This window comes from Dipodomys ordii, unplaced genomic scaffold (genome assembly GCF_000151885.1).
Source record: "Dipodomys ordii isolate 6190 unplaced genomic scaffold, Dord_2.0 Scaffold35, whole genome shotgun sequence".
NCBI lineage: Eukaryota > Metazoa > Chordata > Mammalia > Rodentia > Heteromyidae > Dipodomys > Dipodomys ordii.
Window position 1 is genome coordinate 11,189,297 of NW_012267251.1, and position 140,506 is coordinate 11,329,802.

General features: G+C 47.8%; 4 protein-coding genes across 7 annotated transcripts; all 4 read right to left on the reverse strand.

Moving 5' to 3' along the window:
* Positions 1-13,207: 13,207 nt before the first annotated feature.
* On the reverse strand, positions 13,208-19,818 carry Rab29 (RAB29, member RAS oncogene family). Of its 3 annotated transcripts, none has more exons than XM_013017488.1 (5): positions 19,597-19,818; positions 16,073-16,144; positions 14,906-15,087; positions 13,652-13,773; positions 13,208-13,409 (listed from the first exon to the last, which is right to left on the reverse strand). In XM_013017488.1, the coding sequence occupies exons 2-5, from the start codon at positions 16,101-16,103 to the stop codon at positions 13,295-13,297; spliced, it is 450 nt and encodes a 149-aa protein (XP_012872942.1). In that variant the 5' UTR covers positions 16,104-16,144; positions 19,597-19,818; the 3' UTR covers positions 13,208-13,294. The 3 variants fall into 3 exon arrangements, with proteins under 3 accessions (XP_012872942.1, XP_012872941.1, XP_012872943.1); XM_013017487.1 differs by lacking the exon at positions 19,597-19,818 and adding an exon at positions 19,229-19,501; XM_013017489.1 differs by lacking the exon at positions 19,597-19,818 and having other exon boundaries at positions 14,906-15,082.
* Positions 19,819-31,764: 11,946 nt separating this feature from the next.
* On the reverse strand, positions 31,765-52,082 carry Slc41a1 (solute carrier family 41 (magnesium transporter), member 1). 2 transcript variants are annotated; one of them, XM_013017441.1, is made up of 11 exons: positions 51,222-52,082; positions 47,784-48,783; positions 40,587-40,694; positions 39,507-39,578; positions 38,711-38,855; positions 38,428-38,574; positions 37,722-37,869; positions 36,050-36,129; positions 34,990-35,124; positions 34,533-34,681; positions 31,765-32,386 (listed from the first exon to the last, which is right to left on the reverse strand). In XM_013017441.1, exons 2-11 carry the CDS (start codon positions 48,156-48,158, stop codon positions 32,201-32,203), a joined length of 1,545 nt encoding a protein of 514 aa, XP_012872895.1. In that variant the 5' UTR covers positions 48,159-48,783; positions 51,222-52,082; the 3' UTR covers positions 31,765-32,200. The 2 variants fall into 2 exon arrangements, with proteins under 2 accessions (XP_012872895.1, XP_012872894.1); XM_013017440.1 differs by lacking the exon at positions 51,222-52,082 and adding an exon at positions 50,362-50,768.
* An 11,869-nt stretch (positions 52,083-63,951) lies between these two features.
* Positions 63,952-85,601, reverse strand: Pm20d1 (peptidase M20 domain containing 1). Its single transcript, XM_013017356.1, has 13 exons — positions 85,384-85,601; positions 84,552-84,638; positions 81,963-82,195; positions 81,481-81,567; positions 80,601-80,734; positions 80,255-80,374; positions 78,886-78,961; positions 78,383-78,444; positions 78,060-78,138; positions 75,929-76,000; positions 66,815-66,983; positions 65,345-65,444; positions 63,952-64,402 (listed from the first exon to the last, which is right to left on the reverse strand). Exons 1-13 carry the CDS (start codon positions 85,535-85,537, stop codon positions 64,279-64,281), a joined length of 1,497 nt encoding a protein of 498 aa, XP_012872810.1. The 5' UTR covers positions 85,538-85,601; the 3' UTR covers positions 63,952-64,278.
* Positions 85,602-92,341: 6,740 nt separating this feature from the next.
* Positions 92,342-112,045, reverse strand: Slc26a9 (solute carrier family 26 (anion exchanger), member 9). Its single transcript, XM_013017398.1, has 20 exons — positions 111,907-112,045; positions 108,930-109,069; positions 108,718-108,828; positions 108,130-108,305; positions 106,318-106,482; positions 105,660-105,812; positions 105,251-105,333; positions 104,148-104,295; positions 103,729-103,842; positions 103,351-103,428; positions 102,852-102,947; positions 100,728-100,834; positions 100,206-100,275; positions 99,969-100,061; positions 99,718-99,831; positions 98,949-99,230; positions 97,257-97,311; positions 95,775-95,920; positions 94,036-94,107; positions 92,342-92,395 (listed from the first exon to the last, which is right to left on the reverse strand). The coding sequence occupies exons 1-20, from the start codon at positions 112,029-112,031 to the stop codon at positions 92,348-92,350; spliced, it is 2,376 nt and encodes a 791-aa protein (XP_012872852.1). The 5' UTR covers positions 112,032-112,045; the 3' UTR covers positions 92,342-92,347.
* Between the last annotated feature and the right edge of the window lie 28,461 nt (positions 112,046-140,506).

Consider the following 140,506-nt stretch of genomic DNA (forward strand, 5'->3'; position numbering starts at 1 on the left):
CTAGCCTTGAGCTGAAGAGTTGAGGGACAGCGCCCAGGCCCAGAGTTCAGGCCCTACGCCCGGACCCAAAAAAATAAAAATAAATAAATAAATAAACACAATGGGGCTGGGCATTAGTGGCTCATAACTTTAATCTTAGCTACTCAGGAGGCTTTGATCTGAGGATCACAGTTAAAAGCCACCCAGAGCAGAAAAGTCCATGTGAGACTCTTATCTCCAAATAACCACCAGAAAACTGGAAGTGGTGCTGTGACAGAAAGTGGTAGAATGCTAGCTTTGAGCAGAAAAATCTTAGCAACAGTACCCAGGCCCTGAGTTCAAGCCCCATGACCAACAAAACAAACAAACAGAAACCACACAATGGGATAGAAGAAATGTGTGTCTTGGGCCTGGGAAGGTGGCTCAGTGGTAGTGCGCTTGCCTTGCATGCCTGAGGCCCTGGGTTCGATTCCTCAGCACCACATAAGCAAAAAGAAAAAAGCCAGAAGTGGCGTTGTGGCTCAAGTTGTAGAGCGCTAGCCTTGAGCTGAAGAGGTGGGGGACAGTGCTCAGGCCCAGAGTTCAGGCTCCACGACCGGACCCCCAAAAAAAGAAAAAGAAATGTGTGTCTTTGGGATAGTGTCTCACAGTCCAGGGGCCAAGTTACAAGCTTGAGAATAAGCTGATGGTTAAGGAGGCTGCTCCTAAGTCTTAATTATATTTGCTCCAAAATTCCAGACTTCCATCCTTCTGTCTACTTTAAAGAACACTAAAAGCTAAGTTTAGATTCTAGATGCCAGTGGTTCATGCCAGTAATCCCAGCTTCAGGAGTCTGAGATGTGGAAGACCAAGTTGAGGCCAGTCCAGATAGAAAACTGCAAGTTTTCATCTCCAAAACAATAGAAAGCAGGGATGGAGATATGGCTTGACTGTTAGAGCAAGAGGCACTGAGTTCATATTCCAGGACTACAAAAAAGATAAGGGTCTATGGATTTCTGCTGCTAAAACAGTAAAAATGTACAACTTGACGGAAAAAAAAAAAGATTGCTGGAAACCAATAAAATCTATAGAATAACAGGAAAAAAAGAAAATGGGGCCGGGCAGCGGCAGCTCACACCTGAAATGCTAGCTACTCAGAGGCTGAGATCTGAGGATCACGGTTCAAAGCCAGCCCAGGCAGAAAAGTCCGTGAGACTTTTATCTCCAATAAACCACTAGAAAACTGGACGTGGCAGTATGGCTCAAGCAGTAGAGCACTGGCCTTGAGCTGAAGAGCGGGGAACAGCGCCTAGGCCCAAGCCCATAACCAACAGCAAGCAAGCAAGCAAATGGGGGCAGATGCTGGTGACTCACACCTGTAATCCTAGCTACTCAGGAGACTGAGATCTGAGAATCACAGTTCAAAGCCAACCTGGGCAGGAAAGACTCTTATTTCTACTTAATCACTAAAAAGCCAGAAGTAGGTCAGGTGTCAGTGGCTCATGCCTATAATTCTAGCTACTCAGAAGGCTGAGATCTGAGGATCTTGGCTGGAAGCCAGCTGGGGCAGAAAAGTCCATGACACACTTATCTCCAACAAACCATTCAGAAAAAGCCAGAAGTGGCTGTGTGGCTCGCTAGCCTTGACCACAAGAGGCTCAGGGACAGAGCCTAGGCCCTGTGTTCAACCTCCAGGACCAGAAGAAAAAAAAAAAAAAGCCAGCAATGGAAAAATCTAAGAAGTAGAGTACTAGCCAAAAAGCTCAGGGACAATGCCCAGACCCTGAGTTCCAGGACTGGCACAAAAAAGGAAAAAGAAATTGGGATTGTTTGTGAAAGTAGTTTGTAGACTGGGAAGCTCTGTGGGTGATTGAATGGAATCTCATTGTTTTCATAACAGGATATCACCAAAATCCAACAGCAGATTTATTCTTTTTTTGGGGGGGGTGGGGAGGTCCGGTCTTGCAGACTGAACTCTGGGCTTGAGCACTATCCCTCAGCTCTTCAGCTCAAGGCTAGCACCCTACCACTTGAGCCACAGCGCCACTTCCGGCTTTTTCTGCTTATGTGGTACTCAGGAATCCAACCCAGGGCCTCATGCATGCAAGACAAGCACTCTACCACTGAGCCACCTTCCCAGCCCCAGCAGACTTATTCTTACAGCAAAATACAACCATTTCTCGACCCCGAACCTGAGTTAATAACAGTTGCCACAACTTACAGATGGGTGGGAAAAGGTGATAGAAATAAAGACAATCAAAATATATAGCACTAGAATGGCCAAGTCATTACCTCTCACCACGACCTCCTAACTGTCCAGCATGAGCATAATCCCATTCCACTCCCGAGTGCCAACGTCTGTCTATCTATGGGTTCCAGCTCAGTACTCCCTAACTGCCTGGCACACATTTCCACTTGAATGCCCACAAGCTCAATTTATCTGTGCTGAACCAATTATCTTTCTTTCCACATTCTTTTCCTGACTCCTCCAATTCTGCCAACAATATAGCACTTCCCTTGCCTCAGATTTAATGAGGTATAATCAACAGGAATTGTGCACATTTAAGTTGTACATTGTATTTTGTATATGTTATGAAATGATTACCACAATCAAACTAATTAATATGCATTAATATTAATATGTGATTAATATGATGCCCTTATATGGTTACATTTCCTTTGGTGTGCAGAGAATGCTTAAGACCTACTCTTTTAGCAAATTTCAATTAAATAAAACATGATTAATATCTGTAGTCAACATTCTGTGCATTAGGTCTCCAAATTGATGGTTTGTTCTTTTTGATTCTCATCTCTTCCAATTCCCTTTTTCCTCTATGAATTTAACTTTTTCAAGAGTCTATATATTAGTGAGATCATGTAGTATTTGCCTTTTTTTTTTAATGTCTATACTAGTACTTGAATTCAGTGCCTGGGACTTGTCCCCTAGGTTTTATTTTGTTTTGTTTTGTTGTTTTGTTTGTTTTTCCTCAAGGCTGGTGTTCTGCCACTTGAGACAACTCCACTTTCAGCTTTTTTCTTTTTCGTTCTTTTTTTTTTTTTTGGTCTTAGGGCTTGAAGTCAGGTTCTTGAGCTCTTTTGCTCAAGGCTAGCACCCTACCACTTTGAGCTACAGCACTACTTCACGGTTTTTTGTTTTGCTTTTTTGTTTTTTGGGGTTTTTTTGGTTAGTCATGGGGCCTGAACTCCGGGCCTGGGCACTGTCCCTGAGCTCTTCAGCTCAACTCTACCACTGAGCCATCTTCCCAGCCCCACCACTTCCCATTTTTGAGAGTTTAATTGGAGATGAGTCTCATGGGTACTTTTCTGCCAGAGCTGGCTTCAAACTAGGATCCCCAGATCTTAGCATCCTGAGTAGCTAAGATTACAGGTGTGAGCCACCGGCACTTGGCTCACTTTCAGCTTTTTGCACATTAATTGAAGATAAGAGTCTTACGGACTTTCCTTCCCAGGGCTAGCTTCAAACTATGATCCACAGATCTCAGCCTCCTTAGTAACTAGGTTCACATACATGATACAAGGCTGCCCAGTTTAGTATGTTTTCTGTGTCTAGCTTAATATAACTTAATATAATGTCCTCCAATTTCAGTTACATTGTTGCAATTAGAGGGATTTAAAAAATGTTGAGTAATACTCCATTATTATAGATGTCATATTTTAGATGTCATCCTTTTATCTATTGATGGACACCTAGGTTCATTCCATTTCTCACTTTTTTTGGTGCCAGTCATGGGGCTTGAACTCAGGACTTGGTCGCTGTCCCCAACCTCCTTTGCTAGCACTCTACCAATTGAGCTACATCTCTATTTCCAGCTGTTTTGGTGTTTAGATAAGAGGGTCACAGACTTCCTGCCCAGGTGAGCAGCTAGGATTACAGGTGTGAGCCATCAGTGGCCACCTGCAATTCTCAGCTTTTGTGGATAACACTGCAGGAACATGGGGGTCCAGATACCTCTTTGAGATACAGATTCCATGTTCTTTGCTGTCTAATTAGAGATAAGAGCCTCTCTGATTTGTCCTCATAGGCTGGCTCTGAACCTTGATCCTTGAAATCTTGAGATTTCAGCCTACTGAGTAGTTAGAATGACAGGTGTGAGCCACTGGTACCTAGTGCCATCACTCATGTTTAAGCCAATGTAACAGCCTTTTTTCCCCCCTCAGTATTCTGTGGTAGGTACATCAGACAATACTAAGTTCCTAAAGCACAGTCCTCCTGTCTTTTCCATACTCAATTTTCCAGTAAGTCCATAATAAAATATAAACTCCTGAAATTGGCATTTAAGCTGCTGTAAGAAAGACTCTTCATGCACAAATTATTACTCTGCTTAATATCCCTCCATGAATTGGAGAAAGTATTTGTGATATAACTAACAAAAGATTAATATCCTAATATACTAAGAGCTTTTTTTTTTTTTTTTTTGTCAGACATGGGGCTTGAACTCTGGGCCTGGGTGCTGCCCCTCAGCTCAAGGTGAGTGCTCTACCGCTTGAGCCACAGCGTCACTTCTGTTTTTCAAGTGGTTTATTGGAGATGAGAGTCTCATGAAGTTTCCTGCCCAGGCTGGCTTTGAACCATGATCCTCAGATCTCAGCCTCCTGAGTAGGTAGGATTACAGGCTTGAGCCACCCGTGCCCGGTACTAATAGCTTTTTAAACATCAATAAGAAGGGGGCTGGGAATGTGGCTTAGTGGTAAAGTAGAGTGCTTGTCTAGCATGCATGAAGTCCTGGGTTCAATTCCTCAGTACCACATACACAGAAAAAGTCAGAAGTGGTGCTATGGCTCAAGTGGTAGAGTGCTAGCCTTGAGCAAAATAAGCTCAAGGATAGTGCCCAGGCCCTGAGTTCAAGCCCCAGGACTGGAAAAAAAAATCACCAAGAAAATCAGTAGCAGAGAGCATGCTTGGCATGTACACGGCCCTCTCTTCAATCCCCAGCGTGTGTGTGTGTGTGTGTGTGTGTGTGTGTGTGTGTGTGTGTGTGCGCGCACATGCCTAAACACACACCAAAAAAATAATATAATCACAAAAGATAAGGAAGCAAGCAGAGATTAGAGATAAATGATTCTCAGAAGAAATAAAAATGACTTATACATTTTAGCCAGGTTGTTGGCTCACACTTGAATTCCTGGCTACTCAGGAGGCTGAGATTTAAGGAACACAGTTTATGAAGCCATCCCAAAGTCTGAGAGACTCTATCTTCAATTAAACAGCAAAAAAAAGCCAGAATTGGGGTGTGGCTCAAGTGGCAGTGCACCAGCTGTGAGCAAAAAAGCAAGCAAATATGGGCCTGTGTCCAAGCCCTACTCCCAGCACAGCAACAACAAAAGACTTACTATATTGTAAAATCTAATTAATCGATCTGGAATTAAGGAAAACTGACCTTGATTAAATACATGCAACTGTCTAACCTTCAGAAAAGCCTCAGTTTTTTCATCTATTATATCATAGGGTTATTGCAAAGATAAAAATAATCTTAATCTGGGCACCAGTGCCTCAGGCCTGTAATCCTAGCTACTCAGGAGGCTGAGATCTGAGGATTACGGTTCAAAGCCAGCCTGGGCAGGAAAGTCTGTGATATTATTTCCAACAAACCAATCAGAAAACCGAAGTGGTGCTGTGGCTTAAGAGGTAGAGTGCTAGTCTTGAGCTGAGGAACAGTGCCCTGACCCAGAGTTCAAAGCCCCACAACCAGAAAAAAAAAAAGTCTGTGGGACCCTTATCTCCAATTAACCACCAAAAAAGCCAAAAGTGGAGCTGTGGCTCAAGTGGTAGAGCGGGCTAGCCTTGAGAGAAAAAGCTAAGGGACAGTACTTTGGCCCTGAGCTCATGAGTCAGTACCAGCACACATATATACTCATAAAAATTAAGGACAATCTTGGCTGGGAAGGTGGCTTAGTGTTAGAGTGCTTGCCTTGCATGCATGAGGCCCTGGGTTCGATTCCTCAGCACCACATAAGCAAAAAGAAAAAAAGCCGGAAGTGGCCCTGTGGCTCAAGTGGTAGAGTGGTAGCCTTGAGCTGAAAAGCTGAGGGACAGTGCCCAGGCCCAGAGTTCAGGCCCCACAACTGGACCCAAAAAAAAAAAAAAGAAGAAAAAGCTGGAAGTGGCACTGTGGCTCAAATAGTAGAGTGCTCACCTTTAGCTGAAGAGCTGAGGGACAGCGTCCAGACCCAGAGTTCAGACCCCACAACTAACAGCAACAACAACAAAAAATCTTAAGAGAATATGTAGTTCATAGCAAACAGTCGGATTAACATTAGCTACTGTTGGCAACAGTTGAAAATAGAATGGCTGCTACTGATTCCCAAATCTGCAAACAAGAGAACTGATATTTAAAATTCAGTGATCGTCACTGCACTTGGTGACTTACCTTGGTAAGTACAGTTTGTCAACTAAACATCTTAAAGACCTCTGCACTGCATACTACTTAGGCAGCACCCAATTTGGACCCAAATTTAATCACATGTCTCGACATGTTTTTAAAAGTCATCTAACACAAATCAAGAGTTTAAAACCCCAAAGGGCTCAGTTCTATTTTTCTAAATGTCTGGGCTTATTTTCTAAAAATGGGTTCTCAAGGCCAAATGTTTCCCAGAAACCTGACAGAATGGAGTCGGGGAATGAAAAGACGTGTGGTTATGTCTTGGCTTTATTACAAATGCAAATGGTTTCCTTTCAGTCAGTCAAATTTTGAGACATTTGTTCCCTTCAACATAAAAGAGGAAGGACTGTTTGCTTTCTTATTTCAGATATGATATGAGGCATATACAACTTAAAAATCTGAGGGAAGAGCTCTACACAAAATTAGATACTGGTATCCAATGCTTTCGACTCACCATGATAAATCTTATCATCCCCACCTTCTTATCGCTTTTTCCACTTCATCCCCATTAACATATAATGAGTTCTTAATGAAACAAATTTTAACTTGAGTGTGAATCAAATTAGATAGTTAAGGAAAGATATTAGGCCTGGTCCTAGAGGTTTATGCCTATAATCTTAGCTACTCAGGAGGCTAAGATCGGAGGATAAAGGTTCAAAGCCAACCTATGCAGGAAAGCCCATGAGACCCTTACCTCCTATTAACCACCAAAAAGCTGGAAGTAGAATTGTGGCTCAAATGGCAGAGTACCAGCCTAGAATAGAAAAAAAATCCTAAGGGAAAGCATCCAGATCCTGAGTTTAAATCAACCACTGGCACCAAAAAAAAAGGTATTAAATCAGTACTCATCACTCAGTACTGCTAAGAGGATGCAATAGTTAACTTTGTCAACTTGACTAGGTTGCAGGGTACCCAGATATTTTCTGTTTCTGTAAGGATGTTTTGGGATAAGATTAATATTTGACTTGGTAGACTGTAAAGCAGATTTCCCTTTAATGTGGTTGGGCCGTATCCAGTCAGTTCTTTCTCCCCTGAGTAGAAAGAACAAGACTTGTTTCTCTTCAGTAAGAGAATCCTGCCTAATAAGCTTCAAGCTAGAATATTGGCACTTCCATTCTCTTGGATTTCAAACTCAAACTGGGACATTAGTTCTGCAGAATTTGGACTTGCTGGTGTCTATATTCATGTGAGACAATTCCTTACAATACATATACATACAGTTATATATCTATATATTTATGGCGCTCTATATTTTCCTTTCTCTTATTGGCTTATGTTCCCTGAAGAACCTTAACATAGAATGATTCCATTATATTACACTGAAATTCTCCAGGTAACACTTGAAAAAGTTCAGATTACACCTGAAAACTAAAAGGAAGTAGGGTTTTTCTAACAAAGTCAGAGATATAGTCTTAAATCGCTGGTAATTATGATGGAATCAAAAATACATGCAGAGCTGGTGCTGGTGCCGGTAGCTCACACCTGTAATCCTAGCTACTCAGGAGTAGATCTGAAGACTGCAGTTCGAAGCCAGCAAAGGAAGAAAAGTGTTTTGTGTTGTTTTTTTTTTTGGTCTGTCGTGGGGCTTAAACTCTGGGGGCCTTCAGCTCTTCAGCTCAAGGGTAGCACTCTACCTCTTGAGCTACAGCGCCACTTCAGTTTTCTGGTGGTTTATTGGAGATAGTTTCATGCACTTTCCTGCCCTGGCTGGCTTTGAACTGAGATGCTTAGATCTCAGTTTCCTCAGTAGTTAGGATTACAGGCGTGAGCCACCAGTGCCCGGCCTCATCAGACTACTATCGCCAGTTAACCACTCAGAAACCAGAAGTGGCACTGTGGTTCAAATGGTAGAGCACTAGCCTTGAGCACAAAGAGGCTCAAGGACAGTGACCAGGCCCTGAGTTCAAGCCCCACAACTGGGAAAAAAAAAAAAAAAGTTGGTGGCTCATCTATAATCCTAGCTACTCAGGAGTCTGAGGTCTGAGGATTACAGTTTAAATTATCCTGGGCAGACAAATCACCAAATCACAAAGCACCAAAAAGCTAGAAGTGAGTTAAGTGCTGGTGGTTCACACCTTTAGTAATCCTATCTACTCCGGAGGCTGAGATTCAAGATCATAGTTTGAAAGCCAGCTGACACAGCAAAGTCTGTAAATCTCTTATCTCCAATTAATCACCAAAACTCCAGAAGTAGTGACTTGGGTGAAGTGATAAGAACATCAGCTTTGATTGGGAAAGCTAAGGGACAGCTCCCAGACTCCAAATTCAAGCCCTGCTAGCAGCACAAGCACATGTGCACACGTGCACACACACATACACACACACACAAGCCAAAAGTAGAGGCATAGTTCAAGTGGTAGAGTACCAGCCTTGAATGGAAAAAGCTAAATAAGAGCATAAGGTTGAGTTCAGTATCAGCACACATATGTGCACACATACACACACAATACATGCAGAGGTTTTTTCCAGCGTAAAACATTTTCGGTGACTTGTGACCCATCCCATCCTTCAGCTTTGGGGATGACTTGATTATGAGTAGATGAATTACTTAACACACAGTAGAAATCTTCCCACACATACTAATTCAAAATAGATGGAGGGGAAAAGGGCGCTGAGGTTTGTTTTCTGGATAATTTAGTCATTGGGTTTTACAGAATTCCATCAATATTTTTTATATCCTCTTTCCACAGCCTTAGATCATGTCAAACACAGGCCACTAAATACCAAAGGATAATACCAGGCAAGAGAAAAGCCTCATGGGATACTGGGCAATGTCTTGAAGACATAAGGCAGACCACCTAAAGAATAAATTAATCTGAAGACAACAGGGAAAAAAAAGAGGAAAACCAATTATACCTTAGCAGTAGCTAGGCAGAGTGCATTAGGGAAATCATCTTAAGAGTAATTTTAGCTAATTGGTTAGAGCTAATCATCACTGCAGACATTTCCTGTCCTGTGATCCCTGTTTCCCTGCCTATTTGGTTGGTCACTTGCTATTCAGTTTAAAGGACAACGTCTAGGCAAGTCACTGTCTCACAGCTCTGACTCCAACTCTTCATTAGGTTTCTCAGAACATTCTATAAAGAATTTGTGTGTGCCTGTGTGCACGTGCGCACGCACATGTGCATGCACACCAACCAGTCCTGGGGCTTTAATCTGGGGCTTGTGCACTGTCCCTGAGCTTTTGTGCTCTGGCTTTTTGGTATTTAATTGGAGAGAAGAGTATCACAGACTTTCCTGATCAAGATGGCTTTGAACTACAAGCCTCAGGTCTCAGCCTTCTTAGTAGCTATGATTACAGGTGTGAAATAGTGATGCCTGGCTTTCTGTAAGGGATTTTCTTTTTAGCCAAAACCAGCTGAGTGGCTAGAGGGGCATCTTGTCTCAAATATAGAGATATCTATAGGGATGGACTATAACAATATACATATTGTCAGGTACCAGTGGCTCATACCTGTAATCCTACTCAGGAGGCTCAGATCTGAGGATCATGGTTTGAAGCTGGCCCTGGCAGCAAAGTCTGAAAACTCTTATCTCCAATAAAGCACTCAAAAATTGGAAGTGGTGCTATAGCTCAAGTGGTAGAGCACTAGCCTTGAGCCCAAAGAGGCTCATGATGGTGCCCAAGCCATGAGTTCAAGCTCTACAGCTGACAAAAAAAAAAAAAAAGGATATACATATTCTGAGCTAGGAATGTGGAGGAAGGTGGCTTTAGTGGTAGAGTGCTTGCCAACACACATGAAGACATGAAGTCCTGGGTTTGATTCCTCAGTACCACATAAACAGAAAAAGCTGGAAGTGACACTCTGGCCCAAGTGGTAGAGTGCTAGTCTTAAGTAAAAGAAGCTCAGAGACAGTACCCAGGCCCTCAGTTCAAGTCCCAGGACTGGCAAAAAAAAAAAAAAAAAGCATATTCTGAACCAAAAAGTTAGTGTCTGAAGGATGGGACCTAGTGATTATGTTTTTTTGTGTGTGTGCTTGTAGTGGGCATTGAACTCAGGGTCTGGGCACTGTCCCTTAGCTTTTTCACTCAAGGCTGGTAGTCTACCACTTGAGCCATAGCTCCACTTCTGGCTTTTGCTGGTTAATTGGAGATAAGAATCACACAGACTTTTCTGCTCAGGCTGGCTTCATACCTTGGTCCTCAGATCTCAGGCTCCTGATTAGCTAGGATTACAGGTGTGAACCACAAGCACTTGGCTGTTTTTAGTCTGAAAACATATTCTTTTTTTTTTTTTTTTACAGTGAAAGCAGGGGTTATACTGTGGGGGAGGGACATACAAAGCAACAAAGAAATAATCTTATAAATGCGTTAGAAACAAATGCATGAAAGAAAAAAACATTTAAATACATTCTGATCACATATTCTTTCATATAATCATCTTCATCGTGTGTGTGTGTGTGTGTGTGTGTGTGTGTGATTGTGCGCAAGTGCGCGTGTGTGTGCATGCTACTATGGGGCCTTACGATCTAGCTTAGCTCTTCCTCCTCTCCCCCCCAAAGCTGGTGATCTACCACTTGAAAAACATCTCCATTTTCAGCTTATTCCTAGTTACTAGTTATTTGAAAAGAAGAGTCTCTCTTATCTGCCCAGGGCTGGCTGTGAATCACAATTCTCAGATCTCAGCCTCCTTGTTTAAGTAAAATTATAGGCATGAGCTACCAGCACCCAGTTTTTTTTTTCTCATCTTAGTTGTTTTCCTCTTCTTTATGGACAGAAGTATATAGAAGAATTAGTTCTATTTCAGTTCCTTTAACAAACTCAGAGTGTTTCTGACAAGCCAGTTTTGGAACCATTGATTTAGGATACGTCTTTAAGGTCTATCCAAGAACTTCAGGACTCTGAGTTTAGTATGAGTACTGATAACTTTAGGTAGGTTATAAATTGCCATCTGAGAAAGAATTTAACAAATTGAACTGTTGGGCTGTGAAGTTGGCTCAGTGGTAGAGCCCTTGCCTTGCATGCCTGAGGCCCTGCGTTCGATTCCTCAGCACCACATAAGCAAAAAGAAAAAAGCCAGAAGTGGCGCTGTGGCTCAAGTGGTAGAGCGCTAGCCTTGATCTGAAGAGCCGAGGGACAGCGCCCAGGCCCAGAGTTCAGGCCCCATGACCGGACCCAAAAAAAAAAACAACAACAAAAAACAAATTGAACTGTCTAGAAATGATGTCATATTAAGAACCCTTCCCAATTTAGCACTTAAACTGACTAATGATTTTCTATCTATTCTCCATCCCCAGGCCAAGGCCCACATATCTTTGCTTCCTGTAGCTGTTAAGTGTTAGCCACCCATAGCTAAGCAATTATGAACATAAGTGTTCATAATTGCTTAGCTGCATTAAGTTCTATTAACCTCTTCCTTTTCTTCTTTACAAAGCTACAAGAAACAGACTTATTTCAGGGCATCAAGCCAATTGCTATTATTTACAGCCATGTGTATCAAGACATCAATCCAAACTGGGTACAGTGATACATGCCTGTAATCTTAGCACTCAGGTGGACAAAGCAGGAAAATCATGAGTTTCATGCCAGTCTGAGCTATGTTAGTGAAACCCTATCTGGAAAAAAAATTGTAATTCTCTTGTTTTTTCAGCATTTTTTTCCATTTGGTATATAACATTAATACAACTTCAGAGTGAGAGGTATATAAAATCAGATGTATTTCTCCAAATTCCTCATAGACCATTGCTTTCAGATTCTCTGTGGTTGGATTTGGAATTTATTTATTTTTTGTGCAGGTCCTGGGGCTTGATTGAGCTCAGGGCCTAAATGCTGTCCCTGAGCTTTCTTGCTCAAGCAAGTGCTCTACAACTTTGAGCCACAGCTCCATATCCAGCTTTTTGGTTGTTAACTGGATATAAGCATCTCACATACTTTTCTTTCCTGGGTTAGCTTTGAACTGTGATTCTCAGATCTCAGCTGGGATTAGAATTGGAATTTCAGTATTTTATTGTGGAATGCAGATAGGGGAGATTGGACATCTGTGGGTTTGGGCTTTTGGTGGTAAACCAGAAGCCATTGTGTTTTCAAAATTTCTAGTCATAATTAATTTTCTTTTGTCTTGGCTTTAAGAATAACCAAACTTTGCACAGGTATGGTGGTACATATCTGTAATTCTAGCACTCAGTAGTCTAATGCAAGAGGTTTGCCAGTTCCAGGCCAGCATGAGCTATATTACATTGCAAGATCTCATCTCAAAAAAACAAAACAAGCCAAGCCAAGCCTGTAATCCTAGCTACCCAGGCAGCTGAGAACTTAAAGGTTTTGATTCAAAGCCAGTCTAGGCTGGCCTTGAACTCTCAATGCTCCTTCCTGAGCTTCTTGAGTGCTGGGATTAAAGGTGCATGCCACCATACATGGCTTTGAGTTTTGTAATTGTAAAATACAGATGCTGATTTCTAATCCTTTTTCATAAAATTTCAGATACAGATTGAGGGCTGAGATAATTGTTCTTCCTTAGAAGGTGCTAAGTAGGCCACACAGGCCAACTGCAAGTCAGAGCCAACATCCAGAAGAGCATATGGATTCCAGAGATCTTTCTAAAGTTAAAACAAACCTCCTTTCTGTCCAGTTGGCAAGAGACAGTTCAAACGCTCTCAATAAAATTTTTATGCAGCTGGTGCCAACAGCTCCTGCCTGTAATCCTAGCTATGAAAGAAGCTGAGATCTGAGGATCACGATTCAAAGTCAGCCTGGGCAGAAAAGTCCATGAGACTCTTATCTCCAATGAACTACTCAGAAAAAGCTAGAAGTGGCACTGTGGCTCAAGTTTTAGAGCACTAGCCCTGAGTACAAAGAGACTGAGGGACAGCACCCAGACCCTGAGTTCAAGCCCCAGGATCAGCATACACACACACACAATTATGCTGGGTGGTTGACCAACAGGAATGATGAAAAGACCCTTGTACACCAGGGATGGGAAATGAGTCAAATGCTACTAGCAGCAGGTCCAACTGGGGGAGGATTTTGCTTTTAGATTGATGTAGCTCCCTTGGGTGGACAAAGACACAGTATCTTCTCTGGAGTTGTTCATCATCTTTTCAATGAGGACTCTAAAAAGAAAATGAATAAGAAATCTGAGAAGCTGGATAGAGGAGAAATGGCAGACATTGTCTTATTGCCAGGCAGCATTCAGTAAAGCCACAGGTTGTTTGACAATTATGATGGGAGAAAAGACACCTGGCCTTTAGATGCTGACATTCCAATGGCTGGAAAAGACAAGAGGGTGTATGGGGCTACAGTGGGAGGTGGGTAAAGCTGTGTGCCTGTCTCAAGGATGTCATGAGCTACTCACCTCATGGCCTCATTAATATTTTTGTTCTCCTTCACTGATGTTTCTGTCCAACCTGTGAAACCATTCTCTTTACTAAACCGGTCAATCTGGTCTCTGCTCACTGCCCAAGGGTACAGATCACACTAACCAGGAGAAAACATAAAAGGCAACACCATCAACTTCCTAGGAACAGGAACATGACTCAGATATCCACGGGGGAAACCCACTATTGTATTAATGGCTAAAACTACCAGCATCTACAATCTGCAGTTAATATTCTATCCAAAGAAACTCATTATTTCTTGCTGGGCACTAGTGGCTCACACTTGTAATCCTAGTTACTCAGGAGGCTGAGATCTGAGGGTCACAGTTTGAAGCCAGCTTGGGCAGGAAAAATCCCTGGGATCTTATCTCCAATTAGCCACACACACACAAAAAAGCCAGAAGTGGCACAGTGGCTCAAGTGGTAGAGAACTAGACTTGAGAAAAAGAAGCTCAGGGACAGTGCCCAGGCCCTGAGTTCAAGCTCTAGGACCAGCCAAAAACAAAAAGTCATGATCTCAACAGCTCTTAGAAGGAAATAGAAGCCAGGCACCAGTGGCTGACACTTATAATCCTAGCTGCTCAGGAGGCTGAGATCTGAGGATTGCAGTTCAAAACTAGCCCGGGCAGAGAAGTCTCTGTGAGATTCTATTTTTTTTTTTTTTTTGCTGGGACTGGGGCTTGAACTCAGGGCCTGGGCGCTGTTCCCGAGCCCCTCTGTGCTCAAGGCTAGTAGCACTCTACCACTTGAGCCACAGTGCCATTTCCAGCTTTTCTGTTTATATGGTACTGAGGAATCAAACCCAGGGCTTTATGCAGCTAGGCAAGCACTCTACCACTAAGCCACATTCCTAGCCCTCTGTGAGATTCTTGTTTCCAATTAACTACCAAAATGCTGGAAGTGGCACTATGGCTCAAAGTAGTAGAGGTAGAGAGCTAGCCTTAAGCAAAAGAGCTCAGGGACAACAATCCAAGCCCTGACTTCAAGCCCCATGACCGACCAAAAAAAAAAAAGAGTTAGACTGGGGTTAGGGATTTAGCTCAATGGAAGAGTGCTGGTTTAGCCAGTATAAGGCTCTGAATTCATTCCCTGGTGCTGAAAGGAGTTAAAATAGGTCCTGCCAACTTGAAAAAGGGGAAACAGAGGCTCAGAATCAGATGGCATATGAGATTTCCTTACTCTCTAGCCACTAGATAGAGGCCGGGCATCATTTTCTTAGATTGGCCACATACCTTATTGGCCAAAAGCAGGCAGGGTACTGGTTCTCCATTGGGCAGTGTAAGCTTGCTGTCCAGATCCTGTTTCCATCTCTGGCTGTTACTGAAAGTAGTAGCATTGGTGACATCAAACATAATAACACAGGCAGAGGCATCTCGATAGTATAGTCGTGTCATGGAAGTGAAGCGCTCCTGTCCTAGGGAGAAGAGAGAGTTCTTGAGGTGATCCTGAAAACCACTCTTAGCAGCTCTCTGCCACCTTGTCTGTTGTCACTGCTGTAGGATTATGTAGAGGTGGTAGAAAGAGCCCCTCATCCTTCCCTCTTGCTTTTCTATCTACATATCCCATAAAGGATTATTAAGCACCATTATCTCCAAGGCAGATTCTATGATGGCTCAAGTCCAAGTCTCTGCTCTGTCATTTATTATCCATGTGACTTTAACAAGTCAGACTATTAGTAGTTCAGGTTTCTCATCTGTAAAGTAAGATAAAAGCTTTCATGACAGATTTGTGTGTGAGGGTTATTGAGTCATAAATTTGAAATACTGGGACGAAGAGTTAGCACACAATGAAGATTCACTATTATTATTGTCTTTATTTTCTAGGAATCTTGTTTCTCACCAAGGTCAGCTGAGAATCTCAAAAAAGCACCTGCCCCTGCTGTGTGAGCATCCACCTATGGATGGGCAGGCCATCCATCTACTGTCTGGGTCTGACCATCTCCCACCTCACAAGCATTTCCATCCCCAGAGAAACTACTCCATAGCTAGCTATTCAGAGCAAAACAGTTATAAAAAAAGATAATCTCAAAACTCGTATCTACTGAGCAGCTGAATCATTCTAGCTTCAAGGTGGGGAGGGGGTGGTAGTTAGTGTCTGACTTTGCTGCACAAATTTATTTCTGAAAACTTGCTCACGCCTGTAATCCTAGCTACTCAGGAGGCTGAGATCTGAAGATCGCAGTTCAAAGCCAGCCCAGGCAGGAAACTCCATGAGACTCTTATCTTCAAAAAACCACAAGAAAACCTGAAGTGGCACTGTGGTTCAAGTGGTAGAGCGCCAGCCTTGAGCTTGAAAGGCTCAGAGACAGTGCCTAAGCCCAGAGTTCACGTCCCATGACGGACAAACTAACAAACAAAAAAATCAGTATTCCTTGTTTCTATTTGGCCTTCCCACTTTACCTGCAATATCCCATAGCTGGAGCCGCACCATCTCTGAGTCAGACCATTGGAGAACCTTCAGAGCAAAATCCACTGAAAATATATGTATATTACACGTCAATGAAATTTACTTATAAAAGAATACAATTATAAATTCAGATCACATATGTAATGACAATCCTAAAGACATGTAACTTCAATTCCACTTAATTGTTTTTGTTTGTCTACTTGGCCCCAGGGCTTGAACTCAGTCAGGTCAGGGCCTGAGCACTGTCCTTGAGCTTTTTCTGTTTTAGCTGGAGTTCTACTACTTGAGCCACAGCTCTACTTCTAGCTTTCTCATGGTTAATTGGAGATTAAGAGTCTCACAGACTTTCTTGCTCTGGCTTAGCTTTGAACCTTGATCCTCAGATCACAGCCTCCTGAACCACTGGCTTATTTTGCCATTCCTGGAACCTGGGCCCTGTCCCTGAGCTTCTTTTGCTCAAGTCTAGTAATCTACGACTTGAGCCACCGCTCCACTTCTGGCTTTTTTGGTAGCTTATTGGAGATAGAGTCTACAGATTTTCCTGCCCTGCCTGGCTTGAAACTCAATCCTCAGATCTCAGCCTCCTAAGTAACTAGGGTTACAGGTGTGAGCCACTGATGCCTGGCTCAGTTATTTATTTTTAAACCCTCAATAAACTGAGATGAGCTCATACTTGTGAATCAAGTGTGGGACAGATAATTCATAGTCCTCTAAAGTCCTCTAAGATTTTCTTCTCTTGTCAAATGAATTCATTGATTTTTCTCCGTGGCTGGGGCCTGGAGGGTTGCAGTAATTATGTATACAACTTCTGTTCTCAGATTAAAAAGTTTCTGGAACCTTGTAGGGGTTTTTCTTAGGGACGGGATGATGGGGAAGATGGAGGAAATGAGGTAAGTGTGGTGGATTTTGTATCTTCCACATTCAATTTCACTGTTAGTTTCTAATCAAATTGTAGTATGAGAAAAACACTCTGGGGAATTCTACATCCCCCATAAAGCTGTAGGAATTACCTCAGGCAACAATGGGATAAATGAAAGGTACCTCAAAGGATTCCTAGGAAGAGGCTATTATATGGATGAGGCCTAAGAGCTATGCTGGAAGCTACCAGCAAGTAGATATGTGGAGTACATAAATTATGGTTGAATAAGTGCTCTTCGAAAAAAAGCTAGCTTGCTTGCTTTTCTTTCTTTCTTTTCCTTTCTTTCTTTCTTCCTTTCTCTGAGACCTCATACTTGGTTCGCTGGTACTCTACCACTTGAGCTGTCTCCAGCCCTACTTTTTCATGAAAAAAATGTGTGTGTGTGTATATATATATATGTGGAGAATGGAGTCTTGTGGACTTTTTTTTTAATCCAGCACTGGTTTTGAAATGTGATCCTCTAGGTCTCAGCCTCCCCAGTAACCCAGGATTACAAGTGTGAGCCACTGATACCTAGTGGGAAAAGCTTTTTCATAAGAGAAATAAAAATTTGAAGTTTAGAAATAGTATTCTTAGCCAGGTACTGGTGGCTCACGCCTGTAATCCTAGCTACTCAGGAGGCTGAGATCTGAGGATCGCAGTTCAAAGCCAGCCTGGGCAGGAAAGTCCGGGAAACTCTTATCTCCAATAAACCACCAGAAAACCACTGTAACTCAAGTGGTAGAGTGCTAGCCTTGAGCTGAAGAGCTGAGGGACAGCGCTCAGGCCCAGAGTTCAAGCCCCACGACCAACAACAACAAAAAAAAGAAATAGTATTCTTTTGTATCTGTGTCAGAAATAAAAGCTGCACAGTGGAGGTGTGGCTCAAGTGGTAGATCGGTAGCTTTGAGTAAAAAAAACAAACAAAAAAAACCAATAGTGCAAGTCCCCAGTGTGAGCACCAAAAAAAAAAAAAAAAAAGCTGCAGGAAAAATAAAGTTAATTATATTCTTTACTAAAGGAAAATTAGGACAATGGGTAAATCTTAGGACACATTTTTGCCCATATTCTTGAAATAAGGGTTCTCATATTATTTCAGAGTAGGGGGCAGTGGTCAGGAAACAGTGTTTGAAATTAAATCCTTAATTTTGCCAAATACTGCTGAGAACGTTTTAGTGCAAAGTAAATATTCATTGGAAAAAACCTGTCAAATGAACATCAGCACACGTTTCTAAAACTGACATTAGTTATAAAAAGTGTATTTGAAGACATAAAAAAAAGCTTTTTTTCTTGTTTTTACATTTTATTTTAATGGAGATAAATTACTCCTTTCCATTGCCCACTCTTTTTAGCTACTTTCTAATTAGCAAAAAGCTCTATTTCTGGGGCTAGGATTGTGGCTCAGTGGTAGAGTGCTTGCCTAGCATGCCTGAAGCCCAAGGTTTGATTCTTCAGTACCACATAAACAGAAAAAGCCAGAAATGGCCCTGTGGCTCAAGTGGTAGAGTACTAGTCTTGAGTAAAAGAAGCTCCAGGACAGTGCCCAGGCCTTGAGTTCAAGCCCTAGGACTGGGGGCGGGGGTGGGGGAGAAGCTCTATTTCTTAAGATTAAAAGAAACCCAAAACCACCAAAAAAAAAAAAAAACACGTTCAATTGGGTCCAAAGGTCAGACAGGGAAAGAAATGAATTCATTTTTGGTGTTATCTTCCTTCCTCCCCTCCCCAGTTTGAGGGGGAAAGGGTGGGAGATGCCTAGGATATTAGATATCAGTGAACAACACTCACACAGCTACAGAGCTCCGATGGCACCTAGGGGGTTTGTGTGCCCCCCCCCCCCATCCTCCAGCCTGCCGCCTGGGTTTTCTAGAACACCCCGGGGCTGGCCATCTCCAGCTGGAGGCAGGGCCAGGGGTCCCAGCAGGTCCCTACCCTGTCCCACACAGTCTGGGCGGAGTGGAGAAATCTGAACCCACAGCTGCGGGGGGGTGGGGGGTTCCGCAGGGCGCCCCAGCACGCTCTCAACCCCCCCCCTTTTCTCCTCTCCACTTCTGCGCCTAATCTCTTCCCGGGGCTGGGAAAAACCTCACCGGGGAGACCCAGAGAGGTTGCAAACCCGACATCCTGCCATCAATTCGTCGCTCCAGGACTCCGGCCACCTGGCCTACTTCCCGACCCCAGGAGGGACCCCAGGGCCCACCGCCCGCCGCACTGGGGTCCCCTCACCCCCCCACCCCTCCCGGCGGCGCCTCACCTCCCACCGTGGACTTGTAGTGTTTGCTGAAGCTGTCCTGGGAGTACCGCCGGACCAGCGACGTCTTGCCCACCGCCGCGTCCCCCACCACCAGCACTTTGAACAGGTGGTCGCGGCTGCCCATGGCCGCGGGGGCCGCGTCCTCGGGAAGCGGGAAGCCGCCTGTTTTAACCCTTTCAGCACCCGGCCCTCTGCAAACCGACGTTAGACATGCCCACCCCGGTGGTCCCCCGCCCGCTCACAGCTCCGACCACAAAGCAGAAAAGGAAACTTTGCGCTCACTCGATGCGCGGTGCGCGCTTCCTCCCCGCGCGGCCGCAGCCTGGGTGGGGCGCAGGGCCAGAGTTCGAGCCCCCGGCGATTCGCACCTTCTCCTCGGCCCCACCCGGCTGCTGGGAACCGGGACCCGGCGTCGCGGCTTCACCCACCGGGACTTTCCCCCCCGCTCCAAAGCGGTTCCGGCCAGCCCCTGAATCCAGGCAAGCTCACTCCACGGCAGGGGACAGACCACGGGGGCTGTCCCCACAAGGGAGGACGGCGCGGGGTTAATCCTCCGGCCGAGTGCTCTACTCGGGAGCCTCCGACCCTCCTCGCTTTTTTTTTTTCTTCCCAAAGCGTCACGTTCTGGTTGCTCGAAGAACTACATTTCCCAGCACGTATAGCGGCAAAAAGACCTAGCAATACTGGAGATCCACCACCAAGGCTTTCTGGGAAATGTAGTGTCTTCGCAATTCGGCGAAAACGCGTTAAGTTTGAATGTTTCTAACTCCTTCAGCTGGTTCAGAATCTTACGTTGAAACAATTCTAGGTTAGTAAATCACTCAGAGATGTGTTCGGTGTTATCTCATCTGCCTGCATTTGTCCCCAGATAGTTTTCTATATCTTTAAAGGTTTTATGGCAGTAAGTTTAAGAATTGTTTCCGTACTAAAAGCCTAAGACTTATGCTCCAAGTGAAGTCCATTTCTTATTCTTTTAAATAAAGAAGTCTAAAGACTTATGATCATGATTTTATAGCAAATTCAGACACTTGATCCAGAAGACTTATTTTTTTTTAAAATCAATCCCCAAAATTGTAACATTCAGTCATAGCAATAAAGACAGACAAAAACAAGAGCCAGTTCCTCATTCACACTTCCACAATTCCTTTGCTGACCACAGCAAATGATCATATATCATTTGAGACAGCTCGTGACAGTATGCTGGCACTCCTCCATTTTTAGCTTAACTACTGCTCCCAAATCATAAAACTATAGTTTGGAAAACGATTTTAGTTCTCTAGCCCGAAATTTTTTTGACCTGTGTGTCCTTTAGGTAGGAGTTAGTGGAACATGAGCTCCGTGATAAGCAAAATGAGCTTTCTTTGCTTTTGCCAAGAATAGAAAACAATCTCGCACCTGACACTTGCGGTCTTGCCCAGTCTCTGGATAGAGACACTACTGTTTACATTCTGTGAGGAAAGAACATGCATGGTTCAGTGCACAACATATTTAGCTCAAAATATTTTTGACTTAGATACAAGAGGCAAAAATAGTGGATTTTTTTTTCCACGCTGGTGCTGGGCCTTGAACTCAGGATCTGGGCACTAGGGTTCTATCATTTGAGCCACATTTCCACTTCCAGCCTTTTGGTGGTTAATGGAGAATCTCACAGACCAGCCAGGCACTGGTGGCTCACACCTGTAATCCTAACTACTCAGGAGGCTGGGATCTGAGGATGGAGGTTTAAAGCCAGCTTGGGCAGGAAAGTCTGTGAGACTCTTCTCTCCAATAAACCATTAGAAAACGGGAAGTGGCACTGTGGCTCAAGTGGTAGAATGCTAGCCTTGAGTGGAAGAGCTAAGGGACATTGCCCAGGCCAGAGTTCAAGCCCCATGACTGGAAGAAAAAAAGAATCTCACAGACCTATGTGCCCCTGATCATATAAACTATTTATTGACGTGAACTCCAGGAAACGAAAACAAGGGTTGTTGTTGTTGTTTTTGCCTTGTTTGTTCATTTATCTGTCTTTGGGGCGGCTGCGCAGAAATGGAGGGACAAAGGGTGAACAAATGCAGCAGTTGAAACACTATGTTGAAAATAAATTATACGGGGCTGGGAAGGTGGCTCAGTGGTAGAGCGCTTGCCTTGTATGCATGAGGCCCTGGGTTTGATTCCTCAGCACCACATAAGCAAAAAAGAAAAAAAACGTTTTGTCTTTTTGACAGAAGTTTTTATATTAAATAATTTGAAATAACTAGTCGACACTTCAACTTTACATACTGCAGCAGATAGATACAAGCAATAAAATTCTACAAAATCAAAAACCATGATTACATCTAAGAAAATTAGCCTTAGTTCAACATCATCCAATTATCAGTTTATATTTATGTTTCTCTATAGCCCCATAAATATTTTTTTCCTCATTTCTTCCCACTTCTGGTATAGAATCTAATCAAAGTTCATGGATGGCATTTGGTTATTCTGTCCTTTATAGTCTCTTTCTTTGTCTCTTAATTTGGCAGTGCTAGGGATGGAACCCAGAGCCTCATGCATGCTAGACAAGTGCTCTACCACAGAACTACCTTCTCTCCCTCCTTAGTGACTCTGTGTGTGTGTGTGTGTGTGTGTGTGTGTGTGTGTCCTGGGGCTTAATTAAACTCAGAGTCCAAGTGCTGTCCCTGAAATTTTTTTGCTCTATCATTTGAGCCACACATCCACTTTCAGGTTTTTTGGTGGTCAACTGAAAGAGTCTCACAGACTCTCCTGCCTAGGCAGGCTTCAAACTTCGATCCTCAGATCTCTGCCTCCTCAGTAGCTGAAATTACAGGCATGAGCCACTGGCACCTGGACTATTGTATTTTTAAAATAACATTCTGATTGTCTTATACAAAACCTTATCTTTGGACTGTGTCCTTAAGATTAGGAAAACAGGAGCACCATTTTGGACAAGTACTCTCCACAGAAGATGTACATCTTTGTATATCACTAGTATTAGGTAGCTATAGTATGTTAGATGTCTACAGTAGTATGGATTCAGCAAACTCTGGTTGAAGAGTAATCTAAGAGCTTGAGAGCCTGACTTCAAGTTGTTTATAGGATCTCCGGAATCTGGAGACGCACCCTTGTTCTGAAGAACAGCATTCACCCAGCAAGAGGCAGCAACACAGAGAAGGAAGGATCCAGAGAAGTGGGACACTGTGGGGACTGCAGCTGTGCCCTCAGCCCCCAGCTCCGGACTCCAGTCAGTGAGCACCGTGGGGCAGTCCTGCTGGTAGGAGGATCACAGCTCTCCGATTTTGTGACCCAGCTAAGCAGTCAGCCGGAAGGTTATGCAGCCCAAGACCCCCCTCCCCCTCCACAGACAGAGAGGCCTGCAAGTTCAAAGGGCAATCTGCCGTCCATGCCTCTGCCAGTTGGTGCCCAAATCTAGGGCTAGTTTTGAGCCTGAGAGGATCTGGTGGAAACATTAAAAGTAAGTTTTATTACTTCTATTGCTGGATTTGCCTCCTCCTTTAGATTCCCTCCCTCTCATTTCAAATAAGGACCTGGAAAAGAAGTGAGAAAAGGAGCAAAATCTAGACAAATTTTCGTTTTAAAACCTGAATGCAGGGCTGGGAATGTGGCTTAATGGTAGAGTACTTGCCTAGGATGCATGAAGCCCTGGGTTTGATTCCTCAGTACCACATACACAGAAAAAGTTGGAAGTGGCGCTGTGGCTCAATTGGTAGAGTGTTAGCCTTGAGCGAAAAGAGCTCAGGGACAGTGCCTAGGCCCCGAATTCAAGCCTCAGGACTGGTTAAAAAACAAAAAACCCCACAGAATGTAGACAGGCACTGGTGGTTCACACCTATAATCCTAGCTACTGACTGAGGAGGTTGAACTCCAGAGGACTGTGGTTTGAAGCCATCCAGGGCAGAAAAGTCCATGAGATTCCCCATCTCCAAAATAACTAGCAAAAAGGTGAGCTGGAAGTATGGCTAAATTGGTATAACAGCTAGCCAAGCAAGTATGAAGCCTTGAGTTCAAAGCAAAGAAAAAGCAAAACTAAACAAGGACAAAACCCTGAGCATATGATTCTAGCTGCACCAGGACTCGTGGCCCTGGGAAAGTAACATCTGCCACAGAAAGGTGTTGGAAAGGGACCTGTTCTAGTGTTCTAGTTTCCTATGTTATATTTTTGTCCTGGGGCTGGAACTTTGGGCCTGGGTGCTGTCCCTGAGATCTTCAAGGTGAGTGCTCTAGCACTTGAGCCACAGTACCACTTCTGGTTTTCTGGTGGATAATTGGAGGTAAGAGTTTCATGGACTTTCCTGCCCAAGCTGGCTTTGAACTGTGATCCTCAGATCTCAGCTTCCTGAGTAGTTAGGATTACAGGCATGAGCCACCAGCACTTGGCTTGTTAATTATTTTCTATTTAAAGAGTCTTGGTATATAGCTCAGGCTAGTCTAGAATTAAATGTAGCCCAGGCTAGTCTGGAACTTGGGATCTTCCTGTCTCTGCCTCCCAAGTGCTGACTTATGCCTTTTGAATGTGTTCATGAATAAAGCATCATAAGTGAGTGGTTCTATGAGCCATCCATAGTTACACACTGACAACCCTTTCCCAGGAAATTGGAAATGCCAAGGGGCTACAATGACCAAAGGTATGAACATCTTTCAAGAAGGGATGTTAGTCTCAAGAGAAGTTGTTCAACCTGAAGGCAAAGAATCCTGGCCATACTTAGGCAGAGCAACCCATCTTGCAGGAATATTTTGTTCTTTGTCAGCTGTTTCTATTGTACAGACCTGTGCAGCTACCCAACAAGGCTGATGTACTTTTTTTCCACTTTTTTTTGTCAGTTGTGGGGCTTGAACTTGGGTCTTGGACTATCCCTGAGCTCTTTTGCTCAAGGCTAGTGCTCTACTACTTTGAGCCAAAGTGCCACTTCTGGTATTCTAATGGTTAATTGGAGGTAAAAGTCTCATGGACTTTCCTGCCCTGGCTGCCTTTGAACCATGATCCTCAGATCTCAGCCTCCTGAGTAGCTAGGATTACAAGTGTGAGCTATTGATGCCTGGCTCCAAGTATTTCTTTTTTTTTTGTCTGGTCATGGGGCCTGAACTCTGGGCCTGGGCGCTATGCCTCAGCTCTTCCAGCTTTTTTCTTTTTTTGCTTATGTGGTGCTGAGGAATCAAACCCAGGGCCTCAAGCATGCAAGGCAAGCGCTCTACCACTGAGCCACCTTCCCAGCCCCTCCAAGTATTTCTTAAGGCTTGTCTTGGCTTCTGCAGGGAGCACCATTCAGTTTATCTTTCCCTAAATGTAGTAAGTTGTAAAGAACCTTTAACAACAAAGAAAAATCCTCATTTCCATTTTCTGGAGTTCATTTTGAGAAAATATTACTTTATATGTTCAGATGCATATAGGTTTTGTGCCTTTGTGTTCTCTTCTCCTAAAAATATCCTCCTTTGATCTCATTGTGTGTGAATGTCTAGAGTCCTGTAGAATTTACCATGTTCCAGTATATATTAGATTTAGCTTCTGCCTATGAGAAAATATGTACCTTTGTCTCTCAGAGCTTGGCTTACCTCACTTAACATGATTTGTTCTAGGTCCATCCATCTTCCTGCAAATGACATAATATTCTTTCTAATGGCTGTGTAAAATTCTGTTGTGTACAAGTACCACATTTTTTGGATCCATTCATCTATTGCAGGGCATCTAGGCTGTTTCCACAACTTGGCTATTGCGAACAGTACAGCAATGAACATGGATGTGCAAGTGTCTTTATGGTATTCTGCCTTGTGATATTCTGGGTAAATGCCCAGGTTGCTGGGTTATAGGGAAGATCTATGTTTAGTTTTTGGAGGAACTTCCAGACTGCTGTCCAGAGTGGTTTTACTAGTTTACATTCCCACCAGCAGTGCAATGGTGTTCCTTTTCCTCAAATCCTCGCCAACGTTTGTTGTTTAATTTCATGATGTTGGCCAATCTGATTGGGGTGAAATGGAATCTCAAGAGTTGTTTTGAGGGCTGGGAAGGTGGCTCAGTGGTAGAGTGCTTGCCTTGCATGCATGAGGCCCTGGGTTCAATTCCTCAGCACCACATAAGCAGAAAAAGCCAGAAGTGGCACTGTGGCTCAAGTGGTAGGATGCTTGTCTTGACAGAGCTGAAGAGCTCAGGGGCAGTGCCCAGAGCTCAGGGGCAGTGCCCAGGCCCAGAGTTCAAGCCCAGGACTGGCAAAAAAAAAAAAAAGTTTTTTGATTTGCATTTCCTTTTTCATTTCTTTGCCAATCTTACCTCTTCTTCTGAGAAGTCTCTCCTTAGTTGCTTTGCTAATGTAGTGATTGGTTTATTCTGTTGGGGGGAGGAGTTAGTTTCTTGAGCTTCCTTGCATATATTGGATATTATGCCTTTGATGCTGTCTTCCTAATTTAGTAACTATGTCCTTTGATGTGCAGAAACCTTTTATTCTGATATAATCCCATTTGTCAAGTCTCTCCTATCTGTTGTGCCCCTGGAACTCTTTTAAAAAAAGTTTGTAGCCGAGCTGGTGGCTCACACCTGTAATCCTAGCTACTTAGGAGGCTGAGATTTGATAATCCAGGTTCAAAGCCAGTCTGAGCAGGAAAGCCTGTGAGACTCTTATCTCCAATTAACCACCAGAAAACCAGAAGTGGCACTGTGGTTCAAGTGGTAGAGCACTTACCTTGAGCTGAAGAGCTCAGGGACAGCACCCAGGCCCAGAGTTCAAGTCTCACAACTGACAAAAAAAAATTTTCTGCCTATGCTTATGAGTTCGAGTGTTTCTCCTACTCCCTCTTGCAGTAATTTCAAAGTTTCAGGTTTGACACTGAGGTCTTTGATCCACTTTGATTTTTTTTTTTTTTTTGCCAATCCTGAGGCTTGAATTCAGGACCTGGGGACTGTGTCTGAGCCTCTCTGTGCGCAAGGCCAGGACTCTACCACTTGAGCCACAGCACCACTTCTGGCTTTGTTTATGTGATATTGAGGAATTGAACCTAGGGCTTCATGCATGCTAGGCAAGCACTCTACTACTAAGCCACATTCCCAGCCCTTGACCCACTTTGAGTTGATATTAGTGCATGGTGAAAAACTGGGATCTACTTTTAGTTTTATGTATATGGATGCTAAGTTTTCCCAACACAACACCAATTATTGAGGAGGCTTTTTCCCACTGTGTATCTTTGGTTCCTTTATCAAATATCAGATAACTGTATGTGTATGGTTTTATTTCTGGGGTTATTGTACTTTGGAGTTCTAAAACTAACTTCTAGCTAGGCACCTGTGGCTCACACCTGTAATCCTAGCTACTCAGGAGGCTGAGATCTGAGGATTGTGGTTTGAAGCCAGCTAGGACAAGAAAGACTCTTATCTCTAATTAACCACTGAAATGGTGGAAGTGGAGCTATGGCTCAAATGGTAGAGTGCTAGCCTTGAAAAGCTCAGGAACAGGCCCTGAATTCAAGTCCCAGTACCAGCATGCATGCGTGTGTGTGTGTGTGTGTGTATGTGTGTGTGCACCCCCCACAACTTCTCTCTTCCAGAATTCCATATTTCCCGGAGACCTTTTTATCACCTGCCTTCCCACATAGCCTGTTTCCATCAAATGGATGTGCTTGAAGATTGCTGAGCCTGTAGGTCTAACCAACCTCCCTGGGTGAGATGAGTTCTGGATCGATCTGAGTTTCTGTGTCAGAGGATAAAGCCACATTCAACCTAATGGTACATTCACCCAGTGGAGACCTCTTTTGAGGCTGGCTGGCCCTCTTCATTGCAGAGCTGGATTCTAGCAACTTTTTTTTCTTTTTTGTCAGTTGTGGGGCTTGAACTCAGGGTTAGTGCTCTACCACTTTGACCCACAGCTCCACTTCCAGTAAATTTTTTTTTTTTTTTTTGGAGTGGTTGATTGAAGAGTCTCACAAGGATTTTTCTCCCCAGGCTGGCTTTGAACTGTGATCCTCAGACCTCAGCCTCCTGAGTAGCTAGGATTACAGGTGTGAGCCACCCGAGCCCAACTTCTAGCAACTTTTTTTTGGGGGGAGGAGGGTCTGGTTGTGAGGCCTGAACTCTGGGCCTGGGCGCTGTCCCTCAGCTCTTCAGCTCAAAGCTAGCACTCTACTACTTGAGCCACAGCGCCACTTCCGGCTTTTTTTTGTGTGTGTGTGTCGGTTGTGGGGCTTGAACTCTGGGCCTGGGTGCTGCCCCTCAGCTCTTCAGCTCAAGGCAAGTGCTCTACCACTTGAGCTACAGCGCTACTTCTGGTTTTCTGGTGGTTTATTGGAGATAGGAGTCTCACGGTCTCTCCTGCCCGGGCTGCCTTTGAACCGAGATCCTCAGATCTCAGCCTCCTGAGTAGCTAGGATTACAGCGTGAGCTACCAGCGCCCAGCTCGGCTTTTTTCTTTTTGCTTATGTGGTGCTGAGGAATTGAACCCAGGGCCTCAGGCATGCAAGGCAAGTGTTCTACCACTCAGCTACCTTCCCAGCCCCTCTAGCAACTTCTTTACTCATATTCTCCCATATTGTGTATTCCGAGTTGAGTATTTCTTTGTTTGCTAAAATTTGACCAGCTCTACTCCATATTGTAATAACAAAGTTTCTACTTAGCAAATCTCCTGTATGTCCACAATGCCAGAGAGGTGACCACTGTCCCGTTTGGACAGTAAAGCAGGCTCACACCTGTAATCCTAGCTACTCAGGAGGGTGAGATCTGAGGATTGTGGTTCGAAGCCAGCCCAGGCAGAAAAGTTCCCATGAGACTCTGATCTCCAATTAGCCAATCAAAAACCGGAAGCAGAGCTGTGGCTCAAAAGATCTCAGGGACAGCACTCAGGCCCTGACTTCAAGCCCCACAACCAGAAGAAAAAAAAATACACCAAACATGGCTACAAACAGAGAGCTGGAATCCACTAGTTGAAGGAAAGAGTCTCATAGACTTTTCTTCCCAGGCTGGCTCTGAAACTAAGATCCTCAAATTTCTGCCTCCTGAGGATTATAGGCTGGAGCCACCAGTGCCTTTTTTTTTTTTTTTTTTAATATTTTTAAAACTCATTCTAAGTCAGGCATTTCCTTGGGAACCAAATTAAAAGATTTTATATTTAGCTAGTGCAATAAGATTCAGAGCAGTGAAAGCACTGTACTATGCATTGTTTTCTGAGTTTTAACTGAAGGAGATTGCTAACTTTCGACTGTCAACGAACTGATGTCTGGGTTGGAAGTTCTGTAATTAGGTTACAAAAATATCATCATAGAGCAGTTGGCTCCCAGGAGGTTAGTTTTAAAATATCCATTAGAAAATACCTCAGTAGACAATTAACATTTGGCAGTAATGTGTCTCATGAGCAAAATGAAGCTAGCTGATGCCATATTTTTTATAATCTCAACAATGCTTACATTCTTTACAATCTCTGGCTAGCCATTTCCTCTCACTCCAGGTTTGGTAGAAGGCACTGGGCTGAGACCTGGGTGTGACCCTGGGTAAGGCATTAAACCTGACACTCAGTCTGTATGGTAAAATGGTGTTGGCACCTACCTCACCACTATCAGAGATAATACTGAGGTTGTAAATGGGCTATTATTTAAGTCTACTGCATGGTATACTATACTGTATAGTAAAAACATCATATAAATAATTAACAGGCCATTTTCCATCGACCCAGAATAGCCTTATTAATATATGTCAGTTAGTTTTAGACCCAGGGCTGTCACAAAGGCTGGTTTCTGAGCAATCGTTTAACATCCAGTGTATGCCATCTAACATTGTGGGGCTGTCTGCAGTGAGTAGGCTCCGAGTCTGCTCTTTTGCAGCTGTCTTATCACAAATATTTCTCAGAGGTGGTGCCATCACCCTCAGCATGCCAGGCTTTTTTTTTTTTTGGTCACTCCTGGAGTTTTAACTCAGGACCTGAGAGCTTTTTTGCTCAAGGCTAGAACGTTATCACTTTGGGCCTTAGCTTTTTCTAGTAGTTAATTGGAGCTAAGAGTCTCAGGTTCTTTCCTGCTTGGGCTGGCTTAGAACCGAGATCCTCAGATCTCAGTCTCCTGAATAGCTAGGATTATAGGCCTGAGCCAGGCATACCAGGCTTGTGGAAACAAGCTAAGTCTCCCCCAAAGCATTAGGCTCACTTCCTCGCTTAGCTCATGGTTCTCTCTGCAAGATGTCTTTCTCCTCAGTCTGCTAGGCCAATTCTTCAGCACCCTCCAAAGCTTGATTCAATACCCCTTCTATCTGCTGCTTCCTTGCCATCGCCCAGCGTCAGCTGACATTGCCTAGTCATTGAGCTATATTGCAGCTCCACGGCTATAATTTGCACCTGAATGCCTCCTCATGGCCCACGTGGTAAAGGCTTGTTCCTCAGCATGGTGCAAATTATTATGGGATGGGGACTAATGGGAGGCTTTAGTCACTCAAATCTCTCTTTGTTTTCTGGCTACCAGAGGGGGCCCAAGAAAACCACTGAAGATTTTTCATGAGATACACAGGCACACAAACCATCTAAATAAACGTCCTCTTTATTTTACCAAATATAATTTATCAGTTAAGTTGACATCTGTCAATTCAGTTATAGTAACTATAAATAATTCTCTTATGACACAGTTCTGTAACTTTTGAAGGATACAAGAGTAAACCAATATTCCTTGCAGCCAGGCCAAAAGTATATGTGGTTGGTGCAATTAGGGGGAAAGAAATTACTCTTCCATTGAAGTCAACTTCCTTTTCCTTCCCCCTCAACCCACAGTCCTCCTCTGCTTCCACTGAGCCTGGGGCACATCGACCTTCCTGCTTGCTAGGCAAAGGAGGAGGGAGGGACATTCCAGAGTCTCCAGGACAGCCTGGCCAAACTCCAGACACAGGATGGAGTGAGTGGTGGGACAGGGCACAGCCTCAGAATTTAGTGCCTGTATAAAAGTCTGTGTGAGAGTGTTTGGAGGAGGGGAGGAAAGATGAAAGGAGGTCAGAGGGAGGAGCAGAAACAAGCCCAGGCTGGTGTTAATGAATTCTGCTGGACAGAACTCTGACTAGAAAACCTCTACAATTCTTTCCAAGTCTAGGGTTCTATGATTCCAGAGGTGCCCTGGGAGGAAATGAGGGAGAAAAGAGTTTCTAAAGGCCCAGGGTAAGCTCCTGGGGTAAGGCATGGTGCTGGTAAAAATAGGGCCATTGCTTAGGTGATTTCTTGATCAAAAGAAGGGAGGGTTTATGGGGAGGCTGTTGACACACAGGTTAGTAAAATCTGCATATCAGTGCCCACATTTGCATGTTGAGTACTGATAGCTTTCTGAATTAATGCATGGGGAAGTGGCAGAGGCTTGGCTCTTCCCCCATTCTGCTAGGCAGAGATGGAGAAGCATCAGGTTGAGATCCAGCTTATTGTTCTAAATCCTCTTTTTATATAGTGAGGAGAAGTGGAGGGAAGAGAAGGTGAGGAAGGGTAGTTTAGAGACTCAAGCACTGATAGAACAATGGGGCTGCTGGAGCTAGCAAAATTGGAATCTGGGGGGAGAGCAAAGCAAAAGCTGTCTTGGTGAAAGTTGACACAAATACCTACAATGCGGGGGAATGTTCTCTGCCAGACTGGAAAGGGCAAGTGGCCTCTGTAACATGGGGAATGAGGAGAGGTTAAAGCTGTAATTCCTTAACCACTGGCTAGTCAGTGCCAGCACACAGCAGGTACTCAATAAATACTGGTTAGTGAATTGATTTCAGACCATGCCTGCAGAAGAGCTCATCTTGGGGAGGCTGTGTATTTGCTGAATGAATGAATGAATGATGAGTGTCTGAAGGGGAGCAGGAGTCAAGAGAGAGGACAACTGACCTCCAGGACACAACACAATGAGGGCTTTTAGGAAGAGACAGAGGCCAAGGTAATCACAAGATAAAGTCTTCAGGAGAAACAGCAGCAATAAAACAGCCCTGATTGCCTGACTTCCAAGTTAATTCTCCTCTTGCCTTTGCTCTGTCCCTAATCTTGAAACCTTTCCTGAAGGCAAGCTCTGGGGAAGGGAGTACTTAGACAATTAAGAGAGGAGGGTTGAACAGAGACAGACTCATTCCTGTGGGCCCAGGGAGGATGTGGAGCTTGGGAAACCTGTGGGAGTTCAGGCCACTGCTTACTTCCTTCTGGATGTGATGACAGTCAACAAGTGATAGTGATCAGGCAGTCAGGCAAGAGGCATGCCAGTCCACCCAACTCCTTTCTGAGGGCCAGAGGGTTGAGGTTCAGAAGGCAGAACACAAGGTAGGATTATAGGGGCCCTGAAACGGCTGCTTCCTGCCCAGTGCTCTGAAGTTGGTCCATTTCTACAAAAGTAGGTGCTCATGTACAGGATTGTTTCTTTTTTTTGGGGGTCCGGTTGTGGGCCTGAACTCTGGGCCTGGGCGCTGTCCCTCAGCTCTTTAGCTCAAGGCTAACATTCTACCACTTGAGCCACAGCGCCACTTCCAGCTTTTTTTTTTTTTGTTTATGTGGTGCTGAGGAATTGAACCCAGGGCCTCAGGCATGCAAGGCAAGCACTCTACTACTGAGCCAACTTCCCAGCCCCTACAGGAGTGTTTCTATCCCTCTGTTCAACCAAAAAGGAAAAAAAAAAATAATAACAGAACCCCCAAGCCAAGGCTCACTCCCAAAGGATTTCTCATTAGGGCCAAGACTGAAGTTACTAAAGCTAAACCTAATATTCCCCATCCCAGCCAGAACCTCCTGTCCCAGTCTACCCCGCCTGGAGGCACCCACTATGGAATTGCACTTGGTGATTGTCTCAAGTCTGCTTGTACTGCTCATCTCAGCCCATCTGTTCTTCCTGAATTCTTGCTATCCAAACTTGGCTCAATGCATAAAAATTCCCATTGAAAATAATGAGAATTTGGTATCAAAGTGGAGATGTCCAGAAAGTGTGGAGAGGGGGGTGGGTGGGGGAGGGGTAAAGGAACAAAAGACAAAATTCCAAAGAGAAAGGGCAGAGGGATGGGGAAAGGGTTGACTGGCCATGCTAGTCCCCAACATCCGTGTCTCGATCCCCAATGAGCCAGAGGACATGGAAGCTGAGTGCCAGGAGCCCAGTGCCCAGCAGGTCCCCTAGGGCAGTCAAGTACGGGATGGAGAAGTTGTCTGGGTCCAGGCCCCGGCCCCACATCCAATGCACCATCCAGTCTGCGATGTACAGGAGGATCAGAACCTGGAGAGACAGAAGGGCCGCCTATAGCCATCCCCTCTCTCCAGGGGGAGCCAGAGGCCACAGGATTGTACCCTTTCAGTGTCTTGCAAGGCTTGTGCTGGGACAGCTCACCTTCCCACCAGGCTAACCTTTTGTACGTTCATCTATCCCACGTAACAACAGGACAAAGTGAAAGCTCAGGAGAAAGGAAGTTGCTGCTGGCTCACTCCAGCACCACGTTCTCCTCTCTCAAATTTACTAAACCGGAGGTTTCCTAATCTAAATCCTACCCATGCAGGAATTCAGCCTTCTTGCCTCTCATTCTGGGTCAGCCTATTCTAGTTCACGAATTCCTGCCATGGTGGCCTCTCCAGGAGCCTAGCAGGAGGCTGGCAGTTGGGGTCAGCTTCTCCTACAGAGATTTCTTCTCTGGGCAGAAAGATAAAAGGTTAGTGTTTGAGGCCGCTGCCAACATGGTTGTCTGAGTAACACTTGCTTATCCCAAGCTGCTTTCTCCTGACCCTTCCCATTCTGATGTTGTGGGCTCAAAGAATGCAAGTTTATTTTAACACTAATCCTAGCCAAACAGAATCTCGAATAAGTGGGCTAAATATAAAGCAGATTCCAATGAATATCAATTCCAAATAGATTCTGGATTCTCTTTTGCTTTGATTCTCTGTGCTCCTTTGCTTACTCTCTTACTACAGATAATGGGGAATGGTCAAGATCCGAATCTTGCTAGTGGGGCCCAGAATGAGCATCAACCACAGCTAGGAGATGTCTGTCAGAACGCAGCATCTTGGGCCTCACGACAGATCTCCTGAATCAGGATCTGTGTTTTAACAAGATTCACGTGCACTTTGAAACTGGCGATACACTTGATCTAGAGCACAATGTCTGGGCAGGCTTGCAACAATGCCTGACATCGGGCTTTCTAAATAACTGCATCTGTGTGAGAATGAAGTGGATTCTCATGGTGAAACTCCAACAGTCAGCTGAGAGGTTTCTCTCCTGAATGTATTTTGCAAATACTGTGGTATGAAAATTCTGCCCTAAAAGACCCACATGCAAGGAGCCCGAAGGCAGACTTGGTAACTATTTTTAGACAAACCCAGTTGCTCCCCTGTCCTCTCTCTAAGGGAGCCAGGTGGTTGCAGTTCTACACCCTTCACATTTCCTCTGTCCTGCACACAGCTGCCCTGTATGTCTGTGGCCCCAGCCCTGAGGGAGGTGCAGTATATCATAACTTCACACCCTTTCTAGCAGCTGTAGGAGCCCCAAATAAAGAGCATGGCCGGGGGCATTTGGGCATGCCCCTGGATGGCAGCAGCTGTTCTCCTATCTAGCCTCCTGAGCAGCCCTGGGACTCACACTGGAAGTGGTAAAGGGATTTGAAAGAACTTTATAGGGATCAGGTGTCACACTTTGCTCCTCCACAGATCTAGAGAAGAAAGTACGATGGAGAGTATTCCCCTAGGGGATGCATAAAGGGCAATGGAGCCAAGACTCATCATCTAATAGGCCTACAGATGAACTGAAAGCTTCCACAAGCTCCCCTTCCCAAGAGTACGCACCTGTTCCCCTATGCAAGGAAGCGTGGCAATTTGGGGAGCTGTTGCTGGGAAACAACATATGGTTGATTCTCAGGCCGGCCCTTGCAAAGATTCCTAACACATGACTTTTCTGACATTGGAGGGATAAGTGTTTATCAACAGGTGAGTGGCTGAATGAAATGCAATAATACATGGGAGGAAGTATCCTGAAATTACAGAATTGGGAGGCTGGATGAACTCCTACGAATAGGATTATCTAGGACAGTGATTTTGCTGCTTTAAGCTGTGGGACCCTTTATTTAAATGAAGCCCAGCATGCAAGTGGAGCTCTGTGGCCCATCAGTGGGGTGGGGGATGGAGGTTGAGCACCTACCTCAAAACCATAACCTCTGGTCTGTATTCTGCTTAATTTGCAAATGGATAGCTGAGGCTCAGAGAAGTGAAACAACTAAAGTCAAATAACACGTTAGAGCCTTTCCTGGAGCCACAGTCTATTCTGAGCCCTGTTAGTGTTTATTTGTTGCCCGGGTGTGGGCAGGGTGTCTGGGCCTCCTCTCCAGGGCGTGCAGGTGGTCTCAGACTCTCCCTGTGGCCATGCTGTGGCCGGGTCGTACCTGGAGCAGTGCAGCTGTCATGTAGAAGATGATAAAGATGAGTGTGAGGGTGGTGTGCCCACCCTGCATACAGCTGATGGTGTAGAGGAACACCAGGTGTCCTGGGACCACAAGGAGGAAGAGGACCCGAGCCGAACGGGAATTCACATCTGGGACCAGAGGAGAGAGGGTGTGAGGAAGACAGGGAGAGGAACCTTGGTCCTAGAAAGTCAGTCAGGAGGGCCCACATTACAGTCTAGGACAGCAGACAGACAGCTGCCCATCTCTGCCCACCATGGGGTCCTCAGCTTTGCGGCTGTCCTTTCCTGCCCAGGCTGTGCTCTTCAGAATTGCCGGCACAGCCCAACAGAGAAAAACTTGGGATCTGCGACCCAGCTGTTATTTACATAAAGCTCACAACTGTAGATCCTCTTCTTCAGGGCAGAAATGGACCCCAAGGCTGAGCCTCTGCCATTACCTGGACTGAAGAAGGTGGTGCATGGGCTGGGGCAGCGGCGAGGAACTTGCTCAGAGTTCTCCCCTGGCATCCCATTCATGTGGAGGAAGGTGGAGATGCGGCTGGCCTGCACAGCCACCAGATTGCCCCCAACACCTGAGGAGACAGAGGCTCGGACTGGTGGGCTTGCTGGTTAGTCTGTTTGCCTTCACACTTCAATCTAGACCCTGCACTCCAGTTGTGCCCTGAACTCTAGGAGGCTTTTTTTTTTTTTTTTTTTTGTCATGGGGCTTGAACTCAGGGCCTGGGCACTGTCCCTGAGCTCTTTGCTCAAGGCTAGTACTCTACCACTTTAAGCCACAGATCCACGTCTGATTTTCTGGTGCTTAGTTGGAGATAAGAGTCTCATGGATTTTCCTGCCCAGGCTGACTTGGAATCATGATCTTCAGACCTCAGCCTCCTGAGTAGCTAGAATTACAGGAATGAGCCATGAGTGCCTGGTTTAGGAAGCTGACTTTTAAAGCCTTGTACTCTCCTAGCCATCTTGCTGGCTGCTTTTGCTCAGATTTGGGCAGGTAAGCAGTAGGTAAGAGAAGGTCTTTCTGGACTCTCCCCTCTCCCCTCTCTCTGTATACCAGGGCTTGAACTCAGGGCCCTTCTCTCTCATTTGCTTTTCTGGCCAATAGTGGTGCTCTACCACTTGAGCCACACCTCTACTTCTATTTGCTGATTTCAAGTCAGATCTCAGCCTCCTGTTTAGCTAGGATTATAGGCATGAGCCACAAGTGCTCAGCTTTCCTCCCTGTTCTTTTGGGAGGGGTTAGAGATCTCTCACTGAGTTCTGATTTCTAGGTCCCCTTGGCACTTCAGGACTAGAAGCTTTGTGGCTGCTAATCTCTGAGTGCCTCAACATCTGTTAGCTCTTTTACTCAGTTCCCACCTCCAGGGCAGTTCTTTTATTAGTCTTGAACTCTCTTGTCTGATGGAATGCTGACCGATACAGACAATCCTGTAAGTCCTCTTCCTCTGCCCATCTCCCCTCTCTCCACCCCCCCCCAGCAGCTGATGCCAAGATCTCACCATTAATCACAGGTGTGAAGACAGCCATCCCTGCAAAGTTGGGGTCTGAGACAGTCTTGTCCAAGATGAGGCCTCCCACGCTACAAAGATCAAAATAACACAAAGACCACTGAAGGGCTCTACTCTGAAGTTAAGAAGCACAGGCCTGGCTAGCCTTGGGGACACAGGGCAGCATGACAGAATTGGCTGCTGCTTATAACCTCCTGACTTGGCACAGTGCCCCAAGAAAGAGCTGGTGGTGCTGGGCTGGACAGCCACCACCGTACCTTCCCTCTAAGTTGGCCAGAAGAGCTGCTGCAGGATTTCTTGTCGTTCTGCCTACTGGGAACATATCTTCCTTTCTGGTAAAAGCACTAAGCTTTAACCAGAAGCACCTCTCTCAAGCTTAGTCACTGTGGACCAGGTGACACTGCTTCAATGCCTAGGATCCAGGCCATTCAAGCAGAGTATTGCAGTCCCAAGCCCATAGTGACTGGTTCAAGAATAAACATGTTGCCAGGCACTGATTTCAAATTCATTACAGCCAGGTGCCTATAATCCTAGCTACTCAGGAGGTTGAGATGTGAGGATCACAGTTCAAAGGCAGCCCAAGCAAGGAAAGTCTGTGAGATTCTTATCTCCAATAAACCACCAGAAAACTGGAAGTGGTGCTACAGCTCAAGTGGTAGAGCACTGGCCTTGAGCTGAAGAGCACAGGGACAGCACCCAGGCCCAGAGTTCAAGCCCCATGACTGACAAAAAAAAAAGAAAGAAAGAAAAGAAAAAAAGAATAAACATGTGACCATATAAGAACCAAAGAAATTCTTTTTTTTTTTTTTATGTCAGTCGTGGGGCTTGAACTCTGGGCCTGGGCGCTGTCCCTCAGCTCTTCAGCTCAAGGCTAGCACTCTACCACTTGAGCCACAGCACTACTTCCAAGAAATTCTATTCTAGGATTCTGTGGAACTACTGGGGGAAAGAATCTGTCTTCTCATTGGAACTGATAGGGGACAAAAAAATGTGAGGCAGGCCAGATGTGAGAGTGCACATCTGTAACCCTTACATTAGGAGGTGGAGGCAAGAGGATCACAAGTTGAGGCCATTTGGGGCCCATTAGGGAGACCTGGGCTGGAAAAGAAAGTGTAAATCTTGGCTGTAGGTCATAACAGAGAAAAGTAGAGGTGACGTGAGAGAAGGTGAGTCCTGAGTCACTAATAATATCGTATGTGCCCTTGGATCCACCTGTGCTTTTTCCTTTTGGTAGGTCAGGGGGCTTGAATCTGGGGCCTGGGCGCTGTTCCTGAGCTCTTTTGCTCAAGGCTACCATTCTACCACTTTGAGCCACAGTGCCACTTCCGGTTTTCTGGTAGTTAATTGGAGATAAGAGTCTCATGGACTTTCCTGCCCGGGCTGGCTTTGAACCATGATGCTCAGATCTCAGTCTCCTGAGTAGCTAGGATTACAGGTGTGAGAAACCAGTGCCAGGCTCTACTTGTATTTTTTTAGTTCCCAAAGCAAATATACCTTGTTTTGGAAAGAATCTCAATTCAGATGGTTCCTATCACTAGTAATAGGAAGACATATGACTGGTATATTCTTAAATGCATTTCTAAGGGTCTGCCTCCTACCTCTTCTCTCCAAGGTTGAAAATGAAATTGTTGGCAGATGGAACGGTATAGGGGTCCTCTCTTACCTGCTGATGGCCATGGCAATGATGACAGGCTCCCAGCCTGAGTATAACACCTCCCTTGTGGCTGGGCTCCGGCGGGCCAACACCACCCAGACAGGCAGCAGGGCCACGAAGAAGGCACACACTAGAGGATAGATGTATCGCCAGTGCTCTGGGAAGGCAGAGATGAGAGCGAGATGAGCTCTGTGGTTCTTGCTTCCAGCTCCCCTTGACTCTGCCTGAAAATGTCCCTAGAGATCAACAGTGATACTACACTAAATAGCTGTAACATTTTATCTTTACTGTAAGTCCAGGTAGTAGGTAGGGCTTGCCTTCCATTTTACAGAGAAGGAAACCAAGGTAGAGAGCTATCCCAGAGCCAAACTCATTAGAGGCAAAGAGTAGCTTCTAGGTCTTCTGATCTGATCCCAGAAACTACTACCTCCTACCCACTTCTTTGGTTTACAAGTAGATTCCAGCTTTTGATTTTTGTCTCACCCCTCCAAGAGAAGCAAGATCCATAGGACCAGGCAGGCACAGATTTCTGATTTTCTCCCTGCAGCACTTGCTGTTGGGATCAGTACTTTTCTAAGATTAGCAGTTATTATAAACTGTTCATACCAAATGGCTAAGAACATAGAAGAAATCCTTGCATGTTTGCAAATGACCCCCATCTCTCCCAGCCCACCCCAAAGTCCAGCTGAGCCATTCTCAGTGGCCCGAGCCTCACTCAGTTCCAGGTAGAGTCCCCAGCTGATGCCTGAGAGCAGTGCCAAGGTGATGAGGTCGCCCAGGCTGGCAGCAATGGGTGTGGCCACATTGTCTGGGTTGATCCCAATCTTTCGAGAGCCGATGATGACTCCAATCATGATCATACCTGGTGAGGAAGGAGAAGCCGGGCAGGCAGAGGCAGACGAGATAAAGGGATATCAACAAAGAGAGTTGAGGTACCAGGGTGCAGTTAACACCTTGTGGGCCTCCTCTTTACTCCCGTGCCCCCTCTCCTTCCTTACCCAGCACCAGGGAGGCAATGAAGGCTGTGGCCACACTGCTGGCACACAGCAGGAAGGCATGCGGGATACTAAAGTGGCCATCAGGGATCCAGCCAAAGACGACAGCTGCGATGGATGCCAGGAAGCCCACCACCGTGGCCTGCACCTGAGAAGAGGTGTGGTGACAGGGCAAGCCTGGAACACAGGGCTCCCTAGCTGGGTTCTCAGGGGACTTCCTGCTGGCCTCAGCAGCCCGCCCCAGGCATAGGCTGGACTGGATTGTCCAGTCTCCCCACTGGAAGGATGTCTTTATTTATTTAGCTTCACACCAGACATTAGTACTGGTCAGTGCACACAGCAGGAGACCAGGATGTGTTACTGGGTGTTCCTTGGGAGATGGACTAAAGATCAACAAACCAGAGGCTTCAGTCCAGTCAACATTTGGGACTCAAAGGGGAAAGAGTCCCAGGCTGTGTGGCCTCCTGAGGAGATGGGACGAGAATGGCAGAGGGCGTGTCAGCACTCCTGAGCCTGCTCTTATTGCCAAGATCTGCAAGGACTCAAGAGGTTTCTACACTACCTGGAGCCTAGACATGGGACATGGGAGATGGTAGGGCTCTTCCCACACAGGCCATTTTCCTGGGTAACTGGTTACCTCCTAGAGCTACTTTGCAGATGCTAGAGATCCCACTCAGGAATCAGCTGATCTTAGCTCTACAGACTTTCCTGACTAAAGGAAAAGCTTAAGAGGTGGGAATGATCATTCCTCCCTGTATTTCCTTTAAAGTACAAGCTGCTCCTGACCCTATTCTCCTACCTGGATGAGGGCCATATTGCCAGTGATCATCCGCCAGAGCTCCTTGGGTGTGTCCATTTGTCCAATGTTGGCCTGGGAGAGGAAATGGGGAAACATGGAGCTCTAGGCTGGAGAAGGCCTGGGCTCCATCTATCATCCCTGCCTGGCTGAAAGCACAGTGTACATGGCTAAGACTCTAGGACCAGGATATGAAAGTGTTTGGGGGTGAAAGGAGAGATTTAACAAGCCAGAGCTTCTGCAGCTTAGAGGGGCGGGAAGTGGGCTCTCAAAGCAAGTGTGTTGCTCTGTTTTGCAGGCAAAGCTAAGCCAGATTGCATCCTCTGCCTCCTTTGCTTATTTGGGCAGCCTACTCCTGCTTGGGTCAGCAAGACTCAGCTCCGGCTCTGCAGCAGCTTGCTCTCCTAGGGATGGACAGATTGGCAGCTAGCATAGGGCTGAGGCTGCGAGTGCATGGGGAGGAGTGGGTGGCATGGGGGAGTAGGAAAGAATATGTTGGGAGTGGGTGAGGATGGCTGCCTTTCTCTTGACTCCTGGCCATGCAGGGATATCCATGGCCTCCTGAGTCTCTTGCTCTCACTCCATGTGTCTTATCTTCTACAGTGTTAAGGAAGGTGGGACTAATAAGCAGCTCCTCCCTATATTTCCTTAAAGAACAAGCTGGGGTGGGGAAAGGGAATGGCTGGGAGGAGACTGGGAGCAGGCTAGAAGGGTCTGGCTCAACTCCTGCCCAGCTGCAGAGTAGGGCAGGAGATCAGAGGAGGCCCCCACCTGTGCGGATGGAGGGACCAGCATGATGCCCGCCTGTCAAAGCTGTACAAACAGTCACGAGGTAGGTTGCGAGGTAGGGGGTGGGGCAGGCATCCAGGGATGGCTGAGCTATCCAGAAACAGAATCTGGGAATCACTCTGGGTAGGAAGCCCCGTCCCAGGAGCAGGACACCCAGCCTGGGATCTCCCTATACCTGCCCAGCCAGGTCCTTCCTTCCTTCCCAGCCTACTCCCCAGGCAGTGGAGTAGCCACCTCCCAGTGTCAGTGCTGCCCAGTCCTCTCTGAGCTCCTACTCCCAGCCAGGACACTCACTGCAGTGGACAGCCTTGAAGCCAGGGTCATTTCCAGGTTCCCCTTAAGTCCCAGCAGTGCAGGCACCAGGATGAAGACCTCCGTCACCTTCTGGAAGACCTCCCAGTGCTACAAGGTGAAAACAGAGCCCAAGAGTTTCAGTGCCCAAAAGGGCTGGTGTTGGAGCTGAACAGTGTGGGGCGGGGAGGAAACAGGAGCAGCAGGAGTGAGCACCTCAACCACCTTTCCTTCAAGAGCCATACTAGCAGTGTAAGCTCGTGGATTCCAAATAGCACAGTTCTGTTTCCCGTTCCAGAACAAGGGAGACCCCTGGGTCAGGCTCTGAGTGCTTTAATGCAGGTAGGAGAGAGTGCTAGAAATACATAGTGAAGCCACTCCAAGCTTCCTTAGGACCCAGACCCCTTTGTGATCCCACCTCAATTCACACTCCCTGGCTCTTTTGCCTTTAGCCCAGTTTCTCTGTGGTCTCGGCCTTGGGTGATGTTGTCTCAGCTGTGGAGAGCTGGGCTCCACGGGACTGGGGAAGATTAGAGCATTTGTTTGGTTTCTATCTCCAAGGGTTTTGGGCCTCAGCCACAGCAACTCTCCTGAGTAGGTTCTGAACCCCAGATCTGAATGCTGGTCTGCAAGGGGCTTTTGATTCCTCCTGTGCACTCCCTCTCCCTGCAGACCCTCCTCAATCTCTAAGCCAGAAGCAGGTGTATCTCTGTAGGAAGAGCCCTGGCCTAGTAGTTAAGACATGGCTTTTTGTCCTGGGACAATCAGTCCTGGCTCTCTTGCCAACTTCTTTGGCTAGCTATGTGGTTTGCTTTATTTGTTTTAAGAATGGAAAGTTTCTAGGTTTGGAGATAGAGGATGGGCAGGTGTATACAGGTTGGTCTGGGTATGGTGGTTGGGAGACAGAAAGTTGTACTGAGTGAGAGCCCTAGACTGAGAGCCTTGATCTCCTACAAGAGATGCAGAGAGGACCTCACGCTATTTCCCCAATGGGCCCCCTCACACTGCCAGCTGGGGACCTCAATAAGATGTAAGGACCTCAAGCTTCTTTCTACAATGTTCCATTCAGGGGCCAGATCAGATAGGCTCTAAAGACAATTCCAACACTGCTACTTTGCTCTAAAAGATGAGCAAGGTTGCCAAGGAAAACCAATCTCATAATACCTCATACTCATTAGGATGACCAGTATAAAACAAGCTGGGTATCAGTGGCTCATGCCTGTAATCCTAGCTACTCACTCAGGAAGCTGAGATTTGAGAATCGTGGCTTGAAGCCAGCCCTAGCAGGATAAAGTCCTAGAGACTCTTATTTCCAATTAACTACAAAAAATGGGAAGTGGAGTTGTGGTTCAAGTGATAGAGCACTAGCCTTGAGTAAAAGAGCTGAGGGACAGCGCCCAGGCCTTGAGTTCAAGCCTTAGAACTGGCACAAAAATAAACAATAGCAACAAAAAATAAGCAAGCAAGCAAAAAGAAAATAACAAGTTTTGGCACAGCTCTGGAGATTGGAACTCTTGTACAATGTTTGTGGGGTTGTAAAACGTAACCACTGTGAGAAACAGTAAGGCAGTGTCTCAATAAATTAAACTTCCCTATCATCTAGCAATCCTACCTCTGTATACTTTCATTCTTAACAATGGGGGTTAAACCTATAATCCTAGGTACTCAGGAGTCTAAGGCTTAGAGGATCACAGTTTGTAGCCAGCCTGGGCAGAAAAGTCCAAGAGACTCTAGTTAATCAGCAAAAAAACTAAACTGGAGACATGGCTTAAGTGTTAGAGCACCAGACAAGAGCATACAAACTGAGTAAGAGGCAATAGATTTCAAGCTCCAGTATACACACACACACACACACACACACACACACACACACACACACAAAATGCTTAAAATCACAAATCTTACGTTATGCATCTTTTAACATAACAAGAAACACCAACAATAGAGTTGTGCAAGACTATCAGAGTGGACACTGGCTGGTTCCCATAAGAAAGGACCTCTCATTTTCTCATCAGAGTTCTTTGTAGGATCTGGGGATGCTGGGGGAGGGCTCATGCCATCAGGGCTGGAGCATGCCCTTGTCTGCGCTCCTTGACCTACGATTCATCTTGTGGTCTCCTGAAGCCCCTATGATTCTCCTTAAGGAAGCCTCTCTCTGAAAAGTCTGATGGGAGGAGGCACTCCCACCTCAAGAGCAGTGCCTGAGCTTTCAAGCAGCCAGAAAAAGAGCTCTAATCCTTAGTGTGTGTGTGTTTGTGTGCACACATATGTGTGCCTATCCTGTCTCACCTTCGAAGCAGCCCCAGTGAGCCCCCCTCAGCACTGGGGAGCTCAAGGAGTATTATTCCTGGACGTGGCTGGTGTATAGCCCTGGGATCCAACTTCCTAGAGCCTCTTCCTTACTCCTAAACTAGATAAGCAGCGCCAAAGAGAAGTCCCTCCTTTCTTCCCGCTGCTGACAAGGGTGCTGACTGTGAGCTTTGGAAGCTCCTTGCAGAGTCCTGCATCTCATCGGAGCCCCAAATACTACACCTGCTTCCATGTTCCTTGAACACTCCTTCCCCAGGTGGGTGAATGCAGCAGATACATGCATGTATGGGGGCAAAGTGAAGGACCCAAAAGGAGACACTCTCAGGGCACGCAAGAAATAGTTTCTAAATTGTTTAAGGAATACTGCTTGTCTTAATTAAAACACAAAATGTATAAAAGGTTAAAGCCCTCTAGCTGCTACTATAACAACTCCCAAATTTCCCTCCTCCTCTCCCCCTTCCCCACCCCCAGCCAGCCCTCTCCTTTTGACTGCAAGAGTATCTGGAAGGCATGGGGTTTAGTAACTTCATGAAACAGGCAAGGACAATGAGCCATGACACTAACAGCCCCATGCAGAAGTCTTCCCAGCACTCACAAAATACAGCCTACAGCTCACATTATCTGACCTCAGACCCAGCAAGGCCCAAGCCAGCACTTGGGCCAGAATAGCTAATTCCTCCATACACATTCTTTTCTACCCACCAAACTCTCTCAAAGATGCAGCTCAGGCAGGCACACACAGGATTCTGGGAAGAAGAGCTGGAAGGCTGGTGACGTGGAACCAGCCCAGGACGCAGGGAGGTCCTGAGGTTAGGAGAAAGTAGGATGTGGCAAGGACAGTGTGTAGCTATTCTTTCTACTCTGGCCTACACAAGGCCCACCCTGTTCATCCTGGCTGGGAGTTTTTGCCTCTTAAGTCAAACCAGTCAGCTAAGCTACCAGCCAAGCTACCACCCACACCTTCCTGCCTTGCTGTGCCGGGAAAGGGTCCAGGAAGGCCTGCCCTGAAGGGCAGAGGATCTATAGATTTAGTTTCTCAGGCATGTAGCCCCCTTGTCCTATCTTTCTCTTTCCTTGGGGATGAGAGCTCATTAGTCCCTGACAATTTTGAAGTAAGGGATGAGATTGATCTCCCTAGACTCAAAACCAATCCGGATTCAGAGCAATTGCCTTAGGTCTCACATGTTGGAGGCCCTGTTGGTGCCTCTTCCTTGTCCACACAACCTGCCTCTTCCAGCCTTCACCTCCTCTGCCTCATATATCCATGTCCACCTGCCTTCCAAGCATTCTGCTCCAGTAGGACAGTGGAAGGGCAGAAAGCCAGGGCCCAGGAGGAAAGATGGAATCAAGATATTCAGATGACTGAATCACCAAATACAGCTCTAGGTAGCAGATTGCACAGGATCTGGGAAGCTGGGCCATAGGGGACCTTTTAGAGTAGGTCTGGGTCTGGTCAGATCACAGGAACTCCAGTCTCCATCTAACTGTGGCTTCAGTTCTTTGTACAGGGCTGTACAAAGAATAAGAAAGCTGAAGGCAGAGACAGGAAGAGCAGAAGGGTGATCAAGGGAGACGGGATCCGAGCGTCCTGCCAGGAATGCTGGCAGCTACTGGAGCAGGCCAGCTGCAGGAGGACTGCTTCCCGCCCACTCTGCCACCGGAGGCCATGCTGCCACCCACTTCCTTCTTTGTAGACTCTTCTCAATACACAGAGGTGGAAGTATCTATCCTAGAGAAAGTCTACTACCATTGTATCCTTGGCCAGTACACAGTGGGTTAAAATAAGGACTTGCAGTCTTCCTGTCCTAATCTAGCTGGGAGTTCTGAAAGGTAGTGCGCCATCTCCTGCCACCCCTATCCCTCACAAAAACTAGGGAGAAAAAGGGAACAGCACCTGTAACAGCCTGGGCTGGTGAAGACTGGGCTGCAAGGCATGGGGCTCACATCCAGTCCCTTCTGAAGCCAGCACTGGGCCCAAGCCTGCTTCCTTTCTAACTGCCACAACAACTGCCAGACATGATGGTGGAGCAGAATGCAGTTGGGTCATTTTCTTCCACCCTGTCAAGTGCCTAGCTCCTTATTTCAATGCAGAAGCTGCCATGTATACATAGTGGAGCCAAGAGGCAGACAAGAAATGGACCTTCCAGGAAGAGATCAGGTCTTTAGCAGCAGTGGGGCCCTGAAAGGAGGCATATGAATGGAGACCCACACAGATTTCTGTTCAGCTGCTCTGAGACACTGGGACTCTCTGTATAGGCACCTCCTCCAGATGGCCCCTGGCTGTTAGGTACTTTCCGACTCTCTGTTGAAAACCAACTTAGCTTGGGAAGGGAGAATATAGATAGGAATCTTTAGAAACCATCCTGCTTGTCTTGTGTCACCCCTCAATTCCCTTGGATGTGGACTAAGAATCTCTGTGGTCCTTTGCCCAAGTCCTTCTCTGCTCCTCCCCTCCCATGATCCTGCTGCAGCCATTTGCAGGCCCTGCTCCAGCCCAGCTGTGGTGGGAAGGCTGAGGGAGGAGGACAGGGACAAATAAGCCATTGTCAACGGCACCAACTGGACCCTAGCTCTGGAGTGAGCTGAGGTGTTGTACTGAGGGCAAATGCTGGCTCTCTGTGGGCACATTGGGCAGCCCCTATCACCTAGGCCTCGAATGTCCCAGTCTCTGGAGGCGGTGGGGGGGGGGGACTTCAGAGGGCATTCCAGCTCTGGAACCCTCTTCTGTGTGGGAAGTTGGTGGGTAGATCCCTCTCTTCCCCCTCTAAGAATTTTTGTCCTCCTTCACTTCAAAAGCTAATACCAATTGTTGCCAATTCAAGTTGGCTGTGTTCTTTAGAGGAAGACAAAAACAGTGGGCTTCTATCAGAGTCTCCAAATAATGGCCTTACAAAAAGCAACAAGGTAATATCTCAGGCTCTGGATATAGATGAACAGGGACAAGTTTTCATAGTTGCCCTAGCTACAAAATGGAGATGAGTAGGGCTTCTTTTCTTATGTAGGCCTACAGAACATTCCCCCAGACACTTCCCCACTATCATTATGACTTCCCAGAAAGTAAGACAACCCTCCCCAGTTCATCACAAGACCCTGGTTCGGCATCACTGCTAACTCTCTGCTACTTTTTTCCCTTAGTGCTGGGGATCAAAACCAGGGCCTATAGATACTAGACAAGCACTCTACCATTGGGCTACAGTTCCAGCTCTGCACCTCTCTGTAGGTACCAATTTAGAATCAGGGCCACAGGGAAAGCATGAAGAAGTGAGGGAACAGTAACCCCAGTTTCTTTTCCTCTCCCTCTCCTTGCTCACTGCCTGAGGAGGAGGGGTAGCTACTAGGAAAAGCCAAAGCCCCGGGTTGGCTTCTTCTTTATTTTTTTTGTGCCAGTTCAGGGGCCTGGGTGCTGTACTGGAGCATTTCTTCCCACTCAACTCTAGCCCTCCATCACTTTAGCCACTGTTTCACTTCTGGCTCTTTTGATGCTTAGTTGGAGAAAAGAGTCTCACAGACTTTCCTGACTGGGCTGGCTTCAAACCATGATCTTCAGATCTCAGCCTCCTGAGTGGCTAGGATTATAGGCATGAGCCACCAGTGCCTAATCCGGCTGGCTTCTTAACCTCCCTATAGAAAGCATTTCACAATAACCGGCTTGAGGGCAAGAGAGGTAGTATCTGCACTTTGACATAACCATTTTCATTAGCAAAAACCATTCTCATTAGCAACCAAAGATAGGGTTCTCCTGACGAGCTCAGGGTCTATAAGGACAGTACTATCTAGAACAAACCATCCTCAGTCTTCTAGGACATAGGCACAGGAAGCCATGCCAGCAGTCACTAAATTGTGGTTTGTAAGTGTTGGCTTGACCCAGGGGCGGTAAAGCTCAGCTCTGGGTTCCTCTAGGGACTATCATAGTCAGGGAATCCTAAGAGATCCCCAACAACACAGCCACATTTTCTCCTGCTTCTGTATTTCTCATAGTACCTAGAATACAGCCAGCATTTGGCAATACATTGATAACACAATGATTGTGCTTCAAAACTCTTACCTAGAAACAAGACTTTATCTTTCTAGACTGGAGGTTCTGGTAAATCCTAACTCACATTTCACTAAATATAGCATGTTCCTGGCCCTCGGCTTCCAGGACCTGCCAACTTTCATCACTCACACTACCTGGTAGTCTCATAAAGAGCTCTTTTTGCCCAGAGCAGGTTCATGACAGACAAGTCAGGAGCGAGGAGGAGAGATAGTTCTGTCCAGTTCTCATTACAATTTGTTCCCATCCAAGGGTCATAAACATTCTTTCAGGTCTTGTTAAATCAAGTCTTCTAGGCATGCATCAGACAGCCTGTGACCATCCCTGTTCCCTAAAAAGACCATGCCAAAGTTGCTAGAAGATGAGCAATGCAAAATGCCTTTAAGAGCTTTCTCACTTCATCTGAGACCCTCCTTGGCAGCTGAATAAATTCCTGCCCAGCAGGGGAATGGAGGAGAGGCTTGAAACTGAGCTTCTTACCCTGGGCACCCTTGAAACCTCAAGGGGAAAGAAAGAGAGCCATATCTAGGTATGGCCTACTGAGCTGGACTCAGCAGGAGTGTTCAGAGGATATGGAAAGCAACAGTCTCTCTCCTCCATCAGATCTATTCTCTGGAACCATTTATGCTACTGCTCTGCCCACCTCCCCAGGGCTACTCAGCTTCCCTGATGCTTCTATAGAAAGTAGCAAGACCGTGAAGAAACCAAAGACACCATCCAAAGGGAAATGGTATTCTAGGAAGCAGCAGCTGCTTCTGACAGAGAGGTAGAGAGGGAGGTCCAAGAGTCATAGTTGCCAGGAGACAAAGGGCAGCCCTGTGGGCTTCCAGGCAGAAGACACTGGACTAGGGGCTTACCTGCACGATATCCAACACCATGCCAGCAGCCACCGTTCCGAAGCCTGCCAGGAGGAAGGGGAAGAGCACTTGCAGGCCGATGGAGAAGGAGGTCTCCTTGAGTGGGGAGGGTGGTGCAGGGCCACGGTCGGTGCTGACGTCGTCACTTTCGTTGCTCTGGCTTCCATTCTCCAGCAGGGCGTCCTCCTCCCGAACCCCCTTGGCGTTGGCCCGAGACTCAATCACCACCACCTCCACCCCAGCCCCATCAGGCCCCAGGAATTCTGAGGTCCCAGCCAAGGGCTCTCGCCCGGGGCCATCAGAAGAGCTGGGAGAGGGAGTTGGGCCAGTCCCGTTCAGCTGGTGGACGTCCTTCGGCTCCGGCTTAGAGGACATGACGGGCAGGGAGGAGGGGAGGGGGAGAACTTTCCTTTTCTTTGCTTTCTCTCTCCCTTTCTAACTTGAGAAAGAACTTAGTCTTGGGGCAAACCCAGGCTCAGATGCCGCAGGACCTCTTCCCACGGCTCGGCTCCTACCGGGCACTGCAAAAACTGATCCGCCAACAGGCAGCCCCATCAAGCACTGCAGCCGTGGGCTGGAGGGAAACAAGCAAATCCTCACCAGACCAGTGGCCGGCCACTAGGGGTGCAGATGCCCTCCCCCGGCTGGCCAGTGCTGTGCCTGGGGGATATCTTTGGTTCTCAGTGTAGGGTCCTCGGAGTGGAGTAGAGGGCATCCAGAGGGAAAGGGCCCAACCAACACAAGTCTTGAGTGTCCCCTGAGGTGGCCCCTCTTGTCAGAAGTGGACTGAGCTCAGATGGTCAAGAACACAACCTCCACCAAAGGCTGGGCTTTCTTCCTGCTGCTCCTGCTGGTCTCCTCCTTCAGCTTCCCACAGCACCCCAGGCTTGGCTTGTCCCGGTCTTTCCCCTCTCTTCCAGAGATTTCCTCCCTTCCTGGAAAGACCTTGTACCTCCCCAGTTGCCTGGTCATTAAAGTCACAAGAATCTGTATGGAGAACCTTATGTAGGAAGGGGGAGAGAGAAGAGAGAGGTAAGGGACAGAGAGAAAGAGAGAGGGAGAGGAAGGGCATGTTACTATAAAGAACAGCTCCCACAGGGGGAATCCTTCCCCAAGGCAGATAGCAGTTTGTTATGGAGGTCACTATTTGCCCTTATCTTTCCATTAACAATTCTGCCTTGCACTTCTACACCTGGAGGCCCCAGCAGGCTCTACCATCACCTTCCTCCCAACTCATCAACAACCTACTGCTCCACAGGAAGATCCTGACCAAGAGGTGTTGGCACTATCTTCTCAACGACCCAGGGTGGGCAGGAATAGCCTCAGGGAGATCCTTTCTGGAATCCCATTAAGAATGAAGGATTTGCTAAGTGTGGTCCCTCCACAGGTTAAGTTAGAAGTTCAGTCTCAAATGCGTCACACAGCCACCCCACTACAGAAGATGACTGAGCAAGACAGCTGCAGGGCCAATAAATGACAAGGCTCACCACCGAGAGTAAAGGCTCCTAGACCCCTAAACGCCCTGAGAAAAAAAGAAAATAAGGATAGCTCCAGACCATGGCGAAGAGCCAGAGGCCTGCCCACTCCTGCCCTTGAGAGTGAACAGTGTTACAAAAAGGCCGGAGGCTGACTCCAGTCCAGGCTTCTGTCTGCTTCTCTCCCTCTACCCTTGGCCCTGTGAGCCTGTGATCAGATAGGCCCAAGGCAGTTACCTCCCTTTGAAGGGACAGATGCAAAAATGAGTGGTTATTGTTATCCACACATTTCAGTAGCCTAGGCTCCTCAGCACCCGCACCGCCGCCCCAGTTACTAACAGATAAAGGAGAATTCTTCAAAACAAACAGAAAAACTCAAACAAAAAACAACAGACCTAAATCCTGTTTCTCAGCTGTCCTGAAGGAGCCAGAAGGAAGGGAATCGCGCCCCCGCCCCTCCTGAATGTCACCCTATTTCATTTCACCGGGAGGGTGCTAACAAGTTAAAAAAAAATCACTAAACTTTAGAGAGGGTTTCCACAGGTGGGGTGAACCTGCCCCTAAGTATTGAGTCAACTCCAGTTCGGGGAAAGTCTGAGTCAAACTCCAGGCACTCACCCCAGGGAATTGTGTCCTCTTCCTAGCAACTTCGTCACCAGCCAGGACCCCCTTTTCCAGCCCCCTTAACCCCCTGCACGGTGGTTTTTTCAGAGATCCTTACTAGAGAGCCAGGAGGAACACTGAATCCACTGCCAGCAAAAGTTCCTGTGTCCTCTAAAACCTGACGGTCCTGCCCCTCCTGTCTTCCTGGCCGGCCCATTAACCTGAGAGGGGAGCTCGCAGGAAGAAAGCCGGTCCCGCATCTGACACCCCAAGTAAGGGCAGAGACTTCGGATGGGCCCCAGGCTCTGGGACACCCTATCCCCTCTTCAAAGACCGGTTTGAGTCTCCCCAGCCCCGGGCGGGGTGGGGTGGGGTGGGGTGGGGTGGGGTGAGAGTTAACTGGGTGGCCGCGGCGGTCTCTCCACGACCGGACTCAGCAAATGCGCTGCGCGCCAGAGCTCCCGCCCCCCGCGCCCCCCCCCCGGCCCGACAGCACTGACCTGCCCCTCGCTCGGGAGGAAGGGGGGCGCCTGGCGAGTGGCAGCAGGGGCCCGTGGTCTCGGGGGGTGCAGGGTACCCCCTCTTCTCATCACTCCTCTCCTCCGCGGCAGTCCTCCTCGGCCCCCCGCGTGCTCCCCCCCCAACACCCCCAGCCAAGGCGAGCGTCCAGCCGCGACCCCCGGCGCGCTACATTTCGCTTCTGCGTTTCAGCGAGGCCGCCGCTCCGCTTCCACCGGGGTCGGGGCGGGGGTAGCGGGGAGAGCAGGATATACCTCCCCGGGCCGGCGCGGGAGGGGGCACCCGGACGGAGACTGGGGCGCCCAGCTCACTCGCCCCCAATCGCTTCTTGCCCGCGGACTTGGGCACGACTGGTTGGCTGCCGGTGGCAAACGTGATCTGGGGCAGACTGGGTGGTAACCCTCCCCCTCCCCTCTCCGCCCATTCCATCAAAAAAAAAGATTCTAGATAGACAACCGCAACAGCCAATCAGACGCCGGAGAGGGGGCGTGCCCAGGGCCGCCCCGCCCCTTTCCTTCGCTCATTGCGCTGGAGGAAGGGCGTGCGGGGAAACGCAAGCGGCGCGGAGTGACGGGAACTGAGAGCGAGCTCGGTGCCGCGGGCTCGCGGGTCCCAGCGCCCATCGGCCGGTGGCCCCGGGTTCCCCGCGGCCCGGCGCACCACCCCTCGCGCCCGCTCCCCGAGCCCGGCATCCGGACGCGCGCCTGCGCGGCTGCCCGGCATCTCGAGCGTTTCCTTCGAGCCCCGGGCCTTCCCGAAGACCGTCCCTGCTGGGGCGGCCCGCCGGCCGCGCTCCCGTGGCCTTCTCGGATCCCAGGAACCGGACCCAACCGTCCCTTACCTTCTTGGACCCGACTCCTCTCCGCAGGCTGGTCGCCTCGCGCTCCCGCCAGGTCTCGCGTTCCTCGGAGCTAATGGCTCCCCCCTGACGTCTCCTGCCTTAATAAAGTCCCGGCCTTGGGAGGGGTGGGGACGGGCCCGGCCGGACTCCTGGCCGAGGTCCCACACGCATCACCTGGCTTCCGTTGACCCTCCCTTGAGCCTCGTGGCCGCCGTGGGGGTGAGGGAGGAGTTGTCTCCATCCTGGGCGAAATGAAGTCCAACTTTCCCTGACGCGCCTTGTGGGATCAGAGACGGGCGTCCCCCGCTCGCGGTGCCGCCTCCTCCCTGGGGTGTCTTCACCCCCCGGCGCCAACTCAGTCAGTACCAGTTCTCTTCGGGATGTTTTTGTGCGGGGCATGTGACCTCCATAAAGGAACCCCCCACTCCCAGGTTTTTCCCTCTTGTGAGTGGAACCTGTGACCATTGGTTCCTTCCTGTCCCCTTCCTCCCGGAAAAGTGGCACAGGGGGCCCATTCCAGCATGCCTCCAGCCCCCCCGGTACGGGGTTTGGAGCAGGGTTGTGCCTGGGCAGAGGAGACAGGGCTGGCGGTGGAGCTTTGGGCACACGTGGACAACGTAGGAGCACGCGGCAGCCCCTGCTGGTCATTCCTGTAGACTACGACACACATACCCCGCCCCCCACTCCAGTACTCCTAATTCAGCAGTTGCCCATTTGCATCAAGGGCCTGAAGTCTCACAGGGCCTAGCAAAGCAAATGTCAGTATCTTTGAAGCCGGTTTTTTGGCTTCAAAGGCTTGAGTCTGCCTGGAGACAGAAGTTGCTCTTAGACTGGCAAACACTAGTGATTCTCCAGAAGGATCAAGTTTGCGAATAGGGGTGGGATTGGGTGGAGAATTAAAGCTGATGTTTCTGGAGACATTTCAGTCTGTGTGTCGAATGTATCTGGGGACAAGGTCTGCCCTGCAACATTCACCAGTCTCCTTTAATCTTGCCACAGTTCTGCAGTCAGTATCTGTGTATAAGATCTCGGTCTCTCTACTATTCCTTCCCATTTTTCATTTCTTTTTTTACAATCTGAAAACACCACGAGTTCCCCTCTTCTGTTTCTTCAAGTTGAAGTGCACCAGACATATGGGAAATTGCATAAAACCCAATACTATGACACAGTGACCCGACCCAGATCGCTACCAATCAGATCATGAGTTAAATCATTCTCAGCACCTGAGAAGTCCTCCTATTTAAATCTTGGTCACTACTCCACAATGGGACTTCTGCCTATTATTATAAACTAGTTATGCTGGCCTGCCTTTGAACTTTATACCAACAGAACCATTTAGTAATTATTTTGTATCTGACTTCTCTCAGTACTATGTTTAGAAGACTAATTGGCAGTGTGATAGCAGTAGTTGATTGATGTTCATTGCTGTATAGTAGACCACTGAAATGGATATACTACAATATATCTGTATTCTGTGGATGGGCATTTGGGTTCTCTGTAGTTATAGCAATTGTGGTTATTTTGTTCATGTCCTTTGGTGCACTTGTGTTCCCACTTCTATTGGGAATATATACAGGAACAAAATTAGTGGGTCATTGTTTCCACAGGCATGTGTTTAGCTCTAGTAAATCTCCTAAACAATTTTCCAGTGTGTATTAATCCATAATCCTGCCAGCAATGCCTGGTGCTCTGTGTGCTCTTTATCCTTACTAACACTTGGTGTTGTCAATCTAAAAAGATTAAAAATTTTAGCCATTCTGGTGGGTGAATTAACAGTGGTATTACATTGGTGTTTAAATTTGTATTCCCCTGGTAACCAATGAAATTGGCCACCATTTCATATATGTATCTGCCTTTTGGATAATTATTCAAGCATTAGGTCTTTAAACTTTTTTTTTTTTTTGGGTCCAGTCGTGGGGCCTGAACTCTGGGCCTGGGCGCTGTCCCTCAGCTCTTTCAGCTCAAGGCTAGCGCTCTACCACTTGAGCCACAGCGCCACTTCCAGCTTTTTTCTTTTTGCTTATGTGGTACTGAGGAATAGAACCCAGGGCCTCAGGCATGCAAGGCAAGCGCTCTACCTTCCCAGCCCCTAAACTTTTTTTTTTTTCAGTACAGGGGTTTGAACTTGGGACATCATGCTTGATAGGTAGGCACTTTATCACTGGAGCCATGTCTCCCAGTCTTTAAGCTTTGTATCTTATTGCCTTGTAGTGGTTCTTCAGATACCTCAAATATGGCTCTTTTTTGGTTATAGGAATTGCAGAATATTTCTATGAATATATGCCTACAGCTAAGCCTTTCCAGATATACTCAGTAATTTCAGAATTGCAGCTCCCAAACACCTAAGTCTGTCCTGGCTTGGGAATCTGCTCAACATGGAGTCTGCTGCACTGGCCACTGGGGTAAGACTGTCATCTCTATCACTACCATATATCCTTGGCTCCTGGCACATAGTGGGTGCTAAATAAACATGTTAAATGAAGGATGAATGAGGTAGAGGAGGCAGGTAGTGTGCCCTTTGTTGTGCTGGTGCCTAGAGTTAAACACCAAGAGAGCCTAGGAGAAGCACATTTCCTTTCACCTCAGCAAGCTGTGACTTTGGGAAGAGGAAGATACTCCAACCCTTCTATACTAAAAGAGCAGAAATAGCTATGGTCTGAAGTGAGAAGCACAGATGTAGGGAGCAGGGGTCACAGATGAAAAGACAGGAACTAGCAGCAGGTAGCAAGCCAGTCAGAAACTCCAGAAGGAGAGACTTGGTTGGGGGTGTCAAGATGAGAGTGAGGGTCTCTGAGCATTGTTGTGGTGACCTTCACATGACAAGAAACTCTCAAAGGTCATGTTGGCCTTCCTTCTACCTCATGACATGTTTTTGTCCCATCCTCTTTTATACCTAAAAGAAGTTTGAGCTCCAAAAGAGATTGCTGGTACTTTGGTTGCAGTCTTATACCCACATCTCATTGTACACCTCTACTGTTATCTTTTTTTCCCCCCTGCTTTCGTTTTAACTTCCACATGGCCATTGTAAATATCCATTCTGGAATATGAGAAGGGCATTGTTCTTCATGAAGTCTTTGTGCATTCTGCAGCACCATTGCTGTCTTTCTCTTCAGTGTCCTATCCTCCTCTTTCTTTTCCTCCTCCCTCCATCTCCCCCTCCCCTGTCCTTCTCCCTCCTTTTTTCTTGTTCTTCCTCTTCCTCCAGCTACAGTGCTGAGTCCAGGTCCCACTGGGGGTGGGGGACAGAGATTGTCCCCTTGTATCACCCTAACAAATGTACAGTATGTCTTCTCCCCAGGTCCTCCAGAAGGTAACATGGCATTGATCCACAGGCTAATAGTAGCTTCAGAAATTTCTAAATAAAATCAGGTTGAGGCAGCCATCTTGTTGGAGTGAAATGGCATTTGTTTAGCAAGTGAGGGTTTTTACTTAGATATGAGTCTCTTGGGGAGCTGGGGAAGGGTTTGTGGGGAAAGGAGAATTGTTGGGTACTACCAGGAGCCTGTGAGGAGCTTGTGAGGGGCAGGGCTCTGCTGGGCAACCTTCTCCAGTCTTTTGGCACTTATCCTAATACATGGCTCATTTAGGCTCTATCTTGGAGGCATGTCCCTTGGCCTTCCTTCAAGGTTCACTGCTAGCTGCTGAGGATTTCTTGGGGTACTTGGATATGAAGCATCATGAAATGAGAGCCCTGTAGGTCCTAGACCCCTGAACTAATGTGGTATGTAAGTCACAAGACTAGCTTGATTGATGTGCCTGGAAACTTTTGTCTTTTGTTTTGCTGGGAGAGGGTGCCCCTCCCATTTTCCCCTTTGCTATAAACCCCTCCCCCTTTGTGTCCCTCCCAGAGGTCAACTTCTTTCCTGCTGCCCAAAGCTGAGGTGATATCCCCTTCCGGCTTGGTTCAGCTCTTGGAGGATGTGGTGATGGGGATGGGATGGGGACACGTGGCCATCTGTGCTCAGAGGCGGTGGCTTTCATCATCTCCATAACTACTCTCTGAGTTCCCTTTTCCTAAAGCCCATGTTGAAGTTTCCCAAGTTTGGATGGTCTCAGGTGTTTTGGAGATGTAGTTTTGAAATTACTGAATATAAGCCAGGCACTGGTGGCTCATGCCTGTAATCCTAGCTACTTAGGAGGCTGGGCAGGAAAGTCCATGAGACTCTTATCTCCAATTAACCACCAGACAACCGGAAGTGGCACTGTGGCTCAAGTGGTAGAGCACTTGCCTTGAACTGAAGGGCTGAGGGACATGGCCCAGGCCCAGAGTTCAAGCCCCACAACCAACAAAAAAAAAGAAATTACTGAATGTAGTTGGAAAGGCTTGGCAACAGGCAAAATATCCAGTGGACTATAACCAGAGATAGAGGAGTAACCTCTGAGAGGCAGTGCTGTGGAGTGGAATGTGCCACAGCTATGTAATTACATGGGCTGAATTCATGCATAGCCACACATTAGGTATGTGACCTTAGATGAGATCTTTGGTGGTGGTGGTGGTGGTGGTGGTGGTGGTGTGTGTGTATGTGTGTTGGTACATAGGGCTTTGAGCTCTTGCTTGCTTTCTCACTCAAAGATGACATTCTGCCACTTGAGCCAAACTGCTACTTCCAGTTTTTTGCCAGTTAATTGGAGGTAAGAGTCTCATGGATATTTCTTCCTGGGCTGGCTTTGAACTGTGGTCCTCAGATCTCAGCTTCCTGAGTAACTGGGCTTAAATGAGGTCCTTTATGTCCCTGGGCCACATCTATAAAAGGGAGACACAATTCCCTTTCTCAGGGAGAATTACCCATGATATCTGAAAAATTAACTGCACATAATAGGACTATTATGGTTTACCAAAAAGGAAAAGCCATAAGCAGTGATTGGCTCTGGAAGGAGCAACTAAGATGCTCTCTCTCTCTCTCTCTTTCTCCTCTCTCTCTCTCTCTCTCCCCCTTACATGGAATTCTAGACTAAACAGAAGGCATGCCTAACTGGAAAGGGCTAAAGCATGCAACTGCCCTGAGGTAGGAGCTAATCGGGAGCATCTCAGAAGAGGGTCACAAGCCAGAGATAAGGAAGCTTTATCTTTTGAGAGCCTGGGTGCAAGAGACTATATCTTGGAAACTAGATGATCTAACCTCAAACAAGCCTTTGTTTATAGCCTTTTAAGCATTCACTAGCCCAGGGTTTCCTAAGCTGGCTTGGTCCTAGGAATCACCTCTAGGCAATCTGCCTGTAATCTAGCTTCCTTGGAGTCTGAGACTGTTGAAATCTTGATTCTAGGCTAGCCTGCGTAGAATTTTGTTTCTCAATGAAGAGCTGGATGTGGTAGTGCACTTATCATCCTAGCTACCAGGTAGCCCAACATAGGTAGATCTCACCCAGGCATGTTTCTGGGCAAGATTTCACACACAGTAAGCCAAAATCAGGGCTGGAGCTATGTCTCAGTGGTTTGGTGGTTAAGCACAGTGGTTTGAACCCAAACTCAAACCCCGGTACCTCCACCTTTTTTTAAAAAAAGTTAAGCCAATAGTTTGTGTATTGGTGCACATCTGTAAAGGCTGGGCATCAAGTTCTCAGGTTTGAAACCAGCCTGGGTTCTAGAGAGTTAAACATAGAATTATCAAATCAGCAAGCAATTCCATTCCTACAGAGGTTCCCAGAAGAATTAAAAAAATAGGAAAAAAGCATTGTGGTTAGAGTGAGATGGCAAGTAGACAATGGAGAACTTGGCACTTCAGAAGAAGACCAGCTGCTCAATGCTTAGCTGGATGCAAAGTGTAGCCCAAGTGGTAGAGCTCTGTCTAGCAAGCACGAGGCTCTGAGTTCAGTCCCCAGTACTGAAAAAAAAAATGTGAGAAGAAATATGAAATGATAGGCTTTAATAATGTGATCACTGGCCTGGCGCTGGTGGCTCACGCCTGTAATCCTAGCTACTCAGGATGCTGAGATCTGAGGATCACTGTTCAAAGCCAGCCTGGGCAGGAGAGACCGTGAGACTCCTATCTCCACTAAACCACCAGAAAACCGGAAGTAGCTCAAGTGGTAGAGCGCTCGTCTTGAGCTGAAGAGCTGAGGGACAGCGCCCAGGCCCAGAGTTCAAGCCCCACAGCTGACAAAAAAAAAAAAAAAAAAAAATGTGATCACTTATACAGCTTCAAATATCCTTTACACGAACTTCTTTTCCTTCATGTGTGTGTACACACACACACACACACGTGCATGCTAGTACTGGGGCTTGAACTCAGGGTTAGGATGTTCCATGCTCAAGGCTGGTGCTCTACTACTTGAGCCACAGTTCTACTTTTGGCTTTCTGCCAAATAGTTGACGATGAGTTTAACAGCTTTTTCTGGTTAAGATGGCTTCAAATTGCAATCCTCTGATCTCAGCCTCTTGAGAGGCTGTAACCTCGCTACTCAGCTAGGGTTACAGGCGTGAGCCCCAGTACCTGGCTTCCATCTCCTTTTGTGGTGCTGGGGATAAAACCCAGGGCCTCATGCATATTAGAGAAGTGCTCTACCACTGAGCTCCAACTCCAGCATAAGATTGTTTTATATTGGTTTCATTTTTCTTAGCTAGATTACAAACAAGGTCCTTGAAGATAGACATTTATGTTTTTTTCTGTTTTGGTTTTGTTTTTTGGTCATGGGGCTTGAACTCTGGGCCTGGGAGCTGTCCCTCAGCTCTTCACTCTACCACTTGAGCCACAGCGCCACTTCTGGCTTTTTTGTTTATGTGGTGCTGAGGAATCCAACCCAGGGCCTCATGCATACCAGCCAAGCACTCTACCACTGAACCATCTTCCCAACCAGACATTTATGTTTTAAAATTTGTTTTTATTTGTAGGTCCAAGACATACTCAAACTCAATACCTGATACTTTTGATCACTGGCTGGCAATGCCACACCTCCAACCCCTTAAAGTTCTTATTAATTAAAAATTATATTTCAAATTTCCATGATGATATTGTTAACATTCACACGTAGATTTTTTGTTGAATATCTTTTTAAAAAATTTCTTTCAACCATATAGTTAGACATGGGATTACTGAGTAATAGGGCAATTTTATGTTAAAGTTTTTGAGGAAAGATCAAATGATTTTCCATAGCTGCTGTACTGGTTTACATTCCCACCAGCCAACATCTTCTCTGCATCCTTGCCAACATTTGTGATTTTCCACTTTTTAAATTATGGCCAACCTAGTAAAATTTTGGGAGTAATGAGTTATCCCATTGTGGTTTCAATTAGCATTTCCCCAGTGACTAACCTAAATAAACTTTTAATCTTCCTACCATTCTCTAATTCAATGCCTCTATTTTCTACCTGTTTTATTGTAATAGCCTACTTGCTAGGGTAATTATTGGGATCAAATGAGCCTATGTAGACCTGGATCTAGATCTAGCTATTACTTAGAAAAGTTAGAAGGAAGGAATTAAAAGGAAGGAGGGCTGAAGGACAACAGGAAGGAAGATTGGAAGGAAGAAAAGGGAAAGGAAGGAAGAAGAGAGGGAAGACGAACCCCTTAATTATTCTTCTATTTTCCACCTCTGATTTACAAGACCCAAATTGGACTCCTTTTAATTTTATGAAGGCCTCATCTGCTGTCTCCATGCACACTCTATGCTCTCTATGTAGCACAATTCCCTCAGCTCTTTGACTACTCAACTCTTTCAACTTGTTTTTTTTTTTTGTTGGTCATGGGGCTTGAACTCTGGGCTTGGGTGTCTCACTCAACTTGGAAGTGTCATCTTGAATGATGACCTCCTCATCGCAGAGGCCTTCCTGGTTTTGCAGACCTAGCACCATGAATATATTCATGAGAGCTCCCTGCCTGAACTTCTTGTTTTGGAAGACAGCATATATGATAACCACAAAATAAGTCTAGGACTGGGAGTGTGGCTTAGTGGTAGAGTGCTTGCCTAGCATGCATGAAGCCCTGGGTTCGAATCCTTAGTGCCACATAAACAGAAAAAGCTGGAAGTGGCACTGTGGCTAGAGTAGTAGAGTACTAGTCTTGAGTAAAAGAAGCTCAGGGACAGTATCCAGGCCCTGATTTTAAGCCCCAGGACTGGCAAAAAAACAAAACAAAACAAAATCTAAGTCTATTAAAAACACCAGAGCTGGGGTGGCTCACATCTATAATCCTAGCTACTCAAGAGGCTGAGATCTGAGGACTGCAATTGGAAGCCAGCCTGGGCAGGAAAGTTCTTGAGGTTCTTTATCTAGTTAACCAGCAAAAAGCTGAAAGTGGAGGAATACGGTAGATCACCACTTCTAGGTGAAAAAACAAACAAAACAAAACAACTAAACAAGAGAGAGAGAGGCCCTGAATTCAAGCCCCATACTGGCATGTGCGCACACACACTAAGAAGCTTCCTAAATTTTCATGCCACTCTATGCAGAGGTCATGCTAGTCTTTCTCTGTATCATTCCAATTTTTGGATATGTGTTTTTAAAGCAAACATGCTCTGGAGTTTCAGAAAAATAAGTTAACAGAGTCTGAATGTCCCAAAAGTTTGTGAATTGTGCTAGTATGAACTTTGGAAAGGACTAGGCTTTGGAGTTAGAAAGGAATGGAGGTAGTCTCTGGTACTGTATGTACTCATGAGTTATTGTGGCTATTTACAACACTGCCCAATGGCTGAAGAGCATTTTGTGGTATTAAACACTTATCCTGAAATTTTTATATTTGTAAATCTAATGTAACATACATGCCAGGCACTGTTGTTGGCTCATGCCTGTAATCCGGCGAAAGAGGCTGAGATTTGAAGATCTGGTTCAAAGCCAGCCCAGGCAGCAAAGTCTGTGAGACTCATCTCCAATTAAACACCAAAAAAAAAAAAAAAAAAAAGCTAGAAGTGGAGCTGTGGCTCAAGTGGAAGAGCACTAGCCTCAAGCACAACAGTTCAGGGACAACGCCAAAGCCTCCAGTTCAAGCCCTAGGACTGGTGTGGCCACACACACACACACACACACACACACACACACACACGCACACACACACACACACACGCACACACACACACATACGTAACATACACAAAGCATGACTTTTTTTAATCACTGACAGTTATATTGGGCATTGACCATTAGAACTGTAAATAGTTTCATTTTAATAATAGTTGATTTAAATAATTAAAAAATTAATGGAATGTTCAGCTTCTGCAAAAAGAACTTTGTCTCGTGTTTTCTGGAAGAAAAAGAAGTGCTGGATGGGCATGTTTTTAGCAATTCAGGTTCAAAGTCAAGGATTTCACCTGAGTTTTATTCCCTTCCTTCCTATTCTTTTTGCTTATGAATAATTTGTTTTCCCCCTTTAGGTGGTAATAAGGGGAGGTACTAGTAGGTACTAGTATGTTTGAGCTGAACCTTTGATGGGGGCATCTATTATCTGATGGAGCTTCTTCAAGGTAGATTTGGGGGTGGGGTGGTAGATGAGTGAGGGTAGGGGTAAAGTGAATGCCTCAGATTCATTGTCCCCATATCCTGCCAAGGGTCTTGGGGCTCATGTTGTCCTGGCCAGGTCTATATTTTCAGCTAATCCCTCCCAAAGCCCCCAAGACCACTGGGCTGAACTGTGGTTCTAAGAGTAGGATTTAGGGCAGCTCCTCAAGAGAACTGACTGCCCTGTGGGTTCCTTTTCAAAACTGGAAGAGGTTGCTGAAGGGCTCCTACAGACCTGGTTGTCCCCAAACTCAGAGAAGACAAAAGAGCTGAACTAGAAGCTGGGGGTGGGGGCTGGGAAGGTGGCTTAGTGGTAGCGTGCTTGCCTCGCATGCATGAGGCCCTGGGTTCGATCCCTCAGCACCACATAAGCAAAAAAGAGGCCCTGGTTTGATTCCTTAGCACCATATAAGCAGAAAAAAAAATGGAAGTGGCACTGTGGCTCAAGTGGTAGGGCTGAAGAGCTGAGGGACAGTGCCCAGGCCCAGAAAGACAGACAGATAGACAGAGGACGATGACGAAGCAGCAGCAGCAGCAGCAGTAGCAGCTGGGGGTAGGGTGGTAAGAAATATAAGTAGACAAAAGGAGAGGTGTCAATGGGGAGAGGTCAGCCTGGGGAACACAGAGAGCTCCAGCTAAGGACTGAATCCAGCAGCAGAGCTAACAGTCTTTGTCCTCATCATCTCCCTGGATCAGAAAGAATGAGTTAAATGGCACAGGTTTTTGGGGCAGGCAGCAGGGTGCTCCTGAAACAATACTAGATGTGGAGATTTTGGAGATTTTGGACCTGCATCTTAATTCTGCCCTTAAGAACCATGTCATTCTGGGTGAATGACTTTGCTGAGACTGCTTTCTCTTCTCAACTATTTAAGCAGGCTTTGATTCCGACAGACTCTCCCCCTAAGTCCTGCATGTTAACTTTGGAGTCTCAGTTGCCCTTGTTTGTAAAATGGAGAATGAGAGCTATGGCATTAGTCACTTTTCTGTTTCCAAGAACAATACAGAGACTGAGTGGGTTCTAACAAAAGTGTTTTATTGTGGCTTACAGCTCTGGAGGTTCAAAGTTCAAGATGTGAGGAGGCAGGTGGAAGGCATTTGTTTGCCCTCTGGTAACGGCTTTGTCCCCAAATGGCACAAGTAATCACATGGCAAGAGAAAGGAACACACATGTATATCTTTGTGTCCTCTACTTCCTTTTTATAATGGGGTGTCATGTGATATTTTAATATTCACATATATTGTGTAGTCTTTAAATCAGGCTTAAACACACCTGTTTCCTCAATCGGTCTTAAAAAGGCACCAGTAAAGTCAATCATGGGGCTTTACCTTACATTCTAATTCTAACCACCTTGCAAAAGCACCACTTCTATAGACCAGCGTTGGATTAAATTTCTAGCTTCTTAATGCCATTCACATATGTCTTTGGGGATTAAGTTTCCAACTTGTGAGTTCTGGGGACAGATTGAGACCATAGCTACTGCTATTAGGATTAAATAAAATCTCTAAAGCCAGGGACTGGTGGCTCACACCTGTAATGCTAGCTACCGAGGAAGGCTGAGATCTGAGGTTCACCATTCAGAACCAGCCCAGGCAGGAAAGCATGTGAGTCTCTTAGCCTCCAAAAAAGTCAGAAGTGAAGCTATGATTCAAGTGGTAGAACACAAATCTTGAGCAAACAAAAACAACCCCCCCCCCCACTAAAGAACAGCATTCAGGCCTTGAGTTCAAGCCCTAGGGCCAGCACACACACACACACACACACCCTCTGATGGGAAGTAGATTCTCTCGGTCATTTAGGATCATGAAATAAAATGTGAGTTTGAGTGACAGATGGCAGCTAGACAGAATCACTCAGGATGAGTTCCTGCCCTGCAGGACCCTGTATTTTCTCACAGGGTTCTTGTGGGGGCAGTACTGAGACAAGGTACATGAAGCTACTTTTTAGGGCTCTGCACAAATGTGAACATTATTACTGGGTTTTCAGCTTGCCCTCTAACAAAGGCTGAGTAAGTCCTGAATTGGCCACAAAGGGAGGGCTAGGGATGGAATGTGAATCTTAGGGGGAATAGCAAGAAAAGCTTGAATAATCCCCACACTGTGTTCCTAACGCACTGACAATTAAGCCAGAGCTCTAATGAACAGCTCACATCCAGAGGAGGGAGGTTCAGAAATGAGGAGTGAGAGGGGAGGACACAGGGGTTATGAGAAGAGGGAAGGGAACCCACTGCTATCAAACCCCAGGAAGGCATCCTTGCCTGATGAGTTAAAAAGAGAGGGAGCAGCCTCTCCCTCTCACAGTTCCCTCTGTGTCTCCCTCTGTGACCCCAACTCCCTGGAGAGCCACAAAGTACAGCTGCTGGCCTTGAGCCAAGAAATGCTGCTTTCCAATACCCCCCACCTGGCAGCTAATGGAATAGATTCAAAAGTGCTCAGGATTGGAGTGGAGGTGGGGAGGAGTCAGGAACTCGGCTGTACCCCAATGGAGGCTAGTCTGCACCTCCTCAGACCCTGCCAGCCCAGGACAGAGCTTGCAGTCTGCTTCTCTCCACATACCCTTGGTCAGCCTGAACTAGGATGTGATGCCAGAGCCAGGGCTCTGCTGGGTCCTAAGTTCCACTGGGAGGCCAGGTGTTAAGTGTTCTTCCTTCTTTCCTTGGGAGCTCAGCCCACAGGATGTGCTAGGGAAATGTGCCTCCACAGTGGCAGGTAGCAGGACCAGGGCAGGGGAAGGAGTGAAGCCCAGGGCACTCTTGAGCTTTCTTCTCTAGGCCTAGCCTCTAGAGGCCAGGAGGTCTGAGCTTCCCCCAAGAACCCTCCCTCAGGCTCACATCTCAGGGTGCTGTAAAGATGTGTTGATCTGGCCAACCATGCTGTTATAGAAGCAATCCTGTTTGATTAAGTCCTGCTCCAGCTGAAGGACTGGAGAGTGGGGAAGGGAGGTGGGGGCAGGAGAGGAGAGACAGAGCCGGGGGTGATGTGAAATTCTAGCAAGCCGCAACATATAAACCTGGGGGAGGATGATCTATCCACTCAGAATGCTCAAAATTAACACTCCTATCAGGTACAACCTGGTAAGAATTTTACAGATTTGCATTTTAAGTCAGGCCTGGAGGGAGGAGGATCAGTTAACTAACCAGCCAAGGATGACAAGTGGACACTTTTTTTTTTTTTGGTCCGGTCGTGGGGCCTGAACTCTGGGCCTGGGCACTGTCCCTCAGCTCTTCAGCTCAAGGCGAGTGCTCTACCACTTAAGCTACAGCGCCACATCTGGCCTTTTCTGCTTATGTGGTGCTGAGGAATCGAACGCAGGGCCTCATGCATGCAAGGCAAGCGCTCTACCACTGAGCCACCTTCCCAGCCCCAAGTGGACACTTTCTAAGACAGGAGGGACAAGAAGGCAAGCTAATGGCAGTGAGGGGGGGATGCAGAATATGGGAGGAAAAGAGAAGCCAAACTTTTGCTCATCTTCCTTCACTCCTGGTCTTGTTCTTGGGTGAGTTTAGGAGTGAGCCAGGCAGGTGAGCTGTATATTACAATGTGGTTTTGACCAAAACTTTCATTAATACTTGCTTTTCCCCCGTTGGTTAGTCCTGGCCCCTGGTTAGTCCTAACTCAGCTGGCTCCTTCCTCTCACAGTTCATGCTGGTGAGGAACTGATGTCTTGTACGTGTCAGCGTTCTGGATCAGTTCAAAGATGAATTTCACCTGGGTCTCATACGCCTGGATTGAGATTTTCTCGTTGAGTCCGTGGATGCTGAGGGAAAGAGATGTATTTGGGGACAGATGAAGAGCCAAGTGACATAGCATAGTGTCATTACAGAGCCTCCTCCCTACTTCTCCCCACATATTAGGACTTAAAATTTGCCAAGGAGCCCACATCATGGTAGCACACATGACAGTTAACACTAAGGGGCCTTAAATTCCATAGTACTTGTGAGACTGGAAGGACAGGCTCACCTCACCTTTGACCTCATGGTGTGTGTGTATGTGCGTGTGCGTGCGTGTGCGTGTGTGTGTGCTTGAACTTGGGGCCTGGATGTTGACCCTGAGCTCTTTTGCTCTAAGCCGTGAACTTGTCTCTGAGCTCTTTTGCTCAAAGCCATGAACCATGGCTCCATTTCTGGCTTTTTGTGCTTAACTGGGGATAACAGTCTCACGCACTTTTCTTGCCCTGGCTGGCTTTGAACCTCAACCCTCAGATCTCAGCCTCCTTAGTAGCTAGGATTACAGGTGTGAGGCATAAGTGCCTGACATGTCTCCCAAATTTATAGGTAGAAGATGGGGTTCTGAGGGTAAGCCTCTCTTAAAGGGAAGAAAAGCACCCAATGATTTAAAAACAACAACAACCCCCCACCCCAACCCTAAGGTTTCATTAAGTATCCTACTACTTCAGCCTCCTGATCTCTGGGATTACAAGAATGCATCATCACCACACCCAAATAAAGGACTTGTTTCCATCAAGTTTTCACTAATCACCCAAATCTCTCCATCCTTTTTCAAAAGCGGAAATTCCCACCAATTCTGGGAAGTGGGGGGACTGGTACTGGGCATAGTAGGTTTCTACAGTGTCTCCTTTTTTATAAATGTTTGCCAAACCCCAGCTTTTCCCTATTGGTGGGAATATTTCCATGGCAGGAAGGGACTGGATAGGTGGATGGACTCTTTTCTACCTGCTCCTCAAACCTGTTCCACTCACCTACGGAAGTCCTGAGGTTGCAGGCAGATGGGGTTGAACAGATATACGCCAGTAGTGAGGTTGGTGTAGTGCCGGCTGTCTGTGTTGGCAATAGAAATACCTAGAAAGGGAAGATTAAGAGAAGGGCTTTATGTGGTAGAAATGGAGTAGCTGGAAAATTAGAAACTTTGCTTACTATAGAGCAATGCGTGGGCCTTCCTAGAGGCTAAGGCTATGATTGTGTTTTGTGGTACAAACTGTCCTTTCTCAAAACCTTATAAAAATCATAGTTTAGACAGGTACCAGTGGCTCATTCCTGTAATCCTATCTACTTAGGAAGCTGAGATCTGAGGACTAGGGTTTGAAGGCAGTCCAGGCAGAAAAGCCTATGGAACTACTATCTCCGGTTAACCATCAAAAAGCCTAGAGTGGAAGGGATGGAGGAAGGGTGAACAAATACAATGATGCTATTCAGTATACACTATGTGGAAAATGAGCTATGTGTGAGCAGGAATGGGAGGGGGAAAGTGGAGGAGAGTAAAGGAAAGAGTGACATTGTCCAAAATAAAAAATGTATTCACTGCCTGACTTATGAAATGGTAACCTTTCTGTACACCATCTTAATAGTAACAAAGTATATTAAAATAAGAAGCAAGAAGTGGAGCTGTGGCTCAAGTGGTAGAGCACCAGACCCCATAATTTTAACGGGGAACATAGAATCTCTTCCCAAGAGCATTGGATATCCCTTGAATGATCTAAGCTGAATTCTGTCTCTCCATAATGGCCAGAACAGCCAATATCTTAATTCAATTTCCATTATTTGGACCATTCACTATTTTAGGAACCATCAGTCTAGATACTCCTTTATTATCTGACCTTTATTTTGTATGGCCGTATGTCAGGCTCCTGGGTGGCTAGGTCAATTCTTTGAGAGTGAGTCTAGGTGATCCTCTTTCATTCTGATAGTGTACCAACATTGTTAAGGTAGATTTGGATAGTATGCTAGAAGACTGAGAAATGGGAGCAGAGAGGAGCTGCTGGGTTTGGACTGTCTCCAGAGGCAACTGGGGTTAAAGCAAATATTATGGGCCTGGAGGCTTTTCTGTGCTGACATTCTGGACTTTGCTGATAACCTATTACCCCAGTGGTTCTCAGAACCAGAACCTAGATCTTGGTTCCTTCATGGCTCCTCCAGAGGAGGTGTGGACTTCAAGCCCATGCTCCTCTGTGACAAATGGGGATAGTCTCAGCTGGGCTAGGTTAAGCAAGGACCCTGGACTGACTGACCTAATTTATTGTTTCTGCTCTTTTCCTGTTTGCTTTCTCACTTCCACCCTGAGGGGAAAATACAGTTCCAGTCCCATTGGGAGGGGGAGCAGCCAGCTGTTTCCAGGATGAACAGCTGGGGTGGGGGTGGGGCAGCAGATATTGGATAAGAAACTATCCCAGCCCTTGCCACACTCCTCCGGCTACAGCTGATGAAGTCATTACCGGGGGCAACAATGTTGATTTCCGGGAAGATGGACTGTATGGTCTGGCGGAGCAGCTGGTAGCCAAAGGCCTGGTCATCGGAGGGGCTGATGGGTGGGGGGTCAAAGGCCCTCAACACGTGCAATTGGACTCTGTCATCAGCCACAATATTCTTGACCAGTTCTAGAACCTCCAGGGTGAAAGGAAAAGGGTTAGATTTCTTTCTTAAAATAGAAATTTAATGATTAATTTTCTATTTAATTAGGGTATATTAGGTATACAGAGATTTCATTGTAACATTTCCATACATATTATATCAAGAATATATCAATCTCACCCCCTCTAGCACTCTCTCCCCCTGCTTTTAGACTTAGTTATCTCATTTATTAAAGTATCATATAAATTGAAATATTCCTGATTTGTCTCCAGCAAGGCACAATTACAGATTCTGTATGTCCTGAGATTTGCAGAAAGGATGTATTGTATTTTACGTATTTTTATTTTTATTCATTTTTAGCATTGGGATGTCTATTTCAACTCCTTGGGTATAGGTGATGTGAGTACTAGGCTGTCCCTGAAAGCAAGCTACAGCACAGCAGATATTTTTTTATGCCTATGAATCAGATAGAGAATTGGATAATCAGGAATGTTGTGCCTTTCCCTTAGGTAGTCAGCCATGGGCCAGATGCAAGTATAACAAGACCTAGTAGAAAGGGGATCTCAGTCATCTATGCCAAGAGGATCCTGCTCTACCCTTCAGGTCTCAGGTAACAATAGGTCCATACACTTCTCTTTGCCTTCTCTGGCCATCCTTGCTTCCTGTTTGTACCCAATTGCTCTGGAGCTGGGAAGATGAGTTCAGCATACACAAAACCTCAGGAGCAAGGGGGTACTTCTTTCTTTGCCTCCTTTCCTGAGGAAGGAACCTGAGGAAACTCCTAGGAAATTCAGCCTTACAGGGAATCCAGCAAAATCCCAGGAAGGATGCAGACCAGACCCTGAGGATTTAGGTCACACATGTAACTAGACTAGGAGACTTTCAGTGGTCCTTCAAGGCCGCTCAGACACTCAAGAGAAATCCAGCATAGCCTCAATGCATTTGGTCAGTATTTGTTATAAAATGGCTTCTGATCTGGGCACTGGTAGCTCATGCCTGTAATCCTAGCTTCTCAGGAGGCTGAGATCTGAGGACTGCCTTATAATGCCAGACTGGGCAGGAAAGTCCATGAGACTCTTATTTCCAATCCACTAAAAAAAAAAAAAAAAAAAAGGAAGCAGAAGTAGCTTAAGTGGTAGGGAAAGTGCCTAGGCCATGAGTTTAAGCCCCAGGATCAGCACTAAAACAAAATCAGGACCCCGCCTCTGTCCTAGAAAAAGGGATGAACCAAACCTGGGGAATCACTTGAATGGGGTATCACCACTGAAGCATCCTATAGAAGCCTGGCAGGAGTGGAATCCAGAGGGGAGCAAGGCTTCCCACGTCTAGTGCCAAAACTTCTATTTAAGTCAAAGCAAATTCTTTGTCATTGGGTAGGCGAAAGGCTCATTCCACTTAGAGCTAAATTTTATTTTATGGTCCAAATATTGTAAGAATTAGGAACTGGGGATATGGCTCATTGGTAGAGCATTTGCTTAGCAATATGTGAGACCCTGGATTCAACCCAGCATTGCAAAAGAAAAAAGAATTAGGGATGGGGATAGTAGCTTAGTGGTAGAGTGCTTCCATAGTCTTGAATCTTCTCATGCAAGCTGGGCAAACAAACATACTACTGTTTATTTATACCATGCTCCCAGTCCCTTTTTCATTTTCCTCCTGAGGTACAGTCTCATTTGTGTGGACTGGAGATCCTTCTGCCCCTGCCTCCTGAGTAGCCAGGGTAGTAGACAAACCATATCCAGCCTGTCTTGATACATTTTTCTAAGCTTAAAGCTGGTGGCTCACAAATTACATACGTTATCATCTATAATCATAGCTACTTAAGAGGCTGTAATCTGTGTGGATCCAGGCTTGAAGCCAGCTTTGACAAGAATTCCCTGAGACTCTTATCTCTATTTAACCAGCAAAAATCTGAAAGTGGAGATGTGGCTCAAGTGGTAGAGTTGCCAGCCTTGAGTGAAAAAGCTAAGGGATAGTGCTCAGGCTTTGTGCTCAGGCTCTGAGTTCAAGCTCCAGAGTGAGCCTTTTTTTTTTTTTTTCCTCCCCTGTCGGGGCTTGAATTCAGGGCCTGGGCACTGTCCCTGGTCTCTTTTGCTCAAGGCTAGTACTCTACTATTTTGAGCCACAATGTCACTTCCAGTTTTTGAGTGGTTAATTGAAGATAAGAGTCTCATTGGGGATTTTTCTGCCTGGGCTAGCTTCAAACTGCATTCTTCAGATCTCAGCCTCCTGAGGAGCTAGGATTACAGGCATGAGCCACTACCTGGCCAGAACTGGCAATTTTTTTTTTCCAGTCCTGGGGCATGAACTCAGGGGCTGGGCACTATCCTTGAGCTTCTCTTGCTCAAGGTTAGCACTCTACCACTTGAGCCACAGTGCCACTTATGGCTTTTTCTGTTTATGTGGTACTGAGGAATTGAACCCAGGGCTTCATCATGCAAGGCAAGCACTCTACCACTAAGACACATTCTCAGCCCTGGCATTTTTTTTTTTTGGTTGGTTATGGGACTTGAACTCTGGGCCTGGGCACTGTCCCTCAGCTCTTTAGCGCAAGGCTAGTGCTTGACCACTTGAGCCACAGCACCACTTCTGGCCTTTTCTATTTATGTGGTGCTGAGGAATCGAACCCAGGGCCTCATACATGTGAGGCAAGCAATCTACCACTGAGCTACCTTCCCAGCCCCCGCATTTTGTTTTTAAAGAAAGGTTTCTAAAGTTGTTCTATATGAAGTAGAGTGTGATTTGTTATCTCAAATTACTTCAAGATTCTTGTCTGTAGAAACTGAAGAAGGTATAGAGATTGGATCTTTGCAGATCCTTACAGTAAGCGGCCATGTTTCCCACCACTTCCAGGCCAGGTCCTGACTCAAGTGCATTTCTCTATCTCATTTCTGAATTTCTAGTGTTGACCACATGAAAGGCATGTAAAAAATGTTGGTACATGAGCTATAAAAGACATGAACCCATAAAAATGACAATAGGAATTGTTTCATTAAGCAGTGTGCCCGCATTATCCAGCCAGTACTGCTGGACTAGGATCCACCCAGCTGCAGCAGGGTGATCTGTTACTGCTTTCTGAGTATATGATCCATATGGATGGAGGGGAGAAGGACAGCCAGGAAGAAGATGCTCATCTGAGATGGATGCATAGGGGTATGAATTTTGAGCCAAAATTTGAAGGAAAGATATAAAACTGATGAAAAAGTGGGAAGAGAGATTCTGATCAGGGGGAGGGTATGCACAAAAACTGAGTTGTAATCCCAAACTTCGTGCCTTGGAAATCACGTCTAGCTGTGTGATGTGAGTGGTAAGCTCCTTGCCTTCTCTGTGTCTCCTTTGCTGATTTAGTAACATGTCCTGGGATTCTTCTCCATGTTTTAGATGCGTCTGGCATTGTATTATAACCCGTGAGCTACATACTATATGAACAAAAAGGAGAGAGGTAAACAGTTATAGGTTATAGATTACCTATAACCAGGCACTGGGCTCCAGTGGCTCATGCCTGTAATCCTAGCTTCTCAAGAGGCTGTAATTCTCAGCCTGGACAGGAAAGCTCATGAAACTCTTATCTCCAATTAGCCAGAACTGGAACTGTGGCTCAAGTGGTAGAGTGCTAGTCTTGACTACAAAAGTGAAGGGACAGTGTCCAGGCACTGAGTTCAATCTCCAGTACTGGTAAGCATGCATGCACACATGTATACGCAAGCGCATGCGCGCGCGCACACACACACACACACACACACACACACACAAAACACCCCTCCCCCCCAGGATGATATATATTATGTGACAGCCTGCCCCTGGTCTCCAGTGAGTAGCCATATAGCAGGATGGAAGCTGGACTTGCTAACCAAAGAGCTGTCTGTTTTTTAAGAATCCATTGTCCTTGTCTTCATCAAATGTACATTCATGTGAGGGGAAAATATCTCTACATACAAAAGAGAACAACATAAGGCTTTGGGAATGTTTTTTTGTTTTGTTTTTTTTTTTTGGGTCCGGTCGTGGGGCCTGAACTCTGGGCCTGAGCACTGTCCCTCAGCTCTTCAGCTCAAGGCGAGCACTCTACCACTTGAGCCACAGCGCCACTTCCGGCTTTTTCTTATGTGGTGCTGAGGAATGGAACCCACGGCGTCAGGCATGCAAGGCAAGCGCTCTATCACTGAGCCAACTTCCCAGCCCCTGTGTCTCTGATTATTACATGGGAGGAAGTCACTCTATTATAAGCCAACAAATATCAGCTAACATTGTTTTTCCTTAAGATTTTTTTTGAGAAAAGGTCTCACTGGGGGCTGGGGAGGTGGCTCAGTGGTAGAGCGCTTGCCATGCATGCCTGAGGCCCTGGGTTTGATTCCTCAGCACCACATAAGAAAAAAAAAAAAAAAAAAGATGATTAGCCGGGCGCTGGTGGCTCATGCCTGTAATCTTAGCTACTCAGGAGGCTGAGATCTGAGGATCGTGGTTCAAAGCCAGCCCAGGCAGGAAAGACCGTGAGACTCCTATCTCCAATAAACCACCAGAAAACTGGAAGTGGTGCTGTAGCTCAAGTGGTAGAGCGCTGGCCTTGAGCTGAAGAGCTGAGGGACAGCGCCCAGGCCCAGAGTTCAAGCCCCAAGACCGACAAAAAAAATAAATAAAAAGAAAAGGTCTCACTATATAGCCCAGGCTGGTGTTGGAACTTAAGATCTTTTCCTGTCTCATTCTTCTGAGTGCTGAAATTATAGGTGTGCACCACCATGCCCAGCAAACAGCAGTTACTGAGTGCTATGTGCAAGGCCCCTGACCCAAGAACTTTCATATATTGACTCTAGTAATGGATGCTACTATTTTTCACATTCTAATATGTTCCCCCAATGGAACTCTTGTGACCTGGATCAGTATGGATTCTCCCTGGGTCTCAGTGACCAGAAGAATCTCTGACCTTCACTGACCTCTTTCATCTAACTCAGCCCACTTCCCCACCACCATCCCATAATCATCCCATAATCTTGCCACTAGACTATTATACCAGCAGAATGGGAGTCAGGTCTCTGGTTCACCACTCTCCCAATGTCTAGTTCACAGTAAGTGGACCTTGGTGGCTGAATAAGTGAAGGAAGAAGTCTCTATAATACAATGACTGAGTCCTTGTAGCTCTGAGGCCCTCCCTCCCAAGATGGCATATTCCAGTTCTTTTAGTGGAGGGTCCCTGAATCCTCTCCCAATGGCCTTTTTCCTACTCTTTTAGGCCCATTAGGGACAAACCTTCCTTCCTACACAGTAGCCTGTTCAATTTCTGAAGACTCCTCTCTCTCCTCTGTCCTCTCTCTTTCCTTCCTTCCTTCCTTCCTTCCTTCCTTCCTTCCTTCTGTTCTTCCTCCCTCCCTCCCTTCCCTCCCTCCCTCCCTTCTTCTTTCTTCCTTCCTTTCTTTTTTTTTTTTTGGTCAGTCATGGGGCTTGAACTGAGGGTCTGGGTGCTGTCTCTGAGCTCTTTTGCTCAAGGCTAGTAGTGCTCTACCACTTTGAGCCACAGTGCCACTTCTGGTTTTTGAGTGGTTTACTGGAGGTAAGAGTCTTATGGACTTTTCTGCCTGGGCTGGCTTTGAACTAGGATCCTCAGATCTCAGCCTCCTGAGTAGCTAGGATTACAGGTGTGAGCCACTGACATCTGGTAAGACTTATATCCTATGGATAGGGGCTGGAGTCTATCTAAATCTAGAAAATGGAAGACCAATTGGACATGGGGGAAGAGGACTCAGGCAGCTGCTTGTGTTCCTGCTGAATCCAGCATAAGGATATAAGCAGCCCTCAGGCTGTGTGTCTGATACATGGCACTAGAGAAAGCCCTGAGCAGCACCAATGGGAACCACACAAGCTTTTTGCGTGTGGAAGTTTTCCATTGCTCAATGGGACAGGTGGGCAGGGTGGGGCTAGGGACTGCAGGGGTGTCACCAGATAGTCCAGGAGGGAAGGCCTCTGTGGAGGGGAGAGAGTAGGGAAGTACTAGTGCCAAAGGACCTGGGGAGATGAAAGCCATGGCTCGGTGGAAATAGCCCTTCAAAAGGGCATGGAGTTGGAATGAGACTGGGAAAAACTGGTGGAAAGAGGCTCAGGGAGGGGAATTCAGTGATTTCCTGGCCCCATGGGCCCACAGGGAGAGGACAAAGGTTGGCACCTGATGAAAAGCAGCAGAATCATCAGCCACTCCCTGATCTGAAGAGGAGGGTATTTCCCTCCTGTGTAGGGACAGATGAAATCTCCATGGGGAGGGCTTTGGAGAAAGGACCACAAAAATCTAAGTGTGTCTTGTGATAAGATAATCTAGGTCTAACAGCTGAATACAACAGAGTTGTATTCAAGAATATGCTGCCCACTTCATAGCTAAAGAGCTGCCTTTTTGGTTAAGTTTTAAAAGACAAGGTTTACCTTCTTACCCCTTTTCAGTTCTGGGTATTGAACCCAAGGCCTTTTACATGTCAGGCAATTATTATACCTCTGACTTACAACTCTAGTTTATATATATATATATATATATTTTTTTTTTTTTGGGTCCGGTCATGGGGCCTGAACTCTGGGCCTGGGCGCTGTCCCTCAGCTCTTCAGCTCAAGGCTAGCGCTCTACCACTTGAGCCCCAGCGCCACTTCCGGCTTTTTTCTTTTTGCTTATGTGGTGCTGGGGAAATCGAACCCAGGGCCTCTGGCATGCAAAGCATGCACTCACCACTGAGCCACCTTCCCAGCCCCTCTAGTTTATATTTAAACTATAGTTTATACTTAAACTATAGTTTATATTTTGGAACTACTGGGGTTTGAACTCAGGATCTCCTGCTTGTTAGGAGGTGCTACTTCTGCCATACTTCCACCTTTTTTTTATGATTATTTTAGAAATGGAATCTAGTGAACATTTTTCTACAGGTTGACTTCCAATCACAAACTTTCAGATCTCAGCCTCCTGAGTGGCTAGGATTAAAGGCATGAAGCATTGTTGCCTAACTTTGAATTCTTTTTAAATGTTTGAATAAACTGGTATTTCCTAGAGATGCCAAACATTGTGTGTAACTTCTGCTCACCCTTTAACATCTCTATCTCAGCCTTGCCTGACCAGAGGAAGTCTGATTCATTTTTATGTTCCCTAATAAAATAAGATACACTCTCATTGTGGCACTAGTGATGACTCTCCAAGTTCCAATTATGTTAATAACACTCCAGCTGTACCTGTACAATTTTCTAATATAAACTTAAACATTTTTTCCAGTGCCTTGCACATAACAGGCAAGCAGTCTATCAGTGATCAATATCCCAGACCAAGAGATATCTTTTGTGTATGTATGTGTGCGTGTGTGTATGCTTGTGTGTATGTGTGCACATGTGTGCGTGTGTTCGTGAATACATACACACACACACACACACACACACACATCCTGGGGCTTGAACTCAGGGCTTGAGCACATATCCCTGAGCTTTTGTGCTCAAGGCTAGTGTTCTACCACTTGAGTCATAGCTCCACTTCCTGATTTTTGGTGATTAATTGGAGATAAGCGTCTAATGGTCTTTCCTGCCCAGGCTAGCAGAGCCCAGATCTTAGCTTCTTGAGTAGCTAGGATTATAGGTGCCAGCCACTGGCACCCAGCCTATTAAAACAAACAAACAAACAAACAACTAGGATCTCACTATATCACCCAGGCTGGTCTTTAACTGTTGGGCTCAAATGATCCTCTTACCCCAGTCTCCCAAATAGCTGTGGCTATAGGCACCATGCCCCATGCCTTTTCAAACTTCTAAGTCATTTCTCCTCAAACTGGCCATTACCCAGGATAAATATCTTGGATCCATACTCTCTTTTTCTCAATGCATAATCTTTTTTTCCTCAATGCATAATCTTATTACTGTCTCTGCTCCCCCACATCCCACTGAACCCTTTTCTCTGGCAAGTGAGTGGTCCTTTTTGCCCCATGACCATGTTCTCATTTCAGATCTTCATATGCAGTGCCTGAGATGATGCCATAGTTTCCCAATGGTCTCTGTTTACTCCATCATGCCACCAACATTACCTCTCTAACAGCAAGCCTCAATCTATCATGGCACTGTTTGAAGACCTCTGAAAGTTCTCTCCTTTCAGATCAGACCCTAAAGTTTTCAGCATGGCACACAAGGCCGCGATAACCAAGCTACAACAGCGCCTATCATTTTTCATTTCCCATTACTTCCCAATTCATCCTATTGTTCAACCACAATGCATATCTTACTTGGAGTACTATCCTGATGCTCCTTGAAGCCCAGATCAAATTTCTAGTCATCAGGAGAGACTTTATCCTCTAAGGGAGCATCAGTGCCCTTACTACTATGGTAGTTTGTTCACCCCTAATTGTTATAGCAGAGTTGTGGCTGGAAGCCCAGATTCTGAAACATGGCCATCAATGTGTGAGTTTCTCATTATATACTTTGTTGCTCTGTATCCAGGTCAATGACAGTAATGAAGTTTCTGCCTCATAGGGTGGTAGTGAGGACTAAATGGACATGTGTAGACTTTAAAATGATATTCAGCAGGCAGCAAGCTACTATTTGCTATCACTGTTATTCATATTTGTCTCTCACCCCCAAGACTTCAACTTCTGTAGACATCTCTGGTCCCAGCCAAGTAGCTGATGCCTATAGGATGCCTTTGAAGAATGGAGGTTGAAGCTGGGGACCGGTGGCTCATATCTGTAACCCTAACTACTCAGGAGGCTGAGATCTGAGGATCACTGTTCAAAGCTAGCCTGGGGAAGGAAAGTCTGTGAGACTCTTATCTCCAATTAAAAAACAAGTCAGCTCAAGTGGTAGCGTGCTAGCCTGCTAAGGGACAGTACCCAGGAGCCCCACTCGTGGCACAAAAAATAAATAAATAAATAAAATAAAATAATGGAGAGACCAGCCCAGCTTTAAGGTTGGAGCTACATGCAGGTCCTGATGGCTCTGCCTCTTTGATGTTGAACATGTTGTATGGAGCACAAGGCACATACCTCGTGGACTGTCTGTGCAGGGTGGATCCGGAAGTTGATTGTTGCCTGGGCCATGGAGGGGATGACATTCACCTAGAGAGAGAACCACAAACGGTACCTGAGCCCACTTCAAGTCTTCTGCACCTGACCCCTGCCCAGACACACAAATTGCCTCCAGGAGTGACAGAGGAAGCTGTTTTACTTTGAGGCCCCAGGGCTTAATTTTCAGTCTGCCTTTGTCTTCTCTGAGCTCTTGCTATGTGGTTACATTTAGAACTAGAGATTAGGTCTTCTTGGTCCTAATGGGGGTCACAGGAACTGCATAGCAGGGTTCTTCTCTATTTTGGCTCTGTGCAGTGCTATCAGGAGCCTTCTGTATGTCCTTTATAAGGGCACCCTGATATTTTTTTCTTTTTCTTTTTTGGTGGTGGTGGTGGTGGTGGTGGTGGTGTGTGTGTGTGTGTGTGTGTATGTGTGTGTATGCGTGTATATGTATATGTGTGTGTATGTGTGTGTGTGTGTGTATGTACTGGTGATGGGGCTTGAACTCAAGGCCTGGGTTCTGTGCCTTGACTTTTCACTCAAGGCTGGTACTCTGCTACTTGAGCCATACTTCCATATCTAGCTTTTTGGTGGTTAACTGGAGATCAGAGTATCATAGATTTTCCAGCCTGGGCTGGCTTTGAACAGTGATCCTCAGATCTCAGCCTCCTACATAGCTAGGATTACAGGCATGAGCCAGTTTAGCTGTGTGATTTTGATAACTGTTTCTTCTTTGAGCCTCTATTTCCTCAACTGGCAGTTGGGACAATGCTATTCATAGGATTCTTAGAAGGGTCAAATAGAGTGACAAATGTGGAAGCATGCTCGGGGAGAAAACCTCCTACTTTGAAGCAAGAACATATATCACTCGATTGGCAAGCAGTACAGGCAGCTGGTCAGGTCGCACACTGAACACACCAGTTAGTTATGCTAGGAATTCATTCGGAGACACCATTCACTCATACCCAACTTGGGCTTCAGATTACCAGTGCTCTTCAAGGTCATATTGTCCCCCAGGCAGATGGCGCCCCCAAGGGTGCTTCCTAAAGATGTACTGGTGTTACTGATGGTTATAGGAATGGTCTAAGTTCCAAGATTCCAGGAAGGCCCCTGCCTCTGCTTGGCCAGGCTTGATTCTTTGGTGTCCCTTAGTGGCCAATCCAACTAGAAGTGGACCAATTTACCAAAAAGTCACTTTTGGAGCAAATGTTGTGTTTTTTTTCCCCCAAGGTATTGACTCACCTGAACTTATCTCTAGAAAAGTAAACCTCATGTAAAAATTATGTTTGCTAAGGCCATCTAATATTTAGAAGGTTTGGGGAAAAGATAGCCTGTAAGTTTTAAGTGCTGTATATATTACACCTATTAGGTTTTATAAATGCAAGTGAGCTTCTCTTAATTTAGTATTACATCAGGAGAAAATATATTAATTACTCACTAAATCAGTTAGATGGATAAGTCTTTTAAAACATGGGAATGCTTTTTTTTTTCATACTTGGATTTTGAACTCAGGGCCTCAGGTTCATGTAGCTTGCTTTCTTGCTCATGTCCTTAGCCTGGTCTTTTGCTGGTTATTTTGGAGATGGAGTCTTTTGGCCTTTTCAGCTCAGGGTTGACCTCAAACTTGTGCTCCTCTGGATCTCTGCCTCCTGAGAAGCTAGGATGACAGGAGTGAGCCTGACATTGAGAATGATTTAAAAAAAGATCTCTGATGGTAGAAAGGTTAGAAACCTTTAGTCTATCTGATCATAGTGGTAAGTAAATATTGTCCATGTTGAATTCTAGCCAGAGTACAGATCGCAAGATACAACTTGCAAACAGCTCCTCTTCATATGAGTATAATGGTTGTTTGAGGCAAGAAAGTTCCTCTCAAGTTCACCAGATACTCACCACTGAAATGCACATAGAGAAAATTTGGCCAGTGATTTCAAGGGCTCATAAACCTAGCTAGACCTCTTGACTCTTGAGGACAGAGGACAATGACAGAGGACAGCATTTATTCTTATTATTCAAACTATAGTTAGAAACAAGAGAGATAGTCCAGGAATGGAGGAGGAAGTGGGCAGGGAGCAGAAGGCACATGTGATAACCTTGACTCTGATAATCATACCTTGATCCCTGCATTGAACATGGTGAGCGCCGTGGTGGTCCTGACCAGAGCATTGGTTATATGATTTCTTTCCATTAGCCTAAAGCAAAGGGACTGAGGTCAAATGGTAGGAAGAATTAGCCAAGGGGAGAAAGAAAGGATGGAAGTTCACCCACTTTTCTAAATCATAGAGATCTTTAAGACTGAGAGAGGTAACCCATATATGTATTTTATTAGGTGTAGCATCTATGGATTGGGATTAGTCAGGCCTGGGTAGGCCAAGGAGAGGGACTGAGTGGTTTGTAGGATTGGGGTGGGGGATTCGGAGGAAGATAATACTTTACCTGCCTACAAGGGGTTGAAATAGCCACAGATTGTTCAAGACCACATTGGTAGGAAAGGGAAACTGAAAGGGAAAGAATAAGGTTAACAGGATCAGAGGGACTGGCCCAACCTTGTGGCTGTCGCTGAGGCCTGAGTCTCCCTATCCAGGCTTGCTTTGGGGCCTTGAGTGGTCAGTTCAGTTGGCTCAGACCCTGCTTAAGGGTGAGAAAGTTTCTGTCTGTCTGGACTTTTAGCTGATTGGTTAGAACAATTGTTTAGCAGCCCCAAGGATGAGTTGGAACCAACTTCTAGAGACTGGGTGTGTTAGGTCATAGATACTCCCAGAAACTCCAGGGAACAAGCCAGGTCTCTTGATCAGGTTCAGCTGTTGGCTGGGAGTGGGGAAGCATGGCGGAACACTGGTCAGCACTAAGGTCATTTCCTTACTCCAAAGGTCCCTTCTCTGCCACCCGGTGGCTCATCTTCCACAGCTAGCAGGAAGTAAGTGATTTTTCTCCCATACCTCATTTGCCAGTTGCTTTATTGTCATCTTCAATGGCCCACTTCCGAACATGTTTGGCATTGGTGTCTTCTCTAATCTGAGAGAGAAAGAGAGTTCTGAAGAGCTAGCCACTCCAGCCCAAGATCAGAGGCCCAAAGAGGAGGAGGGAGATAGGAGGATATTTTAGCAAGCCTGATCAGAAGGTCTGCCATTCACCTCTCCATCACTTCTACTAGTGCAGCTTTCCTGAAGATCTGAAGGTCCTGTCTGGACCACCTTTCCTCTATACTACCAGCAGGAGCTTTTCCTTTCCACCAGGTCCAAATTGGGCTCCCTTCCTGCTCCCTCCCCACTGCTGCTCTGACATCCTGTGTGTCCACACTGCAGCAGAACTGTTAGTCTCTGCCAACTATGACTCTTTAGGCCACCTAATCTTTCATTCCTTTCTGTACGTCTGTCTCCTGGAGCAGAGCCTTCACTATGGTCGCTACCCATTTAATATTTGATGAGTATCATTCTTCCTCTTACTTCCTCCCTCCCCGTCTTTTATCGTTTATTTATTTATTTTTTTCTTGTGCCAGCCCTAGGGGCTTGTGCTGAAATCTCTAAGGTTTTTCACTCAAGACTGGCTCTCTTCCACTTGGGCCACACTTTCACTTCTGGCTTATGGGTGGTTAGGGATAGAGGTCTTACAGACTTTCCTGCCTGGGTTGGCCTCACACCACGATCCTCATATTTCAGGCCTCTGAGTAGCTAGGATTACAGGCCTGAGCCACTAGTGCCCAGCTTCTTCCTACTTTTCTTTTCTTTTTTTTGGTCTGGTCATGGGGCCTGAACTCTGGGCCTGGGCGCTGTCCCCCAGCTCTTCAGCTCAAGGCTGGTGCTCTGCCACTTGAGCCACAGCGCCACTTCCGGCTTTTTTTCTTTTTGCTTATGTGGTGCTGAGGAATCGAACGCAGGGCCTCGAGCATGCAAGCGCTCTACCACTGAGCCACCTTCCCAGTCCCTTCTTCCTACTTTTCTAAGCAGGTGAGTACTACTCTTGCTGTCCTGGCCCACAGCTGCAGTCTTTATTAACCTTCTCCTCCTGCCAAACAGGCAGAGAATGTAGATAGCTCTACTAGTCATTGCCAGCTTGTGATTTCTAACTGTTTACCTGGACTCTGAACTACCCAGCTCCCTGACCTAGCTTTTGTAGGCTGCTACCTGTGAGTCTTGTGGAAATACTCATCAATCTGACCCTAGCCCCTGTTTGGGTGCTAATGGCTTCTATAAGCCTTATACTGTGACTTCCCATCTCAGCTTCAGGGCAGGAGGATTAGTCTAAATGTCACTGGGAAAGTGCTAGGTCTTCCATCTGAATCAGAGCATGGGGCCAGGAGATGCTTACCGGCTGACAGCAGCAGACAGGATACCAATGCTTGTCTCCTTCGGAGGAGCTGAAGAGTGGCCCGGAGTCATATTTACTTTCAGCAGGAGGTCAAGTGCACCCTTCTCTGAGACTGACACCCTGTAGAAAAGGATCACAGAGGGCCCTCCTGTGCTATCCCAGAAGCCCATGGGCCCATGGGCATGGTGGTCTGATGAGCAAGAAGGAGAAGCCCGGGTAGTGTGAGGATCAAAACAACTAAGGGTTAACACTAAAAGGATGTTGTCTCAGCAGGGTTTCCAGATACTAGTCATCTCAAATGGGGTGAGATCCCCTTCCAAGATGGAGGGTGGGGAGCTTTACTCACATGGCAAAAGGCTTCTTGAGGCTAGGAATAAAACCATCCAAGATGAAGCTACCCTCATCCACAAGGAAGGCTAGCTTGACGCCCCTTGCCTGCAGCAGTGCTGAGATCTTCAGAGCTCCTTTCATCCCTGAGACCTGTAGGCATCCCATTCAGAACCATCGTCTTTCTCAGTCAGAAATAGCTCTTAAGATAGCTAACAAACACTGATTCAGCTTAGCTAAGAGTTCTAGAACCTTCCTTCTTTATCTTCTTCCTTTGGAGGTGGGCAAGGCCTAAGGCAATTCTACTTCCCAGAGTCCTTCAATGTCAGAACTGGAAGCTCTCCCTACCCCGACTTCACAAATGAAGAAACTGCGACTCAGAGTGTGATGTGATTTGCCCAGGTTCAAAACCAGGAGCATTACTAGAAATGAAACAGATGTTTCCCAGGTGCAGGTGACAGCCTGTCTCAGACATTATCAGAGATCTGAATATTAACTATTCACATTTACGACACAGAATGGGAATCTGAATGTGTGTGTATCCGGGAGAGGGGCTGGTACTGGAGCTTGAACTCAAGGCCTTGAGCTCTCACTTGGCTATTTTGCTGGTTAACTGGAAATAACAGTTTCTCAGATTTGTCTGCCTGGGCTGGCATTGAACCACTATTGTCAGATCTTAGCCTCCGGAGTCGCTAGTATTATAGGCATGAGCCACTAGGGCATAGCTCAGGAATCTGAATTTTGTTCACAGTGCGTAGACAATTCTGGCACCCAGACCACTGGAGAAGTTGGCAAACAATCACACGATATCATCATGGAGGCCTAGCAGTTGAGGAGCACACTGGATTAGGGGGAAGCCCCCACCCACCAGAGATAGCTATTAGGTGTGGCAACTCTACCTCCTCATCATGGCCCAGTGAAATGAAGAACGATCTCTGTGGGATATAGTTTCTTATCAGTAGGAGCTCCAAGGCCTGCAGGATTGCCTAGAGGTTCGAAAGAACAATGGAAGCAGAGGAGGGCTTAGAATCTAAGCTGAGAAGGAGAAACATTCAGTTGTGTTCAATGTGTCATCAGGGCTGGTGAAAACCGGATTTGATAGACTCTCTTCAAGAGAATAAGTGGTTCAGGGGACCAGTCGTTCAGGACGTCGTTTAGCTCTGCACAAAACTTTTGCCACCGGGAGAAGAATATAAATATTGGAGCTGAATTGTCTACTCCAAGGTCCAGAAAAGGGAAGTGACAAATGGATGGATGGAACCCAGGTTTCCTGGAGCCAAGATTCTTTCAACGGGAGCCTCCTTCCTCCTAGAAGCTAGCCAAGTGCTCCCATCCTGGAAGATTCCTTGGGCCCCAAGGCAGAGGAATCAGCATTACAGACCATCACGGAGTTCTTGTTGTCCAGTGTGCCCCGTCCGTGGATGAATCCATCGCGTTCCAGCCCAGAGAACGGGGGCACTTCCCAGCCATCTTCAGGGGCAGGCACCACGTCAAAGTGAGCCAACAGCATGTAGGGCTGCAAGCTGGGGTCTGAGCCTTGTACAGTGAGCAGGTGGCTGTACTGTCCCACGACTTCATGTTGGACAAAGCTGGTGCTGAACACTTTAGGAAAAGCTAGATACAAAGGGATAAAAAGCAGGAGAGGAAGCTGGCTTCCCATCATTTCCTACTGCTTAATTTTTTTTTTAAGTTAACATGCATTATCCTTTAGGAAGCTTGTGGAAAAAAACCAGGCTGGATTCTGCAGATCCAGGTCAATCTCTCAGATTCTTCTTCCTCATATTTGAAAATGCTGTGTAATGACATGCAAACAGCCCCATCGATAAGGTGTTCAGTCTCCCAAGTCTGGCACAGTCTGACCTACATACTACCAAATGTAGAAACCTTTGCCGATGAGGGCTGTATTTATTTTGAATACAGTACTTTGCATTATCTAGGTTACTCAGGATCCAATCTAAAACTTATATTTAAAAATTACTGCCAGACCTAGTGGAACATGCCTGTAATCTCAGCACTCAGAAGACGGAGACAGGAGGATAAAGAGTTTTAAGGCTAGCTTGGGCTACATAGCAAGATTCTGCTCCCTCAGCTCCCCCCCTCAAAAAAAGAAAACAAAAAAAGAAAATTCAAAGCTGAGTGTAGTAATTCTTGCTACTGAGAAGGGTGAATTCATGAATATCATGGCTTGGAGGAAGCTGGGGTCAAAGTGTATGAAACTCTATCTCATTCAATAAAAGTCATGTACTTAACGGTCACCCTACCTACAAACGTAATACCCCATCTTAAAAATCATAACAGCAAAAAGAGCTGTGGTTATGGATCAATTGGTAGGAAGTCTGCCTAGAGTGTGTGAGTTCAAAAATCTCGGTACTGTAAAAAATTCAAAGAAGTTTTTATTTTAATAAATCAGCATGCCTACTTATTATATTTTATGGAGATAAAGTTTACTTTGTCTGGCACAAGGCCACAGTACTGCATACAGGGGTGAATGTTCACAGGGTTATTTAAATCACAGAAAGGCTTAAGCAAAAGAAATTCAGGAACATTGCCCAGATCCTGGGGCTTGAACTCAGAATATGGGCACTGTTCCTGAACTTGGTTTTTTCTGTCAGTTGTGGGGCTTGAACTCTTGTCCTGGGCGCTGTCCCTCAAGTCTTCACTTTAAGGCTAGCACTCTACCACTTAAGCCACAATGCCACTTCTGGCTTTTTTCTGCTTATGTGGTGCTGAGGAATTAAATCCAGAGCATCATGCATGGGAGGCAAGCATTCTACCACTGAGCCACCTTCCCAGCCCCTCTGAACTTCTTTTGCTTAAGGCTGGCACTCTACCACTTAAGCCACAGCTCTACATCTGGTTTTAGGTAGTTTAGTGGAGATAAGAGTCTCACAGACTTTTCTTCCCTGGACTGGCTTTGAACCCAATGTTGGAGTTTGAACATTCACAACATTTTCCCTAGCTACATGCTGTACATTAGATACTAGAACACTAGCCTTGAGCACAAAAGCCCAGGGACAGTGCCCAGGCCTGAGTACTAGCCCTGGGACCTGTACAGAAAAGAGGGGGATGGGGGGGGAGGAAAGAAGGAGAAAGGAAAGAAGGAAGGAGGGAGGGAGGGAGGGAAGGAAGGAAGGAAAAGAGAAGGAAAATAATAACTAAAAAGACAGCTTCTAGATTTATTGAATTTTTAGTGTTCTGCCACTTGAGCTCCACTTCTGGCTTTTTGGTAATTAATTGGGGATGGGGCACAAGCTGGCTGCAAACCCTAATCATCCAATCTCAGGCTTCTGAGTAGCTGGGATTACAGGCATGAGCCACTGGTGCCCAGCCTCAGGAGCCTTTTTCTTTCTTTCCTTCCTTCCTTCCTTCCATCCTTCCTTCTTTCTTTCTTTTTTTGGGGGGGTCATGGGGCCTGAACTCTGGGCCTGGGTGCTGTCCCTCAGCTCGTCAGCTCAAGGCTAGCACTCTACCATTTGAGCCACAGCGTCACTTCTGGCTTTTTTCTTTTTGCTTATGGGGTGCTGAGGAATTGAAACCAGGTCCTCATGTATGCAAGGCAAGCGCTCTACCACTGAGCCACCTTCCCAGCCCCATGGAGCCTTTTACATAGCAACATAAACATGAGTATAAGCTAAGATCATATGCTATATAGCCCTTGACAGGAAAAAAACACCCTGTTATTTAGATAGTATTTAATGTATAACATGTAGCTAGGGAAAATGTTGTGAATGTTCAAATTCCAACCCACAGCAATGTGGCTTAGTATTTCAAAGGGCAAATCTAGTCCATTCTCTCTCTGCCTCCACTCTTGGATTCTTCCTATTATACCTCTTCACTGTTTACAAACTCAGATCATTAGGAATTAAACTGCCCTCTGATCAATGACAAAATATACATTTTTATCATCTTGTAGAAGAACCATGTCTCCACCACCATCTCTACCACCCCCCAAGCACAGTTTGTAGCTGACCTTTGCGAATGTATTCTCCAAACTCAGTCAGGGCTGTAGTGTTGGATTCCTCATGGCTAAAAGACACTGTTGGAATCTGGATGGCACCTGTCAGAGTTTAACAGACAGAGATGGAAGATTAAAGATGGCACAGAATCGAGCATTTCTAATTAAAAGAGAAATTCTAAAATCCTTCTCAGGCATGGGTAGTCCTGGCATGTAATACCACCATCACTGGGAAGAGTGAGGTAAGAAGATCATGAGTTTCCAGCTAGACAGGGCCACAGAGCAAGTTTGAGGCCAGACTGGGCTATATAGTGAGACCCTGCCTCAAAAACTGTAGCAAAACAAATAGACAACAACCACCACAAAAAACTGCTCCCCAACAAATTCTTCAGTCTTTGCCTGGGTGGGGAAGCATATTTTACCAACCGGCTGTGAAGTTGTTCGGTCTGATCCTATCAAGAACTATAGCTAAGACTTGAAAGTCAACAAATCTAGGAGTTTTTTTTTTTTTTTAAAGAAATTCATAAATCTAGGCCTGAGATCCATGTCATAAATATCCTAATGAACCTTGGCAGAAAAGTAATCTCAACCTCCCACCCCAGGCTCAGTCCACCTTCATTCAACCCCAGCGGCTGGGTTTTGGTCCCCGCCTCTGCCTGCATGCGCATATCTACGAGGGCAGTTTCTCTGGATCCACTATTCATGGAAAAAATCTGGAGCTGAGCCCACTGGTGAGGACGCATCTCATTATCCAGCATGATCTAGAACTCTGCAGAAACTCTCCTCTCTCCGTGGAAACAGATGTAGAAGATGAACGCTCGCAGGTGAGCCCAGGACCCGGGTTCACCTTTGAGCGCCTCTTTCATCCCGACGAGCTCCTCTTCGCTGAACAGAGCAGGGATTCGCGGGGCGCCCCTGTCCTTCTGGCCATCGGATCTGGAGACACAGGCAAAAATCATAAGCAGCACAGCCGCCAGGGCCAGCATGCAAACCCGAGTCATACTTCTCCGGAGCCGGGGCTGTCCGTCGGCAGCAGGAGTTTGGACCTAACCGCTGGCCTGGCTGCTCTAGTTCCCACCATCTGCCTTAGTCCCACCCCACTCCCACACCTGACCAGTCACGCCTGGCTCGGGATGCTGGCCAGCCAATCGACGGGACGACTACGCCCCGTGCCGCAAGGCCCTTTGGGGGTTGTAGTTTCTCACTTCGTAGCAGCCCTGTGACTAGCTGATGTGAGGTAGGGCCTTGGGCCAGGGTTTGGACTAGTGCCTTTGATCTGCTCTGAGACACTGGTAAACTCCTGGCTTTGGAGAACAAGTTCAAATAAAGGGAAACGCAGAGAAGGGCAAAATAAAACCAACAGAGCTAATCAAACAATCGGTTTCTGGCTTCTGAAGTTCTGATATTGACTACTATCTATCTAGGGCTAAAGAACTGTAAACTGAAGTTGAGTATTGAAGACTCACACTTATAATTTTAGCTACTCAGAAGACTGAGATACGAGGATCACAGTTCAAAGCCAACCCAGGCAAAAAAAAATCAGTACAACTTTTATCTGCAATTCACTAGCTAGAAGCTGGAAATACAGCTGTGGCTCAAATAGGAGAGAGCCATCCTTGAGCAAAAAGAGCACACACACACACACACACACACACACACACACTACAATGGTTAAAAAAAAATCATGGAGAGCCATAGAAGGAAAAAGAGAAAAAACAAGAAGTAAATAATGAAGTTGTTACTGTTTTTTTTCCCCAATGTAGGTCCTTTTACCCTCTTGGAATTGCGAAACTATTAACAAGACCAAGCACCAATTAAACAGAGAAGGAAACTTTTATCTTGATAAAAAAAAATAGGTGAAGGGGGAGATAAACTGGAAAATCAACTTGCTCAGCACGTGGATGTAGGAATATATATATATAATATAAAATATTATATATAATATTATATATATAGAGAGAAAATAAAGTGAGGGAAATCTTTTCTGGGCGTGGGGTGGAGCTTTCACTCCTTTTGTGATTCTTTCCAAAAGTCACCATGGCAGTTACTGTCTTAGCACTGGGATGTGTGGTCATTTAGCACAAAGATAGGATTGTGAGAAAGGTAGAGTCTGTCTGAGAGTCACCCTGGCAGCCACCTTCCATCCAGCCAGTTTCATCTAATCCACCTGAACTGGAACTTCTAGTCTTCTGGCTTTCATAAACAAGATGAGCGTGGGTAGATACTTGGTTAGGTCACTCAGCAGCTTCTGGAAGTTAATGATATATATTTACCCAGTTTTCCAGGACTGATCAATCCTTGCCCACAATAAGTGTGTGAGGTCTGGGGACTCCAGCCTGCTCTGCCACCTCAAGGGTGAGCTACCCTGGTATTTTCGCTTTCATTTTGCCCTGCATTAGTAAACCTGTTCCTGCTTGCCGCTCCACTGTGTTCCTCCTTGTAATCTTCCTCTGATGAGATCAAGCATTTTCTGGCCTCTGGACCTGGTGACTTAAATCCAATAACACTTTGACTGTATCCATAGTTGATGGTTACCTCTGCTGTTTTTGGCCACGCAAAAAGCTTTACTGTCTTCAAATTACTTCACTGAAGCAGCGGTCCCTACCTGTAGTCCTAACCACTGAGGAGGCTGAGATCAGGAAGATCGTGGTTGGAGGGTAGTCCCACAATGTGTGTGTGTGAGGCTCTGGCAAAATGTGTATGAGACTCCCGTTTCAACTACTAAAAGTCTACATGCTGTGGGATGTGATTGTCACTCGGCTACATGGGAAGCATAAATAGCAGGTTCAAAGTTCAGGCTGCACAAACACAACACCCTATCTTAAACATAACAAAAGCAAACTAGGCACTGGTGGCTCACACCTGTGATCCTAGATACTCAGGAGGCTGAAATCTGAGGATTGTGGTTCAAAGCCAAAATGGACAGGAAAATCCAAGAGACTCTTATCTCTAATTAACTACCAAAAAAAGAGAGACAGAAGTAGAGCTATGTCCCAAATGATAGTGCAATAGCCTTGAGCACAAAAGCTCAGGAATAGCACCCAGGCCCTCAACTGGAAACAAACAAACCAAAGCAAATTGGACTAGGTGGAGTCATGGCTCAAGTGGTGGACTACCTGCCTAAGTAGGCACAAGGCCCCACATTTAAATTCTACTACCACCACCACCACCACCAACAACAACAACAAATAACAATGGAATGGTAATATGTTCTAACTTTCCTCTCAAATAATACTAGGACCATGTTGTAATTATACAACCTGGGTAAAAATGGGTTTTAAAGATACATTTTTTTAGCCAAGCGCCCATGGCTCATACCTGTAATCCTAGTTACTCAGGAGACTGAGATCTGAGGATTGTAGTTCAAAGCCAGCTTGGAAAGCAAAGTCCATGAGACTCTTCCAATCAACAACCAGGAAACCAAAAGTAGAACTGTGGTTCAAAGTGGTAGAGTGCTGGCCTTGAGCAAATAAAGCTCAGGAACAGGGCTGGGAAGGTGGCTCAGTGGTAGAGCTCTTTCCTTGCATGCCTGAGGCCCTGGGTTTGATTCTTCAGCACCACATAAGCAAAAAGAAAAAAGCCGGAAGTGGCTCTGTGGCTCAAGTGGTAGAGCGCTAGCCTTGAGCTGAAGAGCTGAGGAACAACGCCCAGGCCCAGAGTTCAAGCTCCACAACTGGCGAAAGATAAAAAATAATATTTTTTAAGGTATCTGATTTAGTTGTTCCTGGTGTGCCTCCCACTGAGCCCCCTTTGGGGTGAGAATTCTGTGTGATGTTACCTGCCAGCCATGTCCTACCTCCTTCTTCCTACCTAGTGGCTCTCCTGATGTGGCAGCTTGGGAAGTGTTCTGCTCTCACATTCATGACAAGCTGTAGTTACTGCAGAGTTCATCGCCATGGGCCACCGTGGCTAGTGGAAGAGGTGTATGTGTGTGTGTGTGCATGATACCAGGAGAGGGTGTAGGTAAAGGCATATTGCAGGCTCCCTGGAAGGCTGTTGCCTTTCTCACGCTACCATGGTAACCTTGGTAATGCATCCTGTCTTTTGCTTCCCATCCCTCCTTGGTTCATTCCTCTGGATCCCTGGGATTGCTTCTAAATATCTTGGACATTGTCATTGGCTGCAGATTCTGCTTCAAGGACAACACAGGCTAAGACAACATCACTAGAAAAATATCTAACACTCAAATGGGTGAGATGCCACTTTGTTAATTTATCCCAGTCCTACTCTCCAGCTGAACAGTAGGATTAAGCAAGGTTAGTTTATTTTAAATATCAGTTTGGAACTCATTGACATCTCTGTTCTTGAACTGTATCTCCTTCCTTCCATCTCGCCAGTCCCACATGGAGAATGTCTGTTGTTTGTCTGTCTCCCTTCCCTCTTTGCTTTGTCTATTCTGTGGTCCTTCTCCCTTTTCCTTCCTATTTCTTTTCTTTTTCTTTTTTCCCTATTTCTGTTTTCTTCACACCTTTGCTCTATGTTTCTGTGATTCTTCCTGTCTCCTCCCTTTCCTACTGCTACTCAACAAAAGTTGGGGGTCAGGTTAGCTTGCTGGGTGTTTGAGTCTTGTGGCTTTACTCTCCTTGTGATACCTCACTAAGAGAGGGTGGCGCGGGAGGCAGTATTTGATCTGGTGTTGCCCCAATTTAGGATTCTGTAGGCTTTGCTGAGTACTGATGGTCTTGATCTAGAACAGACATTACATAAATGAGGAAGAACTGATGGAAATGGAAGGTCTGCAGAGGAAACGATGGAGCTGTGCACCAGTGGTTCATGCCTGTAATCCTAGCTACTCAAGGGACTGAAAGCTGAAGACTGAGGTTCAAAGCCAGCTAGGCAAAAATATCTGTGAGACTCTTATCCTCAGTTAACCACAAAAAAAAGCTGAAAGTGGAGGTGTGGTTCAAGTGATAGAGCTCCAGACTTTAATAATAATAATAGTAATAATAGTAATAATAAGCAAGAGCATGAAGCCCTGAGTTCAAGCCTAGTACTAACCAGCCCCCCTGTCTCCCTACACACAGAGAAATGATGGAACTCTGACTTCCTCAATAGTCACGGAAACACAGAGCTGGCTTTCAAAACCGGTCCTGAGCATATAGACTCCTCAGTCTAGATTTCTTTCCTTGATCGCTGCTCTGCAGCTGGGTCATGAAAATGTTCATTCCTAGGAGCGGAAGACCAGGAGCTGGTGTTCCAGGTGCTCAGAGGCCCAAGTGCTAGCCAGCTCGGGTCCATGTCGCATCTTCTCAGGATGGTGCAAAGCCAAGCCATCTGTCCCTGGAGGGGACTTGTTTGTTGCTCTGTAAAACCACCCAAGTACATGCACTTCAAAACCACTTTATTACCAAAATGAACAAAAAGGAGAATGACACTTAAATTAAATAAATTACACAAGCATCTTGAGAGGTTCTCAGCCCTCTTTGGGAATCCTATCGTTACAGGTCATTATCAGGAAGCATGTTTAAAAGTATTGAAATTCTGGATTATTCTGTTACATTGTTCCCTTCCGTCCTGCCTCCATCATGTTCGGAACCGAGCAGACTGTGTGACATTTATGTTCTTTCCAAAATATCCCAGGCATTGAGTTTTCTTCAACATCCTCCCTTGGCTCATATGCTCCCAATCACACCTCCGCCATGAGCTCCAAATACAGCCATACATGTCTATCAGATTCCTTTTGGAGCCCCAATTCCAGGTCAGGGTGAATTAGCAATCCCTTCCAGTCCTGGGGCTGGCTTTTGAGGATTAACGATCATTTCAACGAGTCCCCAGAGGACCTAGACACTTGGTTCAAAGGGTGTCGCTGCCTTGGGTTTTCCTGAGTCTCTGTGACCTTTCCCCACCTCTGAGGCCTGAGCTCTACTTTGAAGGAGGTGGAGTAAGGGAGGTAAGTTGTCATTGGCTAAGGTTTCTTGTCCGCTTGGAATTTGGCACTTCGGAGTGCTGGGCACGGTGAATCCCAGATAACATTGTCTTCCGCCTTCCAAGTTTTGAGCTCCCTTGGCAGTCAGGATGGCATAATGAATTCACAGAGAAGCAATGCTCATGGGCCAAAAATGTGCTGGTTCTTTGCCAGCATCAGCTCCTTTAACTCTAAGAAGACTTGCTAGCTAACAGACAGCAGCTAGCGAACGCGACGTCTGGCTGAAGTTAGGAAGTGGAATCAAGGTTGGGCCTGTCCAACCTATTCGGGACAGAGGTCATAAAACAGACATAGGTGAGAGAAGCTAAAAGATCTTCTGTGCACTTCCATGGATATTATTATTATTTAAACAAAACACTTACAATGTGAACCTATCTACTTTCAAGTCAACAGTGGGGTTCTTCTTGTCATCTCCCTACACACATGGAGAACTTAACCCCTATTTCTTTCTTTCTTTCTATTTTTTTTTCTTTCTGTGGGTCATGGGGCTTGGACTCTGGGCCTGAGCGCTGTCCCTCAGCTCTTCAGCTCAAGGCTAGAGCTCTACCACTTGAGCCACAGTGCTACTTCAGGTTTTCTGGTGGTTTATTGGAGATAAGAGGCTCACTGACTTTCCTGCCCGGGCTGGCTTTGAACCGTGATCCTCAGATCTCAGCCTCCTGAATAGCTAGGATTACAGGCGTGAGCCACTGGCGCCTGGCTCTTATCCCCTATTTCCATCTATCCCAGAGGAAGATGGCCTTTGGTGTGGAGATGGTCAAGAGCCTGCAGAGGAGGGCCCCATCTGGACCAGCCCCTCCTCTCCTCACATCTGTAGCTGTTCCCTAGGGACTTACTTGCCTCTTCTTGTCTAGTGGAAGGACCCTATCACAGCTTTGTGCTACAAGTAGATAAATGGCAAGTTAAAATGATGGATTCTTTGCCAAGCAAAGAAGAATAAGGCCAATTTCCTTAGGGGAAGCATTTCCTGGCTGGACCTGGAGGCTGAAAAGGGGTGGTGGAGGGACTGTCAGAGTCCAGGTCCCCCTCAGTTTGCCTGGCCTGGTACTGGCAGCTATCCCTCTTCCATGTTTCCAGTCCAAAGAGAGGTTCTCCCAAGCGTTTGTACAGAATGAGTGATAACTGTTGTTAGGTTGTCAGAAAGTTCTGCTGGTCTCTATCTCCCTTCTGGGTTCCTATGCAGCCTACAGTAGAAGGGAGTGGCATATGGGTAATGGTGGTGATGTTTCAGGAGGTGGCTCTTGGTAGGCTGTCCCTGGGGAGGTGGCTGGAGATCCCCGGCTGCTTCCCAGGCTGAGGTCTGAAGGCCTCCACTATCTCTTGGTGAGGAGGGAGGATGCGGAGGGAGGGACAGGGCTGTGGGGAGCACTGGATCTCAGAGGTACGGAGCTGCCTAGGCACAGAGTTGGGGGCAGCTAGAGGGGGGTCAAGCCTCAGCATCCTAACCAAGTTCATCCCTGTGTTCATTGATATCATAGCCTACGGGCCATAGTGCCCCAAGTCACCACATGTTTTACCCTTCTGTTCTTGGCTCATACTGAACATCTGGAAGTCCAAGGATCCATCAGCCATCCCCTTACCATAACCAGGGCAGGACATGGTAGGTGGGGGTGGGGTAGAGTGAGCAGGAGATTTGCTCATTGTTGGTCCAGCCCTGGGGGACATAGGAGGGGGTACTCTCACCTCCACAGAAGCAGGGTCCCCTACTTTCCAAAGACACAGGAAAGGAGGGCGGGGTGGGGAGGGGAGGAAGAAGGAAGAGGAGTTAAGAGTCCTGGTGGATGTATTCCCCTCTCCCTTGTCGATCCCCGAGATACTGGGCTTATCCTCCACAGAAATCCCAGGTGCAGGCACTCTGCAGGCAGCACAGGGAGCAGCCAGGCCCTCACAGGGCAGTCAGGGTCTCTGCATGAAACATGCTCCCGAACATCTCCTGCAGGGGCCACAGGAAGGAAGGACAAGATGAAGGAAAAGCCTTAGAACCGCCAGCCATTGCCGATGGCTCATGCCTATCAACCTTAGCTACTCAGAAGGCTGAGAGATCTGAGGATAGAGGTTTGAAGTCAGCCTGAGAAGAAAAGTGTGTGAGTCTGTGATCTCCAATTAACTACCAGAAAGCTGGAAGTGGAGCTTGTGGCTCAAGTGTTAGAGCACTAGCCTTGAGCAAAAAAAGCCAAGCAAGAGCTCAAGGCCCTGAGCTCAAGGCCTCTGATCGCCCAGCCAGAATGAGGCATGTGTATGTGTGTCAACAGGGGAGAGGTAGGCTAGCTTAATAGGTGAACTGGCATAGCAGTGACAGGAGAAAGTGCTAGAATCTGCTTGTGGATTGTATCCTATGCTATGTGACCTTCCACATGACTCTCCTTGGCCTTTAGCTTCATTAGGTAAAATAAGGGTAGAGTTGTGAAGTTCTCACTATGAGAAGCTATTTAATCCCATACAGGATTCATTCCCACACCTCCCCCCACCCCCCCACCCCCTGCATCTTGGGGCTTGAACTCAGGGCCTGAGCTGTTCCTGAATCTTTTTTTCCCCCCTCAAGGCTAGTGCTCTACCACTTAACCCCAATCGCCCCCCTTTTTTTTTTGGGTCCGGTCCTGGGGTTTGAACTCTGGGCCTGGGCGCTGTCCCTCAGCTCTTCAGCTTAAGGCTAGCACTCTACCACTTGAGCCACAGCACCACTTCTGGCTTTTTTCTTTTTGCTTATGTGGTGCTGAGGAATCGAACCCAGGGCCTCATGTATGCAAGGCAAGTGCTCTACCACTAAGCCACCTTCCCAGCCCCCCACTCCCTTTTTTTTATGGTTAATTGGAAATAAGAGTCTCATGGACTTTCCTGCCTGGGCTGGCTTCAGACCACAATCCTCAGATCTCAGCCTGCTGGGTAGCTAGGATTATAGTCATGAACGACCAGCATTTAGCAGGGGCCTTTATTCTGTCAACTGCTATCTAACTGCAATGATGTCAAGCAATTAGCAGGTACACCTTAAATGCCACTGAGTTAGTGGAAGAGCAAATGGCTCCCCACACCAGCTGTGTGGGGGACAAGTGTTATGAATGTGTTCCTGGTGTCTAGTTGGGTCATGGGGCTTGTCTAGAACCAAAGAGTTGAAGAACAGATGTGGGTTCTCCAGCGACTCTCCCCTCTCTCAAGATGCCTTTTAGGGAGTAAGAAGAGTGAAGAAGTGCTCCCAAAAGGAAGATGAAGCCAGGCACTAGTGGCTCATGCCTGTAATCCTAGCTGCTCAGAAGGCTGAGATCTGACAATCTCAGATCTATGAGACTCATCTCCAATTAACCAGCAAAAAGTAGAAGTGGAGACATAGCTCAGGTCGTAGAGTGCCAGCCTTGCATGAAACGCTCAGGGACAGGGCCCAGGCCCTGAAAACTGGTGTACATGTGCATAAAAACACGCATGCACACGTGGGCACACACACACGCACACAGAAAAAGAAGAAACTTGGATGGAATTCTGTTGGGCTGCTCTTGCCCAATGGTGATAGGCCAGTGTGCATCTGTATTTAGAGGCTTACCTTCCCCACCTCCCCTCCCTTCCGGTTTGCCCTCTGCTTACCTGCTCTAAGTCCCAGTAGCTGGGGCTGTCCTCCTCTGAATCGTACAAGGAGAGCTCAGTGTCCCCTGGAGCCTGAAGGAAGGAAGCAGGAACAGGATCAGATGTGGCAACAACAATTGGTGCATGGTGGCAGGCTCTGGTGGGTGGCATGTTTCCTACATTTCTTGTCTCTTCCCTGACCTGGGCCATGGTGCAGTACATTGTGCCTTCAGCTTCCACTGGGCAGTTGTACTTAGGGCTGTCCTTTCTTCCCGGGCCAGTAGAGGCTGGGAAGGTTTCCTGGCTTGCAAGAGGCATTGGCTTGACCTTGGGGGAATTCCTTCCCTCTCTGTCTGGGCTTGCTTAACGTGTGGATAAACAGATTCACTTTGCTGGCTGCTTCTCCACCATGCTGCTGAGAGGAGTGTAAGTGCATGGAAGTTATATAGGAATATGCTCGGCAGTAGCTAAATACATGATATGAATGATTTATAAACGTGTAAATAATGTATGCTATATAAACTGTAACACTGGCCATTATTGGTGTAGTAACAGGATTCAGGCAGAAGCTATGCTTACGGATGAAGCTCGTGAAGCAGGAAAGCCTGGTGTTCCCTGGTCTCCCCCTTAGGATGAAGGGCAGGAGCCCAGGCCCAGTTTTTCCGGGCAGTCTTTCAGCACTTAGAACAGATGGCTTCACCTTCATTAGTCTCTTAAGGCAAAGAGCAAATCGTAGCTCTAGGGCCAGATTTTTTTTTTTAACAGAGGCAAGGGGGCACATACAGTCTAGGGAGGCCAAGGACAGGGCTGAGCTAGGAGAGGGGAGAGCTGGCTTGGGGAGACGGGAGCTAGGACCTCTAGTAGCCTGGGCTTGATTTCCCTCTCTTTAGCTTTCTAGAGTCCTAGATAGTTATTATTTGTGTCTCATTTGCATATTTCTTCCTGAGCTAGTAAATTAAATGTCAAGAGGCTAAGACAAAACTCAGCCTCAGCCTCTTCATCCATCATCAGTCTGAAATCTCCAAGCTCTGCTAAATTAAAACAGGCAGGCAAAGTCATCTCCCTCCTTTTCCCCAAGGCCTGTTTAGAAAGAGAAGGTAGGGAGAGACTGGCAAGGCTAGACTATGGGGTGTAATTTATGGCTAGAATATGGGGGCAGTGTGCAGTCAGGATGTTAATGTCAGCACAGTCTAAAATCATATATGAATAGCTCTCTGTGTGTGTGCACGCACGCACACACACACACACACACACACCAGTACTGACACTTGAACTCAGGGCCTGGCCACTGTCTCTAGCTTTTCCTTTTCTTCTGTTTTTGAGAATTTGGTCTTTTTGTTGTTGTTTGTGTCTGTCCTGGGGCTTGTCCCTGAGCTTTTGTGCCCAAGGCTATTTGTGCCTTGAGCTATTCTTACTTGAGCATTTCTTCTTAGCTTTTTCCTGAAGGCTGGACCTCTACCACTTGAGCCACAGCTCCACTTTGGGCTTCTTGATGGTGAATTAGAGATAAGCATCTCTAGTAGCTAGGATTACAGGCATGAGCCACCAATGCCTGGTTAAAATCATGTATGAATAGTTTTTGAGTGACCAATGTGTATAATTATCATTTAATCCTAAAACATGAGCAGAAGGAAAGCCCTGTGAGGTAGGTTAATGGTTGAGATTGAGAAATGTGAGATGGAAGAATGGGTTTTGTCACTCAAACCTTGTCTCTCCTGTGTACTCTGGGGTTCTTGATTCCTCAGGTGCAAAGAACTTACCCCTTGGAAGCTGTGTCCCGGGGCTGCTTCTCTGGTATTGGCCTGGGCAAAGAGGACAGCATCATGGATGCTGGGGAACACATGGTTGCGCTCTACACACCCATCCTCAAAGACACCTCCATGGCTGATGTCATTGTACACCTGGGCTGGAAAGAGGCAAGAGCACCTTCAGAGAAATAGAGGCCTTTGTGGGTTAGAGCTGTGGGAGGGGAAGGATGGTGGAGCGAGAACAGGGAGGAGGAACTGAGAGGCTCTAGTTTTGTGCTTTTTGGTGGTACCAGAGGGCCATAGCATTGGCCATTGCAATATCACCTCTGGCCAGCAGGGGGCAACATGAGTTTGAGGATGCTGAGTCTTCAAAAGGAAGACTGCAGAAGGAAGCCGTCTGATGCAGAGAATCTGTACTTTGGCTGACAAGTCTGTGAGAAACATGGCTATGGATTCTATCCTCTAAGGCCTATCCTATCTCTTTTTTACCTAGACTTACCCCTGACTTATCAAAGGGTTTCAGGAGGGATTGTCCCAGGAGGGTGAGAGGAATCCACTGATTAACTCTGGAGCAGGTTGGAGCAGGTCATGGTCATTGCAGATTGTCTCTGCAGGGTCTCTGAAGAGCCCAGAACATGCAGCCATGCTGGCCGGGACCCTCTGCAGGAGTCTCTCTCTCTCTCTCTCTGGGTCCTTGAACTCATCCCTGTACTTGGTACATATGCTAACTCTGAATATTCATTCCTTGATGAGCAGCCATTCCTTTGGGGCTATGTAATGTGTTCTTTTTTGTATTTAAGTGTGTGTGTGTTTAAGACTGTATTGTTATGTCCATGGATTGTTAGGGTGTATAGACAAAGATAAATCTGTGTTTATATAGATTCATGGAATTTCTTATTTGGAGAGGATCCCTGAGTTCATTAGTTAGTCCTCTTAATATACATGGATGCAAGCTGGGCTGCATCTATGAGCTGGCGGCTCATGTCTGTAATCCTAGCTACTCAGGAGGCTGAGATCTGAGGATTGCAGTTTGAAGCTAGCCTGGGCAGGAAAGTCTGCAAGACTTTATCTCTAATAAACCATACAGAAAAAGCTGCAAGTGGTGCTGTGGCCCAAGTGGTATAGTGCTAGCCTTGAGCACAACGAGTCTCAGGGACAGTGCCTAGGCCCTGAGTTCAAGCCTGGGGACCAGCAAAAAAAACTCCAACCCCCACACCCAAACATGACTGCAAGTGGATCCTTACACGGATAAAATGACCTAGCTCAGGATACACAGCAAATCTGTGATGGGGCAGATTAGAATTCTGTCTGTTCTCAACTCTACACCTTCTTCCAACTTCCCTGTCTCTTTTGACTTTGTATTTGGAGTGCTTAGAAGCGGCAGTAGTTTGGGGGCCTGTGGGGGTGTTCTCATTCAATGTCCCACCAACCTATTCCCACTCCATCCCCTTGTCTGTTTTTTTCTGTCCCCTAAAATGCCCCTCCTTTTCTTACCATGGATGTTTGCCAAGAAGACCTGGACTCCAATCTTCTTGTAGGTGGAGCTCAGCTAGAGTGTGGAGGGAGGGAGCGGAAAGGAAAGGAATGTTCTGAGTGGGCTTCAAAAGTGACCTACAAAACGCACTTCAGAAGGGAAGCCAAACAAATAAGCAGCCCTGAGAGCCCTGGCTGCCGGAGACAAAAATAGCAGCGAGTGAGCGCGCCCACCACTTCTCTCTGGAGTGTTGGCTGAAGGCTTCTCTGGAAAGTAGGGCGGAAATGGGGTTTTGCCAATGTGCTGGGCACTTCAAGTCACGGCAGCCATTTCTCTCTCTCTCTCTCTCTCTCTCTCTCTCTCTCATTGGACCTGGGGCTTGAACTCAAGGCTAGAGCTCTATCACTTTGAGCCACAGTGCCATTTCTGCTTTTTTTTTTTTTTTTTGCTGATCAAATTGGAGATTAGAGTCTCATGGACTTTTCTGCCCAGGCTGCCTTCAAACTGTGATCCTCAGATCTCAGCCTCTTGTAGCTAGGTGCTACTAGCGCCCAGCACTGAGGCCCTTCTTTCTTTCGTTCTATATTGTTTTGGTCGGTCATGGGACTTGAACTCTGGGCCTGGGCTCTGTCCCTCAGCTCTTCAGCTCAAGGCGAGCACTTTGCCACTTGAGCCATAGCACCACTTCTGGTTTTCTGGTGGTTTATTGGAGATAAGAATCTCATGGACTTTCCTGTTTGGGCTGGCTTTGAACCATAATCCTCAGATCTCAGCCTCACAGGTGGCTCACACCTGTGCCCAGCTGAGGCCCTTCTTATGGGATTAGATCTTGGCACTCGGTGCTTAATACCGAGCTCTGCCTCTTTCCACAACTGTGTGGCTTTAGGCAGAGGCGGGGGGGGGGGGGGGGGGGGGGGGTGGCGGGGGTGGGGAGAGGACCTTGGCTCAGGCCTAGATGACAGGTCTAAGCCAGGGAAGCAGGTAAAGACCCAAAGCTGGGGAAAGGGCCTTCTCTCTGTCCCCAGCTGGTGGTAACCTCAGCCTGTGCATCCTCTGCCCTTCTGTCCTCCTGCTTTGCTGACTCCCTGGTCCTAGAGGGCCCACTGAAAAGCCACCCAATGGGCATCATCCATTCAGCATATTTGGCCCAAGGAGTGGGGTGTTGAAAGTTTCTTCTCTCTTTAGTTGGCCAGTATATACGGGGAAGGCAAGCTAACTTCTCCTGAGGAACCTGGCATGGGTTCCTGGGCACCTGAGTGGGAACTCGAGGCGGCCTGTGCCAGGGCTGGCAAGCAGTGGGGCCTGCGGCTGGGCAGCCCTTTCTAGCTACCCAATGCCCAGCCTGCTCTGTAGGGAGCATCATCCTGGTTACTTCTGGAGAGAAGACAGGTCCTTAGGACCCTAACCTCCCTGGCTTGTTTAAATGAAGACCTTGCTGGGTGCCAGTGGCTCACATCTGTAATTCTAGCTCCTCCAGGAGGCTGAGGATCATGGTTCCAAGCTAGTCTAAGCAGGAAAGTCCATGAGATTCTTATTTCTCATTAACTATGAAAAAGCCAGAAGAAGAGTATGCCTCAAGTGGCAGGGCACTGGCCTTGAGTGAAAAGGCCCAGGCCTTGAGTTCAAGCGCCCCCCCCCAATGGGGACCCTAAGGAAAGGGAGCCTGGGGGATTGGGAGAGGGAGGCTCTGCACTCTTCCTCTGAGGATTCACCTTGGCCAGGGTTTTGATCCCCATCAAATCCACAAAACTGACTCCGCTCAGGTCAAGGATGAGGGTGTGGAAGGTGATGAAGGGCGGAACGCTGGCCAGAGGGTCACTGGGCTCCCGTGGGCACTCAGCAGAGGCTGGGGGCTCACAGGGGGTGGCTGAGGAGGCATCGGGGCTGAAGGTAATGTGGGAGATGCTGGCGCCATTTGCAGGAGTCTGGTTATTGTTGGGGTCGGTCGGGGAGGGGCTCTCGAAGTCTTGCTGCAGCTCCTGCAAGGAGACAGTCTGTGGAGGGGGAGGGGGAGGAGGCAGAGTCAGAGGCCATGGGACTGGGGAAGACTTGGCTATAGGAAAAGCCAGGGAGAGGATGCGGGTGGAGACCAAGAGCTCAGCTTGGTGGCATAGACACCGGCCCCTTCCTGAGGTAGGGCCGGCACAGTTGGTACCACACAACCTGGACAAAAGCAGACAAGCCTTCCAGAGAAACCCCAGCGCCTCTGCCCCTCTCTGTTTGGGGAGGAAGACCCTTTAGGGATAGCTGATCGCTTTTCTGTGTTTGTCCATATTTGCCTGCTTCTCCCAAACTCCCACAACCACTCCATCCCCTTGCCAGTCTGGATTGGCTGGGCACCAGAACATTCGCTACTGCCCCTTATCTGGCCCTGCTTAGAGAGGTTCAGAGCCAGGACAAAGTGCAGACATGACCCAGGGAGCTGGGGAGCCAGAGGCAAGAGCAGACGAGGCCTGAGGTCTGTTCCTGGCCTTTGTTCACCTTGGTTTTCATGAAGAGAGACTTCCTCCGCTGCATGGGAATCGCTCCCCTCTTCTCCTGCTTCCTGAGGCACTTCTGCTTGGCGAGTAATACTTTCTGGGGATCCATCCCTGTCTGTGGGGAGACAGCCAACAGCCATCCTGACCTGTACCTTGGGTGGGGTGGCCTGCTGTTGACTCCCAGCCCGCTCTGCTTCCATTTTCCAGCTACTCATTGTTCAGCCCTTCAGGTCACCAAGGCCTGAGCCTTACCTTGGCAACAACCTTTTGCCTGAAGATCTCAGAGTTGGCAAAGTAGAGAGGGGAGCAGTAAGTGACGATCTTAATCCCCTCCATTTCCTGGGCCTGTGACAGGGAGACTGAACTCAGGTTTTGGAAATGTCTTCACTATCTTTTTTTTCTTGTCAAGTTTTTGTTTTGTGTGTGCAAACTACTTCTTGGGGAGAGGGACAGAACAAAAGAGAGAAGTCATCAGCTTGGTTGACCTACCCGGCTGTAGGTCTTGGGGTTCACGTAGATGTCGGTGTCCATGACCTGGGCCAGAGCGTAGCCATTCCGACTAGATAAGGGAAACAAAAACGTAAGCCATGCCACAGGCCTACAGGTCTGGGATGATGCTGGGGGCGGGCTCACAAGGGCCCAGGGCAGGCCAGGATCCTGTTCTCATCCGGGACTTGTTTGTGCTTATCTTTCTGCATAGGAGACACATGTTTGGTGGCCTGTGGCTAGACTAGGACAGGTAAGTTCCCAAGCACGTGACATGGCCTCGAGACTGGGCCTTGTCTGACAGGCCTTAAAATCACCACTTCCTGATTCTTCATCCTCAAGAAGAGAAGACCTTCCCCATTCTCCTTCCTCTGGCCCTGCCCCTCTGTCTGGTGCCCTCAGCCTAGATGACTGGATCCTTTTACAGGAAGGGCACAGCCGTAGTCCTCTGCCCTGGTGCCCCCCACCTCCCCCAGGATACAGTGACCCCACTACTGTGCCCAAGTGGGAGGGGCTGTTACTTACAACTGCGTCTGGAAGACCACAACCAGGACTGAGAAGGCCACACCCACGGCCACTCCGTATGGCAGGCTCAGGAAGAAGGAGGAGAGGAAGCTTACCACCCACACGCACTGTGAAGAGAGAGATGTCGAAAGTAGGGCTGGGGAGCAAAACGGCCTCTTTCAGGAAGCCTTCCTGGATTAGTTTAGCCCTTCTCAACAAGCACTATCTCAGACTATGCCTTTTTTTCCTTTGTCATAATATTTTTCTCAGTGGTGTATACATTTGTGCTTTGGCTATTCTTATTTCCCTTAGATTGAGTGTAGCTGCATGATCTTACCTATTAGATTGAGTGTAGCTGCATGATCTTACCTATTAGATTGAGTGTAGCTGCATGATCTTACCTATTTTTCCCCTCCCTCCCTCCCTTTCTCCTTCCCTCCATTCTTCCCTTCCTCGTTTCCTCCCTCCCTCCCTCCCTCCCTTCTGTCTGTCTGGAGATCTGTCTGCCATGTTGGAGATCAAACTCAGGACCACACATGTGCTAAGAAAATTCTGCCTTTTTATAGCAACTCTAGCCTACATAGGGAGAGGAAGGGGTGAAGAAGGGATGAAGGCATGCACAAGCCCCTTGCTAGTGAGGGCTTCAGTGGGCAGTCAGTAAATGGAAATTTCCATTTGTTCTCATAGGGAGCTATATATGCTTGAAAGGGGTTGAGCTCCTGAACTGATGGCCTGGGTCTGGGGCCTGGTTGTGTGGGTCATCCGATACAGGCCCTTAGGAGCCCTCAAATGAGCCCTCTCAGTGAAATCAGTCTGTTTGGATTCCTATGGCAAGGCTCCAGTTGAAGCCAGGTGCTGGTGGCTCATGCCTGTAATCCTAGCTACTTAGAAGACTGAGATCTGGGTGTCATAGTTTGAAAGCCAGTGTTGGCAGAAAAGTCTGTGAGACTCTCACCACCAATTCATCAGCCAAGAGCCAAAAGTGGAGGTGTGGCTCAAGGAGTAGAACACCAGCCTTGAACAAGAAAGATAAGAGAAAGCACCCAGGCCCTGAGTTCAAGCCTCAGTACACACACACACACACACACACACACACACACACACACACACAGAGCTCAAGTGGCCACATGAGGATGGGGTGTGGTAAAAGCAAGTCCTTGGGGTAGAATTAGGACCACATGTTTTCTTCCTTTCTCCATTGCTCATTTACTGGTATGGGCGGGGGGAGAACCCCAGATGGAACCCCAGATGGATCACCACCTCTCTGGCTTGTAGATTTCCTTTCCTGAATTGCATGAGTGAGCCACACCTCCCTTTCCCAGGAGGCAGGACAACCTGACCTGGAGATCCCACCTAGACTTGGCCACTTTCTTCCTCTGTGGCTTTTGAGGGTTTTACCCAACCATTCTGAGCCTTGGCCAGCCATCTTTAAAGGAGGTGAGTAAATACCCTCTAGGTTTTGATAGGACTTAACGAAGATAATGCAGCATTGGGATATGTTGCCATAGCCTTTATCACCAGCGGTCCCGGATGGTACAGTGGGGCAGGGCCACTAGCCCCAGTAAGGTCTGCTTGGGGAACTCTCATGGTTAAGCTGGGCTTTCCCAATGAAATCTCACTTAATCCTCAGGAGCAGAGGATAATGCAGAATCTGACTTCACAGCATTTAGAAATGAGGAAATAGAACCCCAAAGACGTCTCATCACTTGCTCAACACCCTGGGCTTCACATTGCTTTTTGTTTGTTTGTTTGTTTTCAGGCTTTTCTATGAAATGATTTCCTTTTGCATTTTTGGAACTATAAGTCATAAAAATAGTTAAGACCTAAATCTTATTGAGTATAGATACAGTTCAGGTAACATGCACTTTTCTTCTTTTAACCCATTTCTTTCCCAAAAGCAACCCAGGGGTTTCAAGAGCATGAGATGGTCACTTCACAGATGAGATGCTGAGAGGCAAAGGAACTTGTAGTAAGACAAAGTCAGGAAATGGTTGAGTTAGAACCTGATCATCAGAGGTCTTACTCCAAAGCCTGGACTCTAGATCACTGCACTGTGCTAATTTGGAGCCCAGAGAGCTCATGCTGAGGTCAGGTCACAGAAGGTCAAGGGCATGGATGGGTGCCCGGAAGCTACCCAATACCTACACAGTCCAGCTTGCTCTTTCTCCACAGGTAATAGGGGTCCGCAAGTTGTTTAAGAGAGTTCTTGAGGTTGACAGCTATCAGGGCTCCCAGCACAGCCTGGAGAAACAGAACATTGTTCCCTGTCACCTGTAGGAAGGACCAGGATCATATACTTGATCCTGGAGCCTGGTAGGATAGAGTTGGAGTTCTAGACCATTCCCCCACAGAGCCCTCAATCTCTTCTCTCGAGATAGCCACTAGAGGGCTGGGATTCATCCTCACCCCATGTTTGTCTTTCCACTTCCCTTGTCCCTAAACCCTCCTTGAGGGTGTATGAAGGTGTCTAGCAACCACAAGTGTCTAACATACTGCCTACGGAGAAGACTCTGAGGCCAGATTAGATGCTCAGCCTCAGTTTCCCTCATCTAAAGTGGGGACAATAAAACCAGTCTCGTCTCCTGGCAATCTGTGAATCTTGCCCAAGCTCTCTCTACCCTCTGCTTTCCCACTGAGCTCTTACCTTGGGAAGAGGATACAGGTAGGACCCCAGGACCAGCATGGTGACCATCACCACCAGAGACACACACAGGCTCGCCACCTGTTCAGAGAAAGAGTTGGGCACAGCTGGGCATGATGGCTCAGTCATGCCTGTAATCCCAGCACAAAGGATGGTCAGACTGAGGTAAAAATGAACTATGATGTAGTGACACCCTATCACAAACAAACAACAAACAAAACAAAACAGAGTTGGGGGCAAGGGCCAGCTGTGGAAGTCTTACTTTTGATTAATTTCCTCCGGATGCCTTTTGGTGCCATGGAGATTTGGGAAGATCTAGGCCGGCCTGCAGCGCCAGCCTTGTCTAGGACAAATGTCCCACTTTCTTAGTCTAGGGCTCACCTGGGATTTTCCTCCAGCTCCATCCACAGCCAGGGTGACAGAGAGGGCACAGCAGATGACATGGATTTTAAAGAAAGAGCCAAAGAAGTTGCTGCAGCCCAGGGCGATCATCTCCTGGGGGGAGGGGGGAGGGAGGAGAGGGGCAGGGTTGGTAGAGAGCAGAGCCCCAGTCATGGCAGCCATGCAAATGGGGAGCCAAGAGAAGGTCAGCCTCTTGGTATGAATGCCAGAGTCCTCCACTCTTATTGCTCAGCTCAGCTCAAAGAGCTGTTTTCCCCTTCCTCTCTCCTCCTCCTTCCTTCTCCCTCTCCCTCTCTTCGTATGGAACCGAGGACTGAACCCTGCTCTCCAGTTAGCTGTATTCACAGCCCCCATGTGCTATCTCATGTTGGTTCATCCTTGGTGGTGACCAGAACTACCTGGTTAGAATCCACATCGTAGCCATGCCTGCTGGCCAGGGTCCGGCCCATCGCCAGGTTGATGACGTAGCCCACAATGGCCAGGGAGAAGGCTGTGCCCACCATGTCCTTCCACTGCCACACCATGGGTGACACTGGAGTGGGGAACCTGCCAGAAGGCCAGAGAAGAGGCAGGGCCCAGGGGTGTGAGGAGAGGGAAGGCAGCTGAATTAGTTTTCAGAGACCTGCCAGGTCCCCGCTGGGTGCCAGGGTCTTGGCACAGCTTGTCCTACCCAATTTCACTGACGACAACCCCTTTCCCCACCACAGGGCAGGCCACAAAGGAGGCACACCTGAATCCCAGATTCTTTCCGCTCATTAGTTGACAGACTTACAGATGGTGTTTCCCGCTCCCTACTCTCCCTCCCCTCCCCACGCCCAGTGCTGTGAGGCCTTTCCCCCCTCCCCTGCTTCAGTTCTGCACAAGCTTTGCCCATGTCATCCTGGCACCCAGCACAACCCAGAGTTTGATTGATCCTCACACCTTCCATTCTGCATGGCTAACGCAAGCCAATGCGCTAGAGCAAGGCCTAGAGCGAACAAGCAGCTGATCAGAGAGAATTGTTTAACAGGAGTGGGTGCCTGGGCTTGTCGCTGGAGTGAGGCAGTGAAGGCTCACTTTTCCTAGAGCGGCCAGCGCGCTCAGGGCTGGCTGTGTGGCTCTTCTAGGCAGTAACTAGTACTAGTACAGTAAGTAGTTCTAGTACAGTCGTCCCTCACTATATTGTGGTTCACATAGTGCAGCTTCACCGTCTGAGCACGGGTTTTTAAAGAAAATACATTTATAGCGATCCCTCGCCTATTGTGGGAGTTGTGTTCCAGAGACCCCCCCTGATAAGTGAAAAGCCACAAAATGGTAATACGTGACATGGTGAGGGATGATTAACGCTCCGGTTTCATGGATTTTCACCTATTGTGGGGGTCTCTGGAGCGTAACCACTGTAATTCATATGTGGTCAGGGTCATCCGGGTTCTAATGAATTGTCAAGGTCTTATCACCACCATCTAAGCCCAGTCTTTGGTGTGGAGTGGGGGCGTCGGGTCTCTGGGCCACCTGGACTCACCCACGTTGAATTTCTCCCACTATCTGCATGTGATACTTTTGGGGCATCTTATAGCTCCCAGAGATAGCCGTCGCCACCACCACCTGCAAATCCCAAAGCAGAGAACAGGGATTGTCCCGAAGTTGATACCAAGCAAGCCATCTCTCCCAACTCTCTCTTTTCATCAGGGGCCTCAAATCTCAGTCTCTGGCCTTCTTAGGGCCATGTATGTGGAAAGGGGAGGGGGGAGGTTGAGGGACAATCTGAGGAGGAGAGGAACAGGCACCACATACAGGGGACAGGAATGGATTCACGTGTGACTTCCTGTTTGTGGGGATAACGGGGTGGTGGGGCGGGGGGAGGGGAGGGTTCCCCCTGCTCCTGTCTACCTCATAGCCACTCCATCCTGAGGCACAGGCAGGGTTCTTACCACGATCATCTCTGTGGGGATGGGAAAGCGGATCTTGTGCATGTAGCGAGCATTGAGCTCCTTCACCAACACCAGGAAGATGCCGCTGATGAGGGCGAAGACCAGTGAGGCGATGTTGGTATGGGGGAGGTTTTTGCAAATGTCAATGAAGGTCTAGGGGAGAGAGCATCATGCTCACAGGCTCCCATCCTTTCTTCCCATGCTGCCCTACCCTTGGGTGCCTGACCCGGGGAAGAGATGCCTTCATGGTCCATGGAGGTCCCAAAGAGGTTCATTTCCCACTACTTTCTCCAGTACACATCAGTAGATCTTTCTGGAATTGAATGCTTTGTTTTCTCTAAAGGAGGAAGGATGAAGGTTGGACTTAAGGAAGGTCTTCTTGAGCTGGGAGGGGTTGAGACACTGGAATGAGGAACTAGTGGAAATGTACCTCTGGTTTTCTGCTGGAATTAACTACAGAGAGCCTCCATGAGCCTTTGAGATCACTGGGGCGGGGGAGGGAGGGGAAACCCTGGAAAGTTCTCTGTCCAGGGGCTCAGCCAGCCCTTGTTTGAGGCTATGTCAGAATAAGCAGCTCAGAACTTCCAGAGGCAGGAACCTCTGCCCCTCTGCCTGCCCCAGGCCCACCCCATCAGCAAGACCCGTCTCCCAGACGTACCAAGACGATAGAGCCGGGGCCCGTGTAGGAAGGGACGGTCAGGCCGAAGATGTACTTGAGCACAGAGATCAGAATCTGCAGGCCAGCTGCTGTCATGAAGCCCCGGATGAAGGACTCAGAGAGGTAGATAGCCACAAAGCCGAACTGCACAATACCCAGGCCAATCTGAGACAGAGACAGAGATGGTGGGGGAGACCATAGATGGTCAACCCAACCCCGGCTTGGAGTTCCACATGGTCCTGTAGAGAAAGCAGCCCTCCGTGACCTTGTCCTGCCCTGCCTGGTGCCTTAAGTGGTTAGCCCCAGACCTGTGGTCCATTAGGGCATGGACCTCTTTGTCCCTCCACCTTCCAGTTCCTTATCTGAAATTGAGCCAGGTCCTCCCCTAAGGCTTCCTCTCTCAGTCAATGACACTGTCATGTACCTTGTTGCCTAATCGGAAACTCGGGGAGTCACCCTCCCTCACCTCCCACATCCAGTCTATCACCCAGCCCTGTTAATGCTCCATCCTTCCACTCCCCCCCCCCCCAGCTCCCTCGCCACGGCCACTACCCTACTCTAGCCCCTGTCACTCCGGCCGAGCCTCTCTCAAATCGCCCAACAGGTCTCTGCCTTGCTTCAAACCCACCTGTCACCAATTTCTTATAGCCCCAACAATCCTTTCAAAGTGTCAGCTTGACCCAAGACAGGCTCCAGCTATCCCTGGCTCCTTGCCTACCTTTCTGGCCTCTTCTTTTAGGCCTCTCTCCCCTAGGCACAGCAAACTCCTTGCTTTCTCCTCCCTTGTCAGATTATACTGTCGTGGGCCCCAGTGCTCTTGGGGTCTGGACCAGCTTGGCTGGCTGGATCAGCCTTTCTGCTTGTTCGTTCAGTTATTGCTAACTTTTACTCTTGCTTCCAGACTAAAGTCCAGGGTCACCTCAGCTCTTCCCTGACTCTCTCCTGGGTTTCCCCAGTGTTTGCAAGTAACTCTACAGGTGCGGCTTATCTCCATGTACACAAATCTCTCTGTTGACATGGCTACTTCCTTTGTCTGGCTTGGGAGCAACTTGTGAACTGGGCTCACTTTCTTACTTCTCTTCATATCCTCAGGGCCTAGCCCAGTTCCTATCATGGCAAAACACCTGAAAAACATTACATGAACGAATGAGGGAAAGGTGATTCCTGAGACTGTGCTTGCGCTTGTGCTCTTCCCGCTGGCTTCCCTCCCGAAATCATAGAGGAAAATCTCTGTGTTCAGTTCACAGTGCACCCCTGGTGCTGTGGCTTGGGGCAGAGGAGGCTGGAAGGGGCTGAGGGCTGGGTTTCTCCAAGGTGAATTGGAGAGAGGCTTCGAGTCTTTTAGGCAGACTTTACACTCAGGACAGCTTTATTTAGTATTATTGCTAGTCTAGGTAAAGTCTTAGATACAGGTAAGAAGATACTCTGTGTGTATGTGCTGGTCCTGGGCATGAGCTCAGGGCCTGGGCACTATCCTTGAGCCTTTTGTGCACAAGACCAGTGCTCTACTACTTTTAGCCATAGCTCTATTTTTGGCTTTTTGGTGACTGATTGGAGATAACAGTTTCAAGGACTCTCCTGCCCAGGCTGGCTCTGAACCTCAGATCTCAGCCTCCTGAATAGCTGGGATTACAGGCATGCACCACTGGCGCCTGGCATTTCGACCTTTTAGGCCTTGGGAGAGGGAAGAGACGGGAGGCAGAGCCCTAAGTCAGATTTTGCATCCCATGGGGTGGGGGCTTTGAGGCAGGGCCAGGGCAGCCTGACAGCAGAGGTGAGGCCCTGACAGGGCTGGGGGATTGCCCCTCTCACCTGAATGACGGCAGTCAGACAGGCGAGCGTGGCTGACACGTGCAGCCTCTCCGCCTCCATGGCTGCTGTGTCTATGTAGCTCTCATTGGTGGCATTATTGAAGACCCGGAAATTCGACTCTGGGGCCAGCTGCAGACAGATGTTACCCACCAGGATGCTGATAACGGCAAAGGTACCTGTGGTGCCCCACCCAGTCAGCAAAAATCAGAGGTTTGGAGCACACCCATGGAAACCAGCCAGGGGCCCAGGCCTGCATTGTTCCTCCTGGGGGAAGGATTACTGCATAGCCCTGGGACCAGGCCCTTTTGCTCCATCTCCCTTGGCACCAGAGAACTCCAAACGTGCCTGCAGTGGCCTGCCAGGGCCCACCTGGGGGGTTGATGGAGATTTCTCACATCTGTTCAGCTTATGTAGTATACGGCTTGTTTGGCCAAGAAGCCCTTCTCTCCTTCCAGAGAGGAAGACGGAAGAGGCCATGCCGACTGAGCTCAGTGATTTCTCCAAGGTCATCAAAGACCTGGTACTCTCCCTCCTCTCCCCCACCCCCCAACCAGGTCACCCTGCCTGCTGATAGGGGAGAGGCCTTACCTGGCACCATCTGGTGCACCCCCCCCAGGAAGAAGTAGGTCAGGAGGGGGAAGAAGGAGGAGTAGAGGCCGTTGACTGCAGGAAGGTTGGCCAACAGAGCAAATGCCATGCCTGCAGGGCACAAAGAGATGAAAGGTTCAGGAGTGTGGTTGGCTTACAGTGGTCACGGAGGGACTGGGTGGAGGTGGGAGAATGTGGGGGAGCCCAGGCACCTTGTGGCACCTGGATACATCCCCCGCTGAGTCCACCCAGCAGGTCTGGTATGATGTAGTCTTTGATCTTGTACTTGGGGAGCCAGGACAGGATAGGCAGCAGCCCAAACACCACGGTTTTGACCTTGGCCGAGGAACACCTGCAGGGGAAGAGGACAGGTTGGAAAGGGATGATAATATCTTACTCATTCTCAATTTGTTCAGATCTGGCAGGAGTCTGAGTCCATATGGTGCTGAATGCCAGGAAAACTCAGGGGAGAAGGCTGGAGCTTCGTGTGTGTGTGTGTGTGTGTGTGTGTGTGTGTGTGTGTGTGTGTGGATAGGTACTGCCCTTTAGTTGTTTCACTCAAGGCTGGCATTTACCACTTGAGCTACACCTCCACTTGCAGCTTTTTGGTGGTTAATTGAAGCGTCTCATAGACTTTCCTGTTCAGGCTGGCTTCGAATTGTGAGCCTCAGCTCTCAGCCTTCGGAGTAGCTAGTATTACAGATGGGATGAACCACTGGCACGCAGCAGCAGGAACGTTCTCTGGAGAATTTGCAAAGCATCAGCTGGAGCCTTTTTACCCCTAGCTCCTCACTTGGTAACGCAATAAGACTTGGTTTCCAGGTACGACTTTTCATGGTAGTTCAGCCTTCTGAGGTGTCGGGTCCCCAGCTCAGGTGACGTTTGTCCAGGAAAAGCTCCTCTGAGATCCTACCTTCCTCAGTGAACATAGGCCTGGCCTCATCCGGGTCTTCCACAGTTCCAGCTGCAACTTAAGTTGTAATTATTTGTCCTTCAACTGTCTCTAGTAAGCAAAGCCCATGTGACAAGAAGTCTGTCTCTGCATTCTCGCATACCTTGTGTTTTATAGAAGCATGCCCCGTGCGCACTTGTTGCATAAAAGAATGACTGCACAAGTAATGGATGGTTAATACTGAACAGCAGTCTCAGTGATGGCTGCCTGCTGGTCTTCTTTCTCGAACTTTCTCCCAAAGGCAGGTTCTGTGGTGGTTGTGAGGTGCTTCTCTGTGGACTTGTCATCCTTTAGTGTGATGGCTCCACAACCCGAGTTCTCCAATGAGGAAGAGAGAATGGAGAGGGCACTCCTTGGCCCCCATTGAGGAGAGAGTACTGAGTTCTGATGCTCTCCCTGTTTGTTGAACACCTTGAAAGCTTTTCATGGGAACCCAGGAGCGGCGGGAACAAGGGCCTATGACTTCAAGGTGGACAGCCGGTAGATTGATGACAGGAAGAGGGTGGCGATTTGCTTTTCTTCTCCTAGGTGAAGGAACTCAAATACTCAGGACCCAGCTGGTGACTCACTGCCCTCCTCTGATTAAGCTTCCTTTTCTGCTCGGCACCAATTCTTGCTTTTTGCTGTTGCTCAACAATAGTTTCCCTGACACTGGGGCTCCTGGATGTCACCCAAGGCTGGAACCGACACAGACAATGCTTTGTGCCTTAAAAAAAAAGTCTAGGCAGATTTTTCTGTCCCCAATAACATCCTGCAGAAGAGTGGCTTGCTGCTTGTCTCCTCTGAGGTACATGGGTGCCTGTCCTGTCTCTGGACTGTGGAAGGGGAGGTCTGTGTGTGAAATTGTTTAATCCACCCCTACAGCCTTGTCCGAGGAGAGAACCAACCCTTGCAAGGGCTCTACTAGGTTTCTTTGTGACAGAGAAAAGTGGACTCCCAAGCAGACAGCTGGCTGGGGGAAGAATAATAACTCAGAGGCTCATTCATGCACAGCTTTACGTGCAATTCGGGCCATATGTTGGGCAAAGCAATCTACCGTCTGAAAGAAGAGAGTTAGAAACAGATGCCAAACACCTGCCCAGAGGCCCCAGGGGCCGGAGGGAAGTGGAGGGAGGGATAAGCTTTCTAGACATTCTTTCGGCAGGTATTTGTGGGAACACCTTCTGTGTGCAGGCACTGCGCGAGGCTCCGATGCCAGCAACATGGGGATTGTCAGCTCCCCGCCTCCTTTTAACTTTTTATCACCCCAACCTTTGAATACAACAGGAGATCCCCATGCTTTTTCCAGCACAAAGACTAAATCCAAGGGCTGCTAGAACCCACCTGCCCGAGGGGCCCAGCTACAGGAAGCGAGTGGCCAGGCACTGGACACCAAGGCCTTGACTATAACTGCAGAGATGGAGCCTCCTGACAGACGCAGGGCTGGGCTGGGGCTTTGAGAAAAAATCTCAAGTGGGTGATTCCCCCAGCCTGAACCAGTTCCACCTGCAGCTCCACTTCAGTCCCTGCTAGTGACCTCAATCCAGGTAACTGAATCAGCTGTTTCCTCAGTGGCACGAGGGAGCGGAAACCAGCCCGCAGCCAGGCCTGCACAAGGCCTGCCAGAAGTCTGGGAAGAGAGAGGGTGAAGCTTGTGGCCTCGGGCTCCTGGGGGTGGTCTGTGTGTGGGGAAGTGGGTACCGGAGCCTCTGGGCAGCCCCTTCCTCTGTACCACCACAGTCTAAGAATCAGAGAACAGAAAGAGCCTGGGGGCTGGGAAGATCTCAACATGGAAGGCTCCAAAGCACCCAGGAACTTAAGGCCTCCTCTAGGAATTCTCTAGACCCAGGAGGAAAAGAGAGGAGAGGGTATATCTAGGGTGGTCGTAGTGTCAGGTGTTTGGGCAAGTAGGGAGCAGGGCACGGAGAGGGGCTCTGAAGCCTCCTACTCTCCATGTCAAGCTGTGTCCATCTACTGCTCCTTCGAAGACTTGAGAGATGGATCAAGACAACGGGAAGGCCCCACGTAAGTGGCCAAGGGTAACCTTTCTGAAATGGTGGGTCGTTCTTGATCCTTCTCTTATCCTCTCTAGGAGTCTCAGATGGATGAGGTGTTAGGCTCTTAAATTCTGGGTTCAGAATCTCCCCTCTCCTCCCCACAGTTTCCCTAAGCCCAGTCTTAGAGTCCTGGTGGAGGAGGCCTATTCCATTTTGGTAAGGAGCAGAGCAAAGAGGAGTCTGGGCTCTCAGCCACATTACCTGAAGGCATTTCGAAGTTTCTCTCCCACTGGGTACGTCCGCTCCTTCTTCTCAAACTCATCATCGAAGAGGGTAAGAGAGTACGCAGTCCTGTCTACCACGTAGCGGGGCCTGGGCTGGCTCATGTCTGGGGCATTTATGAGCTTGGGGAAAAGCAGAGGAGGAGAGGGTGAAGGGGCATCACTCAGTGCCAGCCGGGCCTTCTCTCTCTAGTCCTCAGGGAAGCCAAGATTTATTCTGGTCTTCCCCGCCCCCATGCAGCCAGGTGCCTCCCTGCCCTCCCTCTGTCAAGTCTTTCTGCCAGACTCACTTCTTTTGGTGCCTTCCTCCCGAGCACTGATGATACACACGGCTCGCCCTGGCTGTTTTGTTTGGCGCCCAGCACGTGGCTGGCATGCCACACACCTGTGACATCACTGTCACCCCCGCCAAACACCAGGCTCAAGGGAGATGGGAACACAAGAGTAGAGGCCACAACTGCATTCAGCACCTGGAGCTGATGGCTATGGTGACCCCCCCCCACAAACCACTCTCCTTCTAGGCCTCAGTTTCCCTGGCAGAAAGGCTCACCCCCTTTAGCCAGTCAGCTTGGAATAATGAGAGAAAACAGCCTGCCCGGAGGCAGGGGGATGACCAAGCTGACCTCAGGAGGACCTTCTTGAATAAGACACCTAGGACTTCACCAACAGGTTTCCCCAGGAGGGACAATGGTGTGTGGGGGAACTCAACATGGTACACTGCCAGCAGTCTCTCCCACAGCTTCCTGGGCCTAGCCTTTCCCCCACCCTTGTGTACTGGTCTCTGCGCTTTGCGCAACCCTACTGGCACTCCAGTAACTGAGCTGGGTAGAGCTGGGTGCCAGGGCCCTTGAGGAGTTCTCTCTCCCTCTCTCCCCCCTCCCTCCTCTAATTTCCAGTCCCTGGTCCTGTCCCTGTGCCCTAGAGCTGGGAAAAGCTGCTTTGATGGGGATGCTAGGAGGGAGGACTTATATTTGGGAAGTGGCGTGTATGTAGTGGCTGTGGCCAGTTTGGAAAAAGATTGGAGATGAGGTTGGACAGGTGTAACCCCATGGGGTGAGGGTGGCAGTTGGGGATGCCTCTGGACTCCCTACGGGAGGACCTGGGGGGTTGGGGAGGTTAGCAGAGGAGTGTAGGCTGCTGGATGGCTTTTGTGGAAGGTTCCAGAAACCGGGCTTAAATCCTGGCTTTACGAGGGAGGGAGACCGCCTTGGTATTGTCCCTGAGCCATTTTGTGCTCAAGGCTAGCACTCTACCATTTGAGCCACAGTGCCACTTCCTGCTTTTTTCTGAGTAGTTTATTGAAGATAGGAATCTCACAGACTTTCTTGCCCAGGCTGGTTTCAAACCTTGATCCTCAGATTTCAGCTTCCTGAGTAGCTAGGAGTACAGGTACCTAGCAACACTGCCTCTTTGAACCTCATATTTCGCATTAGCAAAATGAAGGCAGGCTCCTTTCTCACAGAGTAGTTATAAAAATCAAACCAGTTCATCAAGAAGCATTTAGGTAAAATGGAAAGAATGATACAAACGCGAGTTCCTGCCCTTAGCAAAGTTGTGCTCAAGTGGAAGCACCTGGGTTGGGTCATCCAGGTCCTTTGGTGATGAAATGGACCTCCATTGAGATTGACAGATAAAGGTGGGACTTCTGGTAAAACTCCACGATGCTACCCAATGGAAGGTCATTTGGGGGCCGGGGGTCCAACCCCTGGCATTTAGTAAGGACACTACAAATGCTTGTTGAGTGAATCATCCAATGGTGTTTGGAGGAGACATGGGCAGAAATGAGCGAGAACCATGGCATGTGAGACATTTCCAAAGGACAAATGCTGAGTGGCACCAAACAAATAGCTCGAGTTTTAGAGCCAGAAGGACCTGAGTTCAAAAGATTTTTTTCATCTGTAAATGGGATAATAACAGTCATAGGCAGTTGCTATGAGGATTCACTGAGATCAAGTGTGCAGAGCACCCTGGCCTTTCCTGGGCCCTCCATAAATGGTAACGGCGGTGATTACTATTATTAAAGTGGGGAGTGGCTTTCTTCCTTAAAGAAAGACCATTTCCAGGCCTTCACACTTCACCTTACATGAGGTAAGGTGGGCTCGTTCCTCCCTGTCCAGGGTCTGACTTTCTAGCTTGTTTGCTCTTTGGGAGTAATGAGTAGGGGAGGGACTCAGAGCTCTGGACCTGGCTTTAGAAATAGGCTCATTTTCAGTTAGGGAGTGGGTCCCAGGCCAGGGACCACACACAAAGAGATGACAAAAAACGTCAAGGCAGAGCCAGGTGCCAGTGGCTCTCACATGTAACCTTAGCTAGATCTAAGGATGAAGGTTTGAAGCCACCATGACAGAAGTGTCTATGAGATTCTGGTCTCCAACCAACCACCAAAATCCCAATGTGGAGGTGTGGCTCAAGGGCTAGAGTATCAGCCTTGGGTAAAAGAAAGCAAAGGAACAGTACTCAGGTCCTGAGTTCAAGCCCCAGTACCAACACACACACACACACACACACACACACACACACACACACACACACGCACACACGCACACGCACACACACGTGCACGCACGCGCGCGCACACACACACACACAGAGGTAGGCTACACCAGGCAAGGAGAACCCTGTAGAAAATGACATTTTGAAGCTTTTACTTCCATGCTAGCTAGCAAGTGAGGACCCTTGAAGCTTTCACCCAGACTGCTTTCAAAGTCTATCTGTTCCAGTAGTAGACTTATGGGGGTAGGGTGCTATCAATATCTCATCCTTTTCAACTGTTTTACCCCAACAATTCTCCCCATTTCCTTAGTTCCCCATTTTCTTTCTCTCTGCCACCCAGTCCTCCTGCCCTTTCCCCCTTCAGCCTTCACATTCAGCTCTTCAGTCTCGTTCCTTCCTTCCTTCTCTCCTATATATTGCCTCTGTGTCTCTATTCTGCCCCAGATGCTCAAGTTGGACTTCATACCTAGACTATTCACTCATTCTCTGGTCTCTGTCTTCCTAGGTTTGAGGAGGATCAGTCCAAATTCCTTATTTTGGCATTTTTGACTTAAAAAAACCCTCTGGCATGGTATTTTATTATTATTATGATTATTACTATTATTATTTAATCCTCTGGCCTGATGTTGCTGGCTTCAGTAGGTTTGTTGGCTGGGTGACTGCACCATCCAGGTGAATCTGTTCAGCACCTCTAACAAGCTCAAGGTTCTGCTCAGACTTTCCTCCTCACTCCAGGTGCCCTGACTCATTTCTGCCATTCTAGACCTGCCCTTCCTTGAGAACGGCTTCAGTTCCTCCTCCTCCTCTCTCCTCCTCTGCTCCTTTCTGTCCTCTCATCCACGAAACCTCTCTTGACCGCCTTGTCCCTGCGTGATCTCAGTCCCCTTGAATCTTTCTTGGCTCCTGTCCAGCCCGTACACTGCTATTGGCTTTGGCTATTCCTAGCTGTCCATCAGGACAGGGTGGGAAGAAAGGGGCGTGGCAGTAGAAATTCTTCAGAGAACAGCAGGTGGGTGACTCAGGTCTCCTCTGCCCACTGAGTTCTTTAGGATTCCTTCCAGTTGGGGACTGGGCACTGGAGAGTCCCTTGTGTCACAAACTAGCAGAGGGGAAAAGCCCCCTTGTTTTACAGCAACCCAACACCTGTTCCTTTCCCATGATTTGTTCACTTCATTCTGGGAACGGGGTGTAGCCAGGGACAAGGCCTGGGGAGCTTTAACAACCCCTCTGTACCTACCTCACAAAGGAAGGAAAACACAGCAGCCAGTTGGAATCGGGAAGTTCTGTCTCGACCAGAACTTGAGGGCGGCACAGGTTGGTGAAAGAGGAAATGGAGTCTTGGAGAGAGGTGAATGGATCTGAACCAGAACTTGATTCCTACTGCTCCTGGCAGAAGGGGCTCCAGACCTCCCAGGGGGAATGGTGATGCCTGCTTTGGCATCCACAGTGCCCGTTCCTAGCCATTGGGCAACCTGAGACAGGACTTCTGAGTTTTTGTTTCTCCTGCCAAGGGCTCTGCCTGGAGTCCACCTCTCACCTGGCTTCAGCTAGCCCAGGACAATGATGGAGTTAAACTCCACAGGCTCCAGAGTGGCCCCAGCTCCTGGTGAGGAGTACCCTCACTTCCTAATTCTGCAAAGGGGTTCTGGTGGGATGAGGCATAGCAGGGGAGTCCGCTTCATCCCCAACTAAGCCCTCAGGCCTTGCAGTGTGGAGGAAACGGGGATGGAGGGAAAGGGCAAGCTAGCATTGTGAGGAAGGCCTCACCTCTTGTAGATAAGTGGTGGGGATCCTCAGGGCGCTAAGACAGCCATGGGGTCCTACCCCCAGAGGGGTTGAATTGGACTGGGAAGGTGAAAGTGGCAGCAAGAAAGGGAGGGAGGTATGGTGGACATGACAGTTTGATCCCAAGTTAAACACACAACCCTGGTAAGTGATGGCAGAAAAAAAAAAAAGTCAAGTGCTCTGTTGCCCTAGGTGTATTCACGAGCTCCACCCATCACACGGCAGCGGCCCCCTGGGATCAGGAGCAAAGAGCAGGTGACCTGAGACAATATTGAGGCACAAAAAAAGGTGGTCTGGCCCTCCCCCACCGTGGAAGGAAGGAACCTCGTCTCCAACAAGCTGGGGACTTACAGGGGGAGCTGGGAATTTCAGGGGGATAAAAGGAGAGAAGGGGAGGAGAGTAGAAAGTAGGAAATGTGGGGGAAGGTCTGGGTGACTGAGGGACTGAGGATCAGGGGGAAGGAGAGCAAAAGGCAAATGGACTCTGTGGGACCTCTCCCCCCTTTCCCCTCCCCCCATCTCCCCCATTATAGTAAGTGCCTGCAAAAAAGTCCACTGGGACCTCATCTTGATCACATTTCTGTTTTTTGTTGCTATCTTCAGAGATGGGCTCAGGCCTAGTGCCCGAGATTATGCATGGAGAGGTTTGGAAGGGTGCCTGGCTCTGGTAAGTGTGCAATACATTCTGACCATTATTATTACTGTGATCACATCTGAGGATTCTCTGTCTTGCTGCATGGCCTCAGGCAAATAACTTCTTCTTGCTTGGCTTCTCCTCACCCCTCCACCCTAGCTCTCGGCCCCCTAACCTTCCAGATGTTGCCAGAATGGCAGGGAAGAAAAGCAGTAAATATTTTTAGCAAAGGGCAGGATATATGGAGTGCAGGAAGTTTCAGTCAGGTCTGAGATCGGATCTTGACCTCTACTGACTTTCTCTCTGGCTTTGTCTGTGTGTGTGTGTGTGTGTGTGTGTGTGTGGTGGGGTTCAGTGTGTGTGTGTGTGTGTGTGTGTGTGTGTGTGTGGTGGGGTTCATTGACGCAACTGTGCCAGACATGGGAGTAGCCCTAGCTTGGCCAACTACCCCTGTGTCCTTATCACTAGTTTCTACCTTGTTGGCCTCTGTGTTCTGGGGAGAGGAAAGGTCACTTTGAGGCTTCCCCGTGGCTCTGGCTGCCCACTGTCTTCCTGCCATCACTGTGAGACCCCCTGGGGGAAAGGGTAACTTCTGTCTGGCAGGGTCAGGGTGTGAGCCGGGGATGGAACTGGAGGAAGGGGTTTCAGCTGGAGTCTCTGTCCCTGGAGGGAGGAAGGAAGCTGTAGAGACTTCTACACCCCTAAAGCTTTCCTTTTTTCTTTCTGCGGTTCCCATGTTTCCTGGGTAGATCTCCAGTCTCTTCCTTGCCTTGGTCTAATTGTCTTCTGGGTGATGTCAGAGGAGATGAGGATGTCCCTAAAGTACGGGTCCTCTTTCTGGTTGTTTTGTGATCGTATTGCTTGCAGGGGAGAGTCTCATTGCTCTGACCCCAAGTCTCCACTCCACTCACTCCACTCCTTATTTCTTCCTCTTCCCTGCTCTCCCTGCTGGGGACAGGCGGGCAGAGGCTGCCAGGAGGAAAAGGGTTCCGGCAGAAGGAATTGAAGGAAAAGGGGGAAAAGGGTTCTGACAGAAGGAATTGAGGCAAGGCATTAGGTAGTACTTTCCAACAGTGAGACCTGAGCAAGGTCGTGGGATCCTTGAGACATGATTAAGCGTTAAGCTTCTAGAAGTCTAGTCTTACTCGGAAGCCCTCACAAGGAGACCTATGAAGGTTCAAGAATCAGGACCAAAGCCCATTTTGGCCTTGAGGTAAGACCAGGTCAGCTTCCATCCACCAAGAAGTGACCCCCTCACACTGTGGAGCTTGGTCAGTATCAAGCTGATGCCCACTCCCTGGGCAAGCTGGCTCTGGCTGCCTATCTTAACACATACTCACTTTATCCTGACATGTGCCAGTCTCTGGGCACTAAAAGATGAAAAAGAATCCATTTCTGCCCCAGGATCTTAAACAAATGAGCTTCAGAGCTGGCAACCAGTCTTCGGAAAGCTCTTGCCACATTCTGAATACAGGGATGAGGTGTGTGTGTGTGTGTGTGTGTGTGTGTGTGTGTGCACGCGTGTGCGTGCAAGTGTGTGAAATCATGGGGTTCTAGGAGAGGGCTGTCTTAGTGAGTGAAGATATTTAGGAGGGGAAACTCTCTTCTACCTGACCTCCTTTTTAGATGGGGGAGCTGAGGGGCACACCTCTAAGCTGGTTTTCCTCCTGTTGCGCAGACCCAATGGGACCAAGTTTGAGTGGGCAGTTAGTACTGGAATGATAAAAGATTTACTTATCCTGGGTTGAAGACCCTCTAGGTTGATTTCCAGGAATATCGGGGCTGCTCAAGGATGGCTTGAGACCCCTAAGAGCTACAGGCTGAGCCAGGTAGAAGCTGGAGGTCTATGGAGCTGTGAGACAGGGCCTGGGCCCTGCTCCCCTGCCTCACAGAGCTGCTCCCTCTTCCATTCTTCCCTTTCCTTCTGCTTCTTCCAGCTTTGCAGGCTTAATGAGGACAAATGAGAATCTATGAAGTCCACATTAAGGGCCCAAGCTGGTGGTAGGTGAACGAGAGCAGGAGGAACTCTGCGCGCAGAAGGAGGGGGAGAGGACTGCACACACGGAGCAGCCTATGAGCCAGACATTAAGAGCTCTTTGCTTCCAGGACTTGAGAGGGAGAGGCAGCGCCAGCAGCTTCAAAGGCAGGCGCCCCATGGAAGGCTCACTACCCACCGTTCTTTTCTGGAAGGCTTGCCGGAGGAGATCACTGTTTTACTGTACTCTTTGGTGGGGTGAGGGGGGTGTCTAGTAGTCTCCCCCATCCTAGCCTTGCCTTATGTGATCTTCCCAGCATCTGAAGCCCTTACACAGAAGTGGGGGTTCAATGGGCAGGTCCAAGGGGATGAGCAGGGGGCTGTTCTCAAACTCAGGGTCCAAAGTGCCCTTCCCACTTGGCACGTACCCACTGCGTGACTGGCTGGTCCCTGTTCGCCCTTCTCTGTTACCCCAGTGCCTGCCCTCTTGCAGGGATGACCCCAGCCCCGTGGGGTGGGCTGGGCTGGGCTGGGTGGGGCTTACCTCAGGTGAACAGAGCTGGCTGGGCAGGGCTGCAGGTGCGTCTGGGCAGCGGGCAGCCGAAAGGTGTTCCTGAGGTGTGTGAAAGGACTGTGCTCAAATAATCCAGGGAGGCGTTTATAAATAACTTCACCCCAGGGCCACGGGGTGAGCCCCGGCTTCTGATTGGTTCAGAGGGGAAGTGGTTTTGAACACTACACCATAGCTAAGCCTGAGGAGATAGGAAAAGGAGATAAGGGGAAAAGGTCCCAAATGAACAGCCCTTTTTTTGTTTTACCTGGGGAGCAGGGCTGTTTGATGGGAGCTTGGCACTTCCTAAATCTACCCCAAAGACAATAGATCACATTCAGTGGGGCCCCGCCCGGCAGGCTCCCCCAAGGCGGCCAACCGAGGAGGGGCACAAGGCAGATTCCACTCTGAGCTTGCTGTGCTGCTGCTGGCTGGGCTGGGGGTCAAGCCAAACAGCCTCTTGGACAATGGGCACCATTGAGGCCCCCTGAGGGGTGGGGTTGTGGGGCCCTTGCTTTGAAGGTTGAGATCTAGGGGAGTGGGGGGGCAGTGGACCTCTGAACACCCCTGGGGAAGGGGATGAGGCATGTCCAGGAGGCCTGAGCGCCCATTGTGGAGGCTTGTAACCTGGTTCGCAGGTGCTTTCCTGACCCTGTGACATTTGGGAAATCTGCATCTCAGTCTATCTCTCCTGGTGGTGGGGAGAGTGTCCCTGTCCCCCTTAACTTCTGGGGTGGCATACAGAGAGGGCCTGGGAACTTAGGGTAGAGGGAAGAGCTCAGTAGACTGTGCTCAGTACAGTTCTATGAAGGGTGGCCTAGGCTGAGCAAGTTTCCATCCCTGGGCCTCTGTCACTTCTAGAAGTCAGTGTCTGCCTGAGTTGGGGTGCTACCCAGACTGTCCCAACCTTAAGGGTTAAAGCTACCCATCCCATGCTCAGCCATTCAGTAAAGACTCAGTAGGAGGGAGTGGGAGGATGGGGAGACTCTCTCCATCATTGGGAAAGAAGAGCCCTTCCTGAGGACAGGTGCCCTTTCTTGAAGACATCTAGAACTGCATTCTCTCAGGGCTCACTTCCTCCCATTTAGCCACCATGGAGTCAGTATAGGTGCTTCAGTGAGGCACCACTAGAAGTTGGGGCAAAAGTAAAATGAGCTAGTTTCTGTATGTAATACAGACTCAACAAATACTTATTGAATGGAAGAATGAATTGTTGGCAAGCCCAACAATTATAAGCCTTGCTTATAGGGGCCAGGGAAATACCCAAGGTCATTCATAGCTGTCTGGCCAAGCAACTCACTGAAGAAAACCAGTATGCCAGGACCCAAGCATGGCTGCCCCCCAGCCAGGAAGGCTCTGTGTGTGGACACTGACTCTGGGACGAATGTTGCATTGCTCATTCATGCCTGTGGCCTTTCTGCCCCCCCCCTTCCTTACACTGCTCACAATGAATGGTGAGTAGGTGCTTAATTGCCAGTCGGTCTCCAAAGACTGTGTGGCCCATGGGGAGGACTTTGTTCACAACTATATTCCTACCGGTTTGGTGTGTGCAGGGTAGAGTCTTAGAACAGAGCAGGACCAGAGAGCAAGAACTTCTCCATGAGTTTCTAGCATTGTCCAGTGTCATAGGTTGCCTGACCTGCTCTACATTTTGGCCAGGAAATTCCTAGAAAGCAAATGAGTCATCAGGCTCTTACTATAGCCAAGTGACAGTGGCTATGAAATCAGACAACCAAGTCCCTTTGCTGAGGTGCCATGCCCCCGAGGGAATCCTCTACTTGTACATCTGTCTGGGCAGAGAATGTGTTGCCTACTAACTAGAGCATCCTGCTGTCTGCAAATATGTGGCTCATTTACTCTGGCAGTACTGGGGATGGAACCCAGGGTCTCATAGATGCTAGGCAGGTGCTCTGTCACTGAACAGATGTCCCATTGCTTTTTTAAATGACCCATGTTCTTTTCTGGGTTATACCAGTGGGTCTAGCATGAATCTATTTCATGTGAGTTCAATTCTCCAGAGGCTGGCCTACTTTCCATAGTAACACTTGGCTTTCATACAGATTGTCTGGTTTAGTTCTCACACCGGTGATGTAATATAGGCATGCTATTCTCATTGGATGGGGTGGGGGGGAGGAGGGAATAAGTGAACTGAAGTTGATTGAAGTGAAATAACTCACTCAAGCTCACAAAGATCTGGATGGAAGAAAGAGGAATCTAATTTGGATGTTTTGATTTCAAATCCTCTGCAAAGCTAAGGGTGAGGCTTTCTTTATCCAACACCTCCACCTCCAACACCTCAGCCTTCTTTTTTTTTTGGGTCCGGTCGTGGGGCCTGAACTCTGGGCCTGGGCGCTGTCCCTCAGCTCTTCAGCTTAAAGCTAGCACTCTACCTCTTGAGCCACAGGGCCACTTCCAGCTTTTTTTTTTTTCTGCTTATGTGGTGCTGAGGAATTGAACCCAGAGCCTCATGCATGCCAGGCAAGCACTCTACCACTGAGCCACCTTCCCAGCCCTCAGCCTTCTTTTTGAGTAACTTCCAAGGTGTCTGAAGCCTGAAGTGCAGGTGTGTTGACTTGAGAACTTGTTGGCTTTTCCCCCACAACTCTTCACTGTCTCAGCAAAATTCTGTCAGGGAGGTCTTACATAATAGGACAGGAAGGATGAGCCCAGAAGTTTCCTCTGCAGTTATCAAGGGAGATAGACAGAGGTCTCAGAATCTGGGGATGGGTCGTGGATGAGGGGCACATCACAAAGGAAACCAGAGCAAAAACTGGGGAGGCCAACAATAAAGAAGAGAACAGGCCTGGAGGCTGAAAGCACATCTTAGAGGTATATTGGGTAGATGTTTTCTGTGGGGCAGAATTAGAGTTGGTGAAGGGAACACAAAAATATGGAGCAGGTGGCTCATGCCTGTAATCCTAGCTACTCAGGAGACTGAGATCTGAGGATCAAGGTTCAAAGCCAGCCCAGGCAGGAAAGTCCGTGAGACTCTTATCTCCAATAAACCACTAGAAAACCGGAAGTGGTCCTGTGGCTCAAGCGCTTGCCTTGAGCTGAAGAGCGCAGGGACAGCGCCCAGGCCCAGAGTTCAAGCCCCACGACCGACCCCCCCCCCAAAAAAAAATATGGAGAAGCAGGCGGATAGGTAACAGAAGCAAAAAAACAAAAAAACAAAAAACAGATGAAGACTCAGAAACAAAGTAAAAGGAGCAAAAAGCATATTGATAACATATAATAATAGTTCAGTCTTGGGTTTTGTTAATTATGTTTTCATGATAAAAGCAGGTGAACGTTCGCTCTCTACTGCTTAGGAGCAGTACAGATTCTTCTCTACCCCACCCTAGGGTGGTAAGTTGTTTCTGTCTGTCCGTTCATCCATGCATGCATGCAAACATGCATACTTCCATCCACCCATCCACTCATCCATCCATCCAAAACCCCTTGGTTAGTGCCAGGATCCTGTCCTGTCCTGGGGACACTAAGACAGATTTCTGATCCTGAAAAGATATAGTGAGATGTCAGGGAGATGGAGACCATTGTGATAAGGAAGCTGAGTGCTAAGGGAGAGGAGAGCCTGGAGGATAGAAGGGAATATTTCCCATAGGAAGATTGTAGTTTGGACCCAAGATTAAGGTGGATGGATGCTGCTCTATGCACTGTTGTAAGGACTTCCTATCTGCTTCCTCAGCTTTCTCTCTAACTTCTGAGTCCATTCCGTATCCTCTGCTTTAAACCCATTCTTGTGTTCTCCCATGATCTAGTAGTACTTGGTCATCCTCTGACCTTGTCTTACATACCCACACCCCCCCAGTCACTCATTCCAAACAAGTTTGCAGGATTTTTGAGTTATTTGATTAAAACCATAGTATTCACAAAGTGCCCTCCTGCCACACCTCATATTTGAGATGGTTCAGTTAAGGAGCAGCTATTTTTTAGACCAGCACACTGAAGTTAGACTTATAAGCAGAAGACAAATTCTGCCAGTGCTGCCCATCTTTGGGCCTTGGGGCTTATCTACATGTGTTGGCTTCTTGCATGAGTGCCTGGTGGGGCCTGTGCCAAGAGTGTGGGTAGGATCATGTTTGGGGCAGAGTAGCCTAGTGACTTGAGCAAACACCTCAACGCTGAAGACAGAAAGGTCTTCCCTCCTGTCTGGTGGCATAGGACCTGACTTGACCCTGCTGCTGCCAGGTTCATAAGCATGCAGGGCCTGGCAGAGTACAGAGCTCCCCAGAGAAAGGCAAATCCTCACTTATCTCTCCAGGGAAGCCCAGGGATCAGCACTCCAGTGGAGATATGGAGGCTGGTTAGGACCTTGCAGGGAGGGGGGTTGTCAAGGTGAAGAAGATTCCAACAGGGCTCTGTCTTCCACACAGGGAACCTGAGCTCCTACCACATGTCTGGCACTGTGCTGGGCAAAGGCAATCAAGACCCAGTGAGGACCAGACTTGGGAGGTGAGTACTGTGACAGGAGCAGGCAGAAGGAAGCTTCCAGAATGCACAGGACCACAGGACTGACTGGAGGATATTAGACCAGAGCTTAGCATGGGCCTCTGAGGTAGGAAAGATCTGGTCAGGACCTGTCTGGAAAGTCAGGTCAGATCGGGCCGCAGATTCTACATGTTACACTCTACTGTCACAGAGAGGGAGCTGAGGACTGGGCTTAGGGTTCATCTGTTCACCTCTGTCATTTTGCAGATGAGAAACTTGAGGTCCTAGAAAAATTTAGGGACCAACCCTAGGTCACCGGGAATGGCGAGGGCAGAACTGAGGAGACAGCTCACTCGGGTAGGTCTTGCAGGACCCCAGCCCATCACTCCTCTCAGCCCTGAGCCACAAAGCCAGCTCTTTCCCCACAGAGGCCAGAGGTCACTCAGGGGACCTCCTCTCCTCCCAGTGCTCCATATTGCTCTCCCAATGTGGTCAAGCGTGGGTCATGGCCACAGAGGAACTGATCTGCTCAGCAGGGCCCTGGCTGCCTCTGTTGGAAGGGAAGCAGGTGTGCAGTGTGGGGCCCAGGAGCCCATGAGGGGATAAGGCTCCTAGGTGGGCTGGTCCTACAGCTTCTAGAAAGAAGAGATCTGCTCAGAACCAGAAATCAGTGGCCTGGGTGAGTCTCCGAGGCAGTTCACGCTGCCCTGGCAAAGCTGAGAGCCGGTGAGGAAGGGAGAGTTTCAGGCTGTTAATGTTGATTGACAGCCTCCTGGCTGCGATTCTGACTTTGGGGCCTTCAGCCAAGCACACATGGAGTGTGTACAGGCATTGCTTTGAAAAGTAGGGTGTAGAAAGCCTGGATCTCCAATTCAGGGAGAACTGAAATTGCTGGAGAGGCAGGAAATTGGCAATCTTGGGTTCCAGGGTCTGGCTTGGGTAGTGAGGGAATCAGGTGAGAACGTAGTGTATTGTGACTGTGGGATTATTGGTTAGGAAATAAGGCATTTCCATCTCTTCCTTCCCAGTCAATGTTCTCTATGGGACTAGCAGGTGCCTCTCCCCCACTTTCCCATCCGGTCCTCGCAGCTCATGTGCTCCTCAGTGACTGCTGGCCACACAGATCTCTGCTATCTGTGTGCTGAAGGCTGAGTGTTGAACTCCACATCAGCCAAGGGTGAGATGTTCTGGGCCTTTCCAGATGTGTTTCATCTCAACAGCTCCTCGAAGCTAAGTATGTACAGGTACTTGAGAGGCACCAGGAGACAGTGGGAGGAAAGCAGACTTCAGGCTGCCTCCGAGTTCTGCTAGTCATGTGATCTTGGGCACTGCATTAATTCCTGGAGACTGAATTTCTCCACCTTTGAAAGTATGGCATAGAGGCAAAAGAAAGTGCTGATGTAAGATGAATCCCTTCCCTTTGGCACAAACAAATGGTCCGTGGGTGATCACCAGCCACTTGGTTATTTGTCTGCCTCCATCATCTCTCTGATGCCCCTTTGCATTCTGCCTTTCAGCCACACCCCAGCTAGATGACAGCCTCTTCACGCCACCCTTGCCCTGTAGCCTTCTCCCACCCCCTCCAGGAGATGCAACTGAGTGACAGAATGGGTTCAGGAAGGCTATTTTCTCAACTGGTTCAGCACAGCAAAAGCATCAGAACATCAGCTGTGCCGGAATACTGGCACTCTCAGGAGTGTGTGTCTGTGCGTGTCTACGGTATGAGTATTGAATAATATCAGCCCCTCACTCTCCAGTGCTTCCCTGCCTGGAAGAAACCAGACTCCTGAGGGTTGGATCCACGCTAGGGATGAACAAGAATCTTTCAGCCAAGCCTCCTCCAGTTCACCCTGGAGAGAGAGAGTGAAGGGAAATATGTGTAAATTGAGTCTTGCTCCAGGGGCTGTGGTTTGGGAACAAGTCCAGGAATTTATCGGTGACACCTTCAGCAAAGCAAACCTCTAACTGCTGTTGTGTTGTGTTGTGTTGTGTGTGTGTGTGTGTGTGTGTATATGTATGTTGTTTAGCCTTCCAAAATCAGGGCACTTAGCATGCTGTTCTTCTGTCTTCCTCTTTCCAGCAATTTCCTTAGAACCACTCACGAAGGGCTAAGGTGTCAAGAACATGTTTTCCACCCTAGACAAGTAGCAGGTCCCATTCTGGGCAGGGTACTGGGACTCCTCAGCCTGGCCAGCTAATGCCTGTCTCTCTCCCTCTGGGACTTACAGTTGTGATATGTGCTTGGAAATCCTTGAGCAAGGTGGCCCAGGCCCGAGGGTGCAGGAGAGAGCTTCTCAGAGTTTCCTGGCGCTGTGGGCAGACCCTGGGTAAGTGAGGGAAAGGCTGATGGGGTCTTCCTGGGCTCCAAGGCTGAAGAAATGTCTTCAACCCCAGCCTCTGAGTAAGGATGCAGCCTGCAGTGTGAGCAGATTCTAGACTCCTGCGAGAAGCCTTGGTTGGCCGGGGCTAGTTCCTGTCAGCGCTCCAGGCCTGGGCTCCAGCCTGGCTGCTCACAGAGTCGCATTGTCCCCTGGGAACCTCATGAGCATTTAGCTTGTCTCTTTCTGCTGGTACATTTGTTGGCTGTGATTCTTGCTGGAGACATCTTCAAGGGGCAGGCAGGATGCCAAGCTTGTGGGCAGGATCCGGGCTGTTCCACAGTGCAGGGAGCGCAGAAGCAGCAAGGAATCACGGCAGCCGATGGCTTGGGGGGGGGGCTGTTTGCTAAGGACAGAGCGTGTCACCACTTGATGCCATCTCCGGTCCTCAAAGGGAGTCTGTGAACAGACGCTCCAACCAGTGTATCCTCACACTGGCCCTGGCTCCACCAGGAACGAATTGTGTGATTATAGGCAAGTTACTGAACTTCTCTGGGCTCTCACTTTGTTCTTCCCAAAATATGAGCAATAACAGCGCCCACTTCAGAGGGTCATTGGGAAGATTAAACAAGATAATGCCCAGAAAGCAGTGAGCTCAGGAGCCAGCGCTTTCTCCATCCCAGAGAGCCCAACCCACCAACATTGATTTATCCCATTCCCTGCCCAGTTGCTATGTTGTCCCTTCCTTGTTCACATATCCTTCAGTTCACGCCGTATCTCCCTGTAAACTGCCTGCTCACTTTGGTTGTCTCTACCCTTTCATCTCACGAGCTATCAGGGATTTGACTCCTATGTTATAGGAGTCTTCATTTCTGGAGCATGGAAGGGAACTTGGTCATTTTATTTCTTTGTCATCTCCTCCTCCTCCTCTTCCTCTTCCTCCTCCTCCTCCTCCTCCTCCTTCTTCTTCTTCTCCTCCTTCTCCAGTTCTGGGACTTGAACTCAGAGATTGGGAATTGTCCCTTAGCTTTTATGCTCAAGGATGCCACTTGAACCATACCTTCACTTCTAAATTTTTCTGGTTAATTGGAGTCAGGGACTTCACTGTCTGGGTTGGATTCAAACTGGGATCCTCAGATGTTAGCCTCTTGTGTCGCTAAGATTACAAGACATGAGTTACTGGTGCCTGGCTGGAAGTTTTTGTGTTTTTGTTTTTTTTGCTGTTGTTGTTGTTTCCTTCATGGATTAAACATATTAAACATAGTTACATAATGTTTATAATGTTCATCAGCTTTCTATCACTCAACAAAATACTCGAAGCATTCACTTGATTCACACTTCCTCTTCCAGCTTTTGGTTGATTAATTGGAGTTAAGAGTCTTGGGGGTTTGTCTGCCTGGATTGACTTAGAACCATAATCCTCAGATCTCAGCCTCTTGAGAAATGAGGATTATAGGCATGAGCCACCAGCACCTGCCTGCCTGCCTTTTCCCATCTCATTGTTACCGTGGCCCTGGGGGGTGGACACCAGCCTTATTTTTCAGAGATGGGCACCAAGAGTCCATTTGCCTCACCTAGGGAATGCTCAGTTTTGCACTGGACCTGGAGGCTCCTGCTTCTGCCTCTGTGCTCTTATTTCTGTACACTGCTAGGCTGGGAAATTCTGTTTGTGTTGAACAGCAAGAATGACCTTGAGAAGAGGGCGTTGTGTTGACTTTGGACAAACCATTTCACAGCCTGGGTCTCCATTTCTCTGGTAGATGAGAGAATCACTCCTATCATGCCCAAGCCATGTGGAAATGCATGCGGCTGCTATGCTCTGTCCCCATCCCACTTCCTGCCTTTGCTCCAAGACCACAAGGTAAATTGCTCTGTGGGTTTAGACCCACTCACGGCAGTTGGGGTATGGAGAGAAAGTGATTCTTGGGCCTACTGCTCCCAGATGGAGTCTGCACCAGGCTGGCCTCTGGGCAGACTGGGTAGATGGAGACATGCTCTTTCACCTACAACAGCCTGGCCACACCAGGTGCCTGGGTGGAGTGCAGTGGGGTGAAGGGCCAGTGGGGAAGAAGGGCTGATTTGACCTCAGTGCCCCAGATTGTGCTGTCCTACCAATCACACAACCCCGTGCACTAGCCCAAGCTTACCTGTGTGTCGATAACCACAGACCCTGGGCCCCACTGGTTTCTATAGAAAAGTAATATGTAGGATTTAGGTTAGATCCAAAGGAGTACTTTCCAGGGTGGGGATAGTAGATCAGAGATAGGAATTTGCTGAAGAATGGAGGGTAGTTTCTTGACTTGTGAAGGAACATGCCTTATCACATGTCTATCTGGCCTTCTAGTGTGGGGATGGGAGGGGGGCTGGGGGACTTGCCAACAGAATGAATGCAGGTGAAAGCCCAGCAGAAGGCAAGGTGATAAAAAACAAAACAAAATAGAGCAAGCATCCTGATGAGCCATGCCTGTCACTGAGAAGCCAAAGGAAGGATTCTGGCCTCGAACCCGGTGAAGAGAGATGCCCTTCCCTTGTGGAATGGTGATCAGGAAGCAGGACTTTCAGCTTGTAGATTTACCTGAGGGGCCTGTGAGATTCAGGTTTTCCTGTTGTTGGCAGGCTCGGTGACAGGGTGACCAGGCAAGCGGGCTCAGAGGTTAGGAAGAAGCCCGGTGGAGAGGGCAGAGGATCGTTGCTGGCCCGGTGTCCACCCAGCAGGAATCCTCACAGTCTCCTCCTTAGACAGAGGCTAAGGATGTGGGATGATTTCCTGGTGCTTTAATCCTTTTCGTTTCCACATTTTATTCTGAAAAATATCAAATATGGAACAAATTGGCTGACCGTATACCTACAACCTGGAGTCTCTGTGAGCATTGTGTTCCTTGTGCTTTACAAAGTGTCAATCCACCCACCCACCTACCCACCCACCCACCCACCCATCCATCCATCCATCCATCCATCCATCCATCTATCCATCTATCCATCCATCCATCCATCCACCTACCCACCCACCCATCCATCCATCCATCATCAATCCATCCATCCATCCATCCATCCATCCATCCATCTATCCATCCATCCATCCATCTATCTGTCCATCCATCTATCTAGCTATCCATCATGCCTCTAGCTGCCCATATCCCTCTCTCTGTCCCTACCTATGGCCATCATCCATCAAACTTTCCACCATCCTTCTCACTGCTCATCAATCCTTCACAGGTTATGGATTCATTTCAAAGCAACATAGCTACCGGTGCCTATTTAGGCCAATTCTTTAACAAGGTTCAAGAAAAAGTCCTTATTTTACATAGTGGTTTTTACTTTTTTTTGTGTGTCAGTTGTAAGGTTTGAACTCAGGGCCTGGGTGCTATCCCTGAGCTCTTTTTGCTCAAGGCTAGAACTCTATCATTTTGAGCTACAGCTCTACTGGTTTTTGAGTGGCTAATTGGAGATGAGAATCTCAAAGGGACTTTTCTGCCCAGGCTGGCTTCAAACCACCATCCTCAGATCGCAGCCTCCTAGGTAGCTAGGATTACAGGTGTGAGCCACCAGCACCCAGCTCATTTTTACTTCTTTTGAGACAACTTTCCCATATAAACGAAGTTCATGAATCTGCTCTATTCAGTATCTTATGCTGACAAATGTCCACACTTGTGCCACTTGCCCGCCTATCAAGAAACACAGGATATCAAGATGATTCTGGAAAGTTCCCTCATATTAGGTATTATTCCCAATAATCCCTCATCCCATCCCCAAGCAACAACTTCTCTGATTTTAGTTTAGTTTTGCTTTTCATTCATATAAGTGAAACCATACAATATATACGCTTGTGGAGGATTTTCTCCCTTTAGAACAATGACTCTTGTACTTTTTGGAAAAGAATCTACTTTATTTAAGTCCGACTTTAGCTAAATGTGGTGGTGCAAATCTGAATCTCAGCTCTTCAAAGGCTGAAGCAGGAGGATTATGAACTTGAGGCTACGCTGAACCACATAGAAAGACCCTATCTCAAAAACCTAATCCCCAAACAAACCCGATCAACCGAAGTACCAACCAACTAAAAATCAAAACCAGAACACAAATAAAGTTTTCTATGCAGGTACTTGGAACTTGAACTCAGGGCTTGGGGCACTAGAGCTTAGCTTTTTCACTAAAGGCCAGTGCTCTACCGCTTGAGCCACAGCGCCACTTCCGGTTTTCCAAGTGGTTTACTGGAGATAAGAGTCTCACGGACTTTCCTGCCTGGACTGGCTTTGAACCTTGATCCTGAGATCTCAGCTTCCTGAGCAGCTAGGATTACAGGTGTGAGCCACCGGCACCTAGCTTAAAGTTAGACTTTTTAAAGCCACTAAACAGTGTTTCCCTAAAACCTCATCTTCACCAATTGTTGAGGAACCTTATTCACAAGGGCAAGTTCAACATCTTAGGGAGCCTAATCCATTTGTCCTTCAAAAGCTCAAGGTCAATAGAGCTGGGCCAAGACAGGTGTGTAAGGTGGGCAAAATTTTCAGCCCTTAGCTTCCTGTTTTTCATACTAACTTCACATTTGTCCCTTCCCCCTCTCCATTCTTCCAGCTCCAGGTACTTAGGGCTCGGCCTTCTGCACCCCTCCTCCATCTCCCACACAAAACCAGGGGATCTGCTAGGGAGCCATTTACACTAGATAGCTGATAGTCGGGTTACACTGTAACTGGGGCGCCTGGGCCTGAGGTGCTGCCTCTGCTAGGTATTGACTTGTTGGGCTTTTATCTCCCCTTGAGGCCTGTGCCTTTCAGACTTCTATGGAGGCCCCAAAGGACAGGGCATCCTAAGAACACAGCCCTGCTGGAATCTGAAGTCTCAGCTCTCTGTCCCCAGTGGGCGTGGCATTCCTTTGAAGGCATGCCATAGATTTTAGTTCAGCTTCCGACTAAGCCACAAAGTGCAGAAGGCTTAAAAGGCTGGTGCCATGTAAGTAATGCCATTGCAATGCCAGTTCCCATGGCTCTGCTGGAGTGCTGGTGATATACATTATCTTGAGCTGACACATCGTAATGAAGTCAACCCCAGATAATAATTAGGAAAGCAGGGGTGGGAGGATCATGTGCAGTTGCTGAGAGTCATGGTCATTGGAAGATTGTGCCTTACTTGAGTGCCTGACACATTGTTCCATGCTCTCCCAGGTTTATCTGTCACATGACTGCAATCTCCCCTCCCCACCCCACTCTACCCCATCAGTGAGGAAAAGCTAGGCTTTAGGGCACATTTTCCTTGGGCTTCTAATTTTCTGATCCACACTGCGCACTCTGAGTTGAAGGTTTTTAACTCAGGGCCTCATGCTCTCCCTTAGCATTTTTGCTCAAGGCTGGCACTCTACCGTCTGAGCCATAGCTCCTCTTTCAGCTTTTTGGTGGTTAATTGGAAATAAGAATCTCACAGACTTTCCTACCCAGGCTGGCTTTGAACTGTGACCTTCAGATCTCAGCCTCCTGAGTAGCTAGGATTACAGGCATGGACCCTCAGTGCCTAGCTTAAGACCTGCATCTCGGTCAGCAGTTCCAGTCCAGAAAGCATGAACCCAGCCTGGGCAGGTGCCATTTTGTGCCATCGGATGCTAACATCGCCAAGTCATGGCACTGCCATAGAAAAGAATCTGAGGATGAGTCTAGTGAGGTGGGTTTATAGAGAAGTTTTATTTAGCAAAGGAGGAAATGAGGAAACAAAGCCCATCTCAATGGTATAAAGCGTATTTAGAAAGCCAACACTGTCTAGTGGCCTGTAGGCCCTTATCTCTGCGCATGCTCCTTTTGTGACAAGTTAACTGGCTTGTTAGTCATTTGCTGTGACAACTCTCCTTTAATTGTATTTTATGTTTTTAAAATGATTAAGTTGAGAGCTCCCAGAGATCAAGTCTTATGAATTGACATAGGTGATTCTTATGAATCTTCCAGGTTTAAATTACCTTACCATAAATGCCCCCCCTCTGTTATGGACATCTGGAATGTTCTATCTTGTGGTTGACATTACTATTTGGTCCAAGTAATGCCAAGTCTGGTGAGTTTACTAACTTTGTGTCTCTGTGATATAAATGCCTGTTTTCCTTGAGTATCCCCTGGGGCAAAAGATTTTTAAAAATCAGGTTCCTTTCAAAAATATTTTTTATTGTGATTATAAAGGTGATGTGCAGAGGGGCTACAGTTTCTTGTCAGGTAATGAGTACATTTCTTTTTGGACAATGTCACCCCTTCCTTTGCGCTCTCCCAGTTTTACCTTCCCTTCCCCATCCACGAGTTGTAGAGCTCATCTTCAACATAGTGCCCAGTGAGCACCACTGCTGCATCTGTCCACCCTTTGTCCCTCCATTTTGGTGGAAATCTGGCTCCATTTAAGCTGTTGTCTTTCCTTAAGAATTATATAAGACATGTCCCTGTGTCTTGTGCTTACCCTAATCAAGGAAGGCTTTAGAAAGCAGAACAACTCTCATATAGGAGAAGGAGAAAGAGAAGGAGAGAAAAGAGAGCTAGCCAACCAGCCAGGCCTGGGAAGTAGCTTCTTATGGGATCTTAGTCTCAGCCCCTAACCAAACTCATCTTCTGAACAAGTGGCTTCCCTCCCTCCCCCCCTCCTTCCTTCTGTCCCTCCCTCCTCCTGCCTTCTTCTCCCTCCTTCCTTTTGATTCTTTTTTCTTCCCTCCATCCCCCTCTCATCTCTGACTTATTTCTATCTGTCTGTTCTTTCTCACTCGGACTGTTCACTGTCCCCAAGGTGAATCAGAGATGTTGGTATTACTGGACACCAACCAAGATCTCTAGTCCAACCCCAGGGTACATCCCCTTACTAGGCATAAAAGCAGTAGAGGCAATAATATCGTCTTGGCCCAAGACTTCTACAGAGGAAAAGATGCACTGATAGATCTGTCTTAATCTTCCAGAGCATCTCTGTAGGGAGAGAGGGATAGAAGGAGAGAGGGAGGAGGGAGGGGGGGAGTGGGAGGGAGAGAGAGAGAGAACACAGGCAAACAAATCAGCTATAGGAAGAGAGTGAGCAGTACTTAATGCCAAAATAAAATTTCAACCCTGGGCGGGAAGAGGGGGCTGAAGGAGAAGTTATTCTGGATTGGGGACATTGTTGCAACTTCTCAAATTTCAGCCACTTCCCATAGATCACTCAACATGTGTGCATTTGAGTCATACACCTGAATTACAGGGTACTAGCTACTTCCTTCTGCTCTGGCAAAGGACAAAAGATTTTCTATAGAAAAATGACCTAAGTCTATGTAAAACTCATCTTGAAAAGTTGATGAGTACACACACATATACATATATAATACCTATTTTTTTTTTCCAAATGAGCTTGTTACAAGAGCTCAGGCATTTTATTCTTTCTTTTTCTTTGTGTTGGTTGTGAGTCTTGAACTCTGGGCCTGGGCACAGTCTCTGAGCTCTTCAGCTCAAGGCTAGGGCTCTACCACTTGAGCCATTGGCTTTCTGGTGGTTTATTGGACTTTCCTTCTCTGGCTGGCTTTGAACTGTGATCCTCATATCTCAGCCTCCTGAGTAGCTAGGTATGAGCCACTGGTGCCTAGCTAGGCATATTATTCTTTACCAGTTTAGTCCAGATTCTGGTTGGAGATGGTAGGAATCAGAGGTCAAGAAAGACACTCTAATCAGGAGCCTGATGTGGCTGGTGACATCATCCTCTTAGTCCTACCTTAGTTTGGCTGTCACTGAAAGGATGTTAAGAACTGGGGGTGGGACAGGGAGCTACTCAATCCCCCAAAGCTTTAGTTGGAATATATCAGCCTGAGGGCATGGGCTGCCTAACAGCATTCTAGGATAAGAATGGTTCAATTAATGAGCGCCCCAGGCCATCTCCTGGAGGCTGTGTGTGTGTGTGTGTGTGTGTGTGTGTGTGCGCGCGCGAGACGTGTAACAGCTCCCTATCCTTTCTCCTCTACCCTAGCAGTGTTCACCACTTCTCTAATTTTATGTTCCATACTGCTCAAAGTTCCATCAGACCCAGAATTCTCAAATACACACACAGAGACACACAGAGACACACATCCATATATTTCCTGCTTCTCAAAATCTTTCTTTTTTTTGGGGGGGGGGTCCAGTCATGGGGCCTGAACTCTGGGCCTGGGTGCTGTCCCTCAGCTCTTCAACTCAAGGCTAGTGCTCTACCACTTGAGCCACAGCGCCACTTCCGGCTTTTTTCTTTTTGCTTATGTGGTGCTGAGGAATTGAACCTAGGGCCTCATGCATGCAAGGCAAGTGCTCTACCACTGAGCCACCTTCCCAGCCCTCAAAATATTTCTTGCTTACTACAAAAACAGTAACGTAGATAATTAAAAAAAAAACACAAGCCCCCAGTCTAATTTTCTTGATATAGCCGTTGGAGATGGCAGGTGTATCTATCCTTCCAGATCTGTTAGTGTGCAAACAGCTCATGGAAGCCAGGATGTTGATTTCACCATGCCTTTGCTCTTCCTGGCCACCTGGAAGACCCTTTCCCTCTGCCAGCCCAGCTTAGCATACCTCCCGCTGCCAACGCCCAGCCTTGACCCCCAAGCCCCTGCACATTGAATCACAGCATCTAGCACAATGAATGAATGATCAGCACCTTGTGCGGATGTTTTTCCATTAGCATACCGGTTAGTGGCCACTGGGTGATGGTCAGGGTGGACCCTTGCCCTGCTAGGAGCCTCAGCCCCTCTGGTGTAGCTGGAACATTCTATTTAGTTCTATATTCTCAGTGTCAAGCACACTACCTGACACATGGCTGATACTTCGTAGGTGTTTGTACTGTAAATGAGTGGGTGAGTGAATAAGACAGTTCTGGGTCACAGAAGAAAGTTCTGGGTCATTTTATATGTAAGTAGAAGGTTACCAAGAGGTAACCACTCAAGAACAGAGGAGCTTTTTGATAAAGTTAACTTATTTTTGAGACAAGGTCTTGTTATATAGCCCAATCTGGTCTCAGATTTGGTTTCAATCGGATCTCAGACTTGGTTTCAATCTGGTCTCTGGTTGGGATTTCTGGTTGGGATTACAGGCATGTACAAGACTTGCTGAGAGTAAGAATTTATGAAGTGACCAAGTGCAGGTGGCTTTTATCTGTAATCCCAGCTATTCAGAAGGCTGAGATCTGAGGACTGCAGTTCAAAGCCAACCTGAGCAGACAAATCCATGAGACTCTTTAAGTCCCAGTATCCCCCCACCCCCCCACACACCCAGAGACTGATAATGACCCTAGAGCCTACCATCAGGCCCCAAACTCTTAAAGATCTATAGCACCTGGGTACCAGACCCACCACCCTGGTACACACAGGACATTGGAGGACACTCATCCACATTATAACATGTATCTTCTTTTTTCTTTTACCAGTCCTGGGGCTTGAACTCAGAGCCTCGGCACTGTCCCTAAGCTTCTTTTTTTTGCTCAAGACTAGCACTCTACCACGTGAGCCACAGTGCCACTCCTAGTCTTTTCTGTTTATGTGGTACTGAGGAATCAAACCCAGAGTTTTCATACATGCTAGGCAAGCACTCTACCACTAAGCCCCATTCCCAGCCCATAATGTGCATCTTTTGTTCCATTTGACTAGCTGTTTGTTGTTGTTGTTGTTTTGTTTTACTTCTCAAGGTTCCCCTAAGCTGGGCTTATGGTTGGGAATGTAGTGACAATTCCCAGGAAGTGTTTTATAACCAGTCTCCACAGGACTTCTTTCATTTGGTCCTTAGGGGGAGGTAGGGATTATCAGCCCTGTCTGTCTATCTGTCTATCTTTTTATCTGTCTAACATCTCTACATCTGTATATCTACACATAGGTATCTATATCTATATAGCTATATCCAATCTATTTCTGTATTTATCTATATTTAGATATTCATATGAATATCTAGAGAGCTGTAGATATAGATACAGAGATAGATATAGCTATAAATAGATGGAGAACCTGAGGCTCCAAAGTATCAGGATCCTGCTCCAGGATCCAAAACAGAGCCAGAATCCCCACCCAGGACTCCAGGGCACTTCCGGGAGCTGCTCTGAAGTATGAGTGAGTGTCCACAAGTTCATACAGAGGCTGAATCTAGGGTCAGGATTATGGGATTGTGGTGGGGGATCCCAGGACCAGATGAGGTGCTACCCAGCCTTGGGCTGCAGGATCTCAGGGGTCTTGAGTGGGCTATTGGGTTGAAGGGCTGGAATGACCCCTAAGAGTCAGAGGGGCAGTGTTACAGGTCACTGATGGTGGCCTCACTCATGGTGGAGGCGAGTGGACCATTGCACCATCCGTCTCCCCCTTCATCCAGAAACGAGGCTTTGTAAAAATTCTTGAGTGTGATCACATCTCTGCTGAGTGCCTTGGGACCAGGTGAAACCTCTCTCTCTGCAGAAGTGGTGAGCAAGCCAGATGGTATCCTTTTTTCCCCGCCTGCCTCTTCCCTCCACTTGCTTTGGAACAATAAGGTCTAGAGTCATGGGATGACCTCATCCATTGCGCCTCGTCCCCTGCTGGTAAGGGACTACTGACCCAGTATGCCAGGAAGGCGACTGGGTTGGTGGTGGTGAGATAAGACAAATTGAATGATCACTTTGGGAAACGCAGGAAGAAAATGAATTCCCTGGTTGGCAGTCTCCTGGCTAGGCACACTGGAAGCAGAAAACAGTCCCCCCCTCCCTCCCCCAACCTGCCACCCACAGCGTCCCCAGTCCACACAAGGTCTCTCCTTCAGCATGCTCAGGTTCACACCCAGAGAGGAAACTGAAAGCAGGGCCTGGAATGGGCCAAGAGGAGCACCGAGGAAGTGAGGAAAGACACTGAGTTTCTAGTTCCAGAAAAAATGGAGGGGCACCTTATCACCACCCAAGAACATGTAGGGGATGATTAATTAGTTTTGTTTCATTTTGTTTTTTGTCAGTCACAGGGCTTGAACTCTGGGCCTGAGTGCTGTTCCTCAGCATCTCAGCTCAAGGCGAGTGCTCTATCACTTGAGCCACAGCACCACTTCTGGTTTACTGGTAGTTTATTGGAGATATGGACTTTCCTGCTGGGGCTGGCTTTGAGCTGAGATTCTCAGATCTCAGCCTCCTGAGTAGCTAGGATTACAGGTATGAGTCACCAGCGTCTGGTTTAATTAGATTCTTAACCAGATAATTGAAGATTGAATGACAGTCCAAAGATGGAGATCCCGTGAGAAGAAGGGACTTGCAAGGCATGGACAGAATCCAGGAAGCAGGCTATGGAAGCTTCCAGCTTTGAGGATTCCCCCCTTTTTCTTTTTCTAGCACTGGGGATTGAACCCAGGACCTCATTTTTGCTAGGCAAACTCTGTCACAAAGCTATGACCCCAGCCCTAGCCATTCAGGACAGTTCATTCAGTTGTTCCACAAATACATTTTAGGGTTGACTTTGTACCTGGCGCTTGGCCAACATAGGGACAAGAGCCACGAACGAGGGACACCCGATGCCTCCCTCATGCTGAAGGTCAGGTGGAGTGTCCTGTCTGCCTGAAAAGGTTCTCAACCTTGGCCAGGGTGATACCTGGCTGGCATGCACAGGTGTGGTTCTTGCCCAAGCAGCCTGGCATGGCTTGCATCCCCAAGGGGCATTGGGATGGGGAGGGGGACATGCCAGGGACCAGTGTTTGGCAGTTGGCATGCCCTTTGGTGGGGTCCACCTTGTGAGTCATGGGACCCCGGCTGCCCCTGCCCCTGCCTCAGTGGCTCTTACCCATCTAGAAAGGTGGCCTGGCTTCCAGTTTTCAAGCATGTCATCACATTTCCACAGGCATCTCTTTCCATATGACTCAACCACCTGTCACGTAGCCAAGCTGAGTAAGCCCGGCTGTCACTGGAGCTCTGACTGGCCTGTTGGGGAAAACTCCTGACTCACAGCAGGTGTCCCAGCCCAGATGGCCAGGCCGACGAGATGCCCTCCCTGAGCCCTGTGGCTGGCACACTGGACATACCCCTGTTCTGTGCTCTGTTGAGGCTCCTTGGGGGACAGAGGGGGATCAGGGAGCAGTTTCTGTGTGTCTCAGTACACCGGCCATACCCACACTTACTCTTTGGGGTTTCTATAGCTCAGCGAGGTGAAGTTTGGGTGGAGCAGGGGGTAAAGTGTCCGTCACCTCCTTGAAGAGCATCTGGGGATCATCCACGCGAAGCACTGAGAGAGTGATTCAAATCTCAAACCACAAGGAAATGGGAGTAGAAACTGGGGCACCTCAGGTCTGTGTCCAAATGTGCCTGAGTCACTGGTTACTTCTGGTAAGTTCCAGAAGCTCTGTGGGGGTCTGCGTCTGCACAGTGGGAAGCTGATCTCTGTGATTCCTCAAGCCAGGTTGTGGGGTGGGGGGAGGGGAGGGAGGCACTGACAGGAACAAGAAATTGTGTTTATGGAACATGTCAGCGCTGGGATGGGGGTTAGATATTTACTGTAGTTTGTCTCATTTAAGCTTCTTGGCAACCCTGTGGTGTAGCGTGGTTATCACCTGTATTTTAGAAAGGAGGTGGGTGACCTGCAGGGACAGGGGTGGGCTTGGCCCCAGCCTGGCCAGGCACCTTCCTTTCAGTAGCCAGGAAAGGGACATGGCAGGCGGGGAAGAGTAGCCTGTCACTGGCCCTCAGGGCCTCTCCTGCCTCCTCAACTCCCTGGACCGCAATTCTAGAAGCAGGTCCCCTGTGTCCTCTCCCCGTAGCACTTGAGACAGGGTGGCAGCGGAGTGAAGGCCTGGGAAACTCTTCTGTTTGTTCTCATGTGGTGGCTGCCTTGCCCATCATGTCTCCTCCATGTGACCTTCCAACATCACTTCCACTCCACCATCCACTCCTAGGCCCCCTCCCGTGCCAGCTTCCCATGTCATCCTTCCCACTGGCCGAATGTGGAGAGCGGGGTTTGGGGTAGGTCAGAGATTCACCTCACTAAGGTCCCACAGTGGGGAGACTGTCAATCCATACTCTCTCTCCACCAACCGAGGTATCTACCGAAGAGCAGGAAAGGCCTCAGTCCTTCTTCGCCTCCTGAGCTGGAATTCAGAGGAGCCAGAGATGGGGCAGAGCCAGTGCTTGCTGGCTTTCTTCAGTCACCCACTCCTTCTGCCGTGTTTGCCTGCGTGTGGACAGCTGTGTAGACAGAGTAATGAGTGCAGAGGCTGGGATGCTGGGGCGGGGGGGGGGTACAGGAAGTAGGAAGTGAGAGGTGGTTACAATACCAGATGTGAGGACAGAGGAGCGATAACGAAATTTGGGAGACAAACATGACTTCTCAGAGTAGATGATGAGGTCTCAAAACCTAACCGGAGACCAGAAGGATGAACACAAATGGCCCCTGAAAATTAGTCCAGGGGTGGGGCAGAGGAATGTTCTAGATAGACAGCACTTGCAAAGCCTGGATGGCAAAGGTCCACAGAGCCAGCCCAGACCCCCACCCTTGCCCCTTCCTTGCCCCAACTACTTGTGTCCTCTACCCACCCTAGGGTGTCCTGTTCCCCTCCGGTGCTCAGTCCTGAGTGTGGGTACCATTGCTGTGGCCCTGCTGTCTCCCTGGGACAGCGGCGTCTCACCTGATGGGCATCGGTCCCTTGGGGGGTAACTAGAGAAGAGGTGGCAGGTGAGGTGGCAAGGAACAGGCTGGCACTGGCTCTGCATGGGGGGAGGGGGTGTCTATGGGAAGCCTTTGTCCCAGTGGCCTGTAATGGGTTTCGGGAGAGAGCTTCAATATTTGCTGCAAACAGAGGCACAAAGGATGTGGAGAGCCATTGTGGGCTGACCAAAGAGGAGCCAATCCTCCTGACCAAAAGGGATTCAAGTGCCATTTAGCAGCAATTGTAGGAGACAATCTCTACACAGGTGTTGGGAGGTGGGGAGAGGCCCTCTCTCGGGGTGGGGGTGGGGGATAGGGGACAGCACCTGTGTTGAATGCTCAGGAACACAGGAAACACACCCGGCACCCCCACAGGCTGCTAGGCCCCAAGCCTGGAGGGAGCAGCTCTCTCCAAGAAATCCTGATTGCGCATCAGTTGTCATTTGTTTTGGTCACTTTTGTCTTGGGATGGGAATGGGCAGGAAGAGCAGCCAGGTCCCTTGGGCCTCTCTTTCTCTCCCTTTCTGCCTTCCAGCTCTCTCTCTCTCTTTCTCTCTGTGTCTCTCTCTCATTTTTGGTCTACTGCAACCATACAAGTCATTTCTTGGCTCCAGGGTGCCTCAGTAAAGGGAAGTCGTTGTGTTCGCCTGTGATTAGCATAAAACATTTGTATTATGAGTCTATTTTCAGCTCCTCCCTCCTCTAAATTTTCCCAGTCATCACTAACTATGGCACATCGTTATCCTGGCCTGTCAGGAGAGCAAAGAAAGTGTTCTGTCTTGGGCAGGGGTGGGGGTGGGGGTGGCTGGGGCAGGGTTTCCCTAGGT

Excerpts from the sequence above, each read along its gene's own strand:
- Rab29 (XM_013017487.1), bottom strand. The coding sequence starts at position 19,352 with ATGGGCAGCCGCGACCACCTGTTCAAAGTGCTGGTGGTGGGGGACGCG. Across the intron at positions 16,145-19,228 it reads CTACAAGTCCACGGTGGGAG|TGGATTTTGCTCTGAAGGTT; the intron begins GTGAGGCGCCGC and ends ATATATTTTCAG. Across the intron at positions 13,410-13,651 it reads AATATTAATGAGGCCATGAG|AGTCCTCATTGAAAAGATGA; the intron begins GTGAGTAGCTCA and ends TTTTCTTTTTAG.
- Slc41a1 (XM_013017441.1), bottom strand. The coding sequence starts at position 48,158 with ATGTCCTCTAAGCCGGAGCCGAAGGACGTCCACCAGCTGAACGGGACT. Across the intron at positions 39,579-40,586 it reads CTTCAAGGCTGTCCACTGCA|GCCAACATTGGACAAATGGA; the intron begins GTGAGTGTCCTG and ends TTCCTCTCCCAG. Across the intron at positions 38,856-39,506 it reads GCAATATGGCCCTCATCCAG|GTGCAGGCCACGGTGGTGGG; the intron begins GTAGGAGAATAG and ends ACCTCTTCTCAG.
- Pm20d1 (XM_013017356.1), bottom strand. The coding sequence starts at position 85,537 with ATGACTCGGGTTTGCATGCTGGCCCTGGCGGCTGTGCTGCTTATGATT. Across the intron at positions 66,984-75,928 it reads CTGCACAGACAGTCCACGAG|GTTCTAGAACTGGTCAAGAA; the intron begins GTATGTGCCTTG and ends TTCACCCTGGAG. Across the intron at positions 64,403-65,344 it reads CAACCTCAGGACTTCCGTAG|CATCCACGGACTCAACGAGA; the intron begins GTGAGTGGAACA and ends TCTTTCCCTCAG.
- Slc26a9 (XM_013017398.1), bottom strand. The coding sequence starts at position 112,031 with ATGAGCCAGCCCAGGCCCCGCTACGTGGTAGACAGGACTGCGTACTCT. Across the intron at positions 105,334-105,659 it reads TCCCCACAGAGATGATCGTG|GTGGTGGTGGCGACGGCTAT; the intron begins GTAAGAACCCTG and ends TGGGATTTGCAG. Across the intron at positions 100,276-100,727 it reads GTGGTCTTCCAGACGCAGTT|TCGGAATGGCTACGCTCTGG; the intron begins GTAAGTAACAGC and ends TCCCTTATCTAG.